The sequence below is a fragment of the Amblyraja radiata genome, chromosome 2, assembly GCF_010909765.2.
Source record: "Amblyraja radiata isolate CabotCenter1 chromosome 2, sAmbRad1.1.pri, whole genome shotgun sequence".
Taxonomy (NCBI): domain Eukaryota; kingdom Metazoa; phylum Chordata; class Chondrichthyes; order Rajiformes; family Rajidae; genus Amblyraja; species Amblyraja radiata.
In genome coordinates this window covers 116,836,431-116,980,609 of record NC_045957.1, presented here as the reverse complement: position 1 = coordinate 116,980,609, position 144,179 = coordinate 116,836,431, and the positions used below count along the sequence as shown (strand labels likewise).

The window sequence follows — 144,179 nt, the reverse complement described above, 5'->3', positions numbered from 1 at the left end:
ATAGAAACATAGATGCAGGAGGAGGCAATTCCAGCCAGCACCGCCATTCATTGTGATTATTGCTGATCGTCCCCAATCAATAACCCGTGCCTGCCTTCTCCCCATATCCCTTGATTCCACTAGCCCCTAGAGCTCTATCTAACTCTCTCTTTATGTTTATGTTAACATTTTATGTAGTTGTGTGTCTTGTTGTTTTTTTTTAGTATGGCTGTATGGTAATTCGCACATCACTGTATCTTAATTGGTACACGTGACAATAAAACGACAGATTGGGACGACAGATGGCACAATGGGCTAAGTGTTCGGCTGGCAACCGGAAGGTAGCCGGTTCGAATCCTGCTTGGAGTGCATACTGTCGTTGTGTCCTTGGGCAAGACACTTCACCCACCTTTGCCTGTGTGTGAATGTGTTTGAATGTGTGTGAGTGATTGGTGGTGGTCAGAGGGGCCGTAGGCGCAGATTGGCAGCCACGCTTCCGTCAGTCTGCCCCAGGGCAGCTGTGGCTACAGAAGTAGCTTACCACCACCGAGTGTGACTGAGGAGTGAATGAATAATGCGATGTAAAGCGCCTTGAGTATTAGAAGGCGCTATATAAATCCCATCCATTATTATTATTATTAATAAAAGACCTTTGAAACATTTGAAATTAATATTATTTCCGCTGGGGTGTGTGCTGCCCGAGCAAAATATGAGGCGCTGTTCCTCCAATTTGCATTTTGGCCTAATTCTGACATTGGAAGAGGCCCAGGACAGAAAGGTCAGTGTGGGAATGGGAGGGGGAGTGTTGAGCAACCGGGAGATCAGGTAGGTTTAGGTGGACTGAGCGGAGGTGATCATCAGATGCTTAAATGCAAATTGGCCACAAGATGGTGCTGCATTCACATGAACACCTTGTGTAGGAAGGAACAGCAGACGCTGGTTTAAACCGAAGATAGACACAAAATGCTGGGGTAACTCAGCGGGTCAGTCAGCATCTCTAGAGAGAAGGTATGGGTGACGTTTCGGGTCGAGACCCTTCTCCAGCATCGTGTGGTTATGGGGAGAAGGCAGGAGAATGGGGTGAGGAGGTTGGCGGAATTCAGAATAAACGCTGGAAATATTCAGCAGGACAGGCAGCGCTCCTCTCCCCACAGATGCTACCTGATGGTCTGCTTTTATCATGAAACGCACACCTCCAGATTCAGGAGCAGCTTCTTACCAGCAGTTATCAGACAAATGAACGGTCCTCTCATCAACTACCACCAGGTGGCGCTTTGATGGCAGCCATGCCTACAGCTTGTCCTTTTCGTCTTTTTTTTTGTTATTTTTAGTGTGTTTTAAAAGTTTGTGTTAATGTTCTCTAGTTTGTTTTATGTGTGGGTTGGGGGAGGGGGTCGGGGGAACTTTTTTTCAGTCTCTTACCCTGCCGGAGATGCGATTGTTTTCCGGGTCGTATCTCCGGTCGCTCTGCGGCCTAACATCGTGGAGCTGGAGGCCTTGCTCGGGACTGACTTCGAACCCTACGGCGGGGCATGGACTTACCTTCGGAGCCTATTCCTTGCCGGGGATCGACGCTCCATAAACGGCCTGCGGACTTTAACCATCAAGGAGCTCGCAGTCTCAGGTAGAGACTGACGTCGGGAAGCTCCAAAAGCCGCACAACGTGCGACTATCTCCGACCCGGGGTAGATCGCCCAGCGCGGGGGAGCTGAGATTCCTCCCCGATGCAGGAGCTTGATCGCCCCGACAAGGAGGCCCACCACCAGCTACGGAGGTAAGATCATCCCGTCAACGGAAGGTTAGAGGCCCTCGACCACTGGAGGACAAAGAAGGGAGAGATTGAACTTTTTTTCACCTTCCATCACAGTGAGGAATGTGGAGGAGTCACTGTGGTGGATGTTCATGTTAAAATGTATTTTATGTGTTTGGTGCTTTTTACTAGTATGACTGTATAGCAAATCAAATTCCTCGTATGTTGCAAAACATACCTGGCTAATAAAATATAACTATGATTGTGATTATTATGATTGTGGTCCTGACCTCCCATCTACCTCACTGGAGATCCAAAACAGGAGATTTAATCCGACTTTATAGGACTTCAGGGTTCTATCTTAGCGGTGAAGATTGTACCCTTTGTTGCGTTACCTGATGGTCAGACCACTTATTGTCGAACCCTCGTCAGTGGTTACGAGGGCTGTCACGTGACGTCATGGGTTAAGTGGGAGTGTCCTGCTACATCAGCAGATCTCACCTTGAGATCATGAGTCGACAGGTAGCTGAGCTCGAGTCAACACCCTCGCTCAGCAGCAGCAGCAATGACTGAATATGTTAGAGGACCAAACTTGCATGTACACCAACCCTGTAATGTCTGAATAAAGCAACTGTTTATTCACCAGTGTGGGGGAGGGAGGGAGAACAAAGGGGAACCTGGCACGCAGGGGTTACTTTGTAACTGTGACTGTGCCCTTTATGTGGTGACTATTTGCATGCCTTGGGATTGCAGGCAAAGAATTTCACTGTGGGGACTCGTCACATCTGACGACAAAGTATTCATTCGTTCTCCGTGAATTGTCCCCGTGTCGTGGTGGAGAAGCTTGTGTGGTCCTGAGATTCTGAGAGCGATGCCGTCTGGAGCTATGCTCCTGGGAGGACCACCCATGGCGGTAAGGTCGAGGGGGAGGTCTCTGACAAAGAGCGATCCAACCAAGACCTCAACGGTGGAACAGGCGGAGGACGATGGCTGACCTTAATGGAGCGTCATAACGGCTGGGAAGGCAGATAAAGGCTGCAGCAGGAAAGGGTCTCCGGTCGTCTTGGACTCCATGCCACTGGATCCCGACCCAGATCTGTCAAGGACCGTGGGGTGGCTGTCTGTGCACCAGTCTCCCCACGTTAAACAAAGTCACGCACTGGCGACCTCCCAAAAGAGGACATTCATACTCGTTTCGGGTGACCGCTGATGATGATTCATTCATTCTTCATTATTTTCAAGTATAGTCTTTTTTTTAGACCGGATCTTTAGTAGGCCCCTCTCAGTCATGACTGACCATGGGTGAAGCATTCTGGTCGGATGCAAGCCTGGGCGATGTCATATGGAGGACAGGCTGTTGCCCATGCAGCACGTCCCCCTCTCCACGTCGCTGATCGATCCAAAGGAACAGCAGGGCCGTTACAGTTTGGCACCAGCGCCGTCGCAGGAGCTGCCAGAGCGAGGTTGTAGACAACGACGAACTGCCTTAGGGGCTCCGACTCCGGGTTTTCTTGAGGTTTACTCCAGGAGCCTTTTCCATGACTGGATATGGCCACCAGGCAGTGGGGGTTTTAAATCAGAGTTTTCCCGCTCCTAGATGGACCGCCTTCCCAGGCTGACGAGCCCCATCTGCCCGAGACTCGTGGGGGTGGGAGCGTCTACCTTCCCGTGCAGGTCTATAGCACCTGCCCACTGCCCACAGATTGGATGGCCACGCAAACAAAAGATTTTCACTGTTGCTCGGTACGCATGGGAGCAGAATAACCTAAACCACACCTGTATTGTGACCTCGACAATAAAATACATCTCAGCGCTGCTCCCATAATAATCATTTTGGTTTCCAAATCTCTCCTGGTTACTGAGGTATTCAAATTGAAGAATGAAGACAAAGATTGCAATGGAGTGTGTAGGAAAGAACTGCAGATGCTGGATAAAATCGAAGGTAGACACAAAATGCTGGAGTAACTCAGCGGGACAGGCAGCATCTCTGTAGAGAAGGAATGGGTGATGTTTCGGGTCGAGACCTTTCTTCAGATATTCGTGGAGCGCATATCTGAACTGCTACTTAGAAAGAAAACAGGTAAATGGACATTATATCCAGATTATTCCTTCAGCTTCTGAAGATCACATTGGTGGCAAAAGCAGAATTGTAATTAGGCAACATCAGGAAGGCATGTTGAGTACATACTCCCCTCGTAGTTTTATCGGGATGCATCACAGCATGGTTCGGGAACAGCTCCATCCAAGACCGCAAGAAATTGCAGAAAGTTGTGGACGCAGCCAAGACCATCGCACAGACCAACCTCCCTTCCATTGACTCTATCTACACTTCCCACTGTCAGCAGCATAATCAAGGTCGAGTCGCACCCTGGCCACACCCTCTTCTATCCCTCTCTGATGGGTGTCAAGGGTTATGGGGAGACGGCAGGAGTATGGGGTTCGGAGGGAGAGACAGCTCAGCCATGATTGAATGGCGGAGTAGACTTGATGGGCCGAATGGCCTAATTCTACACCCATCACATATGATCTTATGATCTCGTGATCTCTCCTATCAGGCGAGAGATACAGGTGAGAAAACGCATACCTCCAGATTCAGGGACAGTTTCTTCCCAGCTGTTATCAGGCAACTGAATCATCCTACCACAACTAGAGAGCAGTGCTGAGCTACTGTCTACCTCATTGGTGACCCTTGCACTTACTTTAATCTGACTTTATCAGACTTCATTGTTACATCTTTGCACTGAATGCTGTACGCTTTATTGTAAGGTCATAATATGCAGTATAATATAGATAAATGTGAGGTTATCCACTTTGGCGGCAAAAACAAGGGGGCAGATTATTATCTCAATGTGTTTAGGTTAGATAAGGGGAAGGTGCAGCGAGACCAGGGTGTCCTTGTACACCGGTCAGTGAAAGCTGGCGTGCAGGTACAGCAGGCAGTGAAGAAAGCTAATGGAATGTTGGCCTTCATAAAAAGAGGATTTCAGTATAGGAGGTTCTTCTGCAGTTGTATAGGGCTCTGGTAAGACCACGTCTGGAGTATTGTGTACAGTTTTGGTCTCCTAATTTGAGCAAGGACATCCTTGTGATTGAGGCAGTGCAGCGTAGATTCACGAGATTGATCCCTGGGATGGCGGGACTGTCATATGAGGAAAGATTGAAAAGACTAGACGTATTCACTGGAGTTTAGAAGGATAGGGGGGGGGATCTTATAGAAACATATGAAATTATAAAAGGACTTGACAAGCTAGATGCAGGAAAAATGTTCCCAATGTTGGGCGAGTCCAGAATCACTGTCTTAGAATGAAAGGGGAGGCCATTTTAGACTGAGGTGAGAAAAAACCTTTTCACCCAGAGAGTTGTGAATTTGTGGAATTCCCTGCCACAGAGGGGAGTGGAGGCCAAATTACTGGATGGATTTAAGAGAGAGTTAGATAGAGCTCTAGGGGCTAGTGGAGTCAAGGGATATGGGGAGAAGGCAGGCACGGGTTATTGATTGGGGACGATCAGCCATGATCACAATGAATGGCGGTGCTGATGGTGCTGACTCCTCCTGCACCTATTTTCTATGTCATAAGGTCATAAGTGATAGGAGCGGGGTCAAGGAAAGAGCGTTCACGTCGCGGCCCTGTTTCCACCAATCTTTCCACCACCATGCACAAGAAGCACAAGAAGCGCAAGGAGCGCAAGACGGACACCATTGTACGCAGATGCCGAGAAGTGTGTACAGCTCTGGCTGCACAACTTCAAATCTTGTGTGTGCATTCGACAAGAAGAAGTGATAGGAGTAGAATGAAGCCATTCGGCCCATCAAGTCTACTCCGCTATTCAATCACGGCTGATCTATCTTTCCCTCTCAACCCCATTCTCCTGCCTTCTCCCAATAACCCCTGACACCCGTACTAACCAAGAATCTGTCTCTCTGCCTTAAATAATATCCTTTATCCTTATCTATACGTTGTGGACGGCTTGATTGTAATCATGTGTAATCTTTTCTTTGACTGGATAGCATGCAAACTAAACTAAATTAATTTCTTTATCCCAGTGGAAGTCTGGAGCACTGTGAGCAAATATGGGCCCCATATCTGAGGAAGGATGTGCTGGCTGTGGAGAGGGTCCAGAGGAGGTTTACAAGAATTATCCCAGGAATGAGTGGGTTAGCATATGATGAGCGTTTGACACCACTGGGCCTGTACTCGCTGGAGTTTAGAAGGTTGTGGGGGACCTCATTGAAACTTACAGAACTATGAAAAGCATAAATAGGGTGGATGTGGAGAGGATGTTTCCACTGGTGGGAGAGTCTAGGACCAGAGGTCACAGCCTTAGAATTGAAGGGCGCACTTTAAGAAAGGAGGAGGAACTTCCTAAAGGGGCTGTCCCACTGCGGCGACATAATTGGCGAGTTTAGAAGAGTTTGCCCTCGACTCATACTCGTAGCATGGTCGACATGAGGTCGTAGGAGGTCTGTGTAACTCTCCTTCATGCTCGAGAGTAGTCCCCGCGTACTCGAGGTCTCAGCTTGGTCGCGGTGTATTTTTCAACATGCTGAAAAATGCCCGCGAGTAAAAAAAGGTCGCCATGGAAAAAATTTAATATTTTTTTACTCGTAGGTTTAGTGGAAGTAGGTCATAATAGGTCGGCATGTTATTCGTAGGTAATCGAGGGTAGTCGAAGGTAATCGAAAGTAGTCGTAGATAGTCTTCAACATAGTCAAAGGAAGGTTGAAGGAGATCGAAGGAGGTTGTCTTCACTCTCCACTATTCGGTGTCCAATTTTCCCGCAGCTAGTCTTCAACATAGGCAAAGGAGGTTGAAGGAGGTCTTCTACATAGTCGAAAGAGGTCTTCAACATGACACTTTTTCCAACTCTCCTAAACTCTTCTAAACTCGCCATTTAGGTCGCCGCAGAGGGACAGCCCCTTTAGTCAGAGGGTAGTGAATCTGTGGAACTCATTGCCACAGAGGGCAGTGGAGGCCAAGTCAATGGATATTTTTAAAGCAGAGATTAGAACGGGTGTCAAGGGTTATGGGGAGAAGGCTGGAAAATGGGAGTAGGAGGCAGAGATCAGCCATGATTGAATGGTGGAGTAGACTCGATGGGCCGAATGGCCTAATTCTGCTATAACTTGTGAATTTGTAAATTGCCCCTGGTGTGTAGGATAAGTGGTAGAATGGTAGATTTGCGGCACACTTAGGGTGACACAGGTACGTCGGTACTTTGTGTCCCCTTGTGTAAACCAACATCTGTAGCTCTGAAGGAGGGTCCTGACCCAAAACATCACCCATCCATGTTCTCCACAGAGGCTGCCTGACCCGCCGAGTTACTCCAGCATTTTGTGTCTGTCTTTGGAGCTAAACAATGCAGAGAGCTTCAAGAAAACATGGATGGAACCGACTGCTGACACTTCAGTGGGTAAAGCTAAAAGGCTTAGAGTCATAGAGTCATAGAATCTTCTTGCCTATAGCGAGCACAGCCTAAAGTTGTAGACACCAAAACACTTCATCTATTTGTGTGTGCACGTCGGGTTGATAGCATTAGTCGCAACAAGGTGGCCCACGTGAAGGTTGCAATCCCCCACCCCAGTCATAGAGTGATACAATGTGGAAACAGGCCCTTCGGCCCAACTCGCCCACACGGGCCAACAATGTCCCAGCTACCCTAGTCCCACTTGCCTGTGCTTGGTCCATATCCCTCCAAACCTGTTCCTGTCCATATGCCTGTCCAACTGTTTCTTAAACGATTGAATAGTCCCAACCACAACTACCTCCTCTGGCAGCTTGTTCCATAAACCCACCGCCCTCTGTGTGGTAAAAGTTACCCCTCGGATTCCTATTAAATCGTTTCCCCTTCACCTTGAACCCATTTCCTCTGGTCCTCGATTCCCTTACTCTGGGTAAAAGACTCTATGCATCTACCCGATTTATTCCTCTCGTGATTTTGTCTTGTGAGTTTAATAAAGGTAATTGTTCTGCAGCAACGTACGGGAGCACGGGCAAGGCACAAATGCCGCGGGATGCCTGAATGAATCAGATTGTTAGGTTGAAAGAAGCAATTTACAATGTTCTTGTACAGTTCTGTTCATCCACAATGCCTTTGTGTATTCCCCTGATTTGGCATTGTGCGATTCAAGGTGAAGACGTTTTAAAAGACACCTGCCTACAAATGCAGATATTATAAAAGCTTTTCATCTTCAGCAGGCGTAAACCGTAACTGAAATATCCAGCCACGCTAGAGATGCTGCCTGAGACCCGGGTTCAATCCTGACTACGGGCGCTGTCTGTACGGAGTGTGTATATTCTCCCCGTGACCGCGTGGGTTTCCCCCGGGTGCTCCGGTTTCCTATGGGGAGAAGGCAGGTTGTGGATGATCAGCCATGATCACGGTATGGTACAGCAGCTGCACTGTTGCGGACAGGAAGGCACTGCAACGGGTGGTGAAAACCGCGCAGCACATCATCGGTGCCCCGCTCCCTGCCATGGATGCCCTCCACCGAAAACGGTGTCTGAAACGAGCTGGGAAGATCATTAAAGACCCCTCCCACCCCAACCATGGACTGTTTGCCCTCCTCCCATCAGGGAGGCGGTACAGGAGCCTCAGGTCTCGTACCAGTAGGATGAGGAACAGCTTCTACAATCATACCGTCGCATTGCTGAACTCGGAGTCCCACCGATAGATTCCTCCGGTCCCTCCGTCCCCATTGTTTAATTATTCTGTATTTTTTATTGTTCTGTATCCTCTTTTTTTTTAAATTTCTATATTGCACTACTACGGACTGACGCAAAACTGCATTTCGTTGTACCCATACTCAGTATTTGTGCAATGACATTAAAGTTGAATTGAATTGAATTGAAATGAATGGCGGTGCTGGCTCATAGGGGCTGAATGGCCTCCTCTTGCACTTAATGTCTATGTTTCACAGAAATGGTCAGGTCGGGGGGAGTTCCCCCCGCCACGGGTACCATGTAATCCCGTGCTACCCGCTCCATGGTCGGATAGTCAGCGATTAAACCGTCTCCCCCGCCTGGTTTGCCGGGTGAGGATGGGGCTGTGGACCCCCAGCAGGACCAAAAACAAGACCGGTCAAATGGCAGATGAGCTTCTAGTGAGCCAACGGCCATCCACACTTCAGTAGAAGTCGCAATCACTGTCGTACATAGCGTTGTACGGAGTGAAGAGAAACATGAAATGTAATTCTTCCCTCTCCTTGCTTCTCAAAAGAGAAGTTGTTAATAAAGTTAAAATATGTTTCTATCCCAAAGACGTACAGGTTTGTAGTCTAATTGGCTTCTGTAAATTGCCCCCTGTGTATAGGGAGTGGATGAGAAAGTGCGGTAAGATGGAACTGGTGTACAGGTGATCGATGGTCGGCATGGAATTGGTGGGCCGAGTCCAGAACCAGGGGCGACAGTTTAAGAATAAGGTGTAAGCCATTTAGAACGGAGACGAGGAAACACTATTTCACACAGAGAGTGGTGAGTCAATGGAATTCTCTGCCTCAGGGGGGCGGTGGAGGCCGGTTCTCTGGATACTTTCAAGAGAGAGCTAGACAGGGCTCTTAAAGATAGCGGAGTCAGGGGATATGGGGAGAAACATAGAAACATAGAAATTAGGTGCAGGAGTAGGCCATTCGGCCCTTCGAGCCTGCACCGCCATTCAATATAATCATGGCTGATCATCCAACTCAGTATCCCGTACCTGCCTTCTCTCCATACCCTCTGATCCCCTTAGCCACAAGGGCCACATCTAACTCCCTCTTAAATATAGCCAATGAACTGGCCTCGACTACCCTCTGTGGCAGAGAGTTCCAGAGATTCACCACTCTCTGTGTGAAAAAAGTTCTTCTCATCTCGGTTTTAAAGGATTTCCCCCTTATCCTTAAGCTGTGACCCCTTGTCCTGGACTTCCCCAACATCGGGAGCAATCTTCCTGCATCTAGCCTGTCCAACCCCTTAAGAATTTTATAAGTTTCTATAAGATCCCCTCTCAATCTCCTAAATTCTAGAGAGTATAAACCAAGTCTATCCAGTCTTTCTTCATAAGACAGTCCTGACATCCCAGGAATCAGTCTGGTGAACCTTCTCTGCACTCCCTCTATGGCAATAATGTCCTTCCTCAGATTTGGAGACCAAAACTGTACGCAATACTCCAGGTGTGGTCTCACCAAGACCCTGTACAACTGCAGTAGAACCTCCCTGCTCCTATACTCAAATCCTTTTGCTATGAAAGCTAACATACCATTCACTTTCTTCACTGCCTGCTGCACCTGCATGCCTACTTTCAATGACTGGTGTACCATGACACCCAGGTCTCGCTGCATCTCCCCTTTTCCTAGTCGGCCACCATTTAGATAATAGTCTGCTTTCCTGTTTTTGCCACCAAAATGGATAACCTCACATTTATCCACATTATACTGCATCAGCCAAACATTTGCCCACTCACCCAGCCTATCCAAGTCACCTTGCAGTCTCCTAGCATCCTCCTCACAGCTAACACTGCCCCCCAGCTTAGTGTCATCCGCAAACTTGGAGATATTGCCTTCAATTCCCTCATCCAGATCATTAATATAAATTGTAAATAGCTGGGGTCCAAGCACTGAGCCTTGCGGTACCCCACTAGTCACTGCCTGCCATTGTGAAAAGGACCCGTTTACTCCTACTCTTTGCTTCCTGTTTGCCAGCCAGTTCTCTATCCACATCAATACTGAACCCCCAATGCCGTGTGCTTTAAGTTTGTAAACTAATCTCTTATGTGGGACCTTGTCGAAAGCCTTCTGGAAGTCCAGATACACCACATCCACTGGTTCTCCCCTATCCACGCTACTAGTTACATCCTCGAAAAATTCTATAAGATTCGTCAGACATGATTTACCTTTTGTAAATCCATGCTGACTTTGTCCAATGATTTCACCACTTTCCAAATGTGCTGCTATCCCATCTTTAATAACTGACTCTAGCAGTTTCCCCACTACCGATGTTAGACTAACTGGTCTGTAATTCCCCGTTTTCTCTCTCCCTCCCTTCTTAAAAAGTGGGGTTACGTTTGCTACCCGCCAATCCTCAGGAACTACTCCAGAATCTAAAGAGTTTTGAAAGATTATTACTAATGCATCCACTATTTCTGGAGCTACTTCCTTAAGTACTCTGGGATGCAGCCTATCTGGCCCTGGGGATTTATCGGCCTTTAATCCATTTAATTTACCCAACACCACTTCCCGGCTAACCTGGATTTCACTCAATTCCTCCAACTCCTTTGACCCGCGGTCCCCTGCTATTTCCGGCAGATTATTTATGTCTTCCTTAGTGAAGACTGAACCAAAGTAGTTATTCAATTGGTCCGCCATATCCTTGTTCCCCATGATCAACTCACCCGTTTCTGACTGCAAGGGACCTACATTTGTTTTAACTAATCTCTTTCTTTTCACATATCTATAAAAACTTTTGCAGTCAGTTTTTATGTTCCCTGCCAGTTTTCTTTCATAATCTATTTTCCTTTCCTAATTAAGCCCTTTGTCCTCCTCTGCTGGTCTCTGAATTTCTCCCAGTCCTCCGGTATGCTGCTTTTTCTGGCTAATTTGTACGCATCATCCTTCGCTTTGATACTATCCCTGATTTCCCTTGTTATCCACGGATGCACTACCTTCCCTGATTTATTCTTTTGCCAAACTGGGATGAACAATTTTTGTAGTTCATCCATGCAGTCTTTAAATGTCTTCCATTGCATATCCACCGTCAACCCTTTTAGAATTAATTGCCAGTCAATCTTGGCCAATTCACGTCTCATACCCTCAAAGTTAGCTTTCTTTAAGTTCAGAACCATTGTTTCTGAATTAACAATGTCACTCTCCATCCTAATGAAGAACTGAACCATATTATGTTCACTCTTGCCCAAGGGGGCACGTACAATAAAACTGCTAACTAACCCTTCCTCATTACTCAATACCCAGTCTAAAATAGCCTGCTCTCTCGTTGGTTCCTCTACATGTTGATTTAGATAACTATCCCGCATACATTCCAAGAAATCCTCTTCCTCAGCACCCCTGCCAATTTGATTCACCCAATCTATATGTAGATTGAAGTCATCCATTATAACTGTTTTGCCTTTGTCGCACGCATTTCTAATTTCCTGTTTGATACCATCTCCAACTTCACTACTACTGTTAGGTGGCCTGTACACAACACCCACCAGCGTGTTCTGCCCCTTAGTGTTTCGCAGCTCTACCCATACCGATTCCACATTCTCCAAACTAATGTCCTTCCTTTCCATTGCGTTAATCTCCTCTCTAACCAGCAACGCTACCCCACCTCCTTTTCCTTTCTCTCTATCCCTCCTGAATATTGAATATCCCTGGATGTTCAGCTCCCAGCCTTGGTCACCCTGGAGCCATGTCTCCGTGATCCCAACTATATCATAGTCATTAATAGCTATCTGCACATTCAACTCATCCACCTTATTACGAATGCTCCTTGCATTGGGACACAAAGCCTTCAGGCTTGTTTTTACAACACTCTTACCCCTTATACAATTATGTTGAAAAGTGGCCCTTTTTGATTTTTGCCCTGGTTTTGTCTGCCTGCCACTTTTACTTTTCACCTTGCTACCTATTGCTTCTACCCTCATTTTACACCCCTCTGTCTCTACGCTCACACATTTAAGAAACCCTTTCCCTTTAACTCCATCCTCCACTATCCCATTCGACACCCCACCCCCCTTATTCAGTTTAAAACCACCCGTGTAGCAGTGGCAAACCTGCCTGCCAGAATGCTGGTCCCATACCTGTTAAGATGCAATCCGTCCCTTTTGTACAGTTCCCCCTTACCCCAAAACAGATCCCAGTGATCTAAGAATCTAAATCCCTGCCCCGTGCACCAGTTCCTCAGCCACACGTTCAGGTCCCGTATCTCCCTGTTCCTGCTCTCGCCAGCACGAGGAACTGGAAGCAAACCGGAGATAACAACCCTGGAAGTCCTGCTTTTCAGCATTTTTCCGAGCTCTCTAAAGTCACGCTGCAGAATATTCATCCCCTTCTTTCCGACATCGTTTGTGCCGACATGCACTACCACTTCCGGATGTTCACCTTCGCCCTTGAGGATTTTCTGCACTCTGTCCGTGACATCCTGGATCCTGGCACCAGGAAGGCAGCACACCATCCTCGCATCCCGTCTGTTGCCGCAGAAACCCCTGTCCGTACCTCTCACAATGGAGTCTCCCACTACAATGGCGTTGCCTGCCTTAGGCCTTTTTGGTTCTGGCTCAACAGCCCTATTCGCATCGCAAGCCAGTCCGCCGCTCAGTATAAACACGTCTTCTGTCCCGACAGCTTCTAAGTGGGTGAACCTGTTCACAAGAGGTACAACACCCGGGGACGTTGGCATTCCATGCTTCCCTCCCTTTCTCACTGTCTCCCACCTTCTCTCTTCCAGTACCTTAGGTGTAACAATCGTACTGTAGGACTTGTCGAGGAACGACTCCGTTTCTCGGACGAACCGGAGGTCATCCACTTGCTTCTCCAGTTCCCCAACACGGCCCTTCAGGAGCTCTACCTGGATGCACTTCTCGCATTTGTAGCAGCCAGAGGCACCAGCGGTGTCCTTGACCTCCCACATACTGCAAGCATCGCACTGAATCAGCTTGCCTGACATCTCCTTCTTTCGTCTCTCCCTCTCCAGCGTTTTGCGTAGCCTCCTCTCCTCAGCAGCCTCCTCGCCGAAGACTCTCGAGCCAAAGACTCACACTTTTCTCACAGGGCATTTCCCTCACTGCCGCTCCCCAAGAGCAGTCTTGCTTAAATTACCAATTTACAAACCAAATTCCTCAGTTTTCAACTGTTTTCCCGGCACTGACTCACTTCTCTCCTCCCACTTGGGCTAGAGCCAATCAGTCGAGAAGGCAGGAGCAGGTTACTAGAAACATAGAAACATAGAAAATAGGTGCAGGAGGAGGCCATTCGGCCATTGTGATCATGGCTGATCATCCCCAATCAATAACCCGTGCCTGCCTTCTCCCCATATCCCTTGATTCCACGAGCCCCTAGAGCTCTATCTAACTCATTGGGGATTATCAGCCATGATCACATTGAAAAATAGCGGAGTCAGGGGATATGGTGAGAAGGCAGGAACGGGGTACTGATTGTGGATGATCAGCCATTCTCATATTGAATGTGGCGGTGCTGGCTCGCAGGGCTGAATGGCCTACTATTGCAGCTATTGTCTATTGTCTATTGAACCCGGGTCTCTGGCGCTGTAAGGCAGCAAATCTACCGCTGCGCCACCCTGGCGCCCCTGTGTTGTGTTCATGAGCTGTGGAGTTGTGTGACCTCGGGACAAGTTTAATACAGACCAAGTATCTAAGCAAACAATTCCAATGTTCGCAATCTAGACAAGTCAACACCTTCATGTTTACTCTTTTGACAATTTCAAAGATATTATCAGCTAATTTTCCAGTCCCTTTTGAAATGTGATTTCGGTCGAAACACCACCTAAGGACTTGCACACTGATTACAGCGCAGAAATAGGTCATTCACCCGAATCGCTCAATGTCACTTCAACACTCCTTCACAAGATTTTTCACCTAATCTTAACAAAATACTCTTTCTTGCGTGTTTATCCAACTTTATCCGAAATGCATGTTGCTTCAGCTAACCCTCATTATACTAGGTTCCACATTCTGCTCACAGAGTCAAGAATGAATAACAGGCACTGCATCCCTTGTTCAAGATGTGGACTCTTATACATCGGCGAGACCGGACGCAGACTGGGCAATCGTTTCGCTGAACACCTTCGCTCAGTCCGCCTAGACCTACCTGATCTCCCGGTTTCCAAATTCCCCTTCCCATTCCTACACTAACCTTTCTGTCCTGGGCCTCCTCCATTGTCAGAGTGAGGCTAAATGCAAATTGGAGGAACGACATCTCATATTTCGCTTGGGCAGCTTACAGCCCAGTGGTATGATATTGATTTCTCTAACGGCAAGCAACCTCTGCATTCCCTCTCTCTCTCTCTATCACTCCGCCACCCAAGTCACACCAGCTTCTTGTTCACACCAAGCAAACCGCTAACAATGGCCTGTTTCCTTTATTATAGTTATGGGCCTGTCCCACTTACGCTACTTTTTCAGCGACTGTCGGCACCCGTCATAAGTCGTTGCAGGTCAATGAAAATTTTCAACATGTTGAAAATCCAGCGGCGACCAGAAAGACGCTACGACTCTTTGGGCGACTGAGGAGACGACTCACAACCATACAGGCGACTCCACGGCGACATGTCGCGGGGTGAACCCTGTATGGTCGTGAGTAGTCGCCCAAAGAGTCGTACCTTGTTCTGGTCACCGCTGGATTTTCAACATTTTGAAAAATTTTGGCGGCCTGCAACGGCCTATGACGGGTGCCGGCAGTTGCCGAAAAAGTCGTGTAAGTGGGACAGGCCCATCACTTTTTTGCATATCTTTCATTCATTTGTTCAATATCTCTCTACATCATCGTTTATATCTCGTTTCCTTCTCCTCCGTCTAGTCTGAAGAAGGGACTCAACCTGAAATGTCACCCATTCCTTCTCTCCAGAGATGCCGCCTGTCCCGCTGAGTTACTCCAGCTTTTTGCATCTATCTTCAATGTAAACCAGCATCTGCAGTTACTTCCTGCATATACATTGGGCATGTTGGTTGGTGTGGGCAAGTTGAGTTGAAGGGCCTGTTTCCACACTGTACAATTCAATAGACAAAAGGTGCAGGAGGAGGCCATTCGGCCCTTCCAGCCAGCACCGCCACATTCAATATGAGAATGGCTGATCATCCACAATCAGTACCCCGTTCCTGCCTTCTCACCATATCCCCTGACTCCGCTATTTTTAAGTGCTCCATCTAACTCTCTCTTGAAAGAACCCAGAGAATTGGCCTCCACTGCCTTTTGAGGCCTAGACTCGATGACTATAGAGGCAGTGCACTTCATATCCTGGTCACAGCCTTTTGTTCCCCCAACCAACGTCAACTAGAACATAAAGCTCCCTGGACCACTGGCATTTTAACCTGCTGGTCTGCAATGTTTGTATTTCAGAAGGTGATAACTTTGATATGATGCAATGCGAGAAGTGTCTCAAATCCAATAAAAAGCGATAAGTTGACACCAGGTCATAAATCGACCGAAGTGAAGAGAATATAACAGGACAAGGCAGGTTTGTATTTAGGAACATCAGTGTGATCTATCATAGTTTTATTGCTTTTGCTGTAATTAGAGCATTACATGCAACGTGTTATTGTGCAGTTCGGAGAGAGCACTGGTTTATTAAGTCGACTACTTGCTGTGGATCAGTATCGTGGCAATTTTATTTGGCAATGGAAATTTAATTTTAGTTTAGAGATACAGAGGCCCTTCGGCCCACCGAGTCCGCACTGACCAGCGATCCCCGCGCCTTAACACTATCCTACACACACCGGGGACAATTTGACACTTATACCAAGCCAATCAACCTGTGAACCTGTACGTCATTGCAGTGAGGGAGGAAACCGAAGATCTCAGAGCAAAACCCACACAGGTCACGGGGGGGGAACGTGCAAACTCCGCACAGACAGTACCCGTAGTCGGGATCGAACCCGGGTCTCTCTGGCGCTGTAAGGCAGCAACTGACAGAGGTAAGTAGACATGGGTTGGAGATGTTTCAATGATTCAATAGGGCTTTATTTGTCTGGGCCCCATAATTGTGGAAGGATTGGAGAGGGTCCAGGGGAGGTTTACGAGAATAATCCCAGGAAATATTTGGGATAATAAATGATTGAGTGAGCACTTGAGTGAGCCTGCACTCACCGGAGTTCAGAAGGATGAGGGGTTCCTCATTGCAACTTACCAAATAGTGAAAGGCCTGGATAGAGTGGATGTGGAGAGGATGTTTCCACTAGTGGGAGAGTCCAGGACCAGAGGCCACAGCCTCAGAATAAAAGGACGTTCCTTTAGAAAGGAGATGAGGAGGAATTTCTTTAGTCTGTGGATCTGTGGAATTCATTGCCACAGAAGGCTGTGGAGGCCAAGTCAATGGATATTTTAAGGAATAGATAGATAGATTCTCAATTAGTAAAGGCCCTGTCCCACTGTACTAGCTAATTCAAGAGCTCTCCCGAGTTTAAAAAAAAATCAAACTCGTGGTAAGTACGTAGAATGTACGTAGCGGGTACGTCGGAGCTCGAAATGTCCATGAGAGCCCAGAGTACCTACGAGCGGTTATTACCGTAATTCTCCGAGTTCGAATCAGGGGAAACTCGGGAGAACTCTTGAATTAGCTCGTACAGTGAGACAGCCCCTTTAGGGTGCCAGGGGTTATGGGGAGAAGGCAGGAGAATGGGGTTGAGAGGGAATGATAGATCAGCCGTGATTGAATGGCAGAGTAGGCTTGATGGGCCGAATGGCCTAATTCTGCTCTTAAACATAGAAACATAGAAATTAGGTGCAGGAGTAGGCCATTCGGCCCTTCGAGCCTGCACCGCCATTCAATATGATCATGGCTGATCATCCAACTCAGTATCCCGTACCTGCCTTCTCTCCATACCCTCTGATCCCCTTAGCCACAAGGGCCACATCTAACTCCCTCTTAAATATAGCCAATGAACTGGCCTCGACTACCCTCTGTGGCAGAGAGTTCCAGAGATTCACCACTCTCTGTGTGAAAAAAGTTCTTCTCATCTCGGTTTCAAAGGATTTCCCTCTTATCCTTAAGCTGTGACCCCTTGTCCTGGACTTCCCCAACATCGGGAGCAATCTTCCTGCATCTAGCCTGTCCAACCCCTTAAGAATTTTGTAAGTTTCTATAAGATCCCCTCTCAATCTCCTAAATTCTAGAGAGTATAAACCAAGTCTATCCAGTCTTTCTTCATAAGACAGTCCTGACATCCCAGGAATCAGTCTGGTGAACCTTCTCTGCACTCCCTCTATGGCAATAATGTCCTTCCTCAGATTTGGAGACCAAAACTGTACGCAATACTCCAGGTGTGGACTCACCAAGACCCTGTACAACTGCAGTAGAACCTCCCTGCTCCTATACTCAAATCCTTTTGCTATGAAAGCTAACATACCATTCGCTTTCTTCACTGCCTGCTGCACCTGCATGCCTACTTTCAATGACTGGTGTACCATGACACCCAGGTCTCGCTGCATCTCCCCTTTTCCTAGTCGGACCACCATTTAGATAATAGTCTGCTTTCCTGTTTTTGCCACCAAAATGGATAACCTCACATTTATCCACATTATACTGTATCTGCCAAACATTTGCCCACTCACCCAGCCTATCCAAGTCACCTTGCAGTCTCCTAGCATCCTCCTCACAGCTAACACTGCCCCCCAGCTTAGTGTCATCCGCAAACTTGGAGATATTGCCTTCAATTCCCTCATCCAGGTCATTAATATATATTGTAAATAGCTGGGGTCCCAGCACTGAGCCTTGCGGTACCCCACTAGTCACTGCCTGCCATTGTGAAAAGGACCCGTTTACTCCTACTCTTTGCTTCCTGTTTGCCAGCCAGTTCTCTATCCACATCAATACTGAACCCCCAATGCTGTGTGCTTTAAGTTTGTATACTAATCTCTTATGTGGGACCTTGTCGAAAGCCTTCTGGAAGTCCAGATACACCACATCCACTGGTTCTCCCCTATCCACGCTACTAGTTACATCCTCGAAAAATTCTATAAGATTCGTCAGACATGATTTACCTTTTGTAAATCCATGCTGACTTTGTCCAATGATTTCACCACTTTCCAAATGTGCTGCTATCCCATCTTTAATAACTGACTAGCAGTTTCCCCACTACCGATGTTAGACTAACTGGTCTGTAATTCCCCGTTTTCTCTCTCCCTCCCTTCTTAAAAAGTGGGGTTACGTTTGCTACCCGCCAATCCTCAGGAACTACTCCAGAATCTAAAGAGTTTTGAAAGATTATTACTAATGCATCCACTATTTCTGGAGCTACTTCCTTAAGTACTCTGGGATGCAGCCTATCTGACCCAGGGGATTTATCGGCCTTTAATCCATTCAATTTACCCAACACCACTTCCCGGCTAACCTGGATTTCACTCAATTCCTCCAACTCCTTTGACCCGCGGTCCCCTGCTATTTCCGGCAGATTATTTATGTCTTCCTTAGTGAAGACGGAACCAAAGTAGTTATTCAATTGGTCCGCCATATCCTTGTTCCCCATGATCAACTCACCTGTTTCTGACTGCAAGGGACCTACATTTGTTTTAACTAATCTCTTTCTTTTCACATATCTATAAAAACTTTTGCAGTCTTAGAACTAATGATGTCACAATAGTAGAGTTGCCGCCTACATGGAGTTTGTACGCTCTCCCCGTGACCGTGTGGGTTTTCCCCGGATGCTCCGGTTTCCTCCCACATTCCAAAGACGCGCAGGTTTGTCGGTTAATTGGCTTCTGTAAATTGTCCCTAGTGAGTGTAGGATAGAACTAGTGTACGGGTGATCACTGGTCGGTGTGGGCTCGGTGGGCCGAAGGGCCTGTTTCCGTGCTGTCTAACTCGATGACTACAAATAACCCAGACTCCATTGGGAACAGCAGGATTTTTAGCAAAACACATTTGATTGTTTTATTGTTGATTACTGCTGCCATCCATTCGTTCATTATTGTCCTTTTTTCCATCTGGAACAGTCAGGATTGAAGGTTTATATTGACATGAGTTGCTGATGTATGGAAGTGAAACTTGAGCTAATCGAATTAAAGTGTCACAAATTAAATTAAGAAAGCATGACATTTGGAGCGCAATAGGCATTATGCCCACTATGCATTTAGTAATTAAATTATGAATATATATTACGCAGTGGAGCAGAAAAAACACACACGTTGAGGCAGCCCGCACAACACCCAAGAGTGGAACTCAAACAAAGAAGAATTTAGACACATTATTCGGCCAATGCAGGTGTCAGGGGTTATGGGGCGAAGGCAGGAGAATGGGGTTAGGAGGGAGAGATAATAATAATAATAATACATTTTATTTATGGGCGCCTTTCAAGAGTCTCAAGGACACCTTACAAAAATTTAGCAGGTAGAGGAAAAACATGTAAGGGGAATGAAATAAATAGTAGAGACATGACTAGTACACAAAGTAAAGACAGAATTCAATACAAAACACAATATGAGGCAATTAATGCACAGATGAAAAGGGAGGGGGACGTGGGGCTAAGGATAGGCAGAGGTGAAGAGATGGGTCTTGAGGCGGGACTGGAAGATGGTGAGGGAAACGGAATTGCGGATCAGTTGGGGGAGGGAGTTCCAGAGCCTGGGAGCTGCCCTGGAGAAGGCTCTGTCCCCAAAACTGCGGAGGTTGGACTTGTGGATGGAGAGGAGACCGGCTGATGTGGATCTGAGGGACCGTGAGGGTTGGTAGGGGGAGAGCAGGTCAGTGAGATATGGGGGGGCCACATGGTGGAGGGCTTTGTAGGTGAGGATCAGGATTTTGTAGTTGATCCGGTGGGAGATGGGAAGCCAGTGAAGTTGTTTGAGGACTGGAGTGATGTGATGCTAGGATTTGGTGTGGGTGATGAGTCGGGCGGCTGCGTTCTGGACCAGTTGGAGTCGGTTGATGTAGGTGGAGCTGATGCCAAGGAGAAGTGAGTTGCAGTAGTCCAGTCGGGAGGAGATGAAGGCATGGATGAGTCTTTCAGCAGCGGGAGGTGTGAGAGAGGGTCTGAGTTTGGCGATGTTGCGGAGATGAAAGAAGGAGGTTTTAATGACATGGCGGATGTGAGGCTCAAGGGAGAGGGTGGAATCAAAGATCACGCCTAGGTTACGGGCCTGGGGAGATGGGGAGACAGTGGTGCCGTCGATGGTGAGAGTGGGGTTATTGATTTTGCTGAGTGTGGCTTTGGAGCCTATGAGGAGGAATTCTGTCTTATCGCTGTTGAGTTTGAGGAAATTATGTTGCATCCAGGTTTTTATAGCTGACAAACAGGAGTTGATATGGGAGAGGGGGGGGTTGTGGGGGGATTTGGTGCCGAGGTAGATCTGGGTGTCGTCAGCGTAACAGTGGAAGTCCAGATTGAAGTGGCGGAGTATCTGACCAAGGGGGAGGATGTAGATGATGAAGAGGAGGGGGCCGAGTACGGAGCCTTGGGGAACGCCTTGAGTGACTGTGGCTGTAGCAGAGGTGTGGTTGTGGAGAGAGATGAAGTGGGATCTGTTGGAAAGGTAGGAACGGAGCCAGCTGAGTGCAGAGCCTTCAATGCCGAGGTCTTTGAGTCTGGTGAGCAGGATGTTATGGTTCACTGTATCGAAGGCTGCGCTCAGGTCGAGGAGGATGAGGATGTTGAGGGAACCGGCGTCAGCAGAGGTGAGGAGGTCGTTGAGGACTTTGAGGAGAGCAGTTTCTATGCTATGGAGGGGGGCGAAAGCCAGATTGGAGGGGTTCAAGTAGGTTATACGCAAGGAGGTGGGAATGAAGTTGCGACGCAACGATACGCTCCAGGGTTTTTGAAAGAAAGGGGAGGTTTGAGATTGGGCGATAGTTAATGAGAGAGGAGGGATCAAGACCAGGTTTCTTTAAGATTGGTGTAACAGCAGCAGTTTTGAAAGCGGAGGGGACAATTCCTTGGGACAATGAGGAGTTGAAGAGATTAGTGAGGTAGGGGCAGAGAACGGGGAGGCAGGACTTCAGCAGGGGAGTGGGGAGAGGGTCGAGGGAGCAGGTAGTGGGTTTGGAAGAGCTGATGAGTTTGGAGATTTCAATAGGGGTGACCAGGTCAAACTGGGAGAGGAAGCAGTGTGGAGGAGGGGTAAGGAGGCCAGTGGAGATGTTGAAAGGAGGGGCCTTGGTAGGTGGTGGAGTAGATGCTGGGGAGTCGGGTACAGGGGATAAAGATTGATAGATGGTGCTGATTTTATCAGCGAAAAAGTGGAGGAATGAGTTGCAGAGATCCGGAGTAGAGGTTGGGAGAGTGTTGGCTCGAGGCTTGAGGAGGTTGCCCACTGTGGAGAAGAGGGTTCTGTGGTTTAGGCAGGGATCGGTGAATATGGAGGAGAGGTAGGCAGATTTTGCAGCAATGAGAGCATCTTTGTAATCAGTGAGGTGGAGTTTGTAAGCTTCAAGGTGGACTGTGAGCGATGATTTCTTTGTGAGTCGTTCAAGTTGGCGACCAGTCTGTTTCAGTTTATGAAGTGCAGGTGTGTACCAGGGTGAAGATGTGTTGAAAGATACGGTTCTTGTTTTGAGGGGGGCCATAGTGTTAAGGGAGGTAGACAAGGGAGTTGAGATGGTTTGTGAGATCATCAGGTGAGATGGGGGTTGAGTCCAAGGGGAGAGTGGTGGAGAGCAGGTCAGAGAGATGGTGGGGATCAATGGATTTTAGATTACGGAAGGTGATTTCTCGGAGGAAGCGGGGGCGAGGTGTCGGAGAAGGGATGGTGAACCATATAAGCTTATGATCAGAGAGGGGGAAGAGGCATGGATGGAGGTCGAGTACCGGTTGATTTGTGGAGCAGACCAGGTCAAGGATGTGACCTTTGTCATGGGTGGGAAAGGTGACGTGCTGAGTGAGAGAGAAGTTGTCAAGTAAAAAGGCGAATTCAGATGCAAGCTTGCAGGTGGGGGAGTCCATGTGAATATTTAAGTCACCAAGTAGCAGCAGACGTGGGGAGAGGGATGAGGCAAGTGTGAGGAGTTCAGTGAAGTCAGATAGAAAGGAGGGGTTTGGTTTAGGTGGCCGGTAAATGAGGATGACTGTCATGAAGGAAAGGGCTTTGAAGGCGAGGAATTCAAATGATGCTACTGGGGGGAAGGTGAGTTCAGTGATACGAAAATTCTGGTTGAAAATAACAGCGAGGCCACCTCCATGGCGGGAGGGGCGGGGTTTGGAAATGTAATTAAATCCAGGTGGGGATGTTTGATTGAGGGAGAAGAAGACATTGGGTTGTTGCCAGGTCTCAGTGAGCAGAAGGAAGTCCAGAGTGTTGTCAAGGATTAGTTCATGGAGGGCAAGGGCTTTGTTGTTGAGCGACCTGGTGTTGAGGAGGGCAAAGTTGGCATTATGAGAGGGTGGGGGGATGGGGGCAGGCTGGAGAGATCTGAGGTTGTCCCGGTTGACAGTGCGTGCGGTCAGCTGGGATGGGGGGTGAGGGGGGGGCAGAGCGTGGTAGTGAGCAGATGGATGGATCAGCCATGATTGAATGACAGAGTAGACTTGATGGGCCGAATGGCCTAATTCTGCTCCCATTCCTTGTGACCTTGTGAAAACAGAAAATGCTGCAATTAGTTCAATTTGTACAGTTAGAAAGAAAATAGGCTTGGAACAAGCTGCTGGCGGAGGAGGTAGTTGAGGCAGGTACTATCACATGGTTTAATCAATCAATCAAAACTTTACTGTCATTCAAAAATACATCAATAAATGCAATTCTAAAATAAATTTTGTTGCATCTGGCTCCCCATGCAACACAAAAATAACAGAAGGATAAAATGGATAAAATGGATAAAAAGATAAAAAGGATAAAAAGATAAAAAGATAAAATAGATAATGGTGGCGGCATTCAAGAGTCTGATGGCTCGGGGGAAGAAGCTGTTGCAAAACCTGGCCGTTCTGCTCCTTATGCTACGATATATTTTGCCGTAGGGCAGCAGAGTGAACAGTCCATGATGGAGATGTGTGGGGTCTTTTATAATACTGCTGGCCTTAGACCAGCAACGTTTGCTCGCAATGTCCCCGATTGAAGGAAGAGAAGTCCCGATGATTTTTTCAGCCGGTCCTCACCACTCTCTCTCTGCACGGACTTCCAGTCGGAGGCTTTACAGTCCCCAAACCAGACAGAGATGCAGCTGGTCAAAATGCATTCTATGGTGCCCCTGTAGAAAGTGGTGAGGACGGGATTGGGGAGGAAAGCTCTTCTCATCCGGCGCAGAAAGTGCAACCGCTGCCGCTCTCTCTTAACTAATGATGTGATGTTATTTGACCAGGTCAGACTGTTAGTGATCTGCACACCCAGGAACTTAGTGCTACTGACCAACTCCACATTGATGTCATTAATGTGAAGTGGTGTGTGGTTTAAGAAACATTTAGACAGGTACATGGATAGGACAGGTTTGGAGGGATATGGGCCAAATGCAGGCAGGTGGGACTAGTGTAGATGGGGCGTGTTAGTCGGCGTGGGCAAGTTGGGACGAAGGGCCTGTTTCCCACATGAGAAAACAATATGACTATGACTCTACGTCTATGATTATGACTGTGACAAACATCACAGCTGACACACAGAGAACTGACCAGTGTTTCATTGATGGGGTAATACTTAAAGATACAGTGCGGAAACAGGCCCTTCGGCCCACCAAGTCCGCACTGACCAGCAATCCCCGCACACTAAAGAGCCTGTCCCGCTGTATGAGGTAATTCAAGAGTTCTCCCGAGTTTTCCCCTGATTCGAACTCGGAGAATGTCCATAGCGGGTCCGTAGGAGTTTGTGAATGTCCCGTGGCGGCTCGTACGAGTAACGGTAGGTACTCGGGAAATCCGGTAAACTCGTGACGTTTTTTTCAACACTGTGAAAAATGTCCACGAGTAAAAAAATACTCGTGATGAAAAAATTGTTACTTCTTACTCGTACGAGCCGCCCCAGCGGTATGAACATTGACTTCTCCAATTTTAGGTAGTCCCTGCTTTCTCCTTCTGTCCCCTCCCCTTCCCAAGTGTCCCTCAGCCCACTGTCGCCGCCTCTTTATTTCTTCTTCCCCCCCACCCTCACATCAGTCTGAAGAAGGGCCTCGACCCGAAACGTCGCTCCATAGATGCTGCCTCACCCGCTGAGTTTCTCCAGCATTTTTGTCTACCTTTGAACATCCAACAGTACTTCTTGATTAGTGCAGGTGTCCGGGGTTATGTGGAAAAGACAGAACAATGGGGTTGAGAGAGAAAGATAGATCAGCCATGATTGAATGGCGGAGTAGACTTGATGGGCCGAATGGCCTATTTCTGCTCCTAGAACTTATGAGCTAATGAGTATAGCACGGGAACATGTGATGCATAACCCTTAAGTATAGGCATGCATAATACTGCATTGTACAGGAGCTTAAGATCATAAGGTCATAAAATCATAGGTGAAAGGAGCTGAATTAGGCCATTAGGCCGATCAAGAGGATGTTTCCACCAGTGGGAGAGTCTAATACTAGAGGTCATAGCCTCAGAATTAAAGGACGTTCTTTCAGGAAGGAGATGAGGAGGGATTTCTCACCAGCGGAGAAGGCTCACCAGCGTCTCTTCTTCCTGAGGAGACTGAAGAAGGTCCATCTGTCTCCTCAGATCCTGGTGAACTTCTACCGCTGCACCATCGAGAGCATCCTTACCAACTGCATCACAGTATGGTATGGCAACTGCTCTGACTCAGACCGGAAGGCATTGCAGAGGGTGGTGAAAATTGCCCAACGCATCACCGGTTCCTCGCTCCCCTCCATTGAGTCTGTCCAAAGCAAGCGTTGTCTGCGGAGGGCGCTCAGCATCGCCAAGGACTGCTCTCACCCCAACCATGGACTGTTTACCCTCTTACCATCCGGGAGGCGCTACAGGTCTCTCCGTTGCCGAACCAGCAGGTCCAGGAACAGCTTCTTCCCGGCGGCTGTCACTCTACTCAACAACGTACCTCGGTGACTGCCCATCACCCCCCCCCACCCCCCGGACACTTATTATCACTTATTATTATTTATTCAAATACATTTGCTATGTCGCTCTTCCAGGGAGATGCTAAATGCATTTCGTTGTCTCTGTACTGTACACTGACAATGACAATTAAAATTGAATCTGAATCTGAATCTGAATCTGATTTCTTTAGTTAGAGGGTGGTGAATCTGTGGAATTAATTGCCACAGAAGTTACTCCAGCATTTTTTGTGCCTGTCTCACAGACACTGGGACTCAACGAGACGAGCTTTGGACCTTCTTAGCTTCCTGGGGCTGAGTTATTATTCCGAACAGATATTCAATGCAGACTTTGCTGAGTGAGAGTGCAACACACACACACACACACAGTTCAATTGGATGAGGAGGGGTCGGGGGGAGGAGCTGGGAGCCGGTAGCTCGTCAGCTGCAGGGCGGACTGAGGGGCAGTGTTGGGCTGCTTGTGAACTCAGCGTGGACTTGTAACAGTTTCTCTGGCAGTGGAAGGTTCGCATCCCGCCCGCCCGCCGGCCGCAGTGAGAGGAGGCAGCCAGCATTTGCAAACTTTTCATCTCCCCCACCCTCTCCCAACAGGACCATGGACAGCCCCTTCTTCGACAACTTAGACGCCGCCGGATTTCTGCGGATTTGGCAACGCTTTGACGCTGATGGTAATTAATTTTTTTTGTTTTATTTTATGCAAAACAAAACTACAAAAAATGCCCTTTGCGCCTTTCATCCGCTTAGAACGAGCGTGTGGTTTGATGCAGGCGTCATTTGTGTGCGGAAAAAACTCTCTGGAAATGTCATTTAAATTGTCTTTAATTAAACGCAAGTTTAATGTTAAGGTAATTCAGATTGGGCTCCTCGGTGGATTGTTGTGAGTCTGAAGAAGGCTCACCAGAGATGGACACAAAAATGCTGGAGTAACTCAGCGGGTCAGGCAGCGTCTCTGGAGAGAAGGAATGGGGTGATGTTCAGGATTTTCTGCAGACTGAGAGACAGGGGGGGGAGGAGAGACTTGAGGTTTAAACATGTACAGATCAGATCAGATCAGATCGCCTGCACAGATGCTGCCTGTCCCGCCGAGTTACTCCAGCACTTTGTGCCCCTTTTATATTAAACCAGCGTCTGCAGTTCCTTGTATCTACGTTTACAACAAGGACGGGTGGGCTGTTAAAACCGTGAACACTCTCTCCCCTTCCATCGCCCGATTCTACCATGGTTTATTAAGATGCATCATTGCAGAGTGAATAAGTAGGAAGCTAGACACTTGGGCAGCTTACACCCCAGCTGTATAGACATTGATTTCTCTAACTTCAAGTAACACCCTCTCTCTCTGTCGCTCCCCATCCTAGTTTTCCGACTGATTAAACATTACTCTCTGTACGCCTCGCTGTCAGCTTCCCTCAGCTAACATTGAACCATTCAACATTTCCTTCTCAGCGTCTGCTTTGATCTGTCGTTTTCACACCTTACCCTTCCATATCTCTAGGCTCCCTCTCCCCTGACTCTCAGTCAGTGTGAAGAAGGGTCTCGACCCAGAAACGTCGCCCATTCCTTCTCTCCGGAGATGCTGCCCGTCCCACTGAGTTACTCCAGCATTTTGTATCTATCTTCATCACGGTTTGATTACAAGGGTTTTTTTTCCAGTTGTTTGGATAGATTCGACCAATTTAAATTATGGCAGAGAAATCCCTGTTGTCCTGCCCGTCTCTAAGACGCCCGGTACTTAAAACGTCCTTGTTAGCTCGTCTGATGATAGATTCCTGGAGTAACTCAGCAGGACAAGCAGCATCTCTGGAGAGAAGGAACGGGGGCCGTTTCGGGTCGGGGGCCCTGCTTCAGGGTGAGAGTCGGGGGAGAGGGAGTCTAGAGATATTGAAGGTTAAGGTGCCGCCGCATTCACTATTAACCTGTCTGTCTTTGGAGTGTGGGAGAACCCGGGTCTCCAGCGCTGCATGGGCAGTCACGGTAGAGTTGCTGCCTGACAGCAAAATGCAGCGCCGGAGTCCCGGGTTCGATCCCGACCACGGGTGCTGTCTGTACGGAGTTTGTACCTTCTCCCCGTGACCTGCGTGGGTTTTCTCCGAAATCTTCGGGTTCCTCACACACTCCAAAGAGGTACAGGTTTGTAGGTTAATTGGCTTGGTAAATGTAAAAATTGTCCAGTATAAAATTGTCCAACTTCCAGTACATTCCCTGGTGGACTCTTCAGAAGGTACAAGGCAGCAACTCTATCGCTGCTGCCTGTTCCATTCACTTCTCCTAAGTACTGTCTGTCTCTCATTCCACTTTCCCCTGACCGTCAGTCTGCAGAAGGGTCTCGACCCAAAACGTCACCCATTCCTTTCTCTCCAGAGATGCTGCCTGTCTCGCTGAGTTACCCCAGCCTCTTTGGTTTAAACAAGCATCTGCAGTTCCCCCCCCCCCCCTACAATATTTTGTCTGCTGTACGTCTAAGCTAAACACTTCTCACCTCAACTACCTCAGAGTCTACAGCAGTAGAAGCAGATTCTCCTCAACCCTAAGGTAGTTTCGCAACAAGTGCACAAGTTATAGAAGTAGAATTAGGCCATTCGGCCCATCGTGTCTACTCTGCCATTCAATCATGACTGATCTCTGCCTCCTAATCCCATTTTCCTGCCCTCTCCCCATAACCCTTGACCACCATTCTAATCAACAAATTGTCTATCTCTGCCTTAAAAATATCCACTGACTTGGCCTCCACAGCCCTCTGTGGCAATGTTCCACAGATTAACTACCCTCTGACTAAAGAAGTTCCTTTTCACCTCCTTTCTAAAAGAGTGCCCTTTAATTCTGAGGCTATGACCTCTGGCCACTAGACTCTCCCAACATTGAAGAAACATTTAGTCAGGTACATGGATCGGACAGGTTTAGAGAGATATGGGCCAAACGCAGGTAGTGTAGGTTGGACATGTTGGTTGGTGTGGGCAAGTTGGGCCGAAGGGCCTGTTTCCACACTCTATCACTCTATCAATGCTTGCATTTATTTCAGGAGGACAGGAATACTAAAACAGGGATGTAATGCTGAGGCTCTATAAGGCGCTGGCAGGCCTCATTTGGAGTATTGCGAGCAATTTTGTGCCCCATATCTGAGGAAGGATGTGCTGGCTCTGGAGAAGGTGCAGAGGTTGTTTACAAGAATGATCCCAGGAATGAGTGGGTTAACATATGATGAGCGTTTGTTGGCACTGGGCCTGTACTCGCTGGAGAAGGATGAGGGGGTTCCTCATAGAAACTTACCAAATAATGAAAGGCTTGGATAGAGTGGATGTGGAGAGGATGTTTCCACCAGTGGGAGAGTCCAGGACCAGAGGTCATAGCCGCAGAATTGAGGGTCGTTCCTTTAGGAAGGAGATGAGGAGGAATTCCTTTACTCAGAGGGTGGTGAATCTGTGGAATTCACTGTGGAGGCCAAGTTAATAATAATAATAATAATAATAATATCTTTTATTGTCATTGCACATAAGTGCAACGAGATTTGGTTTGCAGCTTCCATCCGATGTCATAACATAAATAACTAATAAAATTTAGATTTAGATACCCCGAGAAATAGTTTGTAAAAAGAACAGTAAAACAGTCAAAACAGACTAAAGTGCAGATGTGTCTGTGCGACGTGACCATCCGAGGGAGACAGTCCATGGGGATTAATGGATATTCTTAAGGGATAGATAGATAGATAGATAGATAGATAGATAGATAGATAGATAGATAGATAGATAGATAGATAGATAGATAGATAGATCGATAGATCGATAGATAGATAGATAGATAGATAGATAGATAGATAGATAGATAGATAGATAGATAGATAGATAGATAGATAGATAGATAGATATTGCAGGAAGGAACTGCAGATGCTGGTTTAAACCGATAGATAGTTAAAATAGATTCTTGATTGGTAAGAGTGCCGGGCTGACAGGGAGAAGACAGGAGAATGTAGTTAGGAGGGAGAGGTAGATTGGCCACTATGGAATGGCAGAGTAGACTGGATGGGCCGAATGGCCTAATTCTGCTCCCATCACTTATGAACATTATTGTAATTTTCGACCGCTTCACTGCATGTCTCGTCTCTGTAACACAATGGAACCTGGTCTTTGACAGTGCTTATCTCATCGTGCCAGATGGCTCTGTGAGTTGTAAAGTGTTTAAACAGTGTATAGAGCCAGGTGGGACATGTTAACAAATAAACCTGGTCAATGTACTGATTGAATGATTCATTTGCCAAACGCAGGCTGTAAGTACAAGGAGAACTAATGACCCAAAGCAAACAGCCAGGTGCTCCAACCCACAGACTGTAACCTTATCCACCATTTTTATAAAATGTCGAAGCAGTCCCTACCCTGGCCACTCCCTCTTCTCCCCTCTCCCATTGGGCAAAAGGTACAGAAGTGTGAAAACGCACACCTCCAGATTCAGGGGATGGTTTCTTCCCAACTGTTATCAGGCAACTGAATCATCCTACCACAACCAGAGAGCAGTCCTGAACTGTTCAAGAAGGAACTGCAGATGCTGGAAAAATCGAAGGTAGACAAAAATGTTGGAGAAACTCAGCGGGTGAGGCAGCATCTATGGAGCAAAGGAATAGATGACGTTTCGGGTCGAGACCCTTCTTCAGACTGAAGCAGGGTCTCGACCCGCAACGTCACCTATTCCTTCGCTCCATAGATGCTGCTCACCCGATAACTTTATCCAGCATTTTTGTCTACCTCGGACTATCCTTGATCAGACTTTGCTGGCTTTATCTTGCTCTAGACGCTATTTATTCCCTTATCATGTATACGCTATAATGGCTCGATTGTAATCATGTATTGTCTTGCTGCTGTGTAAGAAGCAACTGCAGATGCTGGTTTAAATCGAAGCTAGACACAAGAAGATAGATAGATAGATATAATTTATTGCCACACAACCAGGGTTGGTGGAAATTTGGGTTGTCAGCAGCAGTACAATAATAAAGAACACACAATAAAACTGTAACACAAACATCCACCACAGCATTCATCACTGTGGTGGAAGGCACAAAAATTTGGCCAGTCCTCCTCCATTTACCCCCCCGTGTACAGGACCAGAGTCCAGTCAGTCCAGGATCGGCTCTTCCTCACCGGAGACCGCGGCTTTAGATTGTTGTAGGCCGCAGGCCGGCGGTCGAGATTTAAAGTCCCCGCCGCAGCCAGAAGCACCGTAGACTGCAGGGCCGGCGGTCGAAGCTCCCCTCCAGGGGTGATGATAAGTCCATGCCGGCCCCGCGGTAGAAGTTGGCCGCGGGCCGGCAGTGATGGCTTCTTCTTCCCCCGGGTCCCCCACGAGGGATGCCGGGCTGTAGACGCCGCACCAGCTGGAGCTCTGCAGACCGCGGCTTCAGGCTGCGACCTCAGGCTGCCGGCTGCCCCGGGCCAGCGAAACGGAGCGCTCCCCTCCAGCGAGCCCCAGCGATGGTCGCCCGCTCCACGCCGAGAGTCCACGCTGCGCCCGCCGCTGAAGCCCCGGGCACGTCTCCGGGAAAGGCCGCGTCGATCCTTGATGTTAGGCCACGGGGGAGGCGACCTGGAAAAAGTCGCCTCTCCATGGAGGAGGCGACCGAAGCGGTTTCCCCCTTACCCCCCCCCACACCACCCCCCACACAAAACACACGAAGAAACACAAAATACACACTTTAAAACATACTAAAAAATAAAAAAAAGCTGGAAAAACTGACGCGCTGCTGACATGGCTGCACACAGAGGAGCGCCCCCTACATGATGGAGTAACTCAGCGGGACAGGCAGCATCTCTGGAGAGAAGGAGTGGGCGACGTTATCGGGACGAGACCCTTCTTCAGACGAAGTGTCTCGACCCGAAACGTCACCCATTGTCTTTCCGCTGACTGGTTAGCACACAATAAAAGCTTTTCACTGTACCTCGGTACATGTGACAATAAACACAACTGAACTGAACAATGATAAAAAATATATTTTATTTTTCTTCTTGTGGATATTGGTTTATTATTGCCACGTGTGCCGAGGAAAAGTAAAAAAAGTTTTTGTTAGCGTGCTCCTTTAATTTAGTTTAGTACCAAGCTGGAAAAGGGTGCAGAGAAGATTTACGAGGATGTTGCCAGGACTCGAGGGCCTGAGCTATAGGGAGGGGTTGAGCAGGCTGGGACTCTATTCCTTGGAGCGCAGAAGGATGAGGGGTGATCTTGCAGAGGAGTACAAACTCATGAGAGGAATCGATCGGGTAGATGCACAGAGTCTCTTGCCCAAAGTTGGGGAATCCAGAACCAGAGGACATGGGTTCAAGGTGAAGGGGGAAAGATTTAATAGGAACCTGAGAGGTAACTTTTTCACACAAAGGGTGGTGGGTGTATGGAACGAGCTGCCAGAGGAGGCAGTTGAGGTAGGTAGTATCGTAATGTTTACGAAACATTTAGACTGGATATTTTTGAAGCAGAGATAGATAGATTCTTGATTAGTACAGATGTCAGGGGTTATGGAGAGAAGACAGGAGAATGGGGTTAGGAGATAGATCAGCCATGATTGAATGGTGGAGTAGACTTGATGGGCCAAATGGCCTCATTCTGATCCTATTACTTATGACCTTATGACAGGTACATGGATAGGACAGGTTTAGAGGGATCTGGGCCAAAGGCAGGAAGGTGGGACTAGTGTAGACAATAGACAATAGGTGCAGGAGGAGGCCATTCGGCCCTTCGAGCCAGCACCGACATTCAATGTGATCATGGCTGATCATCCCCAATCAGTACCCCGTTCCTGCCTTCTCCCCATAATCCCCTGACTCAGCTATTTTTAAGAGTCCTATCTAGCTCTCTCTTGAAAGCATCCAGAGAACCGGCCTCCACCGCCCTCTGAGGCAGAGAATTCCACAGATTCGCCACTTTCTGTGAGAAAAAGCGTTTCCTCGTCTCCGTTCTAATTGGCTTACTCCTTATTCTTATGTAGATGAGACATGTTGGTAGATGCGGGCCGAAGGGCCTTTTTCCACACTGTATAGAGTCGTAGAGTGTGGAAACAGGCTCTTCGGCCCAGCTTGCCCACACTGTCCAACATGTCACAGCTACCGACGTTTGGTCCATATCTCTCCAAACGTGTCCTATCCATGTACCTGTCTAACTGCTTCTTACACGTTGCGATAGTCCCAGCCTCAGCTTGTTCCACACACCCACCACTCTCTAGATATTACAACATTTTAAAGTGTATTTTCCTTCAGTGATGTTGAAGTATTTTTAATCTGGGCTGCTGCACGGAGACTTGCAGTTATTGTTGGTGAGGAGCTGTTTTATTTCCATTCAGTGTACTGAATGCTCCATTCAAGGCTCCCTGCTGCATGATGCGCGGGCGGGGGGGGGGGGGGGGGGGGGGGGGGGCTGCACCATCAGAGCAGTCACAGTGTATGACCTTCTCCATGTCCTTCAGCACACAATTGCACCCAAGCAGAATTACAACACAGCTTGAGAAGGGCTTGTATAACTGTGCGGGTTTAGACAAAGTAGTTTAGCTGAGTTTATTGTCACGTGCACCGAGGTACAGTGAAAAGCGTTTGTTGCGTGCTAGCCAGTCAGCGGAAAGACACCTGATTGCAATCGTGCCACCCGCAGTGTATAGATACATGATAAAGGGAATAACATGAATAACTTTTAGTACAAGATAAAGCAAGCGACGTCCGATCAATGATAGTCCAAGGGTTTCCAATGAGGTATAGACAACCGATAATAGACATTAGATGCAGGAGTAGGCCATTCGTCCCTTCGAGCCAGCACCGCCATTCAATGGAAGGGAGGTTGGGTTTGTGTGATGGTCAGGGCTGTGTCCACGTCCCTTTGCGGTATGATGTCTGTTTATCAGTCTGCACACAGCATTAAAGCAATGTGTCCCCTCTAGCTTTCCCCGCCCTGACTCTCAGTCTGATGATTGGTATCGAACCGAAACGTCACCTATTCCTTTCCTCCAGAGATGCTGCCTGACCCGTTGAGTTCCTACAGCACCTTGTGTCTATCTTCGGTGTGAACCAGCATCTGGTAACGGATGCGCAGGGTAGAGTTGCTATCTTACAGCTCTTGCCGCGCTGGAGACCCGGGTTTGTTCCCGACTACGGGCGCTGTCTGTACAGAGTTTGTACGTTCTCCCCGTGACCTGCGTGGGTTTTCTCCGAGATCTTCAGTTTCCACCCACACTCCAAAGACGTACAGGTTTGTAGGTTAAACTAGACTAAGTGGGACCCGTTGGGTCCCAGCATCACACGGGGGGGCTGGTCACCAACGCAATATTCCACCTCTCCACCAATTCCAATATTGCTAGCCAATGGGGCGGGGGGGCTGTCTGTTGCGCTAGTATGGGTGTTGCGGGCCGAAAGTACTGGTTTCCAGAGGGCTAGCATAGACATTGTGGGCCGAATGGATTCTTGGGCTGGCATCTAACTGTTGCAACAATTTTAAAAGCCAAGCCAAGGTAAACAATTGGGCTGCAGCCACCTGACAACCAAAATTCATTTTGTGAAGACAAACTTGTTAAAAAGGCGAGTCAAACAATTGGGCTGCAACCACCTGACAACCAAAATTCATTTTGTGAACACAAACTTGTTTAAAAAAAAGTCGAGGCAAACAATTGGGCTGCAGCCACGTGACAACCAAAATTCATTTTGTGAACACAAACTTGTTAAAAAGGCGAGGCAAACAATTGGGCTGCAGCCACCTGACAACCAAAATTCATTTTGTGAGCACAAACCTTTTTAAAAGGTGAGGCAAACAATTGGGCAACAGCCACTTTACAGCTGCATCGAGGGGACTCACCGTGGAGTAGACGTGCGTTCAGTTTTATTCGCAGCTCAGAGAGCCGTGACCCTCTCGCTTCCTGGGTCTGGCAGAGACTGAGGGACTACACTTCCAGTTTTTATAGTCCCTCCCCCCTGCCGCCAGAGGGAGCAGCAGAGAGAATGGCAAATTTGTTTTAAACATTAATATCTCTATGATTATTCATCAATGGGAAAAATCCTCTGGTCCCGGAAGGCGGAGGGGGGCTCTGGGTGAGGTGGCCAAAAATGTCGGCCGTAGGTGGCGGCTTTCTCTCAGAAATCGCAGCACAGTGGGCCAAAAGCGGTAAAGATCAGACTTTTAGTAATATATAGATGGCTTGGTAAATGTAAAAGTTGTCCCTAGTGGGTGTAGGATGGTGCAGGGATTTCTGGGCGGCACGGACCCGGTGGGCCGAAGGGCCTGTTTCTGCACGGTATCTCTAAACTAAACTAAACTAAAAAATCTGCAGTTCCTTCCTAAGCATCAAAGCAATCCTGAGTCCCGGCCTTCTCACGGAGTTGTTTTACATCCTCTGTCATGCCAGCAGGCTAAAGCAACATTTTTGTAACGTGAATCAGAAGAGGCAATGTCTTAGCATCCACGTAATAGGAAAGTCTGAAAACTGTGACCACCAGGTTGAAGAATAGATTTTTACTCACAAACATCAGGCTGTTATCAGGCAACTGAACCATCCTACCATCAACTAGAGAGCAGGTGAACCTGTATTTATTCAGTGAATGTTAGAGCCATGCATAAAGCCCAAGATGATAAAAACAAACGCACAGAAACATACAAACATAGACAATAGGTGCAGGAGTAGGCCATTCGGCCCCTTCGAGCCAGCACCGCCATTCAATATGATCATAGAAACATAGAAATTAGGTGCAGTAGTAGGCCATTCGGCCCTTCGAGCCTGCACCGCCATTCAATATGATCATGGCTGATCATCCAACTTAGTATCCCGTACCTGCCTTCTCTCCATACCCTCTGATCCCCTTAGCCACAAGGGCCACATCTAACTCCCTCTTAAATATAGCCAATGAACTGGCCTCGACTACCCTCTGTGGCAGGGAGTTCCAGAGATTCACCACTCTCTGTGTGAAAAAAGTTCTCCTCATCTCGGTTTTAAAGGATTTCCCCCTTATCCTTAAGCTGTGACCCCTTGTCCTGGACTTCCCCAACATCGGGAGCAATCTTCCTGCATCTAGCCTGTCCAACCCCTTAAGAATTTTGTAAGTTTCCACGGCTGATCATCCAAAATCAGTACCCGGTTCCTGCTTTCTCCTCGTATCCCCTGATTCCCTTAGCCCTAAGAGCTAAATCTAACTCTCTCTTGAAAACATCCAGTGAATTGGCCTCCACTGCCTTCTGTGGCAGAGAATTCCACAGATTCACAACTCTCTGGGTGAAAACGTTTCTCCTCATCTCAGTCTTAAAGCTATACTTGAGGGCACAGCTTTAAGGTTTAGTTTATTTTAGAGATGCAGCGCGGAAACAGGCCCTTCGTCCCACCGAGTCCACGCCGACCAGCGATCTCCACACATGAACGCTATCTATTCACACGAGGGACAATTTACATTTACACCAAGCCGATTGTCCTACAAACTGTACGTCTTTGGAGTGTGGGAGGAATACAGAGCACCTGGAGAAAACCCACGCAGGTCACAGGGAGAACGTACAAACTCCATTCAGGCAGCACCCGTAGTCAGGATCGAACCCGGGTTTCTGGCACCGCAAGGCAGCAACTCTGCCGCTGCGCCACCATGCAACCCAGTCCAGAACTACTAACAACCTCATTCCAGACCCTCGGACTATCTTTGATCGGATTTTACAGGCTTTATTTTGCACTAAACATTATTCACATTATTGCCTTTTATCATTTATCTCTGGATGGTTCGATTGTAATCATGTCTCATAAGATCATAACTGATTGGAGCAGAATTAGGCCATTTGTCCCATCAAGTCCACTCCTCCATTCAAACTCAGGAAGAATTTCATTGTTTGGGGAGATGGAAAGGAGAGACAAAGGACAAATAGATGGGAACGTCACCTATCCATTATCTCTAGAGTTGCTGCCTGACCCGCTGAGTTACTCCAGCACTTTGTGTCTGATTCGGACTGAAGATCTATTTCAAAGTGAAGAATTTAATTTCAAATGGAGCTTTAGTTTTCATGTTAGGGCTTTACATATGGTCATAAGTAATGGCAGTAGAATCAGGCCATTCGGCCCATCAAGTCCACTCTGCCATTCAATCATGGCTGATCTATCTCTCTCTCCTAGCCCCATTCTCCTGCCTTCTCCCCATAACCTCTGACACCCGTACTAATCAAGAATCTATTTATTTCTGCATTAAATATATCCATTGACCTGGCCTCCACAGCCTTCTGCGGCAATGAATTCCACAGATTCACCACCCTCCGACTAAAGAAATTCCTCCTCATCTTTCTAAAAGAACGTCCTTTAATTCTGAGGCTGTGACCTCTAGTCCCAGACTTTCCCACCAGTGGAAACATCCTCTCCATATCCACTCTATCCAAGCTTTTCATTGTCTTTCCGCTGACTGGTTAGCAGGCAGCATAAGCTTTCCACAGTACATGTGACAATAAACTAAACACAACCCAACTTGAATCAGGCACGAACACTGCACAACACTACCCTCATCTGCAAACTTCTCTGCACCTGTCTTTGGTAGTATTGAGAACACGGAGGTTTTTTTGCACTAGTAATGTAGTTATTACTTTATTGATTTTCTTTGTTAGATATTGTCTGTGTGGTATGACGTTCACTGGCCTGTTATGCTGCAGCAAGGAAGAATTGTTCTGTGGTCGGTACATATGGCACTGACCAGTACAGCACAGGAAGAGGTCCTTCGGCCCGCAGTGTTTGTGCCCATCGCGATTCTATCATTTACACACTCTTGGGTCCTTTAACGAAATATACGCAGCATTGGAGGATTTTCACCAATGAATTAATGAATGAATGGAGAAAGCACATCCTGAAGAGCAGTTTACAATATTACACGGCAAAATATGTAAAATACAGGGAATCTATCAACTATCCATAAAGTTCCTCCCCCTCTGTCTCCCCCTCTGTCTCCCTCTCTATCTCACTTAGTGTGTGTGTGTGTCTGTGTGCATCCGTAGTGTGTGTGTGTGTGTCTCTCACTCACTGTGTCTCTCTCTCGCTCTCTCGCTCTCTCGCTCTCTCGCTCTCTCGCTCTCTCGCTCTCTAGCTCTCTCTCTAGCTCTCTCTCTAGCTCTCTCTCTAGCTCTCTCTCTAGCTCTCTCTCTAGCTCTCTCTCTAGCTCTCTCTCTAGCTCTCTCTCTAGCTCTCTCTCTAGCTCTCTCTCTAGCTCTCTCTCTAGCTCTCTCTCTAGCTCTCTCTCTAGCTCTCTCTCTAGCTCTCTAGCTCTCTCTCTCTCTCTCTCTCTCTCTCTCTCTCTCTCTCTCTCTCTCTCTCTCTCTCTCTCTCTCTCTCTCTCTCAAGCTCTCTCTCTCTCTCTCTCTCTCTCAAGCTCTCTCTCTCTCTCTCAAGCTCTCTCTAATGGTGTAAGCCTGCACTGATATAATAACGTTATCCCTAAGAACAACAGTTGACTAACTGGCCATCCTCCTTTGTCATAATGGCGTGAGTTATGTTCCCTGTCAGACTCCGAGCTGGTCTGGGAAAGCAAAGCTTATCTCAGTGACCTCGCTGGTGGCCTCATCATTTACTGTTCCCTTCGAGTTAGCCGAAGCATTCTTCCAAAACATCTATTTGCTTTCCTCAGCAGGGATTGAAACATGGTGCTGCTAATTAAGCTGACTACTCCATTTTAGCTGATAGATTCATAGAGTGATACAGTGTGGAAACAGGCCCTTTGGCCCAACTTGCCCACACTGACCAACATGTCCCATCTACACTAGTCCCACCTGCCCGCGCTTAGCCCATATCCCTCTAAACCTGTCCTATCCACGTACCTGTCCAACTGTTTCTTAAACGTTGGGGTACTTCCAGCCTCAGCTACCTCCTCTGGCACCTTGCTTTATGACACCCGAGTTGCTTCAAACTCTGACTAGCCAGAGGTTAGTGCAAGCGGTTGCAGAGATTTAGTTTTCTTTAGAGATACAGCGCAGAAACGGGCCCTTCGGCCCACCAAGTCCGCGCCGACCAACGATGCCCGCACACATCCACCAAGCCAATTAACCTACAAAAATGTGCGTCTTTGGAGTGTGGAAGAAAACTGAAGATCTCGGAGAAAACCCACACAGGTCACGGGGAGAACGTACAAACCCCGTACAGACAGCACCCGTAGTTGGGTTTGAACCCGGGTCTCAGGGGCAGCAAGTGCTATAAGGCAGGGACTCTACTGCTGCGCCACCGTGCCGCCCCTGGTTTCATAGAACAGTACAGCACATTAACAGGCCCTTCGGCCCGCCATGTCTGTGCTGAATATAATGCCAAATCCAACTCTTATCTGCCTGCACATATTCCTAGTCCATCTATATCCATGTGCCTATCCAACAGTCTCTTATGTGCCACTAACGTATCTGCCTCCACCACCAGCCCTGGCAGTGCGCTCCAGCACTCACTACCCTCGGTGTAAAAACAATCTTGATTAACAACATCTTGCCTCTCTCACCGGCAGCACGGTGGTGCAGCGGTAGAGTTGCTGCCTCACAGCGCCAAAGACCCAGGTTCGATCCTGACTACAGACAGGTGATTGTTTGTACGTTATGACAATGGACAATTGGTGCAGGAGTAGGCCATTCGGCCCTTCGTGCCAGCACCACCATTCACTGTGATCATGGCTGATCATCCACTATCAGTATCCCGTTCCTGCCTTCTCCCCATATCCCTATCTTTAAGAGCTCTATCCAACTCTCTCTTGAAAGCCAGTGAATCCACTGCCTTCTGAGGCAGAGAATTCCACAAATTCATGTGAAAAAGTTTTTCCTCGTCTCCATTCTAAATGGCTTACCGCTTACTCTTAAACTGTGGCCCTTGGTTCTGGACTCCCCCAACATCGGGAACATGTTTCCAGCCTCTAGCGTGTCCAAACTCTTAATAATCTTATATGTTTCAATAAGATACCCTTTCATCCTTCTAAACTCCAGAGTTCACGTTCTCCTCGTGACCTATGTGGGTTTTCTCCGGTTTTCTACTGCACTCCAAAGATGTGCAGGTTTGTAGGCTAATTGGCTATGTGAAAGTTACAAGTTGTCCCTAGTTTGGGTAGGATAGTGTTACTGAGCAGGGATCGCTGGTTGGCGCAGACACGGTGGGCCGAAGGGCCTGTTTTCGAGCTGCATCTCTAAACTAAACCAAACCTTAAAGCTATGCCCTCTAGTATTTATTTTTACCATCCTGGGGTTCACGTATAGCCTTAACGTTCACTATATAAATAGCGACCCGCTGCAATTTTATTGTTCATTTATGCATATCTCGCAACAAAGGCTCGTTGCACAGACTTTTTGGGAAGCGGTTTGTTTGCTGTCTTTGTTCTTTATTCCTTTGTAAACCATTCTCCCTGTGTTCAACTCTGCCTAGATAATGGATATATTGAAGGCAAAGAACTGGATGACTTCTTTCTCCACCTTATGAAGAAACTTGGTACTGAGGTGAGTGTGCATCCTAATTAGGTTATAGGGTCATTAGGTGATAGGAGAAGAATTAGGCCATTCGGCCCATCAAGTCCAATCTGACATTCAATCATGGCTGATCTATCTCTCCCTCCTAACCCCATTCTCCTGCCTTCTCCCCATAACCTCTGACACCCGCACTAATCGAGAATCTATCTATATCTGCCTTAAAAATATCCACTGACTTGGCCTCCACAGCCCTCTGTGGCAAAGAATTCCACAGATTCACCACCCTCTGACTAAAGAAATTCCTCCTCATCTCTTTCCTAAAAGAACATCCTTTAATTCTGAGGCTGTGACCTCTAGTCCTAGACTCTCCCACGAGTGGAAACATCCTCTCCACATCCACTCTATCCAAGCCTTTCACTATTCTGTAAGTTTTAATGAGTTCCCCCCTCATTCTTCTAAATTCCAGCGCGTACAGGCCCAGTGCCGACAAACACTCATCATAGGTTAACCCACTCATTCCTGAGTTTGGTCAGAGGAAAGGGGCACTAGAGGTATGAAACAGTACAGAACAAATCAGAGCCAGCACCCATGACCAAGCAAAGGTGGAGCCCACAATGGTCCATTGTTGCTTTGTTTAGTTCATGGTCATGTGTAACGAGGTACAGTGAAAAGCTTTCCGCTTGCGTCGATGTGGTGATAACGAAGGGAAATGAACAGTTCCACTAGCAGGATGACAAGGGAGGGGGAGGGGGGAGAGAGCGAGAGAGAAAGAGAGAGGTCAGTGTGGGAACAGAGCCCCGCCTTCCATCCTGACCACGGTTGCTGCCTGTATGGTGTTTGCACGTTCTCCCCGTGACCTGCGTGGGTTTTGACCAACAACTTCGGTTTACTCCCACACTCCAAAGACGTACAGGTTTGTCGGTTAATTGGCTTTGTATATTTGCACAAATTGTCCTGGTGTGTGTAGGATCGTGTTAATGTGCGGGGGTCGCTGGTCGGCACAGACTCGGTGGGCCGAAGGGCCTGTTTCCACGCTGTGTCTCTAAACTAAACTGTATGTGGTTTATGCATTCTAGGCAGAGGAAGATGACATTTATATTCAGGCTGAGGCAATAAATATTCAAGCTGCCTTGTCTATCTCTTCTAAGAGCACATAAGAAGACAGAAAATTAAGTGATTGAGTTTGAAGGATTGAACTGACATCTCCCACTGGGGCATCCATTGAACTGAGCCGTAGACTTGTTATAAAACATTCTGTGCACTGTTTGTGCGGGATATCAGATTACACTTTCTGTCATGTCTATTACTCGTCAGACAGAGAGGTCATGTTTTTGACATTTAGTATAATCTATAGACAATAGTTTAAGAATAAGGAGTAAGCCATTTAGAACGGAGACGTGGAAAAACTTTTTCACCCAGAGAGTGGTGAGTCTGTGGAATTCTCTGCCTCAGAGTGCGGTGGAGGCAGGTTCCCTGGATACTTTCAAGAGAGAGCTAGATAGAGCTCTTAAAGATAGCGGAGTCAGGGGCTACAGGGAGATGGCAGGAACGGGGTACTGATTGTGGATGATCAGCCATGATCACATTGAATGGTGGTGCTGGCTCGAAGGGCTGAATGGCCAACTCCTGCATCTATTTTCTATGTATCTGTGTTTCTATCTCGCAAGGGACAGCAGCTTGTCTGGCTGCAACACTGTCCCACCCTGCTTTATCTCTAAATCTCCTTCAATCAGTAGCTCCAAGCTAATTCCCTTTCACGTCTGTTTTTTGTCAGGAAGGTTGCTCAAACATAAATAGTACATGTGTTGTCTTTGAATGATTGCTGCAGCTTCCTTATCTAGTTTGTGTAAATTGCTGGCCTGTGTTTCTTTCACGTGATGACCTCGATGACCCCGCAGAAAAATCTGACTTTATACAAATGTAAAAATATTGCACTTGTCACAAATCAGCAATAAGGCCAGAGAGAGCTCGATACAAGCCCAGTCGCTCCATTATTTCAACATGTGACAGTCCCGCCATCCTGGGAATTAACCTCGTGAACCTACGCTGCACTCCCTCAATAGCAAGAATGTCCTTCCTCGGATTTGGAGACTTACAGGCCTGTCCCACATTGGCTATTTTTTTAGGTGACTAGGCTGTCGCCACATGGTTGCCGGGGTGTCGCCTGTATGGTCGTGAGTAGCCTCCTCAGTCGCCCAAAGAGTCGTAGCATTTTTCTAGTCTCCTCTCGATTTTCAACATGCTCAAAAAAATTTCGGTGGCAATCAGAGACAGTGGGCTTGACGCCAATGAGCCCAGCGTGACTTCTCCTAACGTAGGTGCCGTTGTAGGTTATCGCCAGGTGACATAGGTTGTTGCTGGTGCTGACTTCGGTGAATTCCACTGGTGACTACCTACGTCAACCGGCGACAGGTGTCGTAGCTTGTTGCGGGTGGATGTGTGTTGACTTCGGATGTTGTAGCTTGTCCCTGTGTGGTCATTGGTGGACGTCCTAATGGGTCGCCGGTTGTCAGTAGCTTGCCGTTACTTGACGTTGACTAGGTGGTAGGTTATCGAAGCTTGTCGCAGACATTATCGTGGGGGGAGGGGGGGGGTGGTCCAGTCACCGGTTTTTCAGCGACCTGCTACGACTAAGAGCTTCGCCGGCAGTCGCGGAAAAAATTGCCTAAGTGGGACAGGCCTTTTAAACACTACAACCTCATATAGCTCTGAACTACAATAGACTATTATTAGTTTTATTATTATTGCCCCATATCCTTTGACTCGGCTATCTTTAAGAGCTCTGTCTCTGTCCTATCAATGTACCTGTCTAAATGTTTCTTAAACATTACAATAGTACCTGCCTCAACTACCTCCTCCGGCAGCTCGTTCCATACACCCACCCACCCTTTGTGTGAAAAAGTTACCCCTCGGATTGTCTAAATCTTTCCCCCTCCTCACCTTAAACCGCTGCCCTCTGGTTCTCGATTCCCCTACTCCTGGTAGGAGACTCTGCACATCCACACGATCTATTCCTCCGAAGATCTCGGAGAAAACCCACGCAGGCCACGGGGAGAACGTACAAACTCCGTACAGGCAGCACCCGTAGTCGGGGTCAAACCCGTGTCTCCGGCGCTGTAGGGCAAGAACTCTACCGCTGCATCACCGAGTCACCTAGTTAATCATTTGCACCAACTTGACCCCATAATGCTATTGTGATTGATTATTTTACTGTGGCAAGTGCTTAATTCATGTTCCTTTTCATTGGTCAATGCAATTTTGTTGAAGATATTAAACATCAAAAATGATAAATGATCCATTAAAGCAACTAATCGGCACCATGCTGATAGACGTAATACCTCCCATCATAGTGGGCATATCTCTAAATAATTTGCTATTTTAAAACACAACTGCAGGAGAATAAATTTGCTCATTTCAAGCCGGGAGCCAGATGTAAAGGAAGCCCATAAGGTCATAAGTGATAGGAGCAGAATTAGGCCATTTGGCCCATCGAGTCTACTCCGCCATTCAATCATGGCTGATCTATCTCTCCCTCTCCTGCCTTTTCCCCATGACCCCTAACACCCGTACTAAGCAACCTCCAGCTTAAATATATCCACTGACGTGGCCTCCACAGCCTTCTGCGGCAAAGAATTCCACAAATTCACCACCCTCCGACTAAAGAAATTCCTCCTCATCTCCTTTCTAAAAGAACGTCCTTGTATTCTGAGGCTATGACCTCTAGTCCTAGACTCTCCCACCAGTGGAAACATCCTCTCCACATCCACTCTATCCAGGCCTTTCACTATTCGGTACGTTTCAATGAAGTCCCCCCCTCATTTCTCTAAACTCCAGCGAGTACAGGCCCAGTGCCGTCAAACGAGCATCATGCATTAACCCACATATTCCTGGGATAATTCTTGTAAAACTCCTCTGGATCCTCTCCAGAGCCAGCACATCCTTCCTCGGATACGGGGCCTAGAACTGCTCACAATGCTCCAAATGTGGTCTGACCAGCACCTTACAGAGCCTCAGCATTACATCCCTGCATTTATACTCTAAGTGAGATGAGGAGGAAATAGCTTGAGCAAGAGATGGAGATAGAGGCAGAATGTTTTATTCCCAATTTTGTGATCTGCAGAGATTACAAAAATAGTAGCTTTCTCTTGGGTATGCAAGTTTGTGCTATGGTTGAATGAAGAATAAAAGATACAAGTTTATATTAATGATCTCTTCACCTCTGCCTATCCTTAGCCCCACGTCCCCGTCCCTTTTCATCTGTGCATTAATTGCCTCATACTGTGTTTTGTATTGAATTCTGTCTTTACTTTGTGTACTAGTCATGTCTCTACTATTTATTTCATTCCCCTTACATGTTTTTCCTCTACATGCTCATTTTTTGTACGGTGTCCTTGAGACTCTTGAAAGGCGCCCATAAATAAATTGTATTATTATTATTATTATCTCATGATTCAAAAGTGAAATGAACACTGGTTTTCTATTAAAGATAGTCACAAAGTGCTGGAGTAATTCAGCAGGTCAAGCAGCATCTCTGCAGAACATGAATGAATAAGAACATGAATGAATAAGAATAAGAATAAATTTGCCAAGTATTCACATACAAGGAATTTGCCTTGGTGCTCTGCCCGCAAGGGACAACATGACATGCAGTGACAGTTAGGAATGACATATAAAACATTAAACATTAATAATAAAACATTATCGATTAAACACGTGAATTAAATAAAATATCAGAGCAAATGGAGGCTACAGATGTTTGGTTATTGAGCAGAACTACTAGTAGAAAAAAAGCTGTTTTTATGTCTGGCTGTGGCAGCTTTGACAGTCCGGAGTCGCCTTCCAGAGGGAAGTGATTCAAAGAGTTTGTGGCCAGGGTGAGGGGTCAGAGATGATCTTGCCCGCTCGCTTCCTGGCCCTTGCAGTGTACAGTTCATCAATGGGGGGAAGGTTGCAGCCAATAACCTTCTCAGCTGATCGGATGTCGTGCTTGGTGGCTGAGCCAAACCAGACCATGATGGAGAAGGTGGATGGATAGATATGATTCAGGAATTAACCTATCAGGGAACCACCTTGCTGTTGCCGGCTCTTATGTAGTTTTTAGATTGGAGATACAACGCGGAAACAGGCCCTTCGGCCCGCCGTGTCCCTGCTGACCCGCGATCCCCATACACTGGCACTATCCTACACATACTAGGGACAATTTACAATCTTTACCAAAGCCAATTAACCTACAAACCTGTATGTCTTTGGAGTGTGGGAGGAAACCGGAGCATCTGGGGAAAACCCACGAGGGTCACGGGGAGAAGGTACAAACTCCGTACAGACAAGCTCCCATAGTCAGGATCGAACCCTGGTCTCTGGCACTGTAAGCGCTGTAAGGCAGCAACTCTACCGCCTCGCCATCATGTTTAGTATGGGCAAGTTGGGCCGAATGGCCTGTTTCCACGCTGTATGGCAGGGATATGATGGGCCGATGGGCTTTTTACTATGCTGGCATGGCCTTTGAGAATTGTGCAGCCGAAGTCACAGATGGGGGCAGAATGCAGGCAGCTGGGACTAGTGTCGATGGAGCATGATGGTCAGCGTGGGCAAGTTGGGCCGAAGGGCCTGCTTCCATGCTGTGTGACTGTACCTTCCAGAACTTCTGCCAGCCCTCGCCAGTGCTGCTGGTGAGAGCCAATGCTCTTGGGAGCGACTGGAAGGAAAAATCATGAGCAGGTTGTGATACCGTAGACAAAAATGCTGGAGAAACTCAGCGGGTGAGGCAGCATCTATGGAGCGAAGGAAATAGGCGACGTTTCGGGTCGAAGCCCTTCTTCAGACTGATGTGAGGGTGGGGGGGGGGGGGCGGGAGGAAGAAAGGAAGAGGTGGAGTCAGAGGGCTGAGGGGGAGGTGAGAAGGGGAGGAGAAAGTAAGGACTACCTGAAATTAGAGAAGTCAATGTTCATACTGCTGGGGTGCAAACTGCCCAAGCGAAATATGAGGTGCTGCTCCTCCAATATACGGTGGTCCTCACTCTGGCCATGGAGGAGGCCCTGGGCAGAAAGGTCGGATTCGAAATGGGAGGGGGAGTTGAAGTGTTGAGCCACCGGGAGATCAGGTTGGTTATTGGGAACCGAGCGGAGGTGCTGGGCCTACCGATCGCCAAGCCTACGCTTGGTCTCACCGGTGTAGAGCAACTAAAACCTAGAGCAGCGGATGCAGTAGATGAGGTTGGAGGAGATGCAGGTGAACCTCTGCCACACCTGGAAAGGCTGCTTGGGTCCTTGAATGGAGTCTAGTGGGGAGGTAAAGCGACAAGTGTAGCATTTCTTGCGGTTGCAAGGGAATTGACCAGGGAGTTGCGGTAATTGTGTTATTTGGAAACCAGGCCCAAGCTAAAATGAGATTTCGCTGATGCATTAGCTGGGATTTAACTACACAGATGAGCGTACACAATAACCTTGGCCACCCGTTTACTCTTAGAAATAATGCCTTTCCAGCTGGGTCGATTTGCTTCATAATTTGATTTAGGTTTTGATTGTTATCAATTTTTGTCCTTTCCCTTCTGCCTTTTACTCAGTTTAAGACAACCAAGATAACTGGTTTATTTTCAACAAATGAATTTGGCCTGTAGGTTAAACGCTTGGGAATAAAGACCAAACCAAGGTTTTAAGTTTTATACATCATCAACTGTAAAAAAATATTATTCTATAACTTATAGGGAGGTAGAGGACCAGGGAACATACATTGGAGGTTGAGGGTGATCTCATAGAGGTGTATACAATCTTGAGTAAATTGATAGGGTCTTTTAGGGTATTACCCAGGTATTGTCTATAACCTGGGTGATACCCACGTTATAGACAATAGACAATAGGTGCAGGAGTAGGCCATTCGGCCCTTCGAGCCAGCACCGCCATTCAATGTGATCATGGCTGATCATCCCTAATCAGTACCCCGTTCCTGCCTTCTCCCCATATCCCCTAACTCTGCTATCTTTAAGAGCCCTATCTAGCTCTCTCTTGAAAGTATCCAGAGAACTGGTCTCCACCACCCTCTGAGGCAGAGAATTCCACAGATTCACAACTCTCTGTGAGGAAAAAGTGTTTCCTCAGCTCCGTTCTAAATGACTTACCCCTGATTCTTAAACTGTGGCCCCTGGTTCTGGACTCCCCCAACATCGGGAACATGTTTCCTGTCTCTAGCGTGTCCAAACCCTGAATAATCTTATATGTTTCAATGAGATTCCCTCTCATCGTTCTAAACTCCAGAGTATACAAGCCCAGCCGCTCCATTCTCTCAGCATATGACAGTCCCACCATCCCGGGAATTAACCTTGTAAACCTACACTGCACTCCCTCAATAACAAGAATGTCCTTCGTCAAATTAGGGGACCAAAACTGCACACAATACTCCAGGTGTGATCTCACTCGGGCCCTGCACAACTGCAGGTTTTACCTAAGGGGCAGTTTTTTCACACAGAAAGTGGAGGGCACATGGAACAAACTGCCAGAGTTCGGTTAGGGCAGACACGTTGGCGCAGTGGTAGAGTTGCTGTGAATGCACGCAGCACCGGAGACCCGGGTTCGATCCTGACTATGGGTGCTGTCTGTACGGAGTCTGTACGTTCTCCCCGTGACCTGCGTGGGTTTTTATTCCGAGATCTTCGGTTTCCTCCCACACTCCAAAGACGTGCAGGTTTGTAGGTTAATTGGCTTGGTAAATGGAAAAATTATTCCTAGTGGGTGTAGGATGGTGTGAACGTGCGGGGATCGCTTGTCGGCGCGGACCCGGTGGGCTGACCGACCTGTTTCCGCAAAAATAACTCAAACATTAAAAAAACTAAAGGAGGTAGTTGAGGCAGGGACTATAACACAATTTACAAGACATGAGGGTCTTAGGCAGGGTAGGGGAGATAAGGGCCTGCCCACTTGGGCGTCATTTGCGTGTCATTTACGCAACATCATTTACGTGTTATGACGCGCGCATGGTGCGCATTATGTGCGCATGGTGCGTGGTGACGTAAGCAGTCGTGCGCGGCGCCCCAGGATTTTGGAATGTACAAAATCTTTGCGCGCCATCTGCGTGACGTGCAAATGACGCCCAAGTGGGACATGCCCTTTAGTAGGCGGGGTAGGGGAGTCAAGAACCAGAGGACTTGAGTTTATGGTGAGAGGGAAAGCTATAGGAAGAGATTGGGCAGTCCTTGGAACACGAGGCTGTGAGGTGTGATCTTATAGAAGTGCACAACATCATATGGGGCATTCGCCTTGTCAATTCCCCTCCTGAGTATAGAAGTTGGGAGGTCATGTTGCAGTTGTATAAGACGTTGGTGAGGCTGCATTTAGAGTATTGGGTTCGGTTATGGGCACCGTGTTGTAGGAAAGATGTTGTCAAGCTGGAAAGGGTTCCGCGGATGTTGCCAGGACTAGACGGTGTGAGCTACAGGGAGAGGTTGAGCAGGCTGGGACTCTATTTCTTGGAGCGCAGGAGGATGAGGGGTGATCTTACAGAGGTGTATAAAATGATGAGAGGAATAGATCGGGTAGACGCACAGAGTCTCTTGCCCAGAGTAGGAGAATCGATAGCCAGAGGACATAGGTTGAAGGTGAAGGGGTATAGATTTAATAGGAACCTGAGGGGTTTTGTCACACAAATGTGCAGCTATTTCATCTTTTATAATTGACTCCAGCATCTTCCCCACCACCGATGTCAGGCTAACTGGTCTATAATTCCCTGTTTTCCCTCTCCCAGCTACATTAGTCCCACCTGCCTGCGTTTGGTCCATATCCCTCCAAACCTATCCTATCCATGTACCTGTCCAACTGTTTCCTAAACGATGGGATACTCCCAGCCTCAACTACCTCCTCTGGCAACTTGTTCCACCACCCTTTGTGTGAAAAAGTTACTCCTCGGATTCCGATGAAATCTTTTCCCCTTCATCTTAAACCTAGGTCCTCTGGTCCTCGATTTCCTGGGCAAGAGACTCTGTGCATCTAACGATCTATTCCTCTCATGATTTTGTACACCTCTATAAGATCTCCCCTCATCCTCCTGCGCTCCATGGAATAGAGACCCAGCCTACTCAACCTCTATCTTTATAGCTCACACCCTCTAGTCCTGGCAACATCCTCGTAAATCTTTTCTGAACCCTTTCAAGCTTGACAATATCTTTCTTAAAACAATATCTTTCCTATAAATGGCCTAAGCCTTATTTTTAAACCTGTGACCCCTGGTTCTGGACTCGCCCAACATCGGGAACATTTTTACTGCATCTAGCCTGTCCAATCCCTTAAGAATTTTATATGTTTCTATAAGATATCCTCTCAACCTTCTAAATTCCAGCGAATACAAGCCCATTTGACCCCATTCTTTCATCATATCAGTACCGCCATGCCGGGACTTAACTCCCCATATCTTTCTCCGTTCTCATTTTTTGGTTTAGTTTCGAGATACAGCATGGAAACAGGCCCTTCGGCCCACTTAGTCCGTGCCGACCAGCGATCCCCGCACACTAGCACTATCCGACTCACACTAGCGACAATTTACAACTAACAGAAGACAATTCACCTACAAACCCGCACGTCTTAACAAGGAACTGCAGATAGACTCAAAATGCTGGAGTAACTCAGTGGGTCAGGCAGCATCTGTGGAGAACATGGATGGGTGACATTTTGGGTCAGGACCCTCCTCCAGAGCTACAGATGTTCACAAGTTATAGGAGGAGAATTAAGCCATTCGGCCCATCAAGTCTACATCGCCATTCAATCATGGCTGATCTCTGCCTCCTAATCCCATTTTCCTGCCTTCTCCCCATAACCCTTGACACCCGTTCTAATCAAGAATTTGCCTATCTCTGCCTTAAAAATATCCACTGACTCGGCCTCCACAGCCCTCTGACTAAAGAAGTTCCTCCTCACCTCCTTTCTAAAAGAGCGCCCTCATTCTGAGGCTATGACCAATGGTCCTAGACTCTCCCACCTGTAGAAACATCCTCTCCACATCCACTCTATCTATGCCTTTCATTATTCTGTAAGTTTCAATGAGGTCCCCCCTCAACCTTCTAAACTCCAGCGAGTACAGGCCCAGTGCTGTCAAATGCTCATCATAGGTTAACCCACTCATTATTGGAATCATTCTTGTAAACCTCCTCTGGACCCTCTCCACAGCCCGCACATCCCTCCTCAGATATGGGGCCCAAACGTGCTCACAATATTCCAAATGCGGCCCGACCAGTGCCTTATAGAGCCTCAGCATTACATCCCTGTTTTTGTATTCCAGTCCTCTAGCATTGGATTTGCCTTCCTTACTACTGATTCGACTCGCAAATTAACTTTTTGGGAGTCCTGCACGACACCCCCATGTCCCTTTGCACCTCCGATTTCTGAATTCTCCCTCCATTTTGAAAAAAAATTACGCCTTTATTCTAATTACCGAAATGCACGAGTCCACACTTTGCTACACAGAATTTCATCTGCCACTTCTCTGCCCTCTCTGCTAGTCCTTCTGCAGGGTTCTTGCTTCCTCTACACAGATGCCCAGAATAGGGGATTCTAGGACCAGAGGACATAGGCTCAAGGTGAAGGGGAAAAGATTTAATAGGAATCTGAGGGGTAACTTTTTCACACAAAGGGTGGTGGGTGTGTGGAACGAGCTGCCAGATGAGGAAGTTGAGGCAGGGACTATCCCAACGTTTAACAGTTTGACAAGTACATGGATAGGACGGGTTTGGAGGGATATGGACCAAATGCCGGCTGGTGGGACTAGTGTAGCTGGGATATTGTTGGCCGGTGTGGGCTAGTTGGGCCGAAGGGCCTGTTTCCACACTGTATCACTCTGTGACTCTGACTGTACACTGCCTGTCCCACCATCTATCTTAGCATCATCTGCAAACTTGGCCACAAAGCCTTCAATCCCTTTGTCCAAATCTGAAGAAGCGTTTCGACCCGAAATGTCACACATTCCTTCTCTCCAGAGATGCTGCCTGAGTTACTCCAGGTTTTTGTGTCTATCTTCGGTTTAAGCCAGCATCTGCAGTTCCTTCCTACACATTAATATGCAACGTTGGTTTACACAAAAGGACACCGACGTACCCGCCCTGCTCTGCCACTCTTGGTGTGCTGAAAATCTACCATCTCCACCAGTTCTACCACTTAGCTTGAACATCAGGGGCAATTTACCACGGCCAGTAACCTCTCCAACCCAGATTCAATGTGTAAGTGAGGCACTAAGGTACCGAGTTTCATTTTACCTTGCGACTATTAATACTATTGAATAAAAGTTCAAACAAATTAAAGGGCAAGTTTACAGATTCTCAAGGACACAGGATCGTCTCATCTGTATTTTCAACACAAACTCCCCGCGGCCAACTTTGGTAGAAGGAATGCAAATCAATATTAGCATTCAGCGCACCGAGTCGGAATCAAATTATGTAGAAAGTATCGTAAAGAATTCAGACACTTAGGATTTGGTTTATTACAATGTGATGCAAAAGGTTATTTTCAGTTGGATACTGAAGGGCCTAGAAACATAGACAATAGGTGCAGGAGGAGGCCATTCGGCCCTTTGAGCCAGCACCGCCATTCATTGTGATCATGGCTGATCATCCCCAATCAATACCCTTTATTCTAAGACTGTGGCCCCTGGTTCTGGACTCGCCCAACATTGGGAACATTTTTCCTGCTTCTAGCTTGACCAGTCCTTTTATAATTTTGTATGTTTCTATAAGAATCCCCCTCATCCTTCTAAACTCCAGTGAATACAAGCCGAGTCTTTTCAATCTTTCCTCATATGACAGTCCCGCCATCCCAGGGATCAATCTCGTGAACCTACGCTGCATTGCCTCAATCAGAAGGATGTCCTTCCTCAAATTAGGAGACCAAAACTGTACACAATACTCCAGATGTGGTCTCACCAGAGCCCAGAGGCCTGTCCCACTTAAGCGATTTTTTTCGGCAAATTGCCGGCACCCGTTATAGTCACAGCAGGTCGCAGAAAATGGTCAAAATGTTAAAAATGCCTGTTCCGCTGAGTTACTCCAGCATTTTGTGTCTATCTTTGGTTTAATCTAGCATCTGCAGTTCCTTCCTACAGCTTTATCACTTGTGTGTAACAAGGGTGATATCCCTTCCCTTGTTTGAAGAGTGTCCCCACTGGACTCTGCCCCTTAATGTCCGGCAGTGGCAGGATGAGGCATGATCTTATAGAGGTGTATGAGTGTCTAAAGGAATGCAGCAGTTAACAAGCTAGTGGGTGTAACTACAAATACATGACGCATAACACGAGTCACTAATCTACAATGAGATCATGAGGGGAATAGATAGGGTTAGGTTTAGTTTAGAGTCACAGGGTGGAAACAGGCCCTTCGGCCCACCGTGCCCGCACCAACCAGCGATCCCCGTACACTAACACTATTCTACACACACTAGGGACAATTTAACATTTTATACATTTATACCAAGCCAATTAACCTACAAACCTGCACGTATTTGGAGTGTGGGAGGAAACCGAAGATCTTGGAGAAAAGCCACGTAGGTCACAGGGAGAACGTACAAACTCCGTACAGACAGCACCCGTAGTCGGGTTCGAACACGGGTCTCTGGCGCTGTGAGGCAGCGACTCTACCGCTACGCCACCGTGCCATGGTGAACGCACAGAATTACCCAGAGCAGGAGAATAGTAAGATTAAACGAGAACTTACCAGTTCGAAGTTTGATCGTTATTTTATGAGGAGTACGTTGAGGGAATACGTGAAGAACCCCGCCAGGACGCATGCGTGTCATTCTTCAACGCAGCGGTGTGAAATCACAGATAACTGTAATGACTTAAACATAGTAAGATTAGAGAAAGAAATACCAGTTGAGTATATGATCAAGGGTGGGAGCGGAGGGCACGTATTCCCTCAACGTACTCCTCATAAAATAACGATCAAACTTCGAACTGGTAAGTTCTCGTTTAATCTTACTATTTTACTTCGGAGTCACGTGAGTGACTACGTGAAGATTTCAAAGCTCTGTGATTTCATGCCGTGGAAACGAGTCCATGCATCACATCTGCCTTAATGACTGTAGGAGAAATTGTGTCAACATAATTTAGACATGAATCCGACATTGAAATCCATGAAATTTATTAACACAAAATTATAGCCCCTATTTATTGTGTAAATTAAATTACAGAACTTAAAATTGTTTCTGCAAACATTCCAGGTTTCATGACTGGTTTATGATAAAATAGTTGGAATGCTTTTTCCCCTGACCATCCTGCTGCCTTGAGAATTTGGTCCATTGGTACATCCAACTGCATAGCTGCCGATGTAGCTGCAGCCCTGGTGGAATGAGATTTAAAAATATTAGTATCCACCCCAGCCTGTATTAGAACCTGTTTCAGCCATCTTGAGATGGTCTGGACCGTCACTCTTTTGTGTGGTTGCTTATGGCTGACTAAAAGTGCCTTCTCATTGCCTCTGATGATTTTTGTGTTCTCCACGTATAACGACAAATGTCTTACTATACAGAGACGATCATCTGTTGGGTAAGACCTAAATTCTATATTGAGGCCTGCTGATCCCGGTCTGTTCTGCTTTACTAATTCATAAATATGAAACGTAATATTTTCAGATGAAGAAGTCATGTTGTCCAGTCTTAATTTATGTAATGACTGTACCCTTTGTGCCGTGACCAATGCCATTAGCATGACTGTTTTTAATGTCAGTCTATGTAGGGACAGAGCTGTTGCTGGAGACCAATTCCTGAGCATCTTCAGGACAATACTCACATCCCATATTTGGGAGTACCTGGTTCTTGGCGGATTGGTATTAAAAATTCCCCTCATAAGTTTTGTTACCAGTGGGTGAGTCCCAACAGAGTGACGCTCTGTTCCTTGCCATAGATAAGTTGATAGGGCACTTCTGGCGCAGTTGATGGCACTATAACTGAGCCCCTCATCATAATGGAGGCCTAGAGAACAGACGGGATGTTCATATCTCTGTAGGTGATGCTGTTTTTGTGACAATACATCTCCCACTTCCTGATATAGACCAGATACTGTTTTTTGGTGGACTGTCTGTGGCCCGCCGAAATCATGTTCACTGTTCGGTCTGTCAGTCCCAGCTGTAGTAGTGGTATTTTTAAACTCTACAAATTAATAAATTCAAATAGTTATGGCATGGGTGGCTATCCCTTGTTACGGGATGAACCAATAAGTCTGGTCTATTTGGGATGGTGATACATGGTTCTAATACCATGTTCAGTATCACTGGGAACCATGGTTGTGTAGGCCAATCAGGTACTACCAAAATACCAGACGCAGAGTCTTGCTGTATTTTCTTTAATACCCGACTGATGAGGCAGAAAGGAGGGAATGCATAAATAAACAATTTCCCCCAATGCAGCGAAAATGCATCTGTCGCCGCTGCCCCAGGGTCTGGTTCCCACGAAACATAGTTTGATAACTGGTGATTAAGCCTGGATGCGAATAGATCGATATCTGGTGTTCCATATCGTGCTGTAATATCAGCAAATACTTTTTTATTCAACATCCATTCGGTGTTTTCATTAAGTTTGTGTGACCTGGTGTCTGCCACTAAATTTAGTTTACCTGGTAGGTAAGTAGCTGATATCCAAATATCTCTCTGGATACACCACTGCCAAATTGTATTAGCCAGATTGTCACATGATGTCGATTTGTTTCCACCCATGTGGTTGATATATGCTACCACGGTGGTATTGTCAATCTGTAGTCTAACATGCTGGTGATATGACCCAGTACAATATGACTTTAGGCCATAGAATGCACCCAACATTTTCAGGTAGTTTATGCCCAGTGTTAGTAATAATGATGCCTCCTGAGCAGTCCATCTACCTCCACAGCTGGAGATGGAATTTGTGGCACCCCAACCAAGTGCACTGGCATCAGTTTGTAGCACCATAGAAGGGTTGCTGATAATGATTGGATTGAAACAAAGCCAAATATTATCTATCCACCATTTTAGTTCCATTATAGCTTTGATTGGTAGCTTCATTGGTCTGTCAAAATGACCAGCATTGATTTTGAGTGCTTGTATTTTTGCTCTCTGTAAATGTTGGTAATGTAAAGGTCCAAATTGTGTGGCTGGAAAAGCAGCCACCATTTTGCCAATTACTTCTGCTACCAATCTGATGGACGGTTTACTGATGTCAATGAGGTTATTGCAAGCCTCTATTAAGTCTATAGCCTTTCCCTTTGGCAAAGTCACCAACATGTGAACTGAGTCAATGGTGAACCCCAAATAGTCCATAGTAGTGGAAGGCGTTGATTTAGATTTAACTGGATGGATAATAAACCCCAGTTTTTCAAATAACAGTTTTGTGGCTGTTACAGTTTGTTTGGCCAATTCCAAAGTTTTGCCCACAATAAGTATGTCATCTAGATATGCCATGACCATGTGTTTCCGTTTCCGTAGAAACGCTAGGGCTGGTTTCAAAATTGTTGTGAACAGCCTGGGGGCTGATGTTAACCCATTTGGCAGCGCTCTATACTGTCAGAGCTGTCCCATCCAGTTGAATTTTAAGTAACATCTGTGGTCACCTCGAATAGGCACTGAATAGTAAGCATCTTTTAAATCGATGCTAGCCATGAAGTAACCTTTGGAAATCAATTGTTTAGCAGTAACAAAGGTTTCCATTTTAAAATGAATATATTGTACAAATGTATTCAATTTGGTCAGATCTATGATGATGCGACAACCACCATCTTTTTTGTTTTTGGTAAAGATATTGGACACGAATTCTAGCGGTTCGTGTTGGGATTTTTCAATTACACCTTTTGCGTAAAGCCGCTCCAGTTCAGCATGCGCTTCTGATTTTTCTTTACCGGAAAGTACGAACATTCGGTTCGGTATATGTTGAACTGGAGGGCTGTACTTGTGTATAAATTCTATTGTATATCCCTGGATACTGCTTAAAATATAAGTATCGGTAGTTAACATACTCCATGCATCCAGAAAGGAGTGTAATCTCCCCCCAACCTCCATGCTCCCTGCAATTTGTAGGGAACCGGACCCACCTACCTCCATAGTTACCAGTGGCAGGTTTACTTCTTTTTGTAAATCCTTCGTTAATGTTGAGGCGTTGGTGTCTGGGTTTGTGGTTTGGTTGATGTTGGAGGTTCGCGTATCTTCCAAGAAGGCCGGCCTGGGCCATGGCCTAAAAAAGACTCATGTTTGGTGTACCGGACCTTCGAGCTTTCACCAGTCGTTCTTGTTCTACTGGTGGGTGCGTAGGGGTGCTGTCTATGGCCGTAGTGGGTTTTTGATGAAGTCCCTTTTATGAGTCCCAGGGTTTTTGCTTCCTCATCGAGCTCCTTGACTTGCTTCAATAGGTTACCTCCAAATAGTAGTATTGGTGGATTTATGTTTCCAGGTTTGCACAGACCCGCGAATTTCGGGTTTAAAGTAGGTCGGATGGCACTCTTCCTGATGCTGTTTATCTCATATTGAGTGTTGCAAAGCAGTGCCAGTGCATCCTGTTGGTCCTGGTACATGTCCTTCTCACCCACTGTGCGGGTGAATGCTGTTATCCCTGCTGTTAGGAGTTTTAATACCTTTTGGAGTTTGATATCCATGCCTCTAACTCCTATTCCAATATGTTTCCATATACAAGTATTTACTACTGGAACATTCAGGGATATACAGTTGCCCGGTGCCAGGTGTCTTGACGTGGTGTCCAATACAGCCTGTTCTTGTAGCTGGTTAAAGGACATATAATCTATACTGGCAGCTAGCTTTTGCTCCAGGTTTTGGCCAGTCTGGTCTGGCTGTATGAAGTTGGACACCATGTCCAGTAGATTCTCACGTTCCTGCACCCCCTGCACACTTGATTTCTCTTCTGCGAACCCCTCTTCAGGATCAGCCCAGCACTGACCCCCAGTGCTCCCTTCTGATGAGGGAGAAGCACTGTGCAGCCCTACAAGAGGTGCTGCTGTGGGTTTTACATAGAGCCCACAGTGACTCGACTCCATCTCCCGGAGCCTGTCACGTTGGAGCAAATGCTCCACACACCGCTCCATCCGGCTCCAGCGCTCACGGTCGCTGGCCGCCTGCGGCTGCTCAAAGTCGGACTCATCTGAGTCCACGACTTTGTTAGTTTTCTGTTTTGCCTTACCGCCCGGCCGCGGAGTGGATCTGGCCGGTGCGGAGGCGACATCGGGCACAGCTGATCACATTATCGGTGATTCAAGTGCCGCTGGCCGCTGCTGACTGCCCGCTACTCCGCGGTCCTCCTCCACCAGCTTTGTCGCAGCCCTCTTTGCTTTCTTTGACTTGTCCATGCTCCCCACCTGTAAATCGGTATGGGGAAACACAAAAAGACCGCAGAGTAACTCTTACCTACAGGTTCCGGCTTTTAAACTGCCGCTGCGGGGGAACTTCGTTCCACCCCGCCTGACTGTTTCGCAATGCGTGTAGCGATATGACACGCATGCGTCCTGGCGGGGTTCTTCACGTAGTCACTCACGTGACTCCGAAGTAAAATCAAGAATCCTAGGACATGGGTTTAAGGTGAGAAGGGAAAGATTTATTAGGAAACTGAGGAACAACCTTTTCACACAGAGGTTGGTGGGCGTATATGGAACGAGCTGCCAGAGGAGGTAGTTGAGGCAGGTACTATAACGTTTAAGAAACATTTGACCAAGTACATGGATAGGACAGGTTTAGAGGGATATGGACCAAATGAAGGTAGGTGGGACTAGTGTAGATGGGGTATGTTGGTCCACATGGGCAAGTTGGGCTGATGGACCAGTTTCTGTGCTGTATTACTCTTATCACTCCATCATTCTGTGACTCTAAGACGACTTTTGATTAAGCTGAGGGGGGAAAGATTTAATGGCAACCCGAGGGGTACTGTGTTCTAATGTGTCTGCTTTGCTCCCCTTTATCAGGGCACTGACCTGAGCGCTACGAAGGTGCAGAAAATGAAAGAGAGATTTATGTCTGCGTACGATGTGACTGCTGATGGGAAGCTGCAGATCCAGGAGGTAACCGATTCTGTGTCTGTCTGTATTGTATGAATTGTGCAGAGCCGTGCAAGGGCGGCGCAGTGGTAGAGTTGCTGCCTCACAGCGCCACACACCCGGGTTCGATCCTGACGGGTGCTGTCTGTACGGAGTTTGTACGTTCTCCCCGTGACCCGCGTGGGTTTTCTCCGGGAACACAGGTTTCATCCCACGTTCCACAGACGAGCAGGTCAGTAGGCTAATTGGCTTGGTGCAAATGTAAATTGTCCCTGGTGTGTGCAGGATGGCGAGAATTGCTGGCCGGCGCGGACTCAGTGGGCTGAAGGGCCTGTTTCCGCGCTGTACCTCTAAACTAAACTAAACTAACAATCATATACTTTGTTGAGAAAACATAATGTTTAAAAATATTTAAATCACTTGTTAGCATCCAATGTCACATGAATGAACACCATAGAGGGTACAATGTTGATGCAGAAACAAGGAACTGCAGAGTCTTTATACCAAAGATAGACACAAAGTGCCGGAGTAACTGAGCGGGTCAGCCAGCTTCTCTGGAGGAAAATGATAGGTGATGGGACTAGGGTTGCCAACTGTCCCATATTAGCCGGGACATACCGTATATTGGGCTAAATTGGTTTGTCGCATACAGGACCGCTCTTGTCCCGTATTTGACTGCTACTACTCGGGTCGAGGGGACTGTCGGGTAGGAGCGCCGCGTCCGGCCCCGCCTCACCTGTCCCGACGTAGTGCAGCCCATGGAGTGCAGCAGCAGCAGCGCCTCGCCCGTGGCCCCGTCGGTCGGCAGCCCGGCCAGCTGTCCGACCTTCGGACCTTCGCTTACCGCCGACACCACCACCGCCCCTCCTTCTCATGGCCGATCATCGGTTCATGAGTTGGATGGGGTGCCGGACTTTGCGTGCGACATCGGGCGGCCCGGGCAAAATCTCCTCAGCTGGCCCGCCGGCTGGGCTTTGAGTGCAGTCCAGCACCCGGGCCAACTCATCATTCACCCAGCCACTGCCGAATCGGTCAATGAATTGCCATCGGGAATTTGTACCTTATTTTGACCTTTTGTCCCTTATGTGGGAGTGAGAAAGTTGGCAACCCTAGATAGGAACTTTCTTCAGACTGAAATTAGGGGGGAAGGAGGAGGAGGGGGATGAGTTTGGAGGGGAGAAAAGACCAGGACTGATCAAGACTAGGAACAGTGACCTGAGGCAGGGTGGTGCCCCTGTTGGGCTCATTGTTGGGTGTGGAAGGTGTGATGTCAGCAGGGCTACAATGTGGTGAACTGTGGAACTGGTTCAATGACTCGGGGGGAGGAAGGTGAGACAGGAGAAAGGAAATTCCCCTGCTTTGTGGGTAAGGGATTGCACACGCTTGCTGCAAGAAACATGTTCCCGGTGTTGGAGTCCAGAACCAGGGGCCACACAGTTTAAGAATAAGGGGTAGGCCATTTAGAACTGAGATGAGGAAAAACTTTTTCACCCAGAGAGTTGTGAATTTGTGGAATTCTCTGCCTCAGAAGGCGGTGGAGGCCAATTTAATGGATGCATTCAAAAGAGAATCAAGGGATATGGGGAGAAAGCAGGAACGGGGTACTGATTGTGGATGATCAGCTATGGTCACATTGAATGGTGGTGCTGGCACGAAGGGCCGAATGGCCCTCTCCAGCACCTATCTTCTGTGATTCTATGAGTCTCAGTCTGAAGAAGGGTCTCGACCCAAAACGTCATCTATCCACTTTCTCCAGAGATGCTGCCTGACCCGTTGAGTTACTCCAGCACTCTGTGTTTTGCACAAGATTCCAGCATCTGCAGTTTCTTATATCTCCAAGTAATTACCATTTTTGCATCTACAGTGTTGATACGGGCAGTTAGGTTACTGCTGAAAGGGGGCGGCACGGTGGCACAGTGGTAGAGTTGCTGCCTTACAGCGCCAGCGACCCGGGTTCGATCCTGACTACGGGTGCTGTCAATACGAAGTTTGTACAATCTCCCCGTGACCACGTGGGTTTTCTCTGAGATCTTCTGTTTCCTCCTACACTCCCAACGACGTACAGGTTTGGAGGTTAATGGGCTTAGTATCACTGTAACTTGTCCCAAGTGAGTGTAGGATAGTGTTAATGTGCAGGGATCGCAGGTCGGTGCGGACTCAGTGGGCCCAAGGGCCTATTTCCGCTCTGTATCTCTAAACTAAAACAAGTCGACTGATAATCCAAAGACATACATGCTTTAGTTTGGTTAGAGACACAGCATGGAAACATAGAAACATAGAAAATAGGTGCAGGAGTAGGCCATTCGGCCCTTCGAGCCTGCACCGCCATTCAATATGATCATGGCTGATCATCCAACTCAGTATCCCATCCCTGCCTTCTCTCCATACCCCATGATCCCTCTAGCCACAAGGGCCACATCTAACTCCCTCTTAAATATAGCTAATGAACAGGCCTCAACTACCTTCTGTGGCAGAGAATTCCACAGATTCACCACTCTCTGTGTAAAAAATGTTTTTCTCATCTCGGTCCTAAAAGACTTCCCTCTTATCCTTAAACTGTGACCCCTTGTTCTGGACTTCCCCAACATCGGGAACAATCTTCCTGCATCTAGCCTGTCCAACCCTTAAGAATTTTGTAAGTTTCTATAAGATCCCCCCTTAATCTTCTAAATTCTAGCGTGTAGCGGGCCCATCGACCCACTGATTCCACGCTGACCATCGATCCCCCATTCACACTAGTTCTACGTTATCCTGCTCCCTCATCCACTCCCTGCACACTAGGGGGCAATTTACGCAATTTACAGAAGTCATTTTAAACCTACAAACTCACGCGTCTTTGTAGTGAGGGAGGAAACCGGAGCACCAGCGGAAAAACCAATACGGTCAGATGGATAACGTGCAAACTCCACACAGACAGCACCTAAGGTCAGGATTGAACCCGGGTCTCTGGAGCTGTGAGGCAGCATCTCTTACTCACCTCACCGCTGTCACAGAATACAGAACAGTGCAGCACAGGAACAGGCCCTTCGTCCCACAAAGTCCATGCTGATCATGAAGCCAATTTAAACTACTAGCCTCCGTTTGTACATGATCCATATCCCTCTATTCCCTGCACGTCCATGTGCCTATCCACAAGCCTCCTAAACACCTTTCTTGTATCTGCCTCCACCACCACCCCTGGCAACGCGTTCCAGGCACTCACCACCCTCTGTGTTTAAAAAAAAATCTTGACCCGCACATCTCCTTTAAACCTTGCCCCTTTCACTTTAAAGACGTATACAATCATAAGAGGAATAGATCGGGTAGATGCACAGGGTCCCTTGCCCAGAGTAGGTGAATCGAGGACCAGAGGACATGGGTTTAAGGTTAAGAGGAAAAGATTTAATAGGAATCTAAGGGGTAACTTTTTCACACAAAGGGTGGTGGGTGTGTGGAACAAGCTGCCAGAGGAGGTAGTTGAGGCTGGGACTATCCCAACATTTAAGAAACAGTTAGACAGGTACATGGATAGGTCGGGTTTGAAGGGATATGGGCCAAATGCGAGCAGGTGTGACTAGTGTAGATCGGACATGTTGGCCGGCGTGGACAAGTTGGGCTGAAGGGCATGTTTCCACACGGTATCACTCGACTGACTGTTCCACTTGAGCAACTTGAGCGCCCAGGAGTGGAAAAGACTACAAAAAGTAGTAAACCCAGTCCATCATCGGCTATGACCTCCCAACCATCGAGGGGATCTATCGTAGTCGCGGCCTCAAAAAGGCTGGCAGCATCATCAAGGACCCACACCATCCTGGCCACACACTCATCTCCCCGCTACCTTCAGGTAGAAGGTACAGGAGCCAGAAGACTGCAACGACCAGGTTCAGAAATAGCTACTTCCTCACTGCCATCAGGCTATTAAACTCAACTGAAACAAATCTCTGAACATTAATAGACCATTATCTGTTTATTTGCACTTTATCTGCTTATTTATTGATGTATGTATATATTTATATAATGGTATATGGACACACTGATATGTTCTGTATTTATGCCTACTATATTCTGTTGTGCTGAAGCAAAGCAAGAATTTTATCTGGGACACATGACAATAGACTCTCTTGACTTGATTTGACTTGACTATTCCTCAGAACCAGTTGGGGTGGAAGCCTCAGTGTGTTTAACATTGACAGCTGGCAGAGCTACTGTTTTGTAGAGAGTTGTCATTTACATGGAGCTTAATATTTAATTACACCTAGAAACCTACCCGCACCACATCAATGACACGGATCAGTCCTGCCCACTTGCATGACCTTTGTAAATCCTACAGATCTCTATGTCTGAGACATATTGCAAATAATAGTAAGATTAAACGAGAACTTACCAGTTTGAAGTTTGATCTGTATTTTATGAGGAGTTACGATGAGGGATTACGTGAAGAGCCCCGCCACGGCGCATGCATGTCATTCTTCAAAGCAGCGGTGTGAAATCACAGATAACTGTAATGACCAAACATAGTAAGATTAGAGAAGAGATACCAGTTAAGTATATGATCAAGGGTGGGAGCGGAGGGCACGTAATCCCTCATCGTAACTCCTCATAAAATACAGATCAAACTTCAAACTGGTAAGTTCTCGTTTAATCTTACTATTTTACTTCGGAGTCACGTGAGTGACTACGTGAAGATTTTAAAGCTCTGTGATTTCATGCCGTGGAAACGAGTCCATGCATCACATCTGCCTTGACTGTAGGAGGAATTGTGTTAACATAATTTGGACATGAATTCGACATTGAAATCATAAAATTTGTTAACACAAATTTATAACCCCTTTTTATGGGTTTAAATTAATTTACAGAACTTAAAATTGTTTCTGCAAACGTTCCAGGTTTCATTACTGGTTTATTATACAATAATTGGAATGTTTTTTTTCCCCCCCAGACCATCCGGCTGCCTTGAGGATTTGGTCCATTGGGACATCCAACTGTATCGCTGCCGATGTGGCTGCAGCCCTGGTGGAATGAGATTTAAAATATTAGTATCCACCCCAGCCTGTGTTAGCACCTGTTTCAGCCATCTTGAGATGGTCTGGACCGTCACTCTTTGTGTGGTTGCTAGTGGCTGACCAAAATGTGCCTTTTCATTGCCTCTTAGGATTTTCGTTTCTCCATGAATAACGACAGATGTCTTACTATACACAGACGGTCATCTGTTGTGTATGACCTAATTGTATATTGAGGCCTGCTGATCCCTTTCTGTTCTGCTTACTAACTCATAAATATGAAAACGTAATATTTTCTGTTGAAGTCATGTTGTCCAGTCTAGTTTTTGCAGTGACTGTATCCTCTGTGCTGTGACCAATACCATTAGCATGACTGTTTTAATGTCAGTCTGTGTAGGGACAGAACTGTTGCTGGAGACCAATTCCTGAGCATCTTCAGGATAATTCTTACATCCCATAATTGGGAGTATCTGGTTCTTGGGGGATAGTATTAAAATTCCCCTCATAAGTTTTGTACCAGTGGGTGAGTCCCAACAGTGTAATGCTCTGTCCCCTGCCATAGGTAAGTCGATAGGGCACTTCTGGCGCAGTTGATGGCACTGTAACTGAGCCCCTCATCATAGAGGAGGCCTGCCAGATATTCCAGAACAGACAGGATGTTCATGTCTCTGTAGGTGATGTTGTTTTTATGGCAGAGCATCGCCCACTCCCTGATATAGACTGTAGCAATAAATCTGGTCTATGAGAGATGGTGATACATGGTTCTAATACCATGTTTAATACCACTGGGAACCATGGTTGTGTAGGCCAATCGGGTACTACCAATACCAGATGCAGAGTCTTGTTGTATTTCCTTAATACCCGACTGATGAGGCAGGAAAAGGAGGGAATGCGTAAATAAACAATTCCCCCCCCCCCCCCGTCACAGTCTATCTGTGTCTAACATGCTGGTGATATGACCCAGTACAATATGACTTCAGGCCATGTAATGCCCCAACATTTCCAAGTAGTATATGCCCAGTGTGAGTAATAATGATGCCTCCTGGGCAGTCCATCTACCTGCACAGCTGGTGATGGTATTGGTGGCTCCCCACCCAAGTGCACTGGCATCAGTTTGTAGTACCATGGAAGGGTTACTGACAATGATTGGATTGGAACAAAGACAGATGTTATCTATCCACCATTTTAGTTCCATTTTAGCATGATTGGTAGTTTCATAGATCTGTCAAAGTGACCTGCATAATTTAGAGTGCTTGTATTTTGCTCTCTGTAAGTTTTGGTAATGTAGAGGTCCAAATTGTGTGGCTGGAAAGGCAGCCATCATTATGCCAATTACTTTGCTACCAATCTGATGGATGGTTTGCTGATGTCAGTGAGGTTATTGCAAGCCTCTATTAAATCTCTAGCCTTTCCCTTAGGCAGAGTCACCGACATGTGAACTGAGTCAATGGTGAAACCCCAGATAGTCCATAGTAGTGGAAGGCGTTTGTTTAGATTTAACTGGATGGAAAATGAATCCCAGTTTTCCAAATAACTTTTTTGTGGCTGTTACAGTTTGTTTGGCCAATTCCAAAGTTTTGCCCACAATGAGTATGTCATCTAAATATGCCATGACCATGTGAGTACGTTTCCGTAGAAACGCTAGGGCTGTTTTCAAAATTTTTGTGACAGCCTGGGGCTGATGATAATCCATTTGGCAGTGCTTTATACTGTCAGAGTTGTCCCATCCAGTTGAATTTTAAGTAACATCTGTGGTCACCTCGTATAGGCACTGAATAGTAAGCATCTTTTAAATCGATGCTGGCCATTGAAGTAACCTTTGGAAATTAATTGTTAAGGAGTAACAAAGGTATCTATTTTGTCAGATCTATGATGATGCGATAACCATCATCTTTTTTGTTTTTGATAAATATATTGGACATGAATTCTAATGGTTCGTGTTGAGTTTTCTCAATTACACCTTTTATGTAAAGCCGCTTCAGTTCAGCTTGCGCTTTTGATATTCCTTTATCAGAAGGCACGAACATTCGGTTCAGTATATGTTGAACTGGAGGGCTGTACTTGCGTATAAACTCTATTGTATATCCCTGGATACTGCTTAAGATGTAAGTATCGGTTGTTATCATGCTCCATGCATTCAGAAAGAGTGTAATCTCCACCCAACCTCCGTGATCCCTGTATATTGTAGGGAACCAGACCCACCTACCTCCATAGTTACCAGTGGTAGGTATACTTTTTGTAGGTTCTTTGCTGCTGTTGTCGCGCTGGGGTCTGGATTTTCGGTTTGGTTGGCGTTGGAGGTCCCCGCACCTTCCAAGAAGGCCGGCCTGGGCCATGGCCTAAAAAGACTCATGTTTTGGGTACCGGACCTTCGAGCTTTCACCAGTTCTGCTGGTGGGTGCGTGGGGGTGCTGTCTTTGGTCGTAGTGGGTTCCAGTAGGTTCTCTTGTTCTTGCACCCCCTGCACACTTGTCTTTCCTTCTGCGGACCCCTCTTCCAGGTCAGCCCAGAACTGACCCGCAGTGCTCCCCTCTGATGAGGTAGAAGCACTGTGCAGCCCTTCAAGAGGTACTGCTGTGGGTTTATCATAGGGCCCACAGTGACCCGACTCCATCTCCCGGAGTCTGTCACGTTGGAGCAAATGCTCCAACACACCGCTCCATCCGGCTCCAGCGCTCTCGGGCACTGGCTGCCCGCGGTTGTTCAAAGTCGGACTCCTCTAAGTCCACGACCTTGTTTGTTTTTGTGTCTAGCCTTACCGCCTGGCTGCGTGGATCTGGCCGGTGCGGAGGCGACATCGGGCACAGCTGATCCCACTATTGGTGATCCGAGTGCCGCTGGCTGCTGCTGGCTGCCCGCTGCTCCGCGGTCCTCCCTCACCAGCTTTGTCCTTACTGCCCTTCCGTGGAGTGAATCTGACCGGTGCGGAGGCGACATCGGGCACAGCTGATCCCATCTAGCCCACCAGCTTTGTCGCAGCCCGTTGGTTTCTCCACCTGTAATTAGCATGGTAAAAACACAAAAAAGACCGCAGCTCTTACCTGCAGGTCCAGGTTGAAATTGTCGCTACGGGGGAACGTCGTTCCACCCCGTCTGCTGCCGTTATTGACTTGTCCAAAAGTCAACGGCCCTCTTTAAATAGTCTCCCGCCCGGCCGTGGTGTTCTGGCCGGCGCGGGACCAAAAGTCGGCACAGCTAATCCCTTACGGGGCTTGTGCCTTCAGCTGCTGCTGGCTCCCGCAACTTTGCGGTCCTCCCCAGCCAGCTTTACTCGCAGCACTTGTGGACACTATATTGTCCAACTTCCCCCCCCTGTGAAAAACCCAGCGCGGGGAACATTAATTTTTGCTTCCCTCTCCCGCCCGGCCGGGCCCGGTGCGGGAGAGAGTCGGGAGCGAAAGTCGGGCACAGCTGTTCCCATTACGGGAGATTAGCGTGCCTTTGGCTGCTGCTGCCGGCTGCCCGCAACTCCGCGGTTCTCTCCCGCCAGCTTTCCCGCAGCCTTCATGGATCCGGTCCATGTCTCCACCTAAAAGGTAAGTGGAAGGAACGCAGAGTCTTCTTACCTGCTGTTCCTGGCTTTCAAATTCTGAAACGCAGAGTCTTCTTATCTGCTGTTCCTGGCTTTCAAATTTTGCCGCTAGGGGAACGTCGTTCCCCCTTGCTGTGACTTGTTGCAATGCGTGTAGCGATATGACACGCATGCGTCCTGGCGGGGTTCTTCACATAGTCACTCACGTGACTCCGAAGTAAAATCCAAGTTTAATTCCCCAAACACAAGTGGCACCTTTTAAACCTGGCTCCATCATCGAGTGATACAGCGTGGAAACAGGCCCTTCGGCCCAACTTTACCACACCAGCCAATATCTCCCAGCTACACTAGTCCCACCTGCCTGCATTTGGTCCATATCCCTCCAAACCTGTCCTATCCATCCACTCCATCCATCCACTGCTGCATCCGCTGAGTTTCTCCAGCACTTTTGTCTACCTTCGATTTTCCAGCATCTGCAGTTCCTTCTTAAACACTATCCATGTACCTGTTCCTTAAATGTTGGGATAATCCCTGCCTCAGCAACTGCGACCCCAGAGACCCGGGTTCGATCCTGACTATGGGTGCTGTCTGTACGGAGTTTGTACGTGCTCCTCCGCGACTTGCGTGGGTTCTCTCCGAGATCTTCGGTTTCCTCCCACACTCCAAAGACGTACAGGTTTGATGGTTAATTGGCTTGGTATAAATGTAAAATTGTCCCTAGTGCATGTAGGGTAGTGTTATTGTGCGGAGATCGCTGGTCGGTGCGGACTGCCTGTTTCCGCGCTGTCTCTCTAAACTAAACTAAGCTAACACCCTTCTATAATAGTCTCAATTACCAACACTTGGAATCCTTCAGCATGTTCTATGCCGTAACCCTTAACTCACCACCCATTCAATAGATTAATTACTCACAGTGCTGGTGGGCTCCATCCCAATACTCTACAGATTGGGAGATTTATTTGCGGACTGTCTAATACTGTTGGTCCTGCTCTTCCTCGGAGGATGGACCACTGTGGTGTAGAAGTGCTGCCCTTGGTGTTCCCACACATTTTGACTGCAGTGGAGCTGAATTTCTAAGGCACTGAAATACGAAAGTAAGATGAGAAGCAACTCTCTCCGGCGATGCCGGTGATTTTACTGGAGTTGCCGTTACCGCTGGTGAAACATAGAAAATAGGTGCAGGGGGAGGCCATTCGGCCCTTCGAGCCAGCACCGCCATTCATTGTGATCATGGCTGATCGTCCCCAATCAATAACCCGTGCCTGCCTTCTCCCCCTATTCCCTTGATTCCGCTAGCCCTTTGAGCTCCATCTAACTCTCTCTTAAATCCATCCAGTGACTTGGCCTCCACTGCCCTCTGTGGCAGAAAATTCCACAAATTCACAACTCCCTGGGTGAAAAAGTTTTTTCTCACCTCAGTCTTAAATGGCCTCCCCTTTATTCTAAGTCTGTGGCCCCTGGTTCTGGACTCGCCCAACATTGGGAACATTTTTCCTGCATCTAGCTTGACCAGTCCTTTTATAATTTAATATGTTTCTATAAGATTCCCCCTCATCCTTCTAATCTCCAGTGAATACAAGCCTAGTCGAGAAGTATAGGTCAAACAGGTCGAATGTGTAGGAAGGAACTGCAGATGTTAATCTCCACCGAAGGTAGACACATAAATGCTGGAGTTACTCAGCGGGCAGGCAGCGTCTCTGGAGAGAAGGAATGAGTGATGTTTCGGTGTCGAGATATTGTACAACGGATCAATGCATCTGTGATATCAGCTGCACAATTCTCAATGGCCGTACCATCATAGGGCGAGAATATAAGGCCCATCGGCCCATCCCTCCCCTACTGACCATCAGTTTCCAGGATTCTATCCAGATTAGCCACAGTGCACAGATGCAGGATGGAGGGAATCATGTTTACTATGAGATAAAGTCCAGTGGAGACTGATTAAGGATAGCCCATGTGTTTAAGAAGGAACTGCAGATGCTGGAAAAATCAAAGGTAGAATAAAATGCTGGAGAACCTCAGCAGGTGAGGCAGCCTCTATGGAGCAAAGGAAAATCTCCAAAGATGCTGCCTCACCCGCTGAGTTTCTCCAGCATTTTTACCTACCAAGGATAGTCCGAGGGTCCCCATTGAGGCGGATGGGAGGTCAGGACCACTCTCCAGTTGGTGATAGAATGGTTCAGTTGCCTGATATCGACTGGGAAGAAACTGCCCAGCGATAACAATAGACAATAGGTGCAGGAGTAGGCCATTCGGCCCTTCGAGCCAGCACCGCCATTGAATGTGATCATAGCTGATCATCCACAATCAGTACCCCGTTCCTGCCTTCTCCCCATATCCCCTGACTCCACTATCTTTAAGAGCCCTATCTAGCTCTCTCTTGAAAGTATCCAGAGAACCAGCCTCCACCGCCCTCCAAGGTAGGGAATTCCACAGATTCACCACTCTCTGTGAGAAAAAGTGTTTCCTCGTCTCCGTTCTAAATGGCTTATCCCTTATTCTTAAAATGTGGCCCCTGGTTCTGGACTCCCCCAACATCGGGAACATCGAGAAGCATCCAGAGAAACTGCCTCCACCGCCGTCAGAGGCAGAGACAATAGACAATAGGTGCAGGGGTAGGCCATTCGGCCCCTCGGGCCAGCGCCGCCATTCAATGTGATCATGTCTGATCATCCCGCACACCTACACACATCCTAGGAGCAATTTTCAATTTTCTCAAGCCAATTAGCGTCCAAACCTGTACGTTTTCGGAGTGTGGGATGAAACCGAAGGTCTCGGAGAAAACACCACACAAAACGCAACCCGAAATGAAAGCAGAATATTGATGGAAAAGAAATATTCTTAAACGTAGTTTCATTTTTAATTGATTTGTCTAACGGCTGGGTCAATATTTGTCCATGGTACAAAGTCTATTGAAGTTAATCCCAAAGTTTCATCAAGGATCTGATTTCAATGTTCAATCGGATCAAAGACTGAAACTGCATGGTGGCGCAGCGGTAGAGTTGCTGCCTCCCAGCGCCAGAGACCCGGGTTCGAACCCGACCACGGGTGCTGTCAGTGGGGAGTTTGTACGTTCTCCCCGTGACCTGCGTGGGTTTTCTCTGGGCGCTCCGGTTTCCTCCCACATCCCAAGGACGTGCGGGTTTGTAGGTTAGACGCCAACTGCTGGAGTAACTCAGCGGGACAGGCAGCATCTCTGGAGGAAAGGAATAGAGGTGACGTTTCGGGTCGAGACCCATCTTCAGGATTGGAGGCCAATTGCCCTACGAGGTGTGTGCAGGAAGGAACTGCAATTACTGATTTATACCAAGATAGACACAAAATGCTGGAGTAACTCAGCAGGCCAGGCAGCATCTCTGGAGGGAAGGAATAAGTGCAGTGTGACTTCTGAATAGGAGTAATGTCTGACGAAAGGTCTCGACCCGAAATATCACCCATTCCTTCTCTCCAGAGATGCTGCCTGACCCACTGAGTTACTCCAGAACTTTGTGTCCAGTCTACAAGGTTTGTAGGTTAATTGGCCCTCTGTAAATTGCTAGTGTGTAGGCAGTAGTGACATGGCGTCGAACTCGTGTGAACGGTTGAAGGATGGTCAACATGGACTCGGTGGAATGAAGGGCTGTTTCTATGCTTTAGCAACCATAAGGTCAAAAGTCATAAGGTCATAAGTGATAGGAGTAGAATTAGGTAATTCGGCTCATCATGTCTACTCCGTCATTCAATCGTGGTTGATCTATCTCTCCCTCCCAACCCCATTCTCCTGCCTTCCCCCCATAACCTCTGACACTCGTACTAATCAAGAATCTATCTGTCTCTGCCTTAAAAATATCCACTGACTTGGCCTCCACAGCCTTCTGTGGCAACGAATTCCACAGTTTTGCCACTTGAAAGTCAAATTTCTCCTCATCTCCTTACTATAAGAACGTCCTTTAATTCTGAGGCTATGACCTATTTAGTCCTAGACTCTCCCACCAGTGGAAACATCCTCTCTATCCAAGCCTGTCGCAGTTCTGTAAGTTTCAATGAGGTCACCCCTCAAACTTCTAAACTCCAGCGAGTACAGGCCCAGTGCTGACAAAGGCTCATCATAGGTTAACCCAACTCATTCCTGGGATCATTCTCGTAAACCTCCTCTGGACCCTCTCCAGAGCCAGCACATCCTTCCTCAGATATGGCGCCCAAAATTGCTGACAATATTACAAATGCGGTCTGACCAGCGCCTTATAGAGCCTCAACATTACAATAGACAATAGACAATAGGAGCAGGAGTAGGCCATTCTGTCCTTCGAGTCAGCACTGCATCCCTGTTTTTGTATATTTATTATAATAGTAATAATAATAATAAACTTTAATTTGGACTCAAGGTCCAGACAAGGGACAACATTACATAAAAATGCATTGCATATTAAAAACATCATGAGTACATGTAAAATCTTAGTATATCACTTATAAAAGCATCATCAATTATATATATATTTTTTAAACGTAATACATGAATTAAAATCCAGAATAAAAAGAATGATCAATGTCCTACAACGATGCCAGTGTTTCCACAACTGGGATTCGTAGCGTGTAGTGCTAAACCTTATGTTTGATAATAATTACATTTTTAGAGTCATTTATCCTGCATATGAATTTATACATGTGGTGTCTTAGGATAGCTTCTAAAGTACTGACTCCTGCAGCCACAAACATGTTACTAGCACTACACCATCTAGGTTGCCTTAGCAGTGTTCTCATGGCATCATTATATGACACCTTTAGTCTCTGCAAACTCGTCTTTCCATAGTTCGACCACAGGTGCGCAGAATAGAGTGGTGCGCAGTATGCTCTAAACAGCGACATCTTCACGGCATCTGCACACGCACCAAAATTACGCAAGAGAATATTCGCCTGTACATACAGCATACATCGTTGCCGATAAATATCCTCATCATCTGTCATTTGTTCTGTAATAAAATGCCCTAGATATTTTTCCTTATTACAGACACTAAGATTATTCTCAGACAATTTAAAATCAGGACATTTTAGGCATTTATTCTCTTTGGTTCGACAGTTCATACCAGCACATTTACAAGCATTATATTTAATATCATGTTCCACATCAAACACAGAACATATAGTAAGGAGCTGCTGGAGACCAGCGTTAGACTATTATTACTATTAAACTTTATTTCAGACTCAAGGTGCAGATAAGAGACGACATTACATAAACTACATTGCATATAAAAACACCGTCAAATACATATAAAAGCTGAGTAAATTACTTATAAGAGCATCATAAATGACAATACATGTTTTAGAATCCAGAATAAAAATAAAGATCAGTGTCCTACAACTAGACAACGATACCAATGTCTCCACACAATGTATACAAGCCCTCTTGAAATAAATGCTAGCATGGAGTTTGCATTGCAATGAATGAAGTGCGTGTGTGTTGAAGTCATCTTCCCATCCTGCAGCTGGCCAACATGATTCTCCCGGAAGATGAAAACTTCCTCCTGTTATTCCGGCGTGAGACTCCACTGGACAACAGCGTGGACTTCATGCGGGTGGGTAACTGAGCTCGGGATCTAGGCCTGGAGGTTCATCTACCCGAAGGTCACATCATTTGTCTGCGTTTTGCATTCGGTTTTAGTTTAGTTCAGAGATACAGCGAGGCAACAGGCCCTTCGGCCCGCGTGGTTTTTCTCAACTAGAAAGAAAGTGCTGGAGTGACTCAGCGGGCCGGGCAGCGTCTTTGGAGAACACGGATGGCTGATATTTCTGGTCGAGACCTTTCTCCCAAATGGTTGGTGGGGGCGGGAACAAAAGCTGGAAGAGAGGAGGGGCAGGACAAAGCCAGGTAGATAATGGGCGAACGCAGGCTAGGGGAGTAACTCAGCGGGACAGGCAGCATCTCTGGAGGGAAGGAATGGGTGATGTTTCAGGTCGAGACCCTTCTTCAGGCTGATGTCAAGGGAGTGGGAGGAACATAGATAAAGAAGTGTACAGATAAGGACATCTTCGGTGTAAACCAGCATCTGCAGTTCCTTCAGACACTAGGGGAGTTTTTGACAGACGGGTGTGTAGGAAGGAACTGCAGATGCTGGTTTACACCAAAGATGGATGCAAAATGCTGGAGTAACTCAGCGGGACAGGCAGCATCTCTGGAGAGAAGGAATGGGTGATGTTTCAGGTCGGGACCCTTCTTCAGTTTAGGCTGATAGGCAGATGGTTGGACAAAAGCTGGAGATGAAAATACAGAAGGTGTGATACAAAAGGATAGGAGGGTTGCGAATTGTGAAGCTGGAGGAAGGAATGGAGGTGGAAGGAGAAGGGGAGGGGAGAAATAGATGCAAGTCCAGGTTGGTCACAGGGGAGGTGGGGGGATGGGATAGAAGCGGGGTGGGGGAAGAAGGGAGAGGGGGAGGGTTTTTGAGCAGGTTTGACATATATAAATTACCGCTAGATTGTAGGGGGTTAGTAGGGGGCGGATGCGAAAGTGGGATATAACATGGAACTAGCCTGAACAGGTGCTCGATGGTCAGCGTGGACTCGGTGGGCCGAAGGGCCTGTTTCCCTGCTGTATCTCCAAACTAAATTGAACCAAATTAAACTCAGTTCTTCCGTTATCCTGTTTAGATCTGGCGTAAATACGACGCTGACAGCAGTGGATACATTTCTGCCTCTGAACTTCGAGTAAGTAAATGTGAAAGGAAGAAAGGGGCAACGTTTAATGGAGTTATGCGGGGCAGGTTTATTTTACACAGGGTGGTGGGGGACTGGAATGCGCTGCCAGGGGTGGTGGTGGAGGCAGATACGGCTTTTGGGAAAGCGCGTGGATGTGCAGGGAATGTTCATAAGTTCTAGGAGCAGAATTAGGCCATTCGGCCCATCAAGATCTATCTTTCCCTCTCTCGACCGGAGACCTCGGTTAAAACCCAGGCGGTCACGGGGAGAACGTGCAAACTCCGAACAGACAGCACGGAAGGTCAGGATTGAACCTGGATCGCTGGCGCTGTGAGGCAGCAACTCCACTGTGCCGCCCTTATTTTACAACACATTTGATCCAGAGAGAGAGTCCTGCGTTTAAAATCTTGAATTCCATATCACTGCTTCGCGACCGGTGGCCTCCCTTTACACTGCACTTCTCTGCTGGGCCACTTGCTCCAGCAAGGAATAGTTGAAGCAGGAGTGGTGTCACCATTGTTCAGTTTAGTTTATTGTCACATGTACCGAGGTACAGTGAACAGCTTTCGTTGCGTGCTATCCAGTCAGCGGAAAGACAATACGTGATTACACTCGAGCCATTTACAGTGTACAGAGAGATTTAAGAGTGTCAAAGTCAAAGTCAATTTTATTCGTCACATGCACCCGAAGGTGCAGTGAAATGAATTTGCCAGCAGCGATACACTTAAAAAGAACACACAATACACAATAAGATTTAACACAAACATCCACCACAGCATTCTTCACTGTGGTGAAAGGCAACAAAGTTCAGTCAGTCCACCGCCTTTGTTCATCCGTGGTCGGGGCCATGAAACCTCCGTAGTCAACGCTACGGACGGCCCGATGTACAGACCCTCTCGTCGGGATGATCAAACCTCCGACGACGGGACGGTCAAACACACTTGGAGTGCCCGAATCGGCACTTTCCTACCGTAGACCGCGGCTGTGGAGCGAAGGGCCTGTTTCCGTGCTGTATGGCTCGATATACACAGAAACAGGAACAAACGACCATAGAATCATCAGACACCCACTTATAAACGTGAATCCCCCACATTTTATTCTCCCCAGATTCCCAACAACGTTTACCCAGATTACACCACTCACCTACACTCGTTGGGCAATTTACTTTTAACTAGCTATTAACCTACCTAGCTCTTGAGGTGGGAGCAATGCAAACTCTGCACAGGTATGAGCCAAAAGTGGGCAGGTGGGACTGGTGTCGATTTTTTGGTTTAGATTAAAGATACAGCGTGGAAATGGGTCCTTCGGCCCACCAGGTCCGCGCCGACCAATGATCCCCGCACACTAGCCCTATCCTACACCAGGGCTAGTAAATCGTTCCATGCGTGTGTGACCCGCATACTAGCCCTATCCAACACACACACACACACACACACACACACACACACACACACACACACACACGCACACACACACACACACACACACACACACACACACACACACACACACACACACACGCACACGCAGGAAATGATTTACAATTTTACCTAAGCCAATTAACCTACAAACCTGCACGTCTTTGGAGTGTAGAAGGAAACCGGAGCACCTGGAGGAAACCCACGCAGGTCACGGGGAGAACTCCGTACGGACAGCACCCGTAGTTGGGATCGAACCCGGGTCTCTGGTGCTGTGAGGCAGCAACTCTACCGCTGCGCCACCGTGTCAAGCTGTTATCTTGCACTAGCATTATTCCCTTTTTCCTGTATTTGTGCACGGACATGTTGGCCAGCAGGGGCAAGTTGGGCTGAAGGGCCTGTCTCCACGCTGTATGACTCCGTGACGATGTTTGCCATCAACCTTTTGCAGGAAGTGTGAAGTGGAACAGAGTGGAAATTGCTTTTTCTCTGTCCAATTAGTTGTTGAAAGCCAAGACTGCACAGAAGAAAGAGTGGGTGAACTGAATGCCAGGCAACAATATTTTATTTGTTTATTCTTTGCATCTATTGTGATCCGCAGAATTTCCTGAGAGACTTGTTTCTTCGACACAAGAAAACTATTCCAGACAACAAACTGGATGAGTACACAGACACAATGGTGAGTCTGTCCTTGTACATCAGTCACTGAAAGTAAGCATGCAGGTACAGCAGGCAGTGAAGAAAGAAAATGACATGTTGGCCTTCATTGCGAGAGGATTTGAGCATCCACAAGAGAGATAGATAGGGCTCTTAAAAATAGCGGAGTCAGGGGATATGGGGAGAAGGCAGGAACGGGGTAATGATTGGGGATGATCAGCCGTGATCACATTGAATGGTGGTGCTGGCTCGAAGGGGCAAAAGGCCTGCTCCTGCACCTATTGTCTATTGTCTATTGTCTATAGGAGCAAGGACGCCCTACTGCAGTTGTACAGGGCCCTGGTGAGAAAACACCTGGAGTATTATGTGCGGTTTATTGTCTCCTAATTTGAGGAAGGAGATTCTTCCTATTGCGGGAGTGCAGCGGGAGTTCACCAGGTTAATTCCCGGGTTGGCGGGACTGACATATGATGAAAGAATAGACAATAGACAATAGGTGCAGGAGTAGGCCATTCAGCCCTTCGAGCCAGCACCGGCATTCAATGTGATCACGGCTGATCATCCACAATGCTCGGGGGTCGCGTAACTATTGGGCTGACTGGGCTGATATTCACTGGAATTTAGAAGGATGAGACGGGATCTGGTAGAAACGTACAACATTCTTAAGGGATTGGACAGGCTAGATGCAGAAAAATGTTCCCCATATTGGGGGTCCAGAACCATGGATCACACAGCTTAAGAATAAGGGGGTAGGCCATTTTATAACTGAGATGAGGAAAAACTTTTTCATCCAGTGAATCTGTGGAATTCTCTGCCACAGAAGGCAGTGGAGGCCAATTCACTGGATGTTTTCAAGAGAGAGTTAGGGGCCTGTCCCACGAGCATGCGACTGCATGCGGCATGCGCGACCAAACCGGAAGCGGGGGCTGCGTGGAGGTCGAGCGATCCCTTACGAGTTGACGTGAAGTTTGAGCAAGGGCGTACGGCGTCGAGACGCTGCGTACGGCGTCAAGACGCTGCGCACGCCCGTCGAGGTGCTGCGTACGCCCGTCGAGACGCTGCGTACGCCCGTCGAGGCGGTGCGTACGGCCTCAATGTGGCTGTGGGCCGGCAGGCCGTTGCCGTGCGGAATTTTTGGACAGTGTCAGTTTTTCGGAGCCCCGCGCGATGTCGGGACCAGCTCCACACAACTCCATACGGCTCCGGCGATCGAAGTGGGACCGGCCCCACGAGGCCGTATGGCTCAAGCGACCACGTTAGGTCGTGCTTGCCGCATGCAGTCGCGTGCTTGTGGAAAAGGCCTTTGAGATTTAGCTCTTAGGGCTAACGGAATCAAGGGATATGGGGAAAAAGCAGGAACGTGGTACTGATTTTGGATGATCAGCCATGATCATATTGAATGGCGGTGCTGGCTCGAAGGACTGAATGGCCTACTCCTGCACCTATTTTCTATCGTTTCAATGTTTCATTAACTTGCTGCCTGAATGTGAGCAGCATATTTCACAGCTCACTAACTCCAGAGCCGCTGTTTGTGTGTCAGACCAAAGCTTTTCTCTGTGCCCATGGATTTATTTCCAATCTACGCCATCCCAGCCTGGATGTCTTATCTGTTCTATTTGATGCAGTAATAACTGATTTGGACAGTCCTGTTTATTTTATTTTTATTTAGCTGGGTGCATTGTAATGCATTTGAAGATGGCTCCTTACACATAAGCATGTCAGCTGGCCTAGTTTAGTTCTTTAAGTTTCACTTTTCAGTTCATTATTTAGTTCATAGTTTAGTGTTTAGTTTCATAGAAACATAGAAAACAGGTGCAGGAGGAGGCCATTTGGCCCTTCGAGCCAACACCGCCATTCACTGTGATCAGGGCTGATCATCCACAATCAGTAACCCGTGCCTACCTTCTCCCCATATCCCTTGATTCCGCTAGCCTCTAGAGCTCTATCTAACTCTCTTTTAAATTAATCCAGTGAATTGACCTCTACTGCCTTCTGTGGCAGGGAAATCCACAAATTCACAACTCTCTGGGTGAAAAAGTTTTTTATCGTCTCAGTTTTAAATGGCCTCCCCTTTATTCTTAGACTGTGGCCCCTGGTTCTGGACTCCCCCATCATTGGGAACATCTTTCCTGCATCGATTTTAGTTTCTTTTGGAGATACAGCGCGGAAACTGGCCCTTCGGCCCACTGAGTCCGTGCCGACCAGCGATCCCCGATCTCCGCACATTAAAGGGGCTGTCCCACTTGGGCGACCTAGTTGGCGAGTTTAGAAGAGTTTGAAAAAATGACCTGTTGAAGACCTCCTTCGACTATGTAGAATTCCTCCTTCAACCTCCTTCGACTATGGTGAAGACTAGCTTCGACTAGCTACGACTAACTTTGGGAAAATTGGAAACCGAATAGTGGAGAGTGAAGACGACCTCCTTCGATCTCCTTCGACCTCCCTCCGACTATGATGAAGACTATCTACGACTACCTTCGACTACCTTCGACTACCCTTGATTACCTAGGACTAACATGCCGACCTACTACGAGCTACTACGACTAAACCTACGAATAAAAAAAGTATTGATTTTTTCCATGGCGACCTTTGTTTATTCGCGGGCACTTTTAAACATATTTTAAAAACATGTACACCAAGTTTATTAACATGAAAATGCTCATTGTTTGCATGTGGAAATCTATCTTGTGTGATGACCTCTCACTATTCACGATCAATTCATTTCAGATGAAAATCTTTGATAAAAACAAAGATGGCCGCCTGGACCTTAATGACCTGGCAAGGTTAGTTGAAACTATACGCTGCACCTCAACCTGTCTCTAGACGGCCTGGCCTTCTAGAATAAGTGTTGTAAACCCATGGTATCATAGACGTCTTTATAACGGATATTGGTTATAGCTGACTGTTTCTTTGAGAAAACACAGGCTGCAAGTTACACTACAGAGGCTATTTCCCTCCTGGGATCAATTTCCCTCCTGGGATAAATAATGTTCTATCGTATCGTATCATATAGAAGTTGCAAGGCAAAGAAGTTGAAAAGGCATTGAAATTGACAAGGCATTGAAATTGACAAGGTATTGAAATTGACAAGGCATTGAAATTGACAAGGCATTGAAATTGACAAGGCATTGAAATTGACAAGGCATTGAAATTGACAAGGCATTGAAATTGACAAGGCATTGAAATTGACAAGGCATTGAAATTGACAAGGCATTGAAATTGACAAGGCATTGAAATTGACAAGGCATTGAAATTAACAAGGCATTGAAATTGACCAGCAATCGCTTCCATCGACATTTAACTCCATTAAACAATGTAGCAAACAGCCTTTAGTGTTTTTAGCTTGCGGTAACAAAAATACATTGTTAGCTGTTAGAAAGAACTTTGTATTTGAAAACAACGTTGTTGTTTCACGGAGAGACCGCTATGTGGTTGGAGCAAATTCCTTGCTCGGTTATAGCGGACAACCGGCAATAACGGACACCCCCCACTCACCGCCACCCCCCACCCCATGGTCCGTGAGAACGAGGGTTTACTGTACTTAAAGCAAGACGATAACCAGTGAAGATAAACATATTTAAAGCAGATGGATTACCTGTGGGAGAAGATACTTTTAGACAGGTGCAGAGACGCCAGGTGTTGAATTGAATTGAATTGAATTGAATGCCTTTATTTCGTGCCTGCAGTCATACATACAATCATACAATAATAACAACAATAAACACAAATTAACACCACCACAGTGAGTCCTCCAAGCACCTCCTCACTGTGGTGGAGGCAAAAATCTTAGGGCTGCAGTCTCTTCCTTCCTCTTCTCCCTCTGCGCTGAGGCGATTCCCCACCGGGCGATGGTACAAACAGTCCCGCGGCTCACCGAACCCCGCAACGGGCCGGCTCAAACACCGCGGCCCGGGGTGGTCGAAGCTGCCGCCCTCCAGTCCAGCGGACGCAGCCGCTGGCCCGCGGCTCAACCCCGGATTCAGGTCACCGCCGCCAGAACGCCATCCCAGCCACCGGAGCACCGTTCCAGCCCCGAGCCGGATCGCCCTCACGTGAGTGCCGTTCCTCCCTCGAGCTGGGCCACTCCGACGGGAGTGCCGTTCCTCCCTCGGGCTGGGCCACTCCGACGGGAGTGCCGTTCCTCCCTCGAGCTGGGCCACTCCGACGGGAGTGCCGTTCCTCCCTCGGGCTGGGCCACTCCGACGGGAGTGCCATTCCTCCCTTGGGCTGGGCCACTCCGACGGGAGTGCCGTTCCTCCCTCGGGCTGGGCCACTCCGACGGGAGTGCCGTTCCTCCCTCGGGCTGGGCCACTCCGACGGGAGTGCCACAGCCCCTCACGGGAGAGTCTCAGCCCCTCGCCAGGCCGTCCTCACGAGAGCGCAGTTCCAGCCCCGAGCTGGGCCGCCTTCACGGGAGCGAGCCCAGGGCAAGTCCTGACTGGCTCTGCCTCCGGAGCCTCGAGGTCGCCAGCTCCGCCATTAGGCCTCAGCGCAGACGGAGGCAGAGAAGGGGGATACGACAAAAAGTCGTATTCCCCCGAAGGGAGAGACAGCAAGCCCCATTTCAACCCCCCACCCCCACCCCCCACATAAACACAACTTAAAAACCAAAAACGTAACTACACAAAACGAAAAAGAACAACACAAAAAAGTAAAGACAAACGGACTGCAGGCGAGCCGCAGCCGTTCCCAGCGCCGCCACTTCCGTGTTGGCAGCATCCCCACAGAAGTGCCGCACACACCTGCAAAACAAGAACACTTAGTAACCCGTGACATCCACCGCCATCTTGTACATGTCCCCACTTATAGAATGCACAACTGTAGTTGCAGTTCATGAGTTATAGGAGCAGCATTTGGCCATTCGGCCCATCGAGTCTACTCCGCCATTCAATCATGGCTGCTCTATCTTTCCCTCTCAACCCCATTCTCCCGCCCTCTCCCCGTAACCACTGACAACCCGTACATATCAAGAGTTTATCGATCTCTGCCTTAAAAATATCAATTGGCTTGGCCTCCACAGCCATCTGTGGCAATGAATTCCAAAAATTGACAAAATAAATTCCTCCTCCTTTCATATACGACCACAAGACATGGGAGCAGAATCAGGCCATTTGTCCATCGAGTCTACTCCGCCATTCAATTACACCTTCCTAGAGGTACATCCTTCCAGGGATGGCATCTCTGGAGGTCTGAGGAAGGGTCCCGACCCGAAACGTCGCCCATTCCTTCTCTCCAGAGATGCTGCCTGTACCGCTGAGTTACTCCAGCTATTTGTGTCTGTCTATGGAAGAGGTTGGGTAAGCTAGGACTCTATCGCTCAGATAAAGGGCTTGCGAAATGGTTGACACAATGTTGTACATTGCGAACAATTGGTCAAGACTCCTAGCATTTCATTCCCATTCTTTCCCCAGGTCCCCTAATAAACCCGTCTCGTTTCCAGTGCTGAAGAATGATCATCAACAGCCTGGAGAAATGTTCTCTTTCTCTTTCTCCTTCTCCTTCTCCTTCTCCTCCTTCTCCTTCTCCTTCTCCTTCTCCTTCTCCTTCTCCTTCTCCTTCTCCTCCTTCTCCTTCTCCTTCTCCTCCTTCTCCTTCTCCTTCTCCTCCTTCTCCTTCTCCTTCTCCTTCTCCTTCTCCTTCTCCTTCTCCTTCTCCTTCTCCTTCTCCTTCTCCTTCTCCTTCTCCTTCTCCTTCTCCTTCTCCTTCTCCTTCTCCTTCTCCTTCTCCTTCTCCTTCTCCTTCTCCTTCTCCTTCTCCTTCTCCTTCTCCTTCTCCTTCTCCTTCTCCTTCTCCTTCTCCTTCTCCCTGCAGCCGGGTGATGCCATCCGGTTCGACATGCGAAGGTGCCCGCCCTAAACAGGGCGCATGCTCCGGGTTGGCGCCGAGCTGCGGCGACTGAGGTTGCAAGCTGTTGTTGTTTGTTCGTTGTTTTTCTGCTGCTGTCTCTGTTTGTTGTCGTTCGCCTGACTGAGGTCAGTTGACAGGGCTCCTCACCACGGGGAGGTCGACAACATCAGCCCTGGAGAATTGTTGATATGTCTTCTGTTTGGATGGCTTTAGATTTTGGACTGACATTCTTTTCTATCACAGGATTCTATCGATGGATGAAAATTTCCTTCTGCAGTTCAAAATGGATGTAAGTTCAACATTCGAAACGTTCCTCAGAGAGCAAAGGGCGGCGCAGCGGTCCAGTTGCTGCCTTTTTCCCACGGAGGAAAAAATCTATAAACTAAACAAAAGGACACAGAGTGCTGGAGTAACTCGGCGGGTCAGGCAGCATCTCTGGAGAACGTGGATAGGTGACGTTACGGGTCAGACTAAAAAAGGGTCTGAAGAACGTCATCTATCCATGTTCTCCAGAGATGCTGCCTGACCCACTGTGTTACTCCAGCGCTTTGTGTCAATTTAGATTTTCATTGACATTGGCACGGTTTGGTGCCAGATACCCGGGTTCGATCCAGATCACGGGTGCTATTTTTACGGAGTTTGTACGTTCTCCCCGTGACCTGTGTGGGATTTTCTCCAGGTTCTCCGCTTTCCTCCCACGGACCAAAGACATACAGGTTTGTAGGTTAATTGGCTTCAATAAAATTGTAAATTGTCCAAAGAGTGTGTAGGATAATGCTTGTGTACAGGGATCACTGGTTGGCCCTGTCTCAGTGGGCTGTAGAAAATAGTCAAGCCTTTATTCCTACTACTAAAATGCATGACTCCACACTTCACTGCACTTTATTCCATCTGCCATTTCTCTGCCCACTCGCCCAACCTGTCCAAGTCTTTCTGCAGAGTCCCTGCTTTTTCCCTACACTACCTCCCCTCGTCCAAATCATTAATATACAACGTGAGGAGTAGCGGCCCCAGCACCGAGCCCTGCGGAACTCCGCTACTCACTGGCACCCAACCAGAAAAAACCCACTTTATTGCCACTTCTGCCATCCAGCCAACCTGCTACCCATGCTAGTATCTGCCCGTCGATGCCGTGGGCTCTCGTCTTCCTTAGCAGCCTCACGTACGGCACCTTATCAAAGGCTTTCTGAAAATCTAGGTAAATAACATCCACTGACTCTCCTTTGTCTGTCCTGCTATTTACTTCCTCAAAGAATTCCAGCAGATTCGCCAGGCAAGATCTCCCCTTCACAAAACTAAGCTATAAACTAAATTAAACTAACCCATCCTTTTTGACGCATTATAATAATAATAATAATAATAATAATAATAACTTTATTTATAAAGCACTTTTTTTAAATTTATTTTTTTATTATTTTTATTAGAAGTACGGTAAATTACAATAATACACAACACATATATCTTAATACATTTTTTGTACCGCTTCATTTTTTTGAGCTTTAAGAAAAAGATAGAAGTAAGGAAAGTAAAGAAAGTGCGCAAGAGTCGTGAAGTGCAAGAGAGTGTTGGGAAAAGAAAGCCCCTTAGAAAAGAAGTTAGAGAAGGAAGTAAAGTAAGAAAGTAGACCCTAGAAAAGAAAGAAAAAGAAAGTAGGGACAATCGCTCTATTATAACATTAAACTCCGCAGAAAGGGGACTACCAACCAAGTCTGTTTTTGTTGTTTTACCTCCCATTGCCAGGTCCTGATACCATTTATTTATTTATTTATTTTTTTTATTACTATTGCACCTCATGCTTGTAATAGGTCCATAAACGTAGACCACGTCTTTTGGAATTGGTCTGCTTTACCTGCTAAGAGGAATCTCATCTCTTCCAGATGTAATGTTTCAAACATATTTGATGTCCACATTTTTATTGTTGGTGTGGGCGCATTTTTCCAGAATTTAAGTATGAGCTTTTTTCCCATTATTAGCCCTTATAAAGCACTTTAAACAACCGCAGTTGCCACAAAGTGCTGTACATGAGAACTCATGGACAAAAAGTTATTACAAACCATTAAAAACCGTAAAACGAAGGACTAAAAAACAGTAAAAATTAAAAGACATTAAAAGCACTAAGAACAGGAGCAATGTCTCAGCCAGTGTCGAAAGCCAGAGAATAAAAATGAGTTTTTAGGGAGGATTGAATAAAATAGCTTCACGTTGACTTTGCCCACATTGATGGCGGCACGTTGGCGCAGCGGTAGATTCACTGCCTTACAGCGAATGCAGCGCCAGAGACCCGGGTTCGATCCCGACTATGGGCGCTGTCTGTACGGAGTTTGTACGTTCTCCCCGTGACCTGTGTGGGTTTTCTCTGAGATCTTCGGTTTCCTCCCACACTCCAAAGACATACAGGTTTGTAGGTTAATTGGCTTAGTAAATGTAAATGTTATCCCGAGTGTGTGGTGTGTGGGATAGTGTTAATGTGTGGGGGTCGCTGGTTGGCGCGGACCCGATGGGCCGAAGGGCCTGTTTCCACGCTGTATCTCTAAACTAAACTAAAATTTTGCAATTCCCTAGAATTATCCGAGATGAAATTTCCTGTTTTCTCGTTATCGTATATCAACCTATTTTTCATACAATTTCACCTTGATTTGGCTTTGACAACTCGAGCTATGCTCTCACCTTTTCAATGAAAATGACCACTGTTTGTCATTACTTTTCTCCCTTTTTTGCAAAGGCTTGCAGCCTGGAGGAACGAAGAAGTGACTTTGAGACGATTTTCTCTCACTATGACGTGGTGAGTGATGTTTATATGTCGACCTATAGTGGACACAGCCCAGACCATCACACAAACCAACCTCCCTTCCATTGACTCCATTTATATCTCAGGGAAGGGAAGCGGTAGAGTTGTTGCCTTAGAGCGCTTGCAGCGACGGAGACCCGGGTTCAATCCCGATCACGGGTGCTGTCTCCATGGAGTTTGTACGTACGTACTCCCCGTGACCTGCGTGGGTTTTCTCCGAGAGGCGTACAGGTTTGTAGGTTAATTGGCTTGGTGTAAGTGAAAATCGTCCGTAGTGTCTGTAGGTTAGTGTTGGTGTGCGGGGATCGCAGGTCCGTGCCGACTCGGTGAGCCAAAGTGCCTGTTTCTATGCTGCATCTCTAAACTAAACTAAAAGAACCTAAACTCACGCTGCCTCGGCAAGGCCAGCAGCAGAATCAAGGACGATTCGCGCCCTGGCCACTCCCTCTTCTCCCCTCTCCCATCAGGCAAAAGGTACAGAAGTGTGAAAACGCACACCTCCAGATTCAGGGACAGTTTCTTCCAATTTCTTATCATGCAACTGAATCATCCTACCACAACCAGAGATCAGTGCTGAACTACTATCTACCTCTTTGGTGACCTTCAGACTATCCCTGATCGGACTACACTGGCTTTACCTTGCATTAAGTATTATTCCCTTATAATGTATCAATGCACTGTAAAGGGCTTGATTGTAATCATGTATTGTCTTTCCGCCGACTGGTTAGCACGCAACATAAGCTTCTCACTGCACCTCGGTACACGTGACCATAAACTAAATTGGAACGGAAACCGTGTCACACTGTGTCCAGCCTCTCCCCTTTACCAACTTTTCGTTTGCCCCCCCCCCCCCACCATAATTAGTCAGAAGAAGGATCTCGACCAGAAACTTTGCCAGTCCATGTTCTCCGGAGATGCTGCATGACCCGCTGACTTACTCCAGCACTTGATGTCCTTTTGTGTAAGCAAAAATTATTGTTGATCTCCTGACACCAGGCCAGTCATAGGACTCTGTGTACCAGGAGTGTTCAGTCTCGCTGTGAGAGAATGCCTGGTTGGTCTGGGAGGTGCACACACGCAAGTGTACACGATTTTCCTTACAGGAGCATAAAGTCATAAGGAATAGGAGTAGAATTAGGCCATTCGACCCATCATGTCTACTCCGCCATTCAATCACGGCTGATCTATCTCTCCATCCTAACCCCATTCTCCTGCCTTCTGCCCAGAACAATAGACAATAGGTGCAGGAGTAGGCTATTCGGCCCTTCGAGCCAGCACCGTCATTCACTGTGATCATGGCTGATCATCCACAATCAGTACCCCAGTACCCACATCCATTGACTCCGCTATCTTTAAGACCGAAACGTCACCCATTCCTTCTCTCCAGATATGCTGCCTGCCTGGCTGAGTTACTCCAAGCATTTTGTGTCTATCTTCATGATAAGGGAATAATGTTCAGTGCAAGGTAAAGCCGGTGATGTCTGATCAAAGATCACTGTCACGGTGGCGCAGCGGTAGAGTTGCTGCCTTACAGCGAATGCAGCGCCGGAGACCGGGTTCGACTACGGGTCCTGACTACGGGTTCTCTGTCTGTACGGAGTTTGTACATTCTCCCCGTGACCTGCTTGGGTTTTCTCCGAGATCTTCGGTTTCCTCCCACGCTCCAAAGACGTGCAGGTTTGTTGATTAATTGGCGTGGTAAATGTAAAAAAAATATATTCCTAATGGGTGTAGAATTATGTTAATGTGCGGGGATCGCTGGTTGGCGCAGACCCGTTTCCACGCTGGATCTCTAAACTAAACTAAACTAAACTAAACTAAAAGATAATCCGAGGGTCACCGATGATGTAGATAGTGGTTCCGTGCTGCGCCTCAACTGAAAGGATTTACTAATCCTCGATTGTTGCTGATTATTTTGCAGAGTAAAACAGGAGCCCTGGAAGGTCCTGAGGTGGACGGGTTTGTTAAAGATATGATGGAATTGGTGAAGGTGAGTTTATGCAAGATGAATTGGCATAAAAAATGTCCGTTTATGTAACGTGAATGTGTGACAATAGACAATAGGTGCAGGAGTAGGCCATTCGCCCCTTCGAGCCAGCTCCGCCATTCGTTGTGATTATGGCTGATCATCCACAATCAGTACCCCATTCCTGCCTTCTCCCCATATCCCCTGACTCCACTATCTTTAAGAGCCCTATCTAACTCTCTCTTGAAAGCCTCCACTGCCTTCTGTGGCCCCTGGTTCTGGACTCTCCCAACATCAGGAACATGTTTACGGCCTCTATCATGTCCGAACCTTTAATAATCTTCTGTTTCAATAAGATCCCCTCTCATTCTTCTAAATTCCAGAGTTTACAAGCCCAGCCGTTCCATTCTCACAGCATATGACAGTCCCGCCATCCCGGGATTTAACCTGGTGAACCTACGCTGCAAGAATGTCCTTCCTCCAATTTGGAGACCAAAACTGCACACAATACTCCAGGTGTGGTCTCACTAGGGCCCTGTACAACTGCAGAAGGACCTTTTTTCTCCTACACTTCCTATGTTTCCACTGCCACTAAGATGAATATAAATAGCGCCAATACTAGCAATATTGTCGGCGGCACAGTGGGGCAGCAGTAGACTTGCTGCCTTACAGCGCCAGGGACCCAGGTGCAGAGTTTGCATGTTCCCCCTTGACCTGCGTGGGTTTTCTCCGGGTGCCCCGGTTTCCTCCCACACTCCAAAGACGTACAGGTTTGTGGATTAATTGGTTTGGTATAAATGTAAATTGTCCCTAGTGTGTGTCGGATAGTGTTAGTGTGCGGGGATCGCTGGTCAGCACGGACGCGGTGAGCCGAAGGGCCTGTTTGTGCGCTGTATCTCTAAAGTCAGAAGTAAAGTGAACATATAGTGCGTGTGATACAATGGAGTGAAAATGCATGAGGGCAAGGCGCCAGTCATTGCGTGACCTTTTTTCTCTTATTTTCTTCAGTCAACTATTACCGGAGTTGACCTGGACAAGTTCCGTGAGATTCTGCTGCACCACTGCGATGTGAACCAGGATGGAAAGATTCAGAAGACTGAGCTGGCTCTCTGCCTGGGACTGAAAATGAACCAATGAAGCCGGCCACGCGGCCAGCTGTTCCACACTGTTTTAACCGCACGTCCTAATCTAACCTTGATAACATTTGCCGACAATCCCCAGCTCTGTGCCTCACCGCGGTGCTCCATGTTTGTGCCGGAGAGGGGAAGTGAAACTCATCTCCCCCCCAATCAATCGATCAATCGATTCAGCACTTGTTATTGAAAAGTTCGAATGCTTTTGAATATGCATGCCTAGATGCAATGTGTTCATTAGGTCTTATAGGAGCAGAATTAGGCCATTTGGTCCATCAAGCCCGCTCCGCCATGGCTGATCCAACTACCTTTTCCTTCTTAACCCCATTCTCACTTATTTTTTATTGTCATTGATAAAACGATGCAGACACTATAAATGGCAAAAAATAAACAAAGTGCTGGAGTAAACCAGTGGATCAGGCAGCATCTCTGGAGAACATAAGTTCATAAGTTCTAGGAGAAGAATTAGGCCATTCGGCCCATCGAGTCTACTCTGCCATTCAATCATGGCTGATCTATCTCTCCCTCCCAACCCCATTCTCCTGCCTTCTCCCCATAACCCCTGACACCCGTACTAATCAAGAACACGGATGCATGACGTTACGTGTCGGGACCGCTCTTTTGAAACTTGGTCTATCCATGTTCACAAGTTATAGGAGTAGAATCAGGCCATTCGGCCCATCTAGTCTATTCCACCATTCAATCATGGTTGATCTCTGCCTCCTAATCCCATTTACCTGCCTTTTTCCCATATAATCCTTGACACCCATTCTAATCAAGAATTTGTCTATCTCTGCCTTAAAAATATCCACTGGGTTGGTCTCCACAGCCCTCTGTGGCAATGAGTTCCACAGATTAACTACCCTCTGAGTAAAGAAGTTCCTCCTCACCCTTCTAAAACTCCCTTTCTTCTTTCTAAAGGTACGTCCTTTAATTCTGAGGTTGTGATCTCTGGTCCTAGACTCTCCCACCAGTGGAAACAACTTTTCCACATCCACTCTATCCAGGCCTTTCATTATTCTGTATGAGGTCCCCCCTCAACCTTCTAAACTCCAGCGAGTACAGGCCCAGTGGTGTCAAAAGCTCATCATATGCTAACCCTAGGATCATTCTTAACATTCCAGAGATGCTGTCTGACCTGCTGTGTTACTCCAGAACTGAATGACATCCAGAACTGCAAATGCTGGTTAACATACGAAAGGGCACAAAGTGCTGGAGTAACTCAGCAGGTCAGGCATCACATCTCTGGTGAACATGGACAGGTGATGTTTCTGGTCGGGACCCTTCTTTTGTTGAAAGTACTCATTCAGTCTCCAGAGTGTTCCTATTCCCTGAAACGTTATTATTTAGGAACTGTACCTCATCCCCTTCTCCCTCCCCTTTTCATTATCACTCATCCCTCTTTTCTATCTGTCACGGGTCAGGATATTTCTTCCAAAACATCACCTCCCCATGCTCTACAGAGATGCTTCCTAACCTGCTGAGTTACTCCAGTACTTTTTATTTTGTAAACTAGCACCTGCAATTCCTTGCAGAAACAAAGAACTGCAGATGCTGGTTTACAGGTAAGAGGACACAAAGTGTGTCAGGGGTTATGGGGATAAGGCAGGAGAATGGGGTTGGGAGGGTAAGTAAAGTAAGTAAGTAAGTAAGTTTATTGGCCAAGTATTCACATACAAGAAATTTGCCTTGGTGCTCTGCCCACAAGTAACAACATGACATACAGTGACAGTTATGAATGACTCAGAAAACACTAAACATTAATAATAATAAAACATTAATGATAAAACACCATTGATCAAGCATGTGAACCAACAAAATACCAGATCAAAGGGAATGGGGTTGGGAGGGAGAGATAGGTCAGCCATGATTGAATGGCGGAGTAGACTTGATGGGCCGAATGGCCTAATTCTACTCTTATCACTTAAGACCTTATGACACATAGTGCTGGAGTAACTCAGAGGGTCAGAAAGCATCTCTGGAGAACATGGATAGGTGACGTTTCGGGTCTGGACCATTCTTCAGACTGATTATGGGGCGGGGAAGGGGGGGGGGGGGAAGCTGGAAGACAGGAAGGGCAAGACAATGTCTGGTTGGTTATAGGTGGACGCAGGTAAGGGGGGGGGTGTTCGATAGGCAGATGGTTGGACAAAGAGCAGAGATGAAAGGCTACGGGTGAGACAAAAGGATTGAAGGGTTGTGACTTGTGAAGCCAGAGGAAGGAATGTCGGTGGAAGGGAAGGGGGGAGGTCTGAAGGGTCCCATCCCGAAACGTCCTCTGTCCATGTTCTCTGGAGATGCTGCCTGACCTGCTGAGTTCCTCCAGCACTTTGTGTCGTCATCTGTAATTCCTCGTGTCTCCATTGTAAATGGCAAATACCGGTTTGAACCATTCACTCCATTTCTCATTATTATTGTAAGGCACTGTCCACAGATTTTGACAATGGCCACATGCTACGTAATCCAGCAAAACCTGAACTTGACCGATGAGATTAAAAGTTGAAGTGTCCATTCCTGGTGCTCTGCGTCGATTTAAAAAAGAGGAATGTTTTTGGGAAATATCGCATGTATTTTAAGGAAAAAACAACAGACATCAGGGGCTGTATTATTCCACAGTGCCTTTCTGGACATTATCCTGTTGCGAAAAAAAAAAAGCAATATGTACCTGGTAGTGAATGATTGAACATCCAGCACAGTGGCGCAGCGGTAGAGTTGCTGCCTCACAGCGTCAGAGACCCGGGTTCGATCCTGACTACGGGTTACTGTCTGCCCAGAAATTGTACGTGACCTGCCACATGTGCTCCGGTCTCCTCCCACATTCCAAAGGTGTACAGGTTTGCAGGTTAATTGGCTTTGATAACATTGTAAATTGTCCTCCAGAGTGTGTGTGGGTGTGTGGGTGGGTGGGATAGTGTTGGTGTTGGGTGTTGGTGTTGGGATCGGTGGTGTTGGTGTTGGGATCGGTGGTCGGCACGGACTCGTTGGGCCTAAGGGCCTGTTTCCGCCCTGTATCTCTGAACTGAACTAAACCCTGTTGCTGAGGTATCGGTGAAAGCTTGCATTTGGAGTCCGTTACAGGAGCTTCGTTCGACGTCTAATTTCCACTTATTCAGCTCCTAGCACTTCTGCCACAGTAACGCGAAAGCAGTTCGCTTATTTTGCCAAGTATTCAATGACTATTGTGTCTTCTGCATGTCACAGGGCTGTGTATGTTTTAAATCTTTAGCTCTGTTAGTTTTATGCCATGCCATGCCTGGGTACTGTTCTTTCGTGGTTGTCAAATTAAATTAAATTGATGTGGAGGAATGTACCGGTTGGCTTTTCGTTCCCGTTCTTTGTCTTGAGATACTATATTTCCTGCCTGGTTCATGTTATTGAACCATCACACAGCATAGATAGACTCCGTTCAGCTCAACCTATCTGCTATGCCTTTTTGAATGAGGTTGGCACGGTGGCACAGCGGTAGAGTTACTGCCTCGCAGCGCCAGAGACCCGGGTTCGATCCCGACTGTCTGCACGGAGTTTGTACGTTCTCCCCGTGACCTGCGTGGGTTTTCTCCGGGTGCTCCGGTTTCCTCCCACACTCCAAAGACTCATGGGTTTGTAGGTTAGTTGGCTTGGTAGAAATGTAACAATTATCCTACAAGTGTAGGATAGTGTAAATGTGCGCGGATCAATGGACGGTGCGGACTCGGTGGGCCGAAGGGCCTTTTCTCTAGCCTGTGGCTCTAACTAAATATCACAATAGACAATTGACAATAGGTGCAGGAGTAGGCCATTCGGCCCTTCGTGCCAGCACCGCCATTCAATGTGATCATGGCTGATCATCCCCAATCAGTACCCCGTTCTTGCCTTCTCACCACATCCCCTGACTCCGCTATCTTTAAGATCTCTCTTGAAAGTATCCAGAGAACTGGCCTCCACCACCCTCTGAGACAGAGAATTCCACAGACTCACAATTCTCTGTGTGAAAAAGTGTTTCCTCGTCTCTGTTCTAAATGGCTTCCCCCTTATTCTTAAACTGTGCCCCTATTTCTGGACTCCCCTAACATTGGGAACATATTTCCTGCCTCTAGCGTGTCCAAACCCTTAACAGTCTTATATGTTTCAATACGATCCCCTCTCATTCTTCTAAACTCCAGAGCATACAAGCCCAGCCACTCAATTCTCTCAGCATATGACAGTCCTGCCATCCCAGGAATTAACCTTGTGAACCTACGCTGCACTCCCTCAATAGCAAGAATGTCCTTCCTCAAATTAGGGGACCAAAACTGCGCACAATACTCCAGGTGTGGTCTCACTACGGCTCTGTACAACTGCAGAAGGACCTCTTTGCTCCTATACTCAACTCACACAGCATAGGGAGAGTCCATTCAGTTCAACCTATCTGCTATGCCTCTTTGAATGAGGTTGGCACGGTGGTGCAGCGATAGAGGTGCTGCCTCGCCTGCAAGGAGGAGTCTCATATCTTCCAGGTGTAATGCTTCGAACATATTTGAAATCCACATTCTTATTGTTGGTATGGGAGCGTTTTTCCAGAATTTGAGTATAAGCTTTTTTCCCATTATTAGCCCGTAATTAAATAAATTATTTTGGAACACGTTTAGTTCAGGTGCTGTCTGTGCAGAGTTTGCACGTTCTCCCTGTGACCTCGTGGGTTTTCTTTAGGTGCTCCGGTTTCCTCCCACCTTCCAAAGACGTGCAGGTTTGAGGGTTGATTGGCTTCTGTAAATTGTCCCTAGTGCGTAGGATTGAACTAGTGTGTGGGTGATGGTTGGTTGGCGTGGACCTGTTTCCGCGCTGTATCTCTGAACGCAACTGAAAGACTGTGATTCGGACCATCCTCTTTCTGGCCTCAGAACAACAGGGTGCTCCTTTATGAAAGAGATGAGCAATTTCTTTCATCAGAGGGTGGTGAATCTGTGGAATTCATTGTCACAGATGGCTGTGGAGGCCAAGTCATTGGATATTTTTAAGGGAAAGACTTATTGATGCTTGATCAGTACGGGTGTCAGGGGTTGTGGGGAGAAGGCAGGAGAATGGGGTTGAGAGGGAAAGATAGATCAGCCATGATTGAATGGCGGAGTAGACTTGATGGGCCGAATAGCCTAATTCTGCTCCTATCACTAATGACAATTTACAGAAGCCAATTAACCTAAAAAACCTGCATGTCTGCAATGTGGGAGGAAACGGAAGCACCCGGAGAAAACCCACAATGTAAAAGGGAGAACGTACAAACTATGAACCATTGCTTGGAAGGTACTCTGCAACTATTTGATTCATTGGTCCAGCTTTCATCCTCATGATAGTGGGTACAAATAGACACAAAGTGCTGGAGTAACTCAGCGGGACAGGCAGCATCTCTGGAGGAAAGGAATGAGTGACGTTTCGGGTAGAGACCCTTCTTCGGACTCAGAGTCATGGGAGAGGCAGACTAGAGATATGGAAGGGTAAGGTGTGAAAACGAGAGATCAGAGGAGGTGAAGCTCAAGGAAGGCGGAGGAAAGATCATTGTTAGCTGAGGGGAAGGTGACAACGAGCAGTACAATGTAAAATTTAATCAGGAGGACAGTCAGACTAGTCGGAGAACTAGGATGGGGGAGGGATGGAGAGAGAGAGAGAGCAAGGGTTACTTGAAGTTAGTGAGGTCAATGTTCATACCGCTGGGGCGTAAGCTACCCAAGCAAAATATGAGGTGCTGTTCCTCCAATTTGCGCTGGGTCTCACTCTGACAATGGAGGAGGCCCAGGACAGAAAGGTCAGTGTGGGAATGGGAGGGGGAGTTAAAGTGTTGAGCAACCTGGAGATCGCGTAGACCTAGGTGGTCTGGGCGGTGATGTTCAGCGAAACGACCGCCGAGCCTGCCCTTGGTCTCGCCCACATACAGGAGTCCACGCCTGGATCAGAGGATGCAGTAGCAGAGGTTGGAGGAGGTGCAAGTGAACCTCTGCCGCACCTGAAAGGACTGTCAGGGTCCTTGGACAGAGTCGAGGGGGGAGGTATAGGGACAGGTGTTGCATTTCCTGCGGTTGCAAGGGAAAGTACCTGGGGAGGGGGTGAGAGGGGATGTTAACTGACGAGTTATTTTAATTTGTTTCCATTGACTGTGTAAACCTTTTCAATGGGATATGCAATAGAACACAATAGACAATAGGTACAGTAGGCCATTCGGCCCTTTGAGCCAGCACCGCCATTCAATGTGATCAAGGCTGATCATCCCCAATCAGTACCCCGTTCTTCCCTTCTCCCCATATCCCCTGACTCCGCTATTTTTAAGAGCCCTATCTAGCTCTCTCTTGAAAGCATCCAGAGAACCCGCCTCCACCGCCCTCTGAGACAGAGAATTCCACAGACTCGCCACTCTCTGTGAGAAAAAGTGTTTCCTCGTCTCCGTTCTAAATGGCTTACTCCTTATTCTTAAACTGCGGCCCCTGGTTCTGGACTCACCCAACATGTTTCCTGCCTCTAGCGGGTCCAAACCCTTAACAATCTTATATGTTTCAATGAGATCCCCTCTCATTCTTCTAAATTCCAGCGTATACCAGAGTGTACAAGCCCAGCTGCTTCATTCTCTCAGCATATGACAGCCCCTCCATCCCGGGAATTAACCCCGGGACCTTCAATTAAGACCCGCTGCTTATTTTCCAATAGTCCTACAAAGGTTTTAGCCAGTATACCTTGTAAAAATTGCTCTTAAATTCAGAACACTGTTCCCCTTGCCTTTCATCAATACATTTGATTAATGGGTGTGCAGCATTTCTGAAATAAATTTCACAGTTGCTTTGGCAGAGGCACTTCTAAGAGCCTGCACACAAAGGTGACCTTGACATTTCCATTGTTCTAAATGATCCAACGGTAAAAAGCAAAGATGAAGCGATTACAGTTAAATTATCTCATTGCTACCAGTTATCCCGCGACTTAATGCTTCTATACAAACGTAGCTTAGTTTAATTAAGAAGAGTCTCGACCTGAAACGTTTTCGCAATGTTGGGGGAGTCCAGAACCAGGGGCCACAGTTTAAGAATGAGGGGTAAGCCATTTAGAACGGAGACGAGAAAACACTTTTGCATACAGAAAGTTGTGAGTCTGTGGAATTCTCTGCCTCAGAGGGCGGTGGAGGCCGGTTCTCTGGATACTTTCAAGAGAGAGCTATATTGGGTTCTTAAAGATAGCGGAGTCAGGGGATATGGGGAGAAGGCAGGAATGGGGTACTGATAGGGGATGGTCAGCCATGATCACATTGAATGGCGGTGCTGGCTCGAAGGGCCGAATAGCCTACTCCTGCACCTATTGTCTATTGTCACCCATTCCTTTGCTCCAGAGATGCTGCCTGTCCCGCTGAGTTGCTCCAGCTTTTTGTGTCTTATCCTTAGTTCAGTTTAGTTTTGAGATACAGCGCGGAAGCAGGCCCTTCGGCCCACCGGGTCTGCACCGACCAGCAATCGCCGCACACTGACACTACCCTACACACACGAGGGACAATTTTACATTTTACACCAAGGCAATTAACCTACAAACCTGTACGTTTTTTGTAGTGTGGGAGGAAACTGGATATCTCGGAGAAAACCCACGCAGGTCACGGGGAGAACGGACAAACTCCGTACAAAGGCAGAGATAGGTAGAATATTGATCAGTACAGGCGTCTGAGGTTATGGGGAGAAGGCAGGAGAATGGGGTTAGGAGGGAGGATAGATCAGCCATGATTGAATGGCGGAGTAGAGTTGATGGGCCGAATGGCCTAATTCTCCTCCTATCAATTATGAACTTCTGATAAACAATTACCCATGGTCAGGATCAATCCCGGGTCCCTGGCACTGTAAGGCAGCAACTCTACCGTTGCACCGTATTCAACCAAAGACGTTATATGAGACATTGGTGAGGCCACATTCAGAGTATTGTGTTCAGTTCTGGGCACCATGTTATAGGAAAGATATTGTCAAGCTGGAAAGGGTGCAGATAAGATTCACAGGATTTCCAGGGCTAGGGAGCGGATGAGCAGATTGGGACGAATGTTGGTCGGCATGGACAAACATAGAAGCATAGAAAGTAGATACAGGACTAGGCCATTCGGCCCTTCGAGCCAGCACTGCCATTCAATATGATCACGGCTAACCATCCAGAATCAGTACCCCGTCCCTGCTTTCTCCCCCTATCCCTTGATTCCGTTAGCCCTAAGAGCTACATCTAACTCTGTCGACACAGGAGGAGAAAAAACACCACCTCTAAACGCTCGTATGCAAAAATGCTGGTGAAACTCAGCGGGTGAGGCAGCATCTGTCTGAAGAAGGGTCTTGACCAGAAACGTTGTCTATTCCTTCGCTCCATTGATGCTGCTTCACCCGCTGAGTTTCTCCAGCATTTTTGTCTACCTTCGATTTTTCCAGCATCTGCAGTTCTTTCTTCAACCTTTAAACCTTTTGTTGCCACGACTACAAGAGCTGGATGTTTCCGCTTGCAGTAGAAATAATAAGTGACAAATTTTGACAAGTACCTTGCATATAGTGCACATTTATGAAGGTTAATGGCAATCTATGGCAGGTAATACAATGACTTGACGTTTATTCTGCAAACTCGCTCAAGCGAATGAAGTGCTCAGCAAAACAAACCATTATGATAAAAGGATTTGCCAATCACTCTCTTATCCCTCTTTGTCCACTTGGATTGAGCACTTAGAACTGAAGAATTACCCGTGTTCAGTTAAGAGGTTTAAATCCCTCTTCAGCGTAAACATCTTACATTAACGGATGACACAAAGCTGGGTGGCAGTGTGAGCTGCGATGAGGATGCTATGAGGATGCAGGGTGACTTGGATAGGTTGGGTGAGTGGGAAGATGCATGGCAGATGCAGTATAATGTGGATGAATGTGAAGGTTATCCACTTTGGTGGCAAGAACAGGAAGGTAGATTATTATCTGAATGGTGTCAGGTTAGGAAAAGGGGAGGTGCAACGGGACCTGGGTGTGCTTGTACATCGGTCACTGAAAGTAAGCATGCAGGTACAGCAGGTAGTGAAGGAAGCTAATGGCATGCTGGCCTTCATTACAAGTGAATTTGAGTATAGGAGCAAGGAGGTCCTACTGCAGTTGTACGGGGTCCTGGTGAGACCGCACATGGAGTACTGTGTGCATTTTTGGTCTCCTAATTTGAGGAAGGACTTTCTTGCTATTGAGGGAAGCAAAGCAAGAATTTCATTGACCTATCTGGGACACATTACAATAAACTCTCTTGAATCTTAAGTGCAGCGTAGGTTCGCCAGGTTAATTCAGGGGATGGCGGGACTGACATAAGATGAAAGAATGGGTCAACTGGGCTTGTATTCACTGGAATCTAGAAGGATGAGAGGATATCCTATAGAAGCATATACAGTTCTTATGGTATTGGACAGGCTAGATGCAGGAAAAAATTTCCCTGTTAGGGGAGTCCAGAACCAGCCATCACAGTTTAAGAATAAATGGTAGGCCATTTAGGACTGAGATGAAGAAAAACTTTTTCACCCAGAGAGTTGTGAATCTGTGGAATTCTCTGCCTCAGAACACAGTGGAGACCAATTCACTGGATATTTTCAAGAGAGAGTTAGTTAGAGCTCTTAAATATAGCGGAGTCAAAGGATAAGGGGGGAAGGCAGGAACGGGGTACTGATTCTGGTTGATCAGCCATGATCATATTGAATGGCGATGCTGGCTTGAAGGGCCGAATGGCCCTCTCCTGCACCTATTGTCTATGTTTCTATGTTTAAGACTAAGAAGAGGCCTCTGAGTTAAATTTATTGTGCTTGCATTTTGGTAGCGGTAGTGCCTTACAGTGCTTACAGCGCCAGAGACCCGGGTTCGATCCTGACGTGTGCTTGTCTGTACGGACTTTGTTTGCTCTCCCCGTGACCTGCGTTTAGTTTTCTCCGAGATCTTCAGTTTCCTCCCACACTCCAATGACGTACAGGTATGCAGGTTAATTGGCTTGGTCCATGTGTAGATTGTCCCTAGTGTGTGTAGGGTAGTGTTTGTGCGCGGGGATCGCTGGTCGGTGCAGACTCGGTGGGCCGAAGGGCCTGTTTCTGCACGTTATCTCTGAACTAAACAAAACTAAACTAAACGTGCTCACAGATGCAGCCTAAACAAAGACTAGCTTTCACGGGGGTAAACATGTCTCTAAGTTAATAGGAATCTGAGGGGTAACTTCTTCACACAAAGGGTGGTAGGTGTATGGAACAAGCCGCCAGAGGAGGTAGTTGAAGCTGGGACTATCCGAATGTTTAAGAAACAGTTAGACATGTACATGGATAGGACAAGTTTGGAGGGATATGGACCAAATGCAGGCAGGTGGGACTAGTGTAGATGGGCCTGTTTCCACACTATATCACTCCATGACTATGTTTGTCCATGACTATGTTTGTCTTCCTTCTGTCTAATTATCTCTCAAACAGATTTCTTCAACAAAAGATTATGACTATAGTAAACCAAGCTTCACCCAAACACCTTTCAATCAATTCTCCACCCACTCCCACTTTCTACAGCTTAAAATTAAATTGTTAACTCGCTTCCTTGAGCAAAACACTTGGAGAGTATCTTCGCCCTATAATATTAAATCTGATCTGCACTCCGCAGATGCTGCCTGACCTCACAGAGTCACACAGAGTCATACAGCGTGGAAACAGGCCCCAAGGGTCCAACTTGCCCACTCCGGCCAACGTGCTCCCTATACACTAGTCCCACCTGCCTGCATTTGTCCCATATCTCGGTGGGCCGAATATCTCTAAACTAACCGCGCTGTATCTCTAAACTAACCTAAACTAACCTATTATCTGAATGGTGGCCGATTAGGAAAAGGGGAAATGCAACGAGACCTGGGTGTCAGGGTACACCAGTCATTGAAAGTAGGCATGCAGGTGCAGCAGGCAGTGAAGAAAGCGAATGGTATGTTAGCATTCGTAGCAAAAGGATTTGAGTATAGGAGCAGGGAGGTTCTACTGCAGTTGTACAGGGTCTTGGTGAGACCACACCTGGAGTATTGCGTACAGTTTTGGTCTCCTAATCTGAGGAAATACATTATTGCCATAGAGTGAGTACAGATAAGGTTCACCAGACTGATTCCTGGGATGTCAGGTCTTTCATATGAAGAAAGACTTGATAGACTCGGCTTGTACTCGCTAGAATTTAGAAGATTGAGGGGGGAGGTAAGTTGTAGAAACTTACAAAATTCTTAAGGGGTTGGACAGGCTAGATGCAGGAAGATTCTTCCCGATGTTGGGGAAGTCCAGAACAAGGGGTCACAGTTTAAGGATAAGGGGGAAATCTTTTAGGACCGAGATGAGAAAAACATTTTTCACACAGAGAGTGGTGAATCTGTGGAATTCTCTGCCACAGAAGATAGTTGAGGCCAGTTCATTGGCTATATTTAAGAGGGAGTTAGATGTGGCCCTTGTGGCTAAAGGGATCAGGGGGTATGGAGAGAAGGCAGGTACAGGATACTGAGTTGGATGATCAGCCATGATCATATTGAATGGCGGTGCAGGCTCGAAGGGCCAAATGGCCTACTCCTGCACCTATTTTCTATGTTTCTATGTAAACTAAACATTTTGTTGAGAGGCTCATCCTTCGCAACGTCAGGGATAATCCCGAACAGATCCGTAACAGAGGACTCTCTGGTTTGTGAAGGGTTCCCAGGGACACATTCGGAGACGGACATCAAGCACTGATGGAAGGCCATCAACGAGGTGATAATCAATGACCAGTCCACCCCGAACACTCCCTCTTCTCCCCTTTCCCATCGGGCAAGAATTACACAAAATGCTGGAGTAACTCAGCGGGACTCCTCTGGTTAGAAGGAATGGGTGACGTTTCGGGTTGAGACCCTTCTCCAGACCCAGATTCATGGGAGAGGGAAACGAGAGATATGGAAGGTAAGCTTTGCAGTGTGGGAGGAAACTGGAGCACCTGGAGAAAACCCACGCGGTCACAGGGTAGAACGTATAAACTCATTACACACAGCACCCGGACACAGAGATAAGGAAGGACAAGGTGTGAAAACGTCCATTGGGTTGGAACCGGGAGGTCTGGATCCAGAGCCTTCCTTATCTCTTATCTCTAGTCTCCCTCTCCCCTGACTCTCAGTCTGAAGAAGGGTCTCGACCCGAAACGTCAACCATTCCTTCTCCCCAGAGATGCTGCCTGTCCTGCTGAGTTACTCCAGCACGTTGTGTCAGTCTTTGGTGTAAACCAGCGTCTGCAGTTCCTTCCGACACATTAGGCAAAAAGTATAGAAGTGTGAAAACACACACCTCCAGATTCAGGGACAGTTACTTCCCAGTTGTTATCAGGCAACTGAATCATCCCCTCAACAACTAGAGAGCTGTCCTGAGCTACTATCAACTGCATTGGAGTCCCTCGGACTACCTTTAATCAGACTTTACAGGACTTTACCTTGCACAAAACGATATTCCCTACATCATGTATCTGCACACTGCAGACTGCTCGATTGTAATCATGTATAGTCTTTCCACTGACTGGATATCAGGCAACAAAAGCATTTCACTGTACCTTGGTACACGTGGCAACAAAATATACTACACTAGTTTAAATTGTGAATTGCTATGAATTACAATTAAGGGCCAGGGGGCGAGTGTGACTATTAGAAACATGGAAAATAGGTGCAGGAGGAGGCCATTCGGCCCTTCAAGCCAGCACCACCATTCATTGTGATCATGGCTGATCATCCCCAATCAATAACCCATGCCTGCCTTCTCCCCATATCCCTTGGTTCCACTAGTCCCTAGAGCTCTATCTAACCCTCTCTTAAATCACTCCAGTGATTTGGCCTCCACTGCCCTCTGTGGCAGGGAATTCCACAAATTCACAACTTTCTGGGTGAAAAAGTTTTTTCTCACCTCAGTCTTAAATGACCTCCCCTTTATTCTAAGACTGTGGCCCCTGGTTCTGGACTCGCCCAACATTGGGAACATTTTTCCTGCATCTAGCTTGTCCAGTCCTTTTATAATTATATATGTTTCTATAAGATCCCCTCCTCATCCCTCTAAACTCCAGTGAATACAAGCCTAGTCTTTTCAATCTTTCCTCATATGACAGTCCCGCCATCCCAGGGATCAATCTCGTTGTTCACTATTGTTCACTATTTTTTCACGTTTGCAATCTCTGTAAAACAACCTCTTCTAAATCTTGATTAGTACGGGTGTCCGGGGTTATGGGGAGAAGGCAGGAGAAGGGGTTAAGTGGAAGAGGTAGATCAGCCGTGATTGAATGGCAGAGTAGCCTTGATGGGCCGAATGGCCTAATTCCGCACCTATCACATGATCTCATGACTAAACGCTCTTTGTTCTGCCCGAAACCAGCTGACCGCCCAGCGGAGCGGGATGTCCGTCGGGGAATGTTGCCGACTGGCCCGCTGCAGACTGCAGGAGTACGTGCTGAGGGACGCGCTGAAGCTCGGTGCAGCCAACACCAAGGCTCAGTGGGGGAGGACCACAGTCTAGGGTCCTTCCGCTGTTGGACAATCATTCGATCACGGAATCAAGGGATATGGGGAGAAAGCAGGAACGGGATACTGATTCTGGATGAACATCCATGATCGTGTTAAATGGCGTTGCTGACTCGAAGGGCCGAATGGCCTCCTCCTGCACCGATTTTCTATGTTTCTATGACATTGGGGGGGCAGGAATTGGTGGGGGACCCCACAAAAAAGGGAAGGGATATCACCCCAGGGTGTCACATGAGTGGCGTGGGTGCTTGGTATAAGAATCGATTGTGAACGCTACTGAAGACAACACTAATGCACAGTGGCACATGGCAGAGTTGCTGCTTTACAGCGCCAGAGATCCGTGTTCGGCCCTGACTATCGGTGCTGTCTGTACGGAGTTTGCACGTGACTCCAAAGACGTGCAGGTTCAAGTTCAAGTTCAAGTGAGTTTATTGTCATGTGTCCCTGGTAGGACAATGAAATTCTTGCTTTGCTTCAGCACAACAGAACATAGTAGGCATTGACTGCAGAACACATGAACAAATAAACTGATAAAGTGCAAATAACAGATAATGGGCTATTAATGTTCAGAGTTTTGTCCGAGCCAGGTTTAATAGCCTGATGGCTGTGGGGAAGTAGCTATTCCTGAACCTGGTCGTTGCAGTCTTCAGGCTCCCTAACTTCTACCTGAAGGTAGCGGGGAGATGAGTGTGTGGCCAGGATGGTGTAAGTCTTTGATGATACTGTCAGCCTTTTTGAGGCAGCGACTTCGATAAATCCCCTCGATGGAAGGAAGGTCAGAGCCAATGATGGACTGGGCAGTGTTTACTACTTTTTGTAGTCTCTTCCTCTCCAGGCGCTCAAGTTGCCGAACCAAGCCACGATGCAACCGGTCAGCATGCTCTCTACTGTGCACCTGTAGAAGTTAGAGAGAGTCCTCCTTGACAAACCGACTCTCCGTAATTTTCTCAGGAAGTAGAGGCGCTGATGAGCTTTTTTGATAATTGCATCAGTGTTCTCGGACCAGGAAAGATCTTCAGAGATGTGCACGCCCAGGAATTTGAAGCTCTTGACCCTTTCAACCATCGACCCGTTGATATAAATGGGACTGTGGGTCCCCATCCTACTCCTTCCAAAGTCCACAATCAGTTCCTTGGTTTTGCAGGTGTTGAGGGCCAGGTTATTGTGCTGGCACCATATGGACAGTTGCTCGATCTCTCTTCTTTACTCGGACTCATCCCCATCAGTGATACGTCCCATCAGTGATACGTCCCGTCGCCTTTTAACCGGAACTCGAAAGAGGGAGCACATTACGCCAATTTTGGCCTCCCTTCACTGGCTCCCATTGCACTTTCGAGTTCATTTTAAAATTCTTTTATTTGTTTTCAAATCGTTGAATGGGCTCGCCCCGCCTTACCTCTCTGAGCTGCTCCACCTATATGCTCCTGCCCGGTGCCTCAGGTCAGCTGATCAGCTGCTCCTTGAGGTACCAAGGTCTAAGCGGAAGCTCAGAGGGGATAGAGCCTTTTCTGTTGCTGCTCCGGCACTCTGGAACACCTTGCCATTGCACATCAGACAGGCCCCCTCACTGTCCATCTTCAAATCCTCCCTAAAAACTCATTTTTATTCTCTGGCTTTCGACACTGGCTGAGACATTTGCTCCTGTTCTTAGTGCTTTTAATGTCTTTTAATTTTTACTGTTTTTTAGTCCTTCGTTTTACGGTTTTTAATGGTTTGTAATAACTTTTTGTCCATGAGTTCTCATGTACAGCACTTTGTGGCAACTGCGGTTGTTTAAAGTGCTTTATAAATAAAGTTATTATTATATTACAACAGTGGTGTCGTCAGCGAACTTGATGATGGAGTTCGCACTATGCCCGGCTACGCAGTCATGAGTATAGAGTACAGCAGGGGCTGAGCACGCAGCCTTGAGGTGCTCCCGTGCTGATTGTTATCGAGTCTGACACATTTCCACCAATACGAACAGTCTATGGTCTGTGGATGAGGAAGTCGAGGAACCAATTGCAGAGGGATGCGCAGAGACCCAGTTCTGCGAGTTTGGTAACCAGCTTGGAGGGGATGATTGTATTAAATGTCGAGCTGTAATCAATGAATAACAGCCTGACATATGAGTTTTTGTTGTCCAAGTGGTCCAGAGCGGAGTGGAGGGCCAGCGAGAACGCATCCACCGTTGATCTGTTGTGGCGGTAAGCAAACTGCAGTAGGTCCAAGTTTTTGTCGAGGTAGGAGTTGATTTGCGCCATGATCAACCTCTCAAAGCACTTCATCACCACCGGCGTTAGTGCCACTGGTCGATAGTCATTGAGGCATGTCACCTTACTCTTCTTGGGCACCGGTATAATTGATGCCCTTTTAAAGCAGGTTCGGGAACCTCAGTAGTGAACGGTTGAAAACGTCCGTAAAAACACCAGCCAGTTGATCCGTACAGGTTTGTAGGTTAATCGGCTTCAGTAAAATTGCAAATTGTCCCTCGTGTGTGTAGGATAGTGTTCGTGTACGGGGTGATCGCCTGTTCCTGGGCTGTATCTCTAAATTAAACTAAACTAAACCAGTGTGAATGGATGATTGGTGGTCAGCGTGGACCCGGTGGGCCGAAAAGCCTGTTTCTGGGCTGTATCTCTAAACTAAACTAAACTAAACTAAACTGTCCAGCACAAGCTCTTCAGCCCACAATGTACGTCTAATGAAATAACTTTTAATTAAGTCTAATCTAAGTAGAAGGGACAGGCAGCATCTCTGGTGAGAAGGAATCCTTCTCTCCAGAGATAATGCCCGTCCCGCTGAGTTACTCTAGTATTTATGTGTCTATCTTCCATTTAAACCAGCATCTGCAGTTCTTTCCCACACACTAATTCGAAGAGAACTCCAAATAAAATCGACAGGTATAAGGAATGCAGGCTAATTAAGTACCGGTCTTCACCACAAGAGGTTTGGAATATAAAAGCAAATACCTGCTGTGATTACTGCCACAAAAACTCATTTGGAGAATTGCAAGCATTCACACTCATTTGAAGTAATCCATTGGCAATTCATTGACCAGATACCAAAGAGCCAGGCTGTAATTCAGTGCAACTGAGAAGATTAAATAGGGTGCTTTGGCTGATGGATTAAAAATATGAAGCAGATATGACCAGTTGGAAAAAACGAGATTGGAATGAAGGACAAAAGAAGCCAACATAATTCTAAACCGAAAATTAAGCCAGTTACAAAACAATCTGGCTGCGTCTGATTTGGGAATAGTGTGTTGGATCATTGTTCCGCTGAACAGCTACAGACTAATGCCCCTGTCCCACTTAGGCGATTTTTTAGGCGACTACAGGAGACTAGGCTGTCACCACATAGTCGCCGGGGAGTCGCCAGTAAGGTCGTGAGTAGTCTCCTCAGTCGCCCAAAAAACCGTAGCGTTTTTCTGGTCGCCACTGGATTTTGAAATGTTCAAAACTTTTCGGCGACAGTGGACGACAGTGGGCTTGATGCCAATGAGCGTAGCTCGACTTCTCCTGACGTAGGTGCTGTCGTATGTTGTCGCCAGGATGACGTAGGTTGTCACCCTTGCTGACTTCGATGAATTCCATTGGTGACTACCTACTTCAACCTACGTCAACCGGCGACAGGTACCGGCTGCACTCCATGGGCTGCACTACCTGTCGGGACGGGTGAGGCGGGGCCGGATGCACACCCGCCCAACATGTCCCATCTACATCAGTGCTACCTGCTTGCATTTAGCCCAGATCCCTCTAAACCTGTCCTATCCATGTACATATCTAAATGTTTCTTGGCCAATAATCAATGGACAATGGGTGCAGGAGCAGGTCATTCGGCCCTTCGAGCCAGCACCGCCATTCAATGTGATCATGGCTGATCATCCACAATCAGTACCTGCCTTCTCCCCATATCCCCTGACTCCGCTATCTTTAAGAGCCCTATCTAGCTCTCTCTTGAAAGTATCCAGACAACTGGCCTTCACCGCCTACAAGGGCAGAGAATTCCACATTGAGATATTACCTGCTTCAACTACCTCCTCCAGCAGCTCATTCCATATACCCATGTGAAAAGATTATCCCTCAGGATCCCATTAAATCTTTTTCCCCTCATCTTAAACCTATGTCCTCTGGTCCTCGATTCTCCTACTCTGGGCAAGAGACTCTGCGTCCCCTGATCTACTCCTCTCCCGATTTTGTGCATCTCCATAAGATCACACCCTCTTCCTTCTGTGCTCCAGGGAATAGCGTCCCAGCCTGCTCAACCTCTCCCTGTTGCTCAGGCCCTCGAGTCCTGGCAACATCCTCGTAAATCTTCTCTGCACCCTTTCCAGTATTGATTTCAGAATTAGAAACATAGAAACATAGAAAATAGGTGCAGGAGTTGGCCATTCGGCCCTTCGAGCCAGCACCGCCATTCAATATGATCATGGCTGATCATCCAAAATCAGTACCCCGTTCCTGCTTTCTCCCCATATGCCTTGATCCCATTAGCCCAAACTCTCTCTAGAAAACTTACAGTGAATTGGCCTCCACTGCCTTCCGTGGCAGAGAATTCTGCAGATTCACAATTCTCTGGGTGAAAACGTTTTTCCTCATCTCAGTCTTAAATGGCCTACCCCTTATTCTTAAACTGTGACCCCTGGTTCTGGACTCCCCCAACATCGGGAACATTTTTCCTGCATCTGCCTTTATAAGTTTTCCAGCATCGGCAACAATCCACCATTGATTTCCAAACAGTTTCATGTTTCACTGCTCCTAAAGTGGTCTGAAGTGCTGCGTCAGCGCTCCACACACTTTAATCTGGTTTACACTTGCTGGAAGAACCTGAATGAAATTAAGTACAGAGTGTACAGCTGGATGCAAAATTGGAGCCTGATGAAACAGTGCTCGGGGAAGAGAGTCCCAGCCTGCTCGACCTCTCCCTGTAGCTCAATCCTGGCATAAAGTAATAAATGTTATTATTTTATGTTCAGTAAGAAATTGCCGCCAATCGCAGGCGCAGCCCAGGCCATCACACTAACCAACCTCCCTTCTATTGACTCCATCTACACCTCACGCTGCCTCGGCAAAGGCCAGCAGCATAATCAAGGACGAGTCGCACCCGGCCACTCCCTCTTCTTCCCTCTGCCATCAGGCAAAAGGTATAGAGGTGTGAAGACGCACACCTCCAGATTCATGGACAGTTTCTACCCAGCTGTTATCAAGCAACTGAACCATCCTACCACAACCAGACAGCGGTCCTAAACTACTATCTACCACTTTGGTGACTCTTAAACTATCCTTGATCGGACGTTGCTGGCTTTACCTTGCAAACATATCAAGTATCTACACACTGAATATGGATTGATTGTAATCATATATTGTTTTTTGTATTCTAGGTCTGCACAAAAACTTGAGAGCCTTCAAGGTACAACAGAAGTCTTTAATGCTTTACTCAATGCTGGCAGCAAGACAACTCAAAATGGCTGCAGGTACACAAAAATGCTGGAGAAACTCAGCGTGTGCAGCAGCATCTATGGAGCGAAGGAAATAGGCAACGTTTCGGGCCGAAACCCTTCTTCAGACTGATGGGGGGTGGCGGGGAGAAGAAAGGAAAAAGGAGGAGGAGGAGCCCGAGGGCTGAGGGATGGGAGGAGACAGCCCGAGGGCTGAGGAAGGGGAGGAGACAGCAAGGGCTAACAAAATTGGGAGAATTCAATGTTCATGCCCGCAGGATGCAGACTCCCCAAGCGGAATATGAGGTGCTGTTCCTCCAATTTCCAGTGTTGCTCACTCTGGCCATGGAGGAGACCCAGGACAGAGAGGTCGGATGGGGAATGGGAGGGGGAGTTGAAGTGCTGAGCCACCGGGAGGTCAGGTAGGTTCTTGCGGACCGAGCGGAGGTGTTCGGCGAAACGATCGCCCAGCCTCCGCTTAGTCTCACCGATGTAGATCAGCTGACATCTAGAGCAGCGGATGCAATAGATGAGGTTGGAGGAGATGCAGGTGAACCTCTGTCGCACCTGGAACAACTGCTTGGGTCCTTGAATGGAGTCGAGGGGGGAGGTAAAGGGACAGGTGTTGCATCTCTTGCGGTTGCAACGGAAATAATTGCCAAGGGAGTTATGGAGGGAGCGGTCTTTGCGGAAGGCAGACATGGGGGGAGATGGGAAGATGTGGCGAGTGGTGGAGTCACGTTGGAGGTGGCGAAATTGACGGAGGATTACTTGTTGTATGTGACGGCTGGTGGGGTGAAAGGTGTGGACTAGGGGGTTTCTGCCCGTGTTGCGAGTGCGGGGATGGGGAGAGAGAGCAGTGTTGCGGGGTATGGAAGAGACCCTGGTGCGAGCCTCATCTATGGTGGAGGAGGGGGACCCCTGTTCCCTGAAGAATGAGGACATTTCAGATGCCCTGGTGTGGAACGCCTCATCCTGGGAGCAGAGCGGCGTAGACGGAGGAATTGGGAGTAGGGGATGGAGTCCTTACAGGAAGCACAACAACAATACAATACAATACAATACAATTTATTGTCATTTGAGCCTCAGTGAGGCTCAAACGAAATTCTGTTTCCACAGCCATACAAACAAAGACAATTCCTAGACATACACACAATTTAATTCACACAAACATCCATCACAGTGGACCCACTGTGATGGAAGGCAAAGTCTTTTCTCTCCCCTGTTCTCCATGTCTCTCCCGATGTCGAAGCCCCAGGCGGGCGATGATAAGTCCCACGGCCATTTTAGGCCGTGCCGGGCGATTTACGGCCCCGCTCCCGGTCTAAAAGTCTCGAAGTTGGAGCCCCCGGCGGGCGCTGGAATGTCCCACGGCCATGAAGCCGTGCCGGGCGATGTATGACCCCGCTCCGGGTCGTTCCAACCCCGCGACACGGGCTGGAGAAGTCGCGTTGCGGGAGCTCCGGGAAGCGGTCGCTCCCCCCGGACCCGCGAGCTCCCGATGTCCCAGTCCACCGGACCTGCGACTGCGTTGCTGGAGCCTCCGAGCCCCAGGAGTCGAGTCGCAGCAGCGAGTCACCACCGCTCCCCACGCTCCGAGGCCGGCCAGCCCCACGATGGTGAGTAGTCCGCAGCTCCGCAGTCTCCCGAGCCCCCGGGTCGTTCAGGTTGGAGGCCGCTCCACGGTGCTAGGCCCCAACGACAACGGAGACCCGACAGGGAAAAGGTCGGGTCTCCCGGACAGGGAGACTGTAATCAATCAATAACAGCCTGACATATGAGTTTTTGTTGTCCAAGTGGTCCAGAGCAGAGTGGAGGGCCAGCGAGATCGCATCCACCATTGATCTGTTGTGGCGGTAAGCGAACTGCAGTGGGTCCAGGTTTTTGTCGAGGTAGGAGTTGATTTGCGCCATAATCAACCTCTCAAAGCATTTCATCACCACAGGCGTTAGTGCCACAGGTTGGTAGTCATTGAGGCACGTCACCTTATTCTTCTTGGGCACTGGTATAATTGATGCCCTTTTGAAGCAGGTTCGGGAACCTCAGTCCTCAGTAGTGAACGGTTGAAAATGTCCGTAAAAACACCAGCCAGTTGATCCGTACAGGTTTGTAGGTTAATCGGCTTCAGTAAAATTGCAAATTGTCCCTCGTGTGTGTAGGATAGTGTTCGTGTACGGGGTGATCGCCTGTTCCTGGGCTGTATCTCTAAATTAAACTAAACTAAACCAGTGTGAATGGATGATTGGTGGTCAGCGTGGACTCGGTGGGCCGAAGAGCCTGTTTCTGGGCTGTATCTCTAAACTAAACTAAACTAAACTAAACAGTCCAGCACAAGCTCTTCAGCCCACAATGTACGTCTAATGAAATAACTTTTAATTAAGTCTAATCTAAGTAGAAGGGACAGGCAGCATCTCTGGTGAGAAGGAATCCTTCTCTCCAGAGATAATGCCCGTCCCGCTGAGTTACTCCAGCATTTATGTGTCTATCTTCCATTTAAACCAGCATCTGCAGTTCTTTCCCACACACTAATTCGAAGAGAACTCCAAATAAAATCGACAGGTATAAGGAATGCAGGCTAATTAAGTACCGGTCTTCACCACAAGAGGTTTGGAATATAAAAGCAAATACCTGCTGTGATTACTGCCACAAAAACTAATTTGGAGAATTGCAAGCATTCACACTCATTTGAAGTAATCCATTGGCAATTCATTGAACAGATACCAAAGAGCCAGGCTGTTATTCAGTGCAACTGAGAAGATTAAATAGGGTGCTTTGGCTGATGGATTAAAAATATGAAGCAGATATGACCAGTTGGAAAAAACGAGATTGGAATGAAGGACAAAAGAAGCCAACATAATTCTAAACCGAAAATTAAGCCAGTTACAAAACAATCGGGCTGCGTCTGATTTGGGAATAGTGTGTTGGATCATTGTTCCGCTGAACAGCTACAGACTAATGCCCCTGTCCCACTTAGGCGAGTTTTTAGGCGACTACAGGAGACTAGGCTGTCACCACATAGTCGCCGGGGAGTCGCCAGTAAGGTCGTGAGTAGTCTCCTCAGTCGCCCAAAAAACCGTAGCGTTTTTCTGGTCGCCACTGGTTTTGAAATGTTTAAAACTTTTCGGCGACAGTGGACGACAGTGGGCTTGATGCCAATGAGCGTAGCTCGACTTCTCCTGACGTAGGTGCTGTCGTATGTTGTCGCCAGGATGACGTAGGTTGTCACCCTTGCTGACTTCGATGAATTCCATTGGTGACTACCTACTTCAACCTACGTCAACCGGCGACAGGTACCGGCTGCACTCCATGGGCTGCACTACCTGTCAGGACGGGTGAGGCGGGGCCGGACGCACACCCGCCCAACATGTCCCATCTACATCAGTGCTACCTGCTTGCATTTAGCCCAGATCCCTCTAAACCTGTCCTATCCATGTACATATCTAAATGTTTCTTGGCCAATAATCAATGGACAATGGGTGCAGGAGCAGGTCATTCGGCCCTTCGAGCCAGCACCGCCATTCAATGTGATCATGGCTGATCATCCACAATCAGTACCTGCCTTCTCCCCATATCCCCTGACTCCGCTATCTTTAAGAGCCCTATCTAGCTCTCTCTTGAAAGTATCCAGACAACTGGCCTTCACCGCCTACAAGGGCAGAGAATTCCACATTGAGATATTACCTGCTTCAACTACCTCCTCCAGCAGCTCATTCCATATACCCATGTGAAAAGATTATCCCTCAGGATCCCATTAAATCTTTTTCCCCTCATCTTAAACCTATGTCCTCTGGTCCTCGATTCTCCTACTCTGGGCAAGAGACTCTGCGTCCCCTGATCTACTCCTCTCCCGATTTTGTGCATCTCCATAAGATCACACCCTCTTCCTTCTGTGCTCCAGGGAATAGCGTCCCAGCCTGCTCAACCTCTCCCTGTTGCTCAGGCCCTCGAGTCCTGGCAACATCCTCGTAAATCTTCTCTGCACCCTTTCCAGTATTGATTTCAGAATTAGAAACATAGAAACATAGAAAATAGGTGCAGGAGTTGGCCATTCGGCCCTTTGAGCCAGCACCGCCATTCAATATGATCATGGCTGATCATCCAAAATCAGTACCCCGTTCCTGCTTTCTCCCCATATGCCTTGATCCCGTTAGCCCTAACTCTCTCTTGAAAACTTACAGTGAATTGGCCTCCACTGCCTTCCGTGGCAGAGAATTCCGCAGATTCACAATTCTCTGGGTGAAAACGTTTTTCCTCATCTCAGTCTTAAATGGCCTACCCCTTATTCTTAAACTGTGACCCCTGGTTCTGGACTCCCCCAACATCGGGAACATGTTTCCTGCATCTGCCTTTATAAGGTTTCCAGCATCGGCAACAATCCAACATTGATTTTCAAACAGTTTTATGTTTCACTGCTCCTAAAGTGGTCTGAAGTACTGCGTCAGCGCTCCACACACTTTAATCTGGTTTACACTTGCTGGAAGAACCTGAATGAAATTAAGTACAGAGTGTACAGCTGGATGCAAAATTGGAGCCTGATGAAACAGTGCTCGGGGAAGAGAGTCCCAGCCTGCTCGACCTCTCCCTGTAGCTCAATCCTGGCATAAAGTAATAAATGTTATTATTTTATGTTCAGTAAGAAATTGCCGCCAATCGCAGGTGCAGCCCAGGCCATCACACTAACCAACCTCCCTTCTATTGACTCCATCTACACCTCACGCTGCCTCGGCAAAGGCCAGCAGCATAATCAAGGACGAGTCGCACCCGGCCACTCCCTCTTCTTCCCTCTGCCATCAGGCAAAAGGTATAGAGGTGTGAAGACGCACACCTCCAGATTCATGGACAGTTTCTACCCAGCTGTTATCAAGCAACTGAACCATCCTACCACAACCAGACAGCGGTCCTAAACTACTATCTACCACTTTGGTGACTCTTAAACTATCCTTGATCGGACGTTGCTGGCTTTACCTTGCAAGCATATCAAGTATCTACACACTGAATATGGATCGATTGTAATCATATATTGTTTTTTGTATTCTAGGTCTGCACAAAAACTTGAGAGCCTTCAAGGTACAACAGAAGTCTTTAATGCTTTACTCAATGCTGGCAGCAAGACAACTCAAAATGGCTGCAGGTACACAAAAATGCTGGAGAAACTCAGCGGGTGCAGCAGCATCTATGGAGCGAAGGAAATAGGCAACGTTTCGGGCCGAACCCCTTCTTCAGACTGATGGGGGGTGGCGGGGAGAAGAAAGGAAAAATGAGGAGGAGGAACCCGAGGGCTGAGGGATGGGAGGAGACAGCCCGAGGGCTGAGGAAGGGGAGGAGACAGCAAGGGCTAACAAAATTGGGAGAATTCAATGTTCATGCCCGCAGGATGCAGACTCCCCAAGTGGAATATGAGGTGCTGTTCCTCCAATTTCCAGTGTTGCTCACTCTGGCCATGGAGGAGACCCAGGACAGAGAGGTCGGATGGGGAATGGGAGGGGGAGTTGAAGTGCTGAGTCACCGGGAGGTCAGGTAGGTTCTTGCGGACCGAGCGGAGGTGTTCGGCGAAACGATCATAGATCAGCTGACATTAACAATTTTTAAACCTGCGTTCTTGAAATGAAGTCTGAAATAAAGGGATCAAGGGATATGTGGAAAAAGCAGGAACAGGATACTGATTTTAGATGATCAGCTATGATCGTATTGAATGGCAGTGCTGGCTCAAAGGGCCGAATGGCCTACTGCTGCACCTATTTTTCTATGTTTCGATGTTTCTATAAAACAGGACTTTGTTTCTGAAGTGTGCAGGAAGGAACTGCAGCTGCTGGTATACACCGAAGATGGACACAACATGCTGGAGTACACGGCGGGTCAGGCAGCATCTCTGGTTAAAAGGAATGGGTGACGTTTCAGGCCGAGACCCTTCTTCAGACTGAGATTCTGGAAAGAGGGAAACTAGAGGTATGAAAAGGTGCAGAACAAATCAGAGCCGGCACCAATGGCCAAGGAAAGATGGAGCCAGGAATGTTTTGTTCGGTTTTAGGGAGTTTTAAACCTATAAGCCTTATATAAAAAGGGTGAAGGAATAGGCGATATTTCGGGTCGAGACCCTTCGTCCTACAAGATGGAGGCGCAGGCAAGTCCCGAGAAAGCAAACTCGAAACGTCGCCTATTCCTTCACTCCATAGATGCTGCCTCACCCACTGAGCTCCTCCAGCATTTTTGTCTACCTTTGCTTTTTCCAGCATCTGCAGTTTCTTTCTTAAACTTATATAAAAAGGGGTTTGTTTCTGAAATGTTCCTTTGGTTGGTTTTAGACTTTTAGACTTTAGAGATACAGCATGGAAACAGGCCCTTCGGCCCACAGAGTCAGTCGATACACTAGTACTATCCTACACACTAGGGACAATTTTCAATTTTTACCAAAGCCAATTAACCGTACACTGAACATATCCATTAAATGTTATTCCTCGCACCATATCGCTATGGGCGGCACGGTGACGCAGCGGTTGAGTTGCTGCCGCACAGCGCCGGGGTCCCGGGTTCGATCCTGACTACGGGTGCTGTCTGTATGGAGTTTGTATGTTCTCCCCGTGAGTTTTATCCAGGTGCTCCGGTTTCCTCCCACACTCCAAAGCCGTACAGGTTTGTAGATTAATTTGGCTTCAGTAAAAATTCTAAATTGTCCCTAAAGTGTATTACAGAACTAGTGTTCGCGGTGATCGCTGGGCAGCGCGGACTCCGTGGGTCAAAGGGCATGTTGCCATGCTGTATCTCTAAAGTATTTGCCCTCCAGTGTTGGAAAGTTCATCCCTGAGAAAAAGGTTCTGACTATCTACCCCGTCTATCTCTGTATGGAAGAAGGAACTGCAAGTACTGCAAGTACACATGCAAGGCTGGGTGGGAAGGGGGAGGGGGGAGATTGATGGAGGCATTTGAAATTAGAAACATCAACGTTCATACAGCTGGAGAAACACAAAGAGCTGGAGTATCTCAGCGGGTCAGGCAGCATCTTTGGAGACAAGGAATGGGTGACGTTCCGGGTCGAGACCCTTCAGCAGACTACAAACCTGTCGGCATCTCTGAAGGGCACGGATAGGTGTTGATTCCGTCTTTTAAGCTGCCCAAGTGAAATATGAGGTGCTGCTCCTCCAATTTGCATTGGGCCTCACTCTGACAATGGAGGAGGCCCAGGACAGAAAGGTCAGTGTGGGAATGGGAGGGGGAGTTAAAGGGTTTAGCAACCTGGAGATCAGGTAGGCCAAGGCAGACTGAGCGAATGGAGTTTATTTGCGTGTCTTCTGAGTAACCAGCCGTGCAGTTATATTACCCTGGTATTCAAACATGCACAGCTGCCTACAATATGATACTGCTTGCCAAACACTTTTGAAATCCCTGCACAGTGCACTTTTTAAAAACCTCTTTCATTTAACCTGTTCCAGGTGATTTTCTTTCCACAAACACAAGTGGCTCAGTAATAATTGGCATCGGAGCTGAATGGCCATTGAACAAACTTGATTAGTGCGGCTGTCAGGGGTTATGGGGAGAAGGCAGGAGAATGGGGTTAGGAGGGAGAGATAGATCAGCCGTGATTGAATGGCGGAGTAGACGATGGGCCGAATGGCCTAATTCTGCTCCTATCATTTATGAACTTATGAACATGAAATCTAAGTGCCTCCGTAGATATGGCAAGACCTTGTATATATGGTTATCAGACATCGCAGTAGCATCTTGTGTCGGAAGGAACTGCAGGTGCTGGGTTACACCAAAAGTAGACACAAAAAGCTGTAGTTTACTCAGCGGGTCAGGCAGCATCTCTGGAGACTTTGTTTTTTTTTGTGCTTTTTAGTTTGTCCAAAAGTATGTTTTAGTGTTTCTCTGTATGTGTTGTGTGGGGGAATAGAGTGAAATCGTTTTCAGGCACCTACCTCGACGGAGAGGCGACTTTCTTCCTTGTCGCTTCTTCGCTCCCCCTCCTCGCGGCCTTACAGCCGGTTTGGTGCGGCCTTTCCCAGAGTCGGGCCTAGAGCTTCGGCGATGGTGCTGTGGGGCCTTCAACATCGTGGACCCCCTTGCCTGCGGCCTGCAACATCTCGGTCTGCGGAGCCACTGGTGGCAGGCGTGGAGCGGACTTTATTTCACCATCGTGGTGCGGGCGATCCCTCGCCGGGGGTCGCCGGAGAAGAGCTCCGACCGCCGGCCTGCGGCCTACAACATCTGGAAGCCGCGGTCTCCGGTAAGGAGGTGGCCGATTTAGCAGCTCCGGCCGCGAGGTGTGCTTGACCTGTCCCGACGTTGGCGTTCCGACCATCCCGACCGTAGCGGTGACTACAGAGGGTCAGGGCCCCGACCACGGGTGAACAAGGGAGGAGGAGGAGAAGGACTGTCTGAACTGTATTGCCTTCCACCACAGTGAAGAATGCCGTGATGGATGTCTGTGATGAACTATGTTGTGTATTGTGTCCTTTTTCAATTGTAACGCTGCATGGTACATTTCACTGCACCTTATGGTGCATGTGACAAATAGATTTGAACTTGAATAGGTGACATTTCAGGTCGAGACCCTTATTCTGACTCAGGGGAGAGGGAAACAAGAGATATGGAAGGGTTGGTGTGAAAAGGACAGATCAAAGTAGATGCTGATCAAGGAAATGTAGAATGGTTCATTGTTGGCTGAGGGGAAGTTGACACCGAGGCATGCAATCAGTGATATTTAATCAGGAGGACAGTGAAACTAGTCGGAGAACTAGGGTGGGGGATTGATGGAGAGAGAGGGAAAGCAAGGGTTACTTGATGTTAGAGAAAACAATATTCACACCGCTGGGTTGTAAGCTGCCCAAGCAAAATATGAGGTGCTGTTCCTCCAATTTGCACTGGGCCTCACTCTGACAATGGAGGAGGCCCAGGACAGAAAGGTCAGTGTGGGAATTGAATACATTTTATTAGCCAAATATGTATACATGCATGGAATTTGCCTTGGTGCTTTGCTCACAAGTAACAACACGATATATGGTGGACAATTAAAAATAAAACATTATAATTTAAACTTGTGAAGAATTAAATAAAATATCAGAGTAAAAGGAGACGACAGACTTTTGGTTATTGAGTAGAGCAACTGCTTATGGAAAAAAGCTGTTTTTATGCCTGGCTGTGGCAGCTTTGACAGTCCGGAGTCGCCTTCCAGAGGGAAATGATTCAAAGAGTTTGTGGCCAGGGTGAGAGGGGTCAGAGATGATCTTACCTGCCCGCTTCCTGGCCCTTGCAGTGTACAGTTCGTCGATGGGCGGAAAGGTTGCAGCCAACAACCTTCTCAGCTGATCGGACGATGCGCTGCAGTCTCCGGATAGACAATAGACAATAGACAATAGACAATAGGTGCAGGAGTACGCCATTCGGCCCTTCGAGCCAGCACCGTCATTCAATGTGATCATGGCTGATCATCCCCAATCAGTACCCCGTTCCTGCCTTCTCCCCATATCCCCTGACTCCGCCATTTTTAAGAGCACTATCTAGCTCTCTCTTGAAAGCATCCAGAGAACCTGCCTCCACCGCCCTCTGAGGCAGAGAATTCCACAGACTCACCACTCTCTGTGAGAAAAAGTGTTTCCTCGTCTCCGTTATAAATGGCTTACTCCTTATTCTTATGTCGGGCTTGGTGGATAAGCCAAACCAGACCATGATGGAGAAGTTGAGGACAGACTCTACAAAGGCAGTATAAAACTGGACCATCATTGCCTGTGGCAGATTGTGCTTCCTCAGCTGCCGCAGGAAGTGCATCCTCTGTTAGGCCTTTTTGGCTGTGGATTCGATGGTGGCCTCCCAATATATTTGTGGGTAGTTCAAAATGCTGCCCCTCAAGACAACCATCTTCCTGCCTGCCCACCATTCACATGAGCTGCAGTGCTCTCTATCCTACTCCTGTGTGAAAACGCACACCTCCAGATTCAGGGACAGCTTCTTCCCAGCTGGCTATCTGGCAGGTGAATCATCCCACCTACAACTAGAGAGCAGTGTTCAGGAGATAGACACGAAACGCTGGAGTAACTCTGCGCGATGGGCAGCATCTCTGGAGAGAAGGAATGGGTGACGTTTGAGGTCGAGACCCTTCTTCAGTCTGAGGAAGGGTCTCGACCCAAAACTTCACCGATTCCTTCTCTCCAGAGATGCTGCCTCACCCACTAAGTTACTCCACCATTTTGTGTCTACCTTCGATTTAAACCAGCATCTGCAGTTCACATGCTGGATGGCAGTGTGAAGTGTGAGGAGGATGCTATGAGGATGCAGGGTGACAGGTTGGGTGAGTGGGCAGATCCATGGCAGATGCAGTTTAATGTGGATAAATGTGAGGTTATCCGCTTTGGTGGCAAAAACAGGAAGGCAGATTATTATCTAAATGGTGTCAAATTGGGAAAAGGGGAAGTATAACGAGATCTGGGGTCCTTGTTCAACAGTCAATTAAAGTAAGCATACAGGTACTGCAGGCAGTGAAGAAAGCGAATGGCATGTTGGCCTTCATAACAAGAGGAGTTGAGAATAGGAGCAAAGAGGTCCTTCTGCAGTTGTACAGGGCCCTAGTGAGACCACACCTGGAGTATTGAGTGAAGTTTTGGTCTCCAAATTTGAGGAAGGACATTCTTGCTATTGAGGGAGTGCAGCGTAGGTTCACAAGGTTAAATCCCAGGATGGCGGGACTGTCATATGTTGAGAGAATGGAGCGGCTGGGCTTGTATACTCTGGAATTTAGAAGGATAAGAAGGGATCTTATTGAAACATATAAGATTATTAATGGATTGGACATGCTAGAGGAAGGAAACATGTTCCCGATGTTGGGGGAATCCAAAATCAGGGGCCACAGTTTAAGAATAAAGGGTGGCCATTTAGAACGGAGATGAGGAAAAGCTTTTTCACCCAGGGAGTTGTGAATCTGTGGAATTCTCTGCCTCAGGAGGCAGTGGAGGCCAATTCTCTGGATGCTTTCAAGAGAGAGTTAGATAGAGCTCTTAAAGATTGCGGAGTCAGGGGATATGGGGAGAAGGCTGGAACGGGGTACTGATTGTGGATGATCGGCCATGATCACATTGAATGGCGGTGCTGGCTCGAAGGGTCGAATGGCCTACTCCTGCACCTATTGTCTGTTGTCTATGAAACCAGCATCTGCAGTTCTTTCTTACACAAGGTGGAGAGTCTGTTGCACTCGGGCAACCCCACCTTCACGGCCGCATGAGCTGGATTCCAGTGGCACGGTCCAGTGGACACCTCCCTCGGCCGCACTTGATGGCCATGCCTTGCTCTGTGCTTTGGCGTGCCCTCTGCACGCCACGGTGTGTCGCTGAGTCCTTTAACCTTCCAGTGGATTTCCTGGAACAGGAACAGACACCGCATGGCTGGGAGCAACCAGGGAGCAGTGCTGAACGACTATCTATTTATACCTCCATCTACACCTCACGCTGCCTTTGCAAGGCCAGCAGCAAAATCTAGGACCAGTCGCACCCCGGCCCACTCCCTCTTCTCCCCTCTCCCATTGGGCAAAAGTAAGTAAGTAAGTTTATTGGCCAAATATTCACATACAAGGAATTTGCCTTGGTGCTCCACCCACAAGTAACAACATGACATACAGTGACAGTTACGAATGACTTAGAAAACACTAAACTAATAATAATAAAACATTAATGATAAAACACCATTAATCAAGCATGTGAACCAACAAAATACCAGATCAAAGGTACAGAAGTGTGAAAACGCACACCTCCAGATTCAGGGACAGTTTCTTCCCAGCTGTTATCAGGCAGCTGAACCATCCTACCACAACCAGAGAGCAGTGCTGAATTACTTTCAACCTCATTGGTGACCCTCAGACTATCCTTGATCGGACTTTACCGGCTTTACCTTGCACTAAACATTATTCCCTGATCATGTATCTGTACACTGTGAACGGCTCGATTGTAATCATGTATTGTCTTTCCACTGACTGGTTAGCTCGCAACAAAAGCTTTTCACTGTACCTTGGTACACTTGACGATTAAATAAACTGAACCTCATAGGGTTTGCTCTTTTAAATGAAGAAGCTGCCATGTCTATTAATAAAGTATGTGTGAAAGAGTCAAGAGCCTCGTGTAGATGGGACATGTTGGTCGGTGTGGGCAAGTTGGTAGTCGGTGCCAGCTCTGATTTGTTCTGAACCTTTTCATGCCTCTCGTTTCCCTCTCCCCCGACTCTCAGGGTCAGAAGAAGGGTCTCTTATTCCTTAAACGTCACTTATTCCTTCTTTAGTTTAGTTTAGTTTGGAAATACCTCGCGGAAACAGGCCCTTCGGCCCACCAGGTCCGCACCGACCAGCGATCCCCGCACATTAACACTCTCCCACACACACTAGGGACAATTTACATTTATACCAAGCCAATTTACCTACGAACCTGCTCAGCTTTGGAGTGTGGGAGGAAACTGAGGATCTCAGAGAAAACCCACGCAGGTTATGGGGAGAACGTACAAACTCCGTACAGACAAGCACCCCTTAGTCGGGATCAAACACGGGTCTCCGGTGCGGCAAGCACTGTAAAGGTCCTGTCCCATGAGCATGCAACTGCATGCGGCATGCGCGACCAAACCGGAAGCGGGGGCCGCGCGGGGGTCGCGCGGAGGTTTGGTGAGTGACGTGAAGTTCGAGCGAAGTCCGCGGGAAGTTCGCGCGTGACGTACGGCGTCAAGACGCTGCGTACGGCGTCGAGGCGGTGCGTACGGCCTCAATGTGGCGGAAGTTTTGAACACTGTCAGTTTTCCGGAGCCGATGTCGGGTCCTGCTCTGCACAACTCCAGACGGCTCCGGCGATTGAAGTGGGACCGGCCCCACGTTAGGTCGCGCTTGCCGCATGCAGTCGCATGCTCGTGGGACAGGCCCTTTAGGCAGCAACTCAACCGCTGCGCCACCATGCCTGCCTGCGCCTCCCCATTCTCGCCAGAGATGCTGCCTGACCCGCTGAGTTGCTCCAGCATTCTGTATCTATCTTTGATGAGGACATTGACAAACTGCCCGCTCTTTATCAAACAGTGCTCCAGCCTTCATCGTGTTTGACAGCTGAGGATTGAGAACATTTGGCCTTCCAACCCGGTGCCAGCTCTTTGAAGCAATCAGTCACAAATAACCAACCTGATCTCCCGGTGGCTCAGCACTTCAACTCCCCCTCCCATTCCGAATCCGACCTTTCTGTCTTGGACCTCCTCCATGGCCAGAGTGAGGACCACCGTAAATTGGAGGAGCAGCACCTCATATTTCGCTTGGGCAGTTTGCACCCCAACGGTATGAACATTGACTTCTCTAATTTCAGGTAGTCCTTACTTTCTCCTCCCCTTCTCACCTTCCCCTCAGCCCTCTGACTCCACCTCTTCCTTTCTTCCTCCCGCCACCCCCTCCCCCCCAACCTCATATCAGTCTGAAGAAGGGTTTCGACCCAAAACGTTGCCTATTTCCATCGCTCCATAGATGCTGCCTCACCCGCTGAGTTTCTCTAGCATTTTTGTCTACAGTCAAATACTGCGGCTTTACAATTTATTTTCAAGGATTAATCTTTTTCCCTTTTCGAAAATTAAAAGTGAATATTCTTACATTTGAGGCATTCTAAACGATAACAAATCACTGCATCAAACAGAATGTCTCTGATTCTTTGCCAATTTTGCGTAATCTACATTCTCTGGCTGGGACCTATCCATCTTTGAGAACTAACCTTCAATTGACACCTTCGTTTTCTTGATCAGCATTAATTCCTAGTCAACTTAGAGTTAGATTTAGCTCTTAGGGCTAATGGAATCAAGGGATATGGGGGAAAAGCAGGAACGGGGTACTGATATTGGGTGATCAGCCATGATCATATTGGCTCGAAGGGCCTACTCCTGCACCTATTTTCTACGTTTGTATGTTTCTAAGAGCGGTATTATCGCAACATTTAAAAAACATTTTGGACAGGTTCATGGATAGGACAGGTTTACAGGGATATGGTTAGTGTAGATGGGGCAGGTTGGCCGGCGTGGGCAAGTTGGGCCGAATGTAGCACGTAGCAAAAAGCTGTTCACTGTTCTTCAGTACATGTAACCATAACAAACTAAACTAAACTCATCTATCTCATTGTTAGTCAGAAGGCCATGGAGCTGTACAGCAGGGAATCAGGCCATTCAGCCCACCCACCTGGTCCATGCTGACCAAGTTGGCTGTTCGGCTAGTCCCTCTCTCCTGCTTTTGGCCCCTAGAACTCCAATCTTTTCCTATCCATATATTGGTTCAAATATCTTTTAAAAGACGTAACTGTATCTTCTTCTATAGATAACGATATGATATGATAAATGTTATTCATCCATGGAGGGAAATTGGTCTTGGACACTTCAAGACTTGGATTATTTTCTCTAGAGCACTGGAGGTTGGGGGGGGGGAGACCTGGTTGAGGGATATAAAATGATGAGAGGCATAGATGGGGTAGACAGTCACAACCTTTTTCCCACAATGGAAAATTGGGATACTGGAGGGCACGGGTTTAAGGTGAGGGGGGCAAAGTCTAAAGGAGATGTGCAGGTCAAGCGGGGATGAGTGTCTGGCACACACTGCCAGGGGAGACGGTTGACACAAAGACCATAGTGGCATTTAAGAACCTTTCAGACACTGTGGGCTGAAGGGCCTGTTCTTGTGCTGTCCTGCTCGATGTTCCATGTTCCTAGAGCCATGGATTCATACTGCTGGAAACAGGCCCTTCACCGATCAACATGTCCCATCTCCACCTGCCTGCGTTGACTGGGAGAGGATTGCTTGAGGCAGATGCTTGTCAATCGGAAACATTTATTATAAGGAAGTGATTTATTTTTGTTAACGGGAATATTCGGTTCATTAGGATTGCAAGCTTATTACTGAAAGAGGGTTTCAAGTAGAGTCCGTTTCTTGGTGGAATAATATCCGTGAGTGAGAGTAGTTTATTAGGAGAAATGATTTAAGGAACTATATGTTCTAAGTGAAGTGGCTTGTTATATGTTAAGGTTTTATAAGCGCAGAGGTGTAATAAAATGTTTATGCTTTACAGCAGTGGTTCCCAACCTTTTTTAGCTCATGGCCCCCTTGGGCTCTTTAATTTTTCTGTGCCCCCCAACCCCCCCGCCCCCCCCCCCCCCCCCCCCCCCCCCCCCGCCCCGACATTATTAGCGGAAAAAAGGTGGCCTCCTTCATTGAACCTGTGTGCCCCTAAATCCCCAAATTTTTCCATGCCCCCCTGAAATTTGCCATGCCATTAGTTCCCAGAGCATCTATATAACTCTCTCTTGAAAACATCCAGTGAATTGGCCTCCACTGCCTTCCGCAGATTCACAACTCTCTGGGTGAAAAGATTTTTCCTCATCTCATTCCGAACTGTGACCCCTGGTTCTGGGCTCTCCCAACTTCGGGCACATTTTTCCTGATACCAGCCTGTCCAATCCCTTAAGAATTTTATATTTTCTATAAAATCCCGTCTCATCCTTCTAAATTCCAGCCCAGTCGATCCATTTTGGGTCAGGATTCTTCTTCACAATGATGGAGTCAGCTGAAGAAAGATCCCAACCTAAAACAATGCCTATCCATGTCCTCCAGAGATGCTGCCTGAGCCGCTGAGTTACTCCAACACTCTGTGAGACATCACCTATCCATGTTCTCCAGAGATGCTGCCTGACCCGCTGAGTTACTCCAGCACTTTGTGTTTGAAACATCAAGGCAGCTGTCATATGGTGATGGATTCTGATCATCGTTACTTGACATTCCTCTGTTCTTCCCACAGAGGCATCAACTCATTTAAAATACTGAGAGGAATGTGGTACACATGCGTTAGAATTTCATCAACCAAATTGATATTTATCCTCGTCGATGATCATTTTTTTAAACACTGCCGATGTTGAAAATTTAGATTTGTTTAGTTTAGTTTAGAGATACAGCGCGGAAACAGGCCCTTCGGCCCACCGGGTCCGCACCGCCCTGCGATCCCCGCACACTAACACTATCCTACACACGCTAGGGCCAATTTACATTTATACCAAGCCAACTAACCTACAAACCTGTACGTCTTTGGAGTGTGAGATCTTGGAGAAAACCCACGCAGGTCACGGGGAGGATGTAAATACTCCGCACAGACAGCGGCCATAGGCGAGATCGAACCCAGGTCTCTGGCACTGTAGGTGATGCAAGGCAGTAACTCTACCACCGTGCTGAAATAATCTAGAGTAATTTTTAAAATACTAAGCAGGTCCAAGATCGTTGTGTACAGAATCATGAGAGGAATAGATCGGGTAGATGCACAGAGTCTCTTGCCCAGAGTAGGGGAATTGAAAACCAGAGGACATAGGTTCAAGGTGAAGGGGGAAAAAAATCAATAAGAATCAGAGGGGTAACTTTTTTCATGCAAAGGGTGGTGGGTGTATGGAACGAGCTGTCGGAGGAAGTAGTTGAGGCAGGGACTATCCCAACGTTTAAGAAACAGTTAGACAGGTGCATGGATAGGACAGGTTTAGAGGGATATGGACCAAGCGCTGGCAGGTGGGACTAGTTGGCCGGTGTGGGCAAGTTGGGCCGAAGGGCCTGTTTCTTCACAGTATCACTCTATGACTCTATGAAGTCAGGCAGCATTTGTGGAGAGAGGGTCAGAGTTAATATTATAGGTTGAAGATACCTCTCCAAGTATTTTGCTCAAGATAGAGAGAGAACATGTTAATTTTAAGCTGTAGAAAGTGTTGTGGGAGTGGGTGGAGGATTGATTGAAAGGTGTTCGGGTGAAGCTTGGATTACTCTAGTCATCATCTTTTGTTGAAGCAATCTGTTTGAAATCACTTAGACGGAAAGAAGACAAACATAGGGACATGTTTACCCTCGTGAAAGCTATTCTTCATTAATGCTGCATCAATGAGCATTGTTTAGAGATACAGAGTGGAAACAGGCCCTTCGGCCCACCGAGTCCGCACCGACCAGCGATCCCCCCACATTAACACGACCCTACACGCACCAGGGACAATTTTACATTTTACATTGATTCCAAGCCAATTAACCTACAAACCTGTACGTCTTTGGAGTGCGGGAGGAAACCGAAGATCTCGGAGAAAACCAACGCAGGTCACGGGGAGAACGTACAAACTCCGTACAGACAGCGCCCGTAGTCAGGATTGAACCTGGGTCTCCGGCGCTATAAGGCAGCAACTCTAGCTCTGCGCCACCGTGCCGCACCTAAAATTGGTATTGGTTTCTCATTGCCAAGTGCACCAACACATACCAGCATGTTTTAATTATAAATACATTGCCATTGTTGAAGTCTGAGTTTGTGTCTGAGAAAGGTTCTCGACACGCAACATCACTTAATCCTCTTCACCAGAGAGGTCCTCCTGACTTGCTGAGTTACTCCAGCATTTTGCATCTACCACCAAGTCAATTGATGGTCTCGCCAACTAGCAGTAATGGGAGATATCTTTTTTTTTTTTGTTTTTTTTTGTTTATTTTATTAGAAGTTAATACAGTACAAAACAATACAGTGGCACCTAATTTTAGGTGCCAACTATGTCATACCGTAATCCATTCCATGTACAACCTCTAGTTTTATATTATGAGAAGGAAGTAAGCAAGACAAGAAAAAGAAAACAATAGAAAGGGGAAAAAGTGGAAAAATAGATGTAGAGAGTAGAAAACGTGAAGTGTGTATATAAAAAAAAAAAAAAGAAAAGAAAAAAGAAAAAGTGGAAAGTAGAAATAGAAGAGAAGGCCCCTTAAAAGAGAATTTTTCAAATCTATATTCGGAGATGTAAATCTATCCACGGCATGAACTGAAATCAGCAATCCTTATGGTACCGCTGCATCACATGATTCCAAAAAGTCGATGAAAGGAGACCAACTCCTTAAGAATTGGTCATATTTATCTATTAGTCGGAGTCTCATTTCTTCAAGGCGTGCTATGTCCATCATATTCCTAATCCACATTTTAACAGTTGGTATGGTTGTATTTTTCCAAAATTTAAGTATCAATTTCTTTCCAATTATTAACCCATAATTTAAAAAAACATTTTGGTCTTTATTTAAATTGGTATCTTCTCCTATTATTCCAAATATAATCCATTCCATTTTGGGTTCTATTCTTGACTTGAAGAGCTTTGTAAATATATCAAATATATCGCTCCAAAATTTATTCAACTTTGTACATCCTACAAATGAATGTGTTATATTAGCGTTTTGAAACAAACATTTATCGCATCTGGGAGAGACGTTTGGATAAAATTTATTCAACCTCGTTTTTGAATAATATAGTCTATGTAATAATTTGAATTGAATTAAATTATGTCTTGCATTAATAGAGCAGTTATGTGCATTCATCAAATACTTTTCCCATCTATCCTTCGAGATCTTTATTATTAGCTCATGTTCCCAATCTTCCCTTAGTGCTTCTGTTGAGGGTGATTCTCTATATAATATATTATTATAAAAGTATGATATTAATTTTTGTGAATCAGCCTTAATATTCATTGCTTCTTCTAAAGGGTCTAAAAATATAGTTTGAAATCTATGTGTATATTTCTTCATAAAGTCACATACCTGTATATATTTAAAATATTGATTATCCTTCAATTTAAATTTAAATTTTAATTGTTGAAATGATAACAGTTTGCCCAATTCATACATATCCCCTACTTTCCTAATCCCCAGTCTATCCCATTGTTGATATGTGTTGTCGATGAGAGAAGGTTTGAATGCGGGGTTGTTCAATAGTGGGGTTAGTACTGATAAATTATTTAATTTCAAGGATACTTTTATTTGTTTCCAAATTCTTATTATATTGTGAATAATTGGGTTCTTCTTATATACTATACTATTCAATTTTATCGGTGAGAGCAGGATCGTTCCTATATCGTGCGGATAGCACTCCTCTTTCTCCATTCTTATCCACTCCAACTGTTGAGTGGAACTATCCAGCCAGTACATTATGTTCTTAATATGCACTGCCCAGTAGTAATACATAAAGTTAGGTAATGATAAACCCCCAACTTCTTTAGATTTGCACAAATGCTTTCGTTGAATTCTATGTGTTCTGTAATCCCATATAAAATTAGTGATAGTGGAATCTAGTTTTTTGAAAAAATATTTTGGAATATATATTGGGATCGCTTGAAACAAATATATTAATTGTGGTAAGAAAGTCATTTTTATAGCGTTAATTCTACCTATCAATGAGAGCGGAAGCGTTTTCCAAAATTTAATCATATCATTCAGTTTATTTAATAGTGGTATAAAATTGGCACTAAATAATGATTTGTGTCTTCTCGTAATTTGAATACCCAGATACTTGAATTTTTCTGTTGCAATTTTGAAGGGGAATTTTAGTAAGTGTCTCGAATCCTGTGGTTTTAAAGACATAATTTCGCTTTTATTCCAATTTATTCTATATCCTGAAAAAGAACCGAATTCCTCAATTAGTGTTAATAAGGTGGGTATACTCGTTTGTGTATTAGTAATATATAAAAGGATATCATCAGCATATAGTGAAATTTTATTCTTTGAGTCCTTAGTGTTATATCCGTGAATATTCGGGTGATTTCTAATCTTTTCGGCCAACGGTTCTATCATAAGGGCAAATAGCAATGGTGATAAGGCACACCCTTGCCTATTACCCCTTGATAAGTAAAATTTTGGAGATAGCGTATTGTTAGTTAGTATTCTTGCCGTAGGTCTATCGTAAAGTAGTTTAACCCATCTAATAAAATTCTCTCCCATATTGAATTGTTGGAGTACCTTGTATAAATACTGCCATTCTACTTGATCAAATGCCTTCTCTGCATCCAGCGTGACAACTGAAATATCTTCATTGTCCTCATTATGAGAGTACATTATATTGAAAAGCCTTCTCAAATTATTAAATGATTGTCTTTTGGGTATAAATCCCATTTGATCTGTATTTATTAAATTGTTAATATAATTATTTAGCCTTCTAGCTAGAATCTTTGCTAACATTTTCTGATCCGTATTTAGTAGTGAAATAGCTCTATAAGAACCCGGTTCATCTAAATCTTTATCTTTTTTTGGTATAAGTGTTATTGTTGCTTCTGCTAGGGTTTCTGGTAGTTTATTTTCAGTATAAGCCTGCGTGTATAAATTGAATAATCTTGGTACAATTGACTCCTGAAATCTTTTATAAAATTCACTACTAAAACCGTCTGGTCCTGGGGTCTTCCCATTTTTCAGTGAGTTTATTATTTGTTTTATTTCTTCATTAGTAATCCGTGCTCCTAATTGCTCTTGTTCTAAACTATCCAATTTTGGGAGCTTGCAATTATCTAAAAAATTTGTAATTTTACTTACATCTGTATTTATTTTAGATGTATATAAATTGTGATAAAATTGGGCAAACCTCTTATTAATATCCTTAGGCAGTGTTAAAAATTCACCCTTATCCGATTTAATTTTAGTAATAGTTTTTTCCTTTTCTCATTGCTTCAGTTGCCTCGCAAGTAGTTTATGTGGCTTATCCCCAAATTCGAAGTGTGCTTGTTTTGTAATTTGGAATAATCTTATTACTCGAGCCGATAGTATTCTATTGACTTTATATTTCAATAAAGTTATCTTATTATGTTTATTTATGGTTGGGTCAGTTGCATTGCCCAGTTCTAGTAGTTTTATTTTCTGTTCTATCTGCTGAAGTTCTCTTTTATTTTCCTTATTTTGAAAACTTTGGTAAGAAATTATGACACCGCGAATATATGCGTTGAAGGTTTCCCATAATAGCGGTGCAGAAATACCCGGTGTGTCATTTATTTCGAAAAAAAGTTTTATTTGTTCTTTTATATACTCATAACCCTGCGGGTTATTTAATATATGTACATTGAATCTCCAAAAAGGTTTTATACTCGGCATTCCCTCAATTTTAAGTATAAAAGTCAATGGTGAATGATCAGAAATAATACTATTATGATATGATGGTTTATTCGTATACGGGATTAATTTTGTGTCCAATAAAAAATAATCAATTCGCGAATAAGTTTTGTGAACTGATGAATAAAATGAGTATTCCCTACCACTTGGATTTGCTATTCTCCAAATATCAGCTATGTTATTATTTTTTATATAAGTATTTAAAAATTCACAGGTCTTAGTTTTAACAAGACGCTTCCCTAGCTTTATTGATTTATCTAAGTATGGATCTATAACACAGTTAAAACCTCCCCCCATTATTATATTTTGATAATTATGCTCTGCGATTAAATCTATTATTTTCCTAAAAAATTGTGGGTTATCAAAATTAGGCGCGTAAATTTTATCATAGTTAATGGTGTATTGTAAATTTCTCCCGTGACTATAACATATCTTCCCTCTTTATCAGATATAGATTTCTTTAATTTAAAAGGTATACCCTTCCGAATTATAATAGCCGTGCCTCTTGCTTTAGAGGTGAATGAGGAGTAATAGGTTTGACCTATCCAATTTGCCCTTAATCTGATCTGAGTTTGTTGTTTCAGATGTGTCTCTTGTAGTAAAGCAATATCCATATTTAATGATTTTAATTGTGCCAGAATTTTACCCCTCTTAATTGGCTCATTCGCACCTCTGATGTTCCAACTACAGAAGGTGAGACCTCCGATATTTATTCGACTATTATCTTGCATTGGCTATTATTACCAGACTGTAATGTGATGCAGCCAAGTACCTCGGAATCCCGAATCCAGAGTTGTCCTTCGTAATTTCTACAGTAGTTTTACATCTCCTGACACTATTAAACATAATTAAGGGAAAGAGAAAAACATAAAATAAAGTGTACATAAAAATTATTAAGTCATGCAACACATAATTGTGAATAAACAAAAAAAGTGAATGTAATTTATCAAAAAAGCGATAAATTACAAAAAGGCCACCTAAGGTAGCTAGGTTTGTTTTTAAATTGACCTCCGTCGATGAGATTATGCACTGGGCCTTATCCCCCTGTTAGAATTTGACCCAACGTTAGTCGGTTCCCTCTAATTGTTACCAAAATTATCATATCAGGTCAGTTAATCGCTGAACAGTTTAAAATAAAATAAAATAAAATAAAAGAGAAGGTAGAAGATTTGGATTAAAATAAAAGAAATTATGGGTTAAAGTACCTCGTCAATAATTACACTTTTCATTTACCTGTATGTTAATTAATTCATAATTAGTATTTAGTATTTAAAATATATGTCTAACCTCCCCCATCCTTCCTGCTATATAGTTAGTCGTGTTAGTATAGTACATTACGCCTTTAACGTTAGTTGAGTTTATTGCGCGTAAGTGGTTAATTAGTTAGTTAGTTATATATATAAATAATAGGTCATATAGTGTGGAACGGATGCCTCATATCATGGCCATTTCAAAAGGAGACGGTCTCATAGTTCTCCGTGCTGAGGGGTTTGGTGACGAGCTTGCGACCTTGAGCTTCCATCTGTGCTTTCAGTTCAGAAGTTTAATTTGGCCTCTGTTATTGAACAACATATTCTTGCCAGATAAGCCTGTCTGGTAACTGTCTGAAGCGTTCTAGTGTCTTAATTGAAACAGAAAAAAACAAAGTTCCACAGATAAAATGTCTATGTTCCTCCTTGAATTTTGTTTAAAATCTCCTGGGCATATTTGCAAGCAGAGTCCGGGTCCGTGAATGAGCGTTGCTTAGCATTAAACGTAATTAGCATTTTCGCTGGATAGATCACGCCATAACGAACTTCAGAATGTCCATATAAAATACTGCTTGCCCTTTTAAACTCGCGTCTTTTTGCCAAAATTTCCCGAGGATAATCCCTGTAGAATCTTACGATATTATCAGCAAATGTAAGATTTTCTCCATAGGTTATCTTCTTTAATAGAGTTTTCAAAGTTGAAATATCCAGGAACTTTACAATAATTTGCCTTGGTTTAGCATTATTATGTTTTTGGAAGCGACCCACTCGATGAGCCAGATCTATCTTTGGTTTTTCTGGAAGTTTGAAAACATCTTTAAGTAGATTAGTAATAAAATCACGCATTTGAAGGCCGTGTTCAGCACCCTCTTTAACTCCTACTATTCTCAAATTTTGCCTCCTTGACCTGGCCTCTAAATCTTGACATTTCTCATTCAGTTTATTCGTTAGCTCCCAATTCGTATCGTGTTGTTTTTTCAGCCCTTGTATTTCTTGGCTCATCTGTTCCATTTCACCATCCATCTCTTCCAGAAAGATTATAACAATAAACATGACACCCTGCTGAAGCAATTAACAGACTCGGAAAAATTGATTGAAGTAATGGGAGATATCTAACTGCTGACTGAATGGTATGAATGCTGTCTGCAATATTAGAACATAGAACAGTACAGAACAGGATCGGGCCCTTCGGCCCACAATCTTTGCACCGAACATGATGCCAAACGTGATGCGGGCGGAGCACCAAGGCAAATTCCTTGTATGTGAATACTTGGCCAATTCATTCAAACATGTCAAACCAAACTCATCTAGCCTGCACATGATCCATATCCCTCTATTTCCTGCACTTCCATGTGCCTATCTAAAAGCTTCTTAAACGCCACTATTGATTCAGCATCCACCACCACCCCTGGCAATGCGTTCCAGGCCCCCACCACCCTCTGTGTGAAAAAACCTGCCCCACACATCTCCATTAACCCTTCACCTTCTCACTTTATAGTTGTGCCCTCTAGTGGACATTTGTAAAAATGTCGACTATCCAGTCTCCCCTCAACCTACGACTTTCCAGAGGGAATTATGCAGGTTTATCCAGCCTCTCCCAATAGCGTACGGGGGTGATCGTAGTCAGCATGAACTCGGTGGGCTGAAGGGCCTGTTGCCACGCTGTAATCTATTTAAAAAAATGGTAGTGATATAAATAACCTGAAGCTGGATTTTGCTAGTTTCTATCAAATAGGGAAAAAAATAACTCTTTCACGACTTACTATTGAAAGGAAGTGTTTAATTCGGCCTTCTTATTTGTTTAGTTTATTGTCACGTGTACTGAGGTACAGTGAAAAGCTTTTGCTGCGTGCTAACCAGTCAGCAGAAAGACCATACATGACTATATTTACAGTGTACAGATATATTATAAGCCAATGACGTTAAGTGCAAGGTAAAATCCGAACAAGGATAGTCCAAGGGTCGCCAATGAGGTAGATAGTAGTTCCGCACTGCTGTCTGGTATAGACAATAGACAATAGACAATAGACAATAGGTGCAAGAGTAAGCTATTCAGCCCTTTGAGCCAGATTCAATGTGATCATGGCTGATCATCCACAATCCGTACCCCGTTCCTGCCTTCTCACCATATCCCCTGACTCCACTATCTTTAAGAGCCCTATCTAGCTCACTCTTCAAAGCATCCAGAGAAACGGCCTCCACTGCCTTCTGAGGTAGAGAATTCCACAGACTCACAACTCTGTGAAAAAATGTTTGCTCGTCTCTGTTCTAAATGGCCTACCTCTTATTCTTAAACTATGGCCCCTGGTTTCGGACACCCCCAACATCGGGAACATGCTTCCTGCCTCTAGCGTGTCCAATCCCTTAATAATATTATATGTTTCAATAAGATCCCCTCTCGTCCTAAATTCCAGAGTGTACAAGCCCAACAGCTCCATCTGTCAACATATGACAGTCCCGCCATCCTGGGAATTTATCTCGTGAATCTACGCTGCACTCCCTCAATAGCAAGAACGTCCTTCCTCAAATTTTGAGACAAAAACTGCACACAATACTCCAGGTGTGGTCTCACTAGGGCTCTGTACAACTGCAGAAGGACCTCTTTCCTCCTCTACCCAACTCCTCTTGTTATGAAGTTCAATATGCCATTAGCTTTCTTTACTGCCTGCTGTACCTGCATGCTTACTTTAAGTGACTGATGAACAAGGTTCCACAGATCTCGTTGTACTTCCCCTATTCCTAACTTGATAATCTGACTTCCTGTTTTTGTCACCAAAGTGGATAACCACACATTTATCCACATTAAACTGCATCTGCCATGCATCTGCCCACTCACCCAACCTGTCCAAGTCACCCTGCATCCTCATAGCATCCTCCTCACAGGTCACACTGCCACCCAGCTTTGTATCATCTACAAATTTGCTAATCTCCTCATCTAAATCATTATTGTATATTGTAAATAACCGTGGTCCCAGCACCGAGCCTTGCGGTACCCCACTAGTCACTGCCTGCCATTCTGAAATGGACCCGTTAATCCCTACTCTTTGTTTTTTGTCTGCCAACCAATTGTCTATCCATGTCAGTACCCTACCCCAATACCATGTGCTTGTGATAGGATGGTTCAATTGCCTGATAACAGCTGGGAAAAAACTTCTTACCACCAGTATCATCTACTTCAAGAAGGATTTTTAACTTTCCTTTTTATTTTGATAATAATAATAATAATAAATTTTATTTAATGGGCGCCTTTCATACATCTCAAGGACACCTTACATAGTAATCGGAATAAAAACATATAATCGGAATAAAACAAGTAATTAAAGACATCACAGTGACACAAATTAAAAACAGAATTCAATCCAAAAACAGAAAATCAAAAACACAGTGTGAAAAGAGAGCAGCGGCAGCCAAAGCGCGCCAGCGTCCACTCTCTCTTCACGGCAGCCATCTTGGACACAGACCTACAGGACTACAATTAGACAAAAAAATCATCCCCCCACAGTGGATAGCACTGTGGAGGAAGGCACAATGTCCAGTCCCCACCCCATGATCACCCCAAAGTCAGGCCTATTGAGGCCACCGCAATTGCCTGTACGGAGGCCCGATGTCCCTGGCCGTTCTCACCGGGTGGTCTTGCCCCGGCGTCGGGAGAGTCCTTTCGGCGGCTGGGCCACTTGGAACGGCCGCTTCTTGGTTGGAGCCCGCGGCTGCCGAAGCCGACAAGGCCGCGCCGGTTTGGCGCTCCCAGGCTCCAGATGAAAAAGTCGGCGCCCGCTCTCCGCACTGCCGCCTTGCCGCCTCTACGCACGCCGTCTCTCCGCACGCCGCATTGATGTCTCTGCCTTGCCTCTTGACCGGTGACACGCTGGCTCTCCTCAGGTCTAAGCTTTGTTATTATTCTGTAATCACATCACACCGTCAGACACGGGTTTGAAGAAGGATCTCGACCTGAAACATCAGCTCTTCCATCTCTCCAGAGATGCAGCCTGTCCCGCTGAGTGACCCCAGCGTTTTGTGTCCATCACACCACAGAGCCAAAGAGCCCACACTGAGACAAAACACGTTTGCAGTTGGCAAGCCAACGTCTGCCACGAGTAATAGGCTGAGTTATTTATCATGCGAAGGTCAAGAAGAATCGCACAAAGCTGTGATATTTTCAGTATTATTGCTAATCAAATACACTGACGTTCCACAGGTCGGAGGGGTGCGCATAAGATTTGACTTTTGTGGTGACACTCAGTTGAGAAAAGTAATCAGCGGGCTATTTATAAGCAACCTGCCTTCAGTGGCAAAGAAAATGAAGTGTGAAGTAAATCAAACTGTGTCAATATCTACTCCCTGCTGCCACAGCAGCACAATTTCACCCCTTCCTTAATTCCCTTTCCAGTCACTGCTTGACCTGTTGTCATTTACTTTAGCTTAGTTTAGAGACGCAGCACGGAAACAGGCCCTTCGGCCCACCGAGTCCGCACCGACCAGTGATCCCCGCACATTAACGCTATCCTACACACACAGGGGCAATTTACATTCATACCAAGCCAATTAACATGCAAACCTGTAAAGGGCATGCGACTGCATGCGGCGAGCGCGACCTAACGTGGTCGCTTGGGCCGTACGGCCTCGCGGGGCCGGTCCCACTTCGATCGCCGGAGCCGTATGGAGTTGTGCGGGGCTGGTCCCGACATCGCGCGGGGCTCTGAAAAACTGACATTGTCCAAAAATTCCGCGCGGCAACGGCCTATCGGCCCGCAGCCGCTTGAGGCCGTACGCACCGCCTCGACGGGCGTACGCACGGTCTCTACGCCGTACGCAGCGTCTCAACCCCATACGCAGCGTCTCAACACCGTACGCAGCGTCTTGACGGCGTACGCCTAGCGCGTGGCATTGCGCGATGACATCACCACCCGGCGTGCCGTTGCGTGATGACGTAACCGCCCGACGCCGTGCGACGTCCAAAATCAGTCGGCCCGCCTCCTGCCCAGCTGATTGGTGAGTATGATGTCGGGACCAGCCCCGCACAACTCCAGACGGCTCCGCGGTTGGAAGTGGGACGGCCCCGCGAGGCCGTACGCCTCAAGCCACCACGTTTGGTCGCGCAAGCAATCGCATGCTTGCGGGACAGGCCCTTAAGTCTTTGGAGTGTGAGAGGAAACCGGAGCTCGCGGAGAAAACCCACGCAGGTCACCAGGAGAAGGTACAAACTCCGTACGGACAGCACCCGTAGTCGGGATCGAACCTGGGTCTCTGGCGCTGTAAGGTGGCAACTCTAACGCTGTACCACCCTGCTGCCCTATTTTTTGATTAATTGAAAGATACTGCGTGAACATAAGCCCTTCCAAGAGCAGTCCAGAGCTACTATCTACCTCATTGGAGACCCTCAGACTATCTTTGATCGGATATTACTGGATTTCCCTTGCACTAAACAAAGCTAACATTATTCGCTTCATCATGTATCTGTGCTACTGTGGACGGCTCGATTGTAATCATGTATTGTCTTTCCATTGACTGGTTCCGCACGCAGCTAAAATGCTTTTCACTGTGCCTCGATACACGTGACAATAAACTCAACTCAACTCATCCCACGAGTCCACGCCGACCATCGATCACCCGTTCACAGTACTTCTATATTATCCCACTTTCACATCCACTCCCCACACACTCGTGGCAATTTACAGAGGGCCGATTAACCTACAAACCCGCACGGTTTTGGGATGTGGGAGGAAAGCCGCACAGTCACAGGGAGAACATGCAAACTCCGCACAGACAGCACCCGAGGTCAGGATCGAACCCGGGACTCTGGCGCTTTGAGACAGCAACTTACCAGCTTTGCCACTGTGCCGCACTATCTCATTATCTCCTCTCTCTCTCTCTATCTCTCTCTCTCTCTCTCACCCTCTCCCTCCCCCTCCCTCTCCCTCTCCCTCTCCCTCTCCCTCTCCCTCTCCCTCTCCCTCTCCCTCTCCCTCTCCCTCCCTCTCCACCTCTTTTTCTATCACTTTTACTTACATTCTCTCTCCTTCCCTCTCTCTCTTACTCTCTACCCCAGGAGAAAGAGGAGTGTGGGGGAGGGGAAGGGGTGGGAAGGCGAAGGGGGGGTGGTTATTAAAGGTTACCTATAATTGGAGAGGTCGATGTTCACCCTGCTGTGTTGCAAGGTGCCCAAGCGGAATATGAGGCGCTGTTCCTGCAAGTTGCTCACAGCACCAGGGACCCGGGTTCGACCCCGACTACGGGTACTGACTGTATGGAGTTTGTACGTTCTCCCCGTGATGCTGTGGGTTCTCTCCGGGCGCTCCGATTTCCTCCCGCACTCCAAAGACGTACAGGTTTGTTGGTTAATTGGCTTAGAAGTTATGAATCTATGAAGTCTAAGTGCCTCCGTAGATAAGGCAAGACCCCGTGTAGACGTTCATTTTCAGACATTACAGTAGGATCTTGAGTAGGAAGGAACTGCAGATGCTGGTTTTACACTGAAGATGGACACAAAATGCTGGAGGAACTCAGCTTTCAACTCAGCGGGCCAGGCAGCATCTCTGGAGAAAATGGATGGGTGACGTTTCGCGTCAAGACCCTTCTTCAGACTGAGAGTCAGGGGCGAGGGAAATGAGAGGTATGAAGAGGCACGAAACAAATCAGAGCGGGCACCGATGGCCAAAGAGCTCACAATGGTCCATTGTTGGTTCTGGAGGAGGTGATGTTGACGGGATACAAACAGTGGGGGAGGGACGGGGAGAGAGAGGGGTTACTTGAAATTAGTGGTCAATATTCATACCGCTGGGTTGTAAGCTGCCCAAGCGAAATACGAGGTGCTGTTCCTCCATTTTCTGGAGCCTTTTCCTCCAGAGATGCTGCCTGACCCGCTGAGTAACTCCAGCACTTTATGTCCATATATATGAGCAACCTTGTCTCTGAGACTAAGTATCCCTCTCCCAAGAATGTCGGGAGGCCACACTCCAGGATGACACTTCAGTCTGAGGTGGAAGGACAGCTGTACTTTCCTGATGTATCGTATTTAGTGATAAAGTGTGGCCTTCCCTGACTTGTCCCAGTGGATCATGCAAGGTCATGCAGCACTATCCCAGTTAGAGAAGTGGAGCTCTCCCCATTGTCTCAGATGGTATTTGTCTCTTTATCAACATCAGTGTGACAGATATATATATATATATACTAGACTAAGTGGGACCCGTTGGATCCCAGCTTCACATGGGAGGGCTGGTCCCCCAATGCAATATTCCACCTCTCCATCAATTCCAATATTGGTGGCCAGTGGGGGGCTTTCTGGAGCGCTAGTATGGGTGTTGTGGGCTGAAGGGACTGGTTTCCAGAGGGCTAGTATGGACATTGTGGGCCGAATGGATTCTTGGGCTAGCGGCTCAGTCACTCAAGCCTGGTGTGCTGGCAGCTCCCTCACTCACGGCTGGTGGGCTGGCAATTGACTCACGGTTATTCCTTGAAATTCCACTTCAAGCAGGGTGCAAGGCCACCAAATCCAAGTGCAGTGTCCTGCCACTTCAAGCAGGGTGCAAGGCCACCAAATTCAAGTGCAGTTTCATGCCCTTCAAGCAGAGTGCAAGGCCACCAAATTCAAGTGCAGTTTCATACCACTTCAAACAGGGTGCAAGGCCACCAAATTCAAGTGCAATTTCATACCACTTCAAGCAGGGTGCAAGGCCACCAAATTCTATTGCAGTTTCATGTCACTTCAAGCAGTGTGCAAGGCCACCCAACTCAAGTGCAGTTTCATACCATTTCAAGGAGGGTGCAAGGCCACCAAACTCAAGTGCAGTTTCCTACCATTTCAAGCAGGGTGCAAGGCCAGCAAACTCAAGAACAGTTTCCTACCATTTCAAGCAGGGTGCAAAGCCACCAAACTCAAATGCAGTTTCCTACCATTTCAAGCAGGGTGCAAGGCCACCAAATTGAAGTGCAGTTTCCTACCATTTCAAGCAGGGTGCAAGGCCACCAAAGACAGAGAGTCTTGACCTCTCCCTCCCCCATCTGGCTGAGACTGAGCCACGCCCACACTTCCGGGTGTTATAGTCCCTCCCTCTCCCACCGGAAGGGGCATGGCCTTCATGGGGTGATTGACAGGAGAGAGAATCTCACCATTTTTAAACACTAATAACTCATTTATTTTCCATCGATGAGAAAAATCCCCGGCACCTGATGAGCGGAGGGGGACTCTGAGTAAGATGGCCAAAAATGGTAGCGTTTTTTCTATAATCAGTATACAGTGCAAACAGGAAGTGGTCAAGATTAGACTTTTAATTATATGGAAGCCAACACCACTTTTCAATAAGGCAAAGGCAACACCACTTTTCAATAAGGCAAAGGCAACACCACTTTTCAATAAGGCAAAGGCAACACCACTTTTCAATAAGGCAAAGGCAACACCACTTTTCAATAAGGCAAAGGCAACACCACTTTTCAATAAGGCAAAGGCAACACCAATTTTCAATAAGGCAAAGGTAACACCACTTTTACATTTTCAACCCAACCCACTTTTGCATTTTCAATCCAAACCACTTTTGCATTTTCAAACCAAACCACTTTTGCATTTTCAAACCAAACCACTTTTGCATTTTCAAACCACATTTTCAAACTACATTTTCAAACTACATTTTCAAATGAGATTAAGGGCACTCACAGGTCAGTAAAACCACTCGCAGTTTAGTAGACATGTGTTCAGAGTTATTCACAGCTCAGACCGAGAGTTGTGACCTCTCGCTTCCCCATCTTGCAGAGACTGAGGCAGTCCACACTTCTGGGTTTTATAGTCCCTCCCCGTCCCACCGGAAGGGGCGTGGCCTTCATGGCGTGATTGACAGGAGAGAGAACCTCAACATTTTTTAAACATTAATAAGTCTTTTATTTTTAATCGATGGGAAAAATCCTCTTGTCCTGCGCAACGGAGGGAGACTCTGAGTAAGATGGCCAAAAATCACAGCCATAAGTGATAGCGTTTTTTCTAATATCAATATGAAGTACAAACAGGAAGTGGTCAAGATTTGGGTTTTAATTATATAGATGGTAAACAGCTGCGGCCCCAATACCGAGCCTTGCAGCATGCCACTCGCCACTGCCTGCCATTCTGAAAAGGACCCGTTCATTCCTACCCTTTGCTCCCTGTCTGCCTACCATATCCATGACAACACCCTACCCCCAATACCATATGCTCTAATTTTAGTCACCAGTCCCCCATGCGGGACCTTATCAAAGGCTTTCTGAAAGTCTAGATACACTACATCCACTGGCACCCCTTTATCCATTTTACTTGTCACATCCTCAAAAAATTCTCACATCCTCATAAAATTAGTCAAGCATGATTTCCCTTTCATAAATCCATGTTGACTTGGACTAACCCTTTTACTGCTATCCAAATGCCCCATTATTACCTCTTTAATGATGGACTCCAGCATCTTTCCCACCAACGAAGTCAGGCTAACTGGTCTGTAATTCCCCGTTTTCTCTCTCGCTCATTTCTTGAAAAGTGGGTTAACATTAGCTATCCTCCAATCCACAGGAACTGATCCTGAATCTATTGAACGTTGGAAAATGACCACCAATGCATCCGCTATTTCTTGAGCCACCTCCCTGAGGTCCCTGGGATGCAGACCATCAGGCCCAGGGGATTTATCATCATTCAGTCCCATTAGTCTACCCAATACAATTTCTCGCCTAATGAAAATTTCTTTCAGTTGCTCTACCCCCTTAGATCCTCTGTCCTCCAGTACATCTGAGAGATCGTTTGTGTCTTCCTTAGTGAAGACAGATCCGAAGTACCTATTCAACTCTTCTGCCATTTCCTTGTTACCCATAATAATTTCACCCGTGTCTGCCTTCAAGGGACCCACATTTGACTTTGCTACTCTTTTTCCCTTAACATATCTAAAAAAGCTGTTACTGTCCTTCTTTATATTCCTGGCCAGCTTCCCCTCATACTTCATCTTTTCAGCCCGTATTGCCCGTTTTGTTTCCGTCTGTTGTCCTATGAAAGTTTCCCAATCCTCTGGATTCCGGCTACACTTTGCTGTGTTATACATCTTTTCTTTTAGTTTAATATAGACTAAGTGGGACCCGTTGGGTCCCAGCATCACATGGGAGGGCTGGTCCCCTAACGCAATATTCCACCTCTCCACCAATTCCAATATTCTGGAGCGCTAGTATGGGTGTTGTGGGATGAAGGGACTGGTTTCCAGAGGGGTAGTATGGACAGTGTGGGCCGAATGGATTCCTGGGCTGGCAGCTCAGACACTCAAGCCTGTTGTGCTGGCAGCTCCCTCACTCACGGCTGGTGGGCTAGCAGTTGACTCACGGCTATTCCTTGAAATTCCATTTCAAGCAGGGTGTAAGGCCACCAAATTCAAGTGCAGTTTCTTACCACTTCAAGCAGGGTGCAAGGCCATTAAATTCAAGTGCAGTTTCATACCATTTCAAGCAGGGTGCAAGGCCACTAAAGACAGCGAGTCGTGACCTCTCCCTCCTCCATCTTGCAGAGACTGAGCCACGCCCACACTTCTGGGTTTTATAGTCCTTCCCCACTCCCACCAGAAGGGGCGTGGCCATCATGGCGTGATTGACAGGAGAGAGAATCTCAACATTTTTTAAACACTAATAACTCTTTTATTTTTCATCGATCGGCACCTGATGAGCGGAGGGGGACTGAGTAAGATGGCCAAAAATCACAGCCGTACGTGGTAGCATTTTTTCTAAAACCAATATAAAGCGCAAACAGGAAGTGGTCAAGATCAGGCTTTTAATTATATAGAAGGCAAGGCAACTTTAATTAGGCAAGGCAACTTTAATTGGGCAAGGCAACTTTAATTAGGCAAGGCAACTTTAATTGGGCAAGGCAACTTTAATTGGGCAAGGCAACTTTAATTGGGCAAGGCAATTTTAATTAGGCAAGGCAATTTTAATTAGGCAAGGCAGCTTTAGCATTTCCAAACAAAAGGCAATGCAGCTTTAGCATTTCCAAACCAAAGGCAACACAGCTTTAGCATTTCCAAACCAAAGGCAACACAGCTTTAGCATTTCCAAACTATATTTTCAAACCACATTAAGGGCACTGACAGGTCAGTAAAACCACTCAGTTTAGTAGACGTGTGTTCAGTGGTATTCACAGCTCAGACTGAGAGTTGTGACCTTTCGCTCCCCCATCTTGCAGAGACTGACTGAGGCACTCAACAATTCTGGGTTTTATAGTCCCTCTGGAAGGGGCGTGGCATTCAGGAGAGAGAATCTCAACATTTTTTAAACGCTAATAACTCTTTTATGTTTCGTCGATGGGAAAAATCCTCTTGTCCCGCACAGTGGAGGGGGACTCTGAGTAAGATGGCCAAAAATCACAGCCGTAAGTGGCAGCGTTTTTTCTAAAATCAATATATAGAACAACAGGAAGTGGTCAAGATCAGACTTTTAGTAATATAGATACATGTTGAGTTGCAGCCTATCTGCACGAGAAACCCGGGTTCTATGCCAACTACATGTGCTGTCTGTACGGAGAACCTGAGTGGGTTTTCTCCGGGTGCTCCTGTTTCCTCCCACACTCCAAAGACGTACAGGTTTGTAAGTTAATTGGCTTCAGTAAAATGTATAAATTGTCCCTGGTATGTGTAGGGTAGTTAGTGTACGGAGACCGCTGATTGCCACGGACTCTGTGGGACGAAGGGCCTGTTTCCGCGCTGTATCTCTAAACTAAACAAAGTAAGATATCAAAGAAAGGTATTAATGGGGGAGGGGGAAAATAATGAAGTGATTTTTTTTAACGAGCTCATTAGCAGTCATTGTCTGGCTTCCATTCAGCTACATAAAACCACAGCGTTTTTTCCTAAGGGGATGATTGGTCTGGAAATGTTTTGCTGCCATTATTTAGCACTGGAAAGGATTCTCTAAAACGCTCAGAAACACTCTTTTGGGACTCTATCCGTTGGAGTGCAGGAGGATGAGGGGTGATCTTATAGAGGTGTATAAAATCATGAGAGGAATAGATCAGGTAGACGCACAGAGTCTCTTGCCCAGAGTAGGGGAATCGAGGACCAGAGGACATAGGTTTAAGGTAAAGGGGAATAGATTTAATAGGAATCTGAGGGATAATTCTTTCTCATAAAGGGTGGTGGTGGGTGTATGGAACGAGCTGCCAGAGGAGGTAGTTGAGGCTGGGACTATCCCAACATTTAAGAAACATTTAGACAGGTGCATGGATAGGACAGGCTTAGAGGGATATGGGCCAGGCACAGGCAGGTGGGGCTAGTGTAGCTGGGACATGTTGGCCGGTGTGGGAAAGTTGGGCTGAAGGGCCTGTTTTCACACTGTATCACTCTATGACTCTCTGACTGTGACACTAATGGACAACAGATGCTGGTTAATACAAATAAGGACACAAAGTAGGTCCTCAGCAGGTCAGGCAGCAATGGTTCAACGGTGCCTTCTTGTGACACATGCCAAACGCACAGTATAATTATTTTCATACAAACAGCCCAGCAGAATTTTGCCCTCCCTAAACTTATTCATTCATCCCCTACTATCAAATTGTACAGAAGTAGTCCACTGATCCCGCGTGCAAGAGGCGCCATGTTTTGGCACCATTTTCAAAGACCAACCCGCGCTCTAATTGTTATGAGTGGTGACCGGGTCTCTGCCGCTATAAGGCAGTAACCCTACCGCTGCGCCACCGTGCCGCCCTGAATTTGAAAAATATTTGGACAGGCACATGGATAGGATAGGTTTAGAGGGATTATGGGCCAAATGCTGTTCGATGGGACCAGTGTAGATGGGATATAGAAACATAGAAAATAGGTGCAGGAGCAAGCCATTTGACCCTTCAACAACAGCACCGCCATTCAATATAATCATAGCTGATCATCCAAAATCAGTGCCCCGTTCCTGCTTTCTCCCCATATCCCTTGATTCCGTTAGCCCTAAGAGCTAAATCAAACTCTCTCTTGAAAACATCCAGTGAATTGGTCTCCACTGCCTTCTGTGGCAGAGAATTCCACAGATTCACAACTCTCTGGGTGAAAAGGGGTTTTCCTCATCTCAGTCCAAAATGGCCTCCCCCTTATTCTTAAATTGGGACCCCTGGTTCTGGACTCCCCCAACATCGAGAACATTTTTCCTGCATCTGGCCTGTCCAATCCCTTAAAAATCTTATATGTTTCTATAAGATACCCTCTCATCCTTCTAAATTCCAGTGAATACAAGCCCAGTTGACCCGTTCTTTCATCATACGTCAGCCCCGCCATCCCGGGAATTAACCTGGTGAACCTACGCTGCATTCTCCCAATTACAAGAATGACCTTCCTTAAACTAAGAGACCAAAACTGCACACAATACTCCTGGTGTGGTCTCACCAGGGCCCTGTACAACTGCAGTAGGATCAATATGTTGGCCGGCATGGGCAAGTAGGGCCGAATGGCCTGTTTCCACGCAGTTTGACTCTATGACTCTATGATGTCTACTTTATCAAAGCTAAGTTTATAAACTTCTAACAGGACTCTCCTCAGCCTTCGGAATTCCAGAGAAATGCCAGCACGGTGGCGCAGTGGGAATGTTGCTGCCTTACAGCGCCGGAGACCCGGGTTCCATCCTGACTATAGGTTGTTGTTTGCAAGGAGATTTTATGTTTTCACTGTGACCACGTGGGTTCTCTCCGGGTGCTCCGGTTTCCTTCCACGCCACAAAGATATGCTGGTTTGCAAGTTAATTGGCCATGGTAAAATTGTTAATTGTCCCGAGTGGATAGGATGGTGCTAGTGTACGGGGTGATCGTCGGTCAGCACAGACTCGATGGGTCAAAGGGCCTGTTTCCATGCTGTATCTCTAAAGTCCAAAGTTTAAAGTAAAGAAAGCAATCCAAGTTTGCTTAACCTCTCCTTGTGGCCTCTGGAGTATGGGGTACAATTTTGGTCGCCTAATTATAGGAAGGATATCAACAAAATAGAGAGAGTACAGAGGAGATTTACTAGAATGTTGCCTGGGTTTCAGCAACTAAGTTACAGAGAAAGGTTGAACAAGTTAGGGCTTTATTCTTTGGAGCGCAGAAGGTTAAGGGGGGACTTGATAGAGGTCTTTAAAATGATGAGAGGGATAGACAGAGTTGACGTGGATATGCTTTTCCCACTGAGAGTAGGGAAGATTCAAACAAGGGGACATGACTTGAGAATTAAGGGACAGAAGTTTAGGGGTAACATGAGTAACTTCTTTACTCAGAGAGTGGTGGCTGTGTGGAATGAGCTTCCAGTGAAGGTGGTGGAGGCAGGTTCGTTTTTATCATTTAAAAATAAATTGGATAGCTATATGGACGGGAAAGGAATGGAGGGTTATGGTCTGAGCGCAGGTATATGGGACTAGGGGAGAATACGTGTTCGGCACGGACTAGAAGGGTCGAGATGGCCTGTTTCCGTGCTGTAATTGTTATATGGTTATTATATGGTTATAACCTCCAATCCAAGTAGACAAAAATGCTGGAGAAACTCAGCAGGTGAGGCAGCATCTATGGAGCGAAGGAATGGGTGACGTTTCAGGTCGTTTCAGACTGAAGAAGGGTCTCGACCTGAAACGTCACCTATTCCTTCGCTCTGTAGATGCTGCCTCACCCGCTGAATTTCTCCAGCATTTTTGTCTCCCTTCGATTTTCCAGCATCTGCAGTTCTTTCTTAAACATCTCTAATCCAGGCAGCATTCTGGTAAACCTCGTCTGTACTCCCTCCAAAGCCCCCACATCCTTCCTATAATGGGGTGACCAGAACTGCACACAACACTCCAAATGCAGCCTAACCAACGTCCTATTAAGCTGCAACATGACCCCCTCAATCTTAACCTCAACGCCCTGACCGATGAAGGCAAGAATACCATTCTTCACCAATCTATCTACTAATGTTCACACTCTCGGGAAACTGTGGACTTGGACTCCAAGCTCCCTTCATAGAATCATAGAATCATACAACAAAGAAACACGCCCTTTGGCTCAATTTGCCCAGGATTCATGTGATAGCGGGAAGAATTAGGCCATTCGTCCCATCAAGTCTACTACGCCATTCAATCATGGCTGATCTATCTCTCCCTCTCAACCCCATTTGCCTGCCTTCTCCCCTTAACGCTTGCCTACTAATCAAGAATCTATCAACTTCTGCCTTAAAAATCTCCATTGACTTAGCCTCCACAGCCTACTGTGACAATGAATTCCACAGATTCATCACCCTCTGACTAAATGTACCATGTACCTGTCTCATTGTTTCTTAAAAGTTGGAATAGTCCCAGCCTCAACTATGTACCTCCTCTGGCAGCTTGTTCCATACACTAGCAATGTTACAAAATGTTGAGATTTTAAAAATCAAGTCTGCCATTTATCCCATCAGATAAAGCATAAAAAGAAGTTTAATTTGACACCTAATTCACTTTCATATCTTCAGTATTAAAAATGTTATGGCCATTTTCATACTCGGAAATTAGCATCTTGTTCCCTATTGATTTTCCATTGACTTAACACAAAAGCTGTGATCGAGGACAGTCAAAAGCCCATAACTTTATTAAAAATTAAGAGAACGGAAATAAATTTTCAGTTATTATAGATTGAAGCATTCTGAAACAAATATTAAACAGTCTGAAGAAGGGTTTCGGCCCGAAACGTCACCTATTTCCTTCACTCCATAGATGCTGCTGCACCCGCTGAGTTTCTCCAGCATTTTTGTGTACCTATTAAACAATCTTACTTGGATGACCTGAAATTAAAGCATATAATTAGTTAGTTACCCAATTGTAGCTAATTCCAAAATTCAATTACTAGATCTAAACATCTATCCATTTCTTAAGGAAAGATTAACATTTTTAAATAGCCTAAGTGTCCAAAGAACATTCACACAAGAATTCACAATAAAACATGATTTTTAAATCTCATTGACATTCATTTATAGGTCAAATGGAAGGGATTTAGTGTTCAATTGCTGTAAATTAATGGCCATTTAAATCCACTTGCAAGTGGGATTCTGTGGAACGCGCTGGTTTAGAACGCTGCCATTGCGGTGAATTTGTACCCCATGTCGGGATGAAAGATACTGCGGGATTGAATGGGCCCCCAAGTCAGCTACTCGCAACATAAAATTTTGTATAAAGGGATCTTAAGAAGCCCTTTTTAATGTAAAAATAAACAACCTACCTTGCCTTGTCCCCTACATGAGATCCGTCCCGTTGTCGGGGTTCGCGGCTTTAGAGAATTATTTTTAATTTACTACTAGACTAAGTGGGACCCGTTGGGTCCTATGTTCACACGGGAGAGCTGGTCCCTCGACGCAATATTCCACCTCTCCACCAATTCCAATATTGGTGGCCAGTGGGGGCTTTCTGGAGCACTGGTATGGGTGTTGTTGGCTGCAGGGACTACTGGTCTCCAGAGGGCTAGTATGGACATTGTGGGCCAAATGGATTATTGGGGTGGCAGCTCAGTCCCTCAAGCCTGAT

At 46.8% G+C, this 144,179-nt stretch overlaps 1 protein-coding gene across 1 annotated transcript; it reads left to right on the top strand.

Moving 5' to 3' along the window:
- Nucleotides 1-25,759: 25,759 nt before the first annotated feature.
- scgn (secretagogin, EF-hand calcium binding protein) lies at nt 25,760-87,060 on the top strand. The gene is made up of 11 exons (XM_033014154.1): nt 25,760-26,012; nt 39,683-39,753; nt 57,617-57,712; nt 71,662-71,751; nt 72,824-72,880; nt 74,891-74,968; nt 77,674-77,729; nt 81,037-81,082; nt 83,516-83,575; nt 85,503-85,571; nt 86,556-87,060. Exons 1-11 carry the CDS (start codon nt 25,940-25,942, stop codon nt 86,682-86,684), a joined length of 825 nt encoding a protein of 274 aa, XP_032870045.1. The 5' UTR covers nt 25,760-25,939; the 3' UTR covers nt 86,685-87,060.
- Nucleotides 87,061-144,179: the final 57,119 nt, after the last annotated feature.

Coding starts and splice junctions, on each gene's coding strand:
- scgn (XM_033014154.1), top strand. CDS start 25,940: ATGGACAGCCCCTTCTTCGACAACTTAGACGCCGCCGGATTTCTGCGG. Junction 74,969..77,673: donor ATGAGTACACAGACACAATG/GTGAGTCTGTCC, acceptor AATTCATTTCAG/ATGAAAATCTTTGATAAAAA. Junction 85,572..86,555: donor ATATGATGGAATTGGTGAAG/GTGAGTTTATGC, acceptor TATTTTCTTCAG/TCAACTATTACCGGAGTTGA.